General features: G+C 37.9%; 3 protein-coding genes and 1 pseudogene across 5 annotated transcripts in view; 3 read left to right on the top strand and 1 right to left on the bottom strand.

Moving 5' to 3' along the window:
- Positions 1-31,857: 31,857 nt before the first annotated feature.
- On the top strand, positions 31,858-47,007 carry LOC117972849 (solute carrier family 22 member 15-like). Of its 3 annotated transcripts, XM_059029976.1 has the most exons (13): positions 31,858-32,236; positions 33,703-33,915; positions 34,342-34,381; positions 35,171-35,303; positions 35,429-35,593; positions 36,154-36,283; positions 36,933-37,148; positions 39,334-39,419; positions 39,694-39,814; positions 41,068-41,140; positions 42,051-42,239; positions 42,964-43,005; positions 43,108-47,007. In XM_059029976.1, the coding sequence occupies exons 2-13, from the start codon at positions 33,815-33,817 to the stop codon at positions 43,180-43,182; spliced, it is 1,371 nt and encodes a 456-aa protein (XP_058885959.1). In that variant the 5' UTR covers positions 31,858-32,236; positions 33,703-33,814; the 3' UTR covers positions 43,183-47,007. The 3 variants fall into 3 exon arrangements, with proteins under 3 accessions (XP_058885959.1, XP_058885956.1, XP_058885957.1); XM_059029973.1 differs by lacking the exon at positions 34,342-34,381 and having other exon boundaries at positions 43,108-47,005; XM_059029974.1 differs by lacking the exons at positions 34,342-34,381; positions 42,964-43,005 and having other exon boundaries at positions 43,108-47,004.
- Positions 47,008-48,607: 1,600 nt separating this feature from the next.
- Positions 48,608-52,362, top strand: LOC117973008 (protein mab-21-like 3; annotated as a pseudogene).
- A 17,169-nt stretch (positions 52,363-69,531) lies between these two features.
- On the top strand, positions 69,532-84,991 carry LOC117973056 (sodium/potassium-transporting ATPase subunit alpha-1-like). Its single transcript, XM_034924034.2, has 23 exons — positions 69,532-69,702; positions 72,940-73,062; positions 73,464-73,523; positions 74,391-74,594; positions 74,692-74,805; positions 74,950-75,084; positions 75,185-75,302; positions 75,532-75,800; positions 76,069-76,267; positions 76,363-76,472; positions 76,987-77,121; positions 77,257-77,449; positions 77,569-77,744; positions 77,872-78,008; positions 78,167-78,317; positions 78,554-78,722; positions 78,806-78,960; positions 81,280-81,403; positions 82,055-82,200; positions 82,306-82,436; positions 82,617-82,718; positions 82,890-82,981; positions 84,768-84,991. The coding sequence occupies exons 1-23, from the start codon at positions 69,691-69,693 to the stop codon at positions 84,794-84,796; spliced, it is 3,084 nt and encodes a 1,027-aa protein (XP_034779925.1). The 5' UTR covers positions 69,532-69,690; the 3' UTR covers positions 84,797-84,991.
- A 32,819-nt stretch (positions 84,992-117,810) lies between these two features.
- Positions 117,811-132,571, bottom strand: part of LOC117962776 (sodium/potassium-transporting ATPase subunit alpha-1) — a 16,401-nt gene continuing 1,640 nt past the window's right edge. Inside the window, exons 2-23 of the mRNA XM_034923735.2 lie at positions 128,904-129,026; positions 128,459-128,518; positions 127,654-127,857; positions 127,431-127,544; positions 127,159-127,293; positions 126,941-127,058; positions 126,440-126,708; positions 125,937-126,135; positions 125,734-125,843; positions 125,091-125,225; positions 124,763-124,955; positions 124,470-124,645; positions 124,221-124,357; positions 123,909-124,059; positions 123,472-123,640; positions 123,235-123,389; positions 121,073-121,196; positions 119,154-119,299; positions 118,917-119,047; positions 118,644-118,745; positions 118,388-118,479; positions 117,811-118,031 (exon numbers count right to left, since the gene is read on the bottom strand). Coding sequence (XP_034779626.1) covers positions 118,003-118,031; positions 118,388-118,479; positions 118,644-118,745; positions 118,917-119,047; positions 119,154-119,299; positions 121,073-121,196; positions 123,235-123,389; positions 123,472-123,640; positions 123,909-124,059; positions 124,221-124,357; positions 124,470-124,645; positions 124,763-124,955; positions 125,091-125,225; positions 125,734-125,843; positions 125,937-126,135; positions 126,440-126,708; positions 126,941-127,058; positions 127,159-127,293; positions 127,431-127,544; positions 127,654-127,857; positions 128,459-128,518; positions 128,904-129,026 — 3,072 coding nt within the window. The 3' untranslated portion in view covers positions 117,811-118,002. The remainder of the gene's footprint in view (positions 118,032-118,387; positions 118,480-118,643; positions 118,746-118,916; positions 119,048-119,153; positions 119,300-121,072; positions 121,197-123,234; positions 123,390-123,471; positions 123,641-123,908; positions 124,060-124,220; positions 124,358-124,469; positions 124,646-124,762; positions 124,956-125,090; positions 125,226-125,733; positions 125,844-125,936; positions 126,136-126,439; positions 126,709-126,940; positions 127,059-127,158; positions 127,294-127,430; positions 127,545-127,653; positions 127,858-128,458; positions 128,519-128,903; positions 129,027-132,571) is intronic.

Here is a 132,571-nt window from a genome sequence, read left to right as displayed (position 1 = left end):
TGGCCAGATTTCCACTTCTGTCTTGTCTTATTAGAGGAATTCATTGACGTTGTAGCTGCAGATTCCTTAAGGTTTGAAGTCTTTGATTGTTGATTCTCTAAAACATATATAGGTTCTTAATTATATATGCTGTAAACAGTGGCGACTAGTGACCAAAAAAATGGGGAGGCAAAACAAAAGGCATATTATTACAGTTGTCCCGTGTTATACCGCCCCCCTTTATAATGCCACCCTCGCTAGCTATTCTCTCTGAACAAATGTCACCAATATATAACTGTGCTATTTTTACCCTTTATATTGCCACACTCATTGACTTAATTTGCTAAACTTAAATAAATGACCAACAAACGTACTGTGGAAAATAAACAAATACTGCTGGGAAAGTCTAAAATAATATAAATACGACTTCCAACAAATACTAAGAGATGCTACAGGTATCACAATGCATTGGGCATATGAATCTGCAGTGTCTTCTTGGAATAATAGTTTATCTGGTACAAGCTGAAAGGTGTTTCCAATCAGCAGAAATTCTACAAAAACTACAAAAATCCCCTTAATCCACGCATATCAACAATGGGGTAATGGGACTAAACAGTCAATGGATTTTCCACGCTATCGAGCAGTGACGCAGTTTATGTCAGGGTCTAATACTGTTAATTCTAGGTAAGTATAAGTTTTTATAATTATCTTTTTATAATCCTTTGCCCACAAGTTGTTTTGGATTTCGAACTGACCAACCAGACCGTCCTAATGAGTGTACAGGAACCACACAAACAGGTAAGTAAAATAATGATTTATTTATTAAAGGAAACTATACAATTGAATACAACTTATTTTATAAGACAATTTGCAAAATCCCCTCTTGCAAACCACCTTGCACGGTATTTCAATATAAAACCTATTCTAAAAACACCTAAAACTGTGTACCAAGCAAAACCACTAAAACCTTCCATAAAACATGGTTAGCAGCTACTTGTGACTTCAGGGGGATATTACTAATACAATTATTCAACTCCACACAATATATTACCACAACACAGTCCTGCAGGGCCATCACCTTTCAAGGTAAATTACGTGTTATTTAACTTGAATGTAAACTGTAATGATACTGATGGAACATGCAATATTTCAGAATCGGTTGATTTGAAACAGAATGATCTTGTGATAATTGGTCCCATGAGGAAAGAAGAAAATAACTAAAGTTGAAACATAACAGAATATGCCAAAATAAAACAAACAAACAAACAAACAAACAAACAAACAAACAAACAAACGATTATATAAAGATTGAGTAAAAAATGTAATCTAGTTTATGTAAGAAAACATTTATAAATTGTTATTCTTATTCTTGTTGCTGATGGCAGCTAGAGCCCTTCACTCCTATCTTCTGTTCCCCAGATTAGATGAATTATTGGAATTCGACTTCAACCACCCCCCTCTCTGTAGTCTTTGGGTGCCCTCTCTTTCTCCTGCCTTATGGTGTCAAGTGCAAGGCTACTTTTTTGATGATGGCAGCCAGTGTGGAAGCTGGCGTCTTTCTTGAGGTTATAATCAGTCATTATCCAACATCCAGCATTGACAGTACAGAGCTTTGATATATATTGATTTGAGTCTTTCTGTTGTATGTCTTGATTTCCACACTGCTCTTAGCATGATGAAAACTCTTCTTGCCTTTCTGAGTCTGACCTTGATTTCAGTGTTGGTTCCACCGTCACACCAGACAGTGCTTCAGAGGTAGGTGTAGGCTTGTGAGTTACCAAGTTCTTGCTGTCCGAGTTTGTCTGGATCTGGGCCTGTCATGTTGACGGTCATCACTGTTGTTTTCTGGTATTAATCCATTGCCCGATTTGTTGTCTGATGGAAGGGAAAGTGCCATGCACAATAGTGACCCCAGGTCTTACAATTTGTAAATGTGAGACAACCGCATTGATTTTGGAGACTGTTTATACACATGCCATTTGAGATATCGTTCACATTGACAATTACTCATGTGAGTAAGGGGTAGTTTCGATGTTGGAAACGGGGGTTTCTCTTTGATTTACCTGATTTTCACTGGACTTGGACGGCTCTGAAGTGATTTCTTTGTTAAGTACACACTATTGTGGAGATGTGTTGCTGTTTGACAGTTTGACAGCTCGTGCTGGGGTAGCCCTCTGTTGCTGGTATTAATGAGCACGTGTTTGTCGTATATCAAATATCAACTGGATGAGCCCATTGAAAAAATTGCTCACCAATTAATAAATATTTCTGATTGTTTATCAGTACAGGAAAGATTCGATGCAAGATTTAATTTTGCTAATCATTTAATGCAAGGTATGTGTCATTTGTAGTACAGCTTCACAGATCCATATACTTAACAAAAAACTGACAAAAATGTAAAATCGTTGTGACATTTCGCAATCTAACATGAAGTACTGTACTACTATTATGGATTCCTGTAGTCTTTTGCTATCTCATTTTGTAGTTTCTTTGATGACTTGATGTTAAATAAATGATATTGACTCCCAGATATAAAAAATGTTAGTAGCCAATTAAGAGTATCTGGTTCTACAATAGTAAATATATCACTTGATTTACATTTTGTAAGCGACTTGAATATAGAAATAGTCAGCAAAAACCTAGAATCAGATATTGATATTCTTTCACGACAGTTAGTAAATAATTCTGTTTTTATTAAACACAGACAGAGGGTCATATTTCATTTTGAGTTGTTGTGAATAGTGTCTCAAACTGGGATTTATTTTTCAAATCTGACAGGATAAGGCAGATTTATATTGGATTTTGATCTCATGCAGGGTTCACCACTGCAATGCTAAATTATAAATGAAGGACATCTTCAGTGGTATATGTTCTTATATAAAGGTACAGTATTAAAGATGACCTTGCAAGTTATTTGATAAATTCCTCCACACAGATGGAAACTTCCAGAAGTTTAAGCCCACATGATATATTGCAGTAACTTTCAAACCCTGCCTGAAACATACTTAATTCTGCTGATAGAAAGTATTTTGTTCTTTAAACAATTGCTAAAACAACCTTCCTAAACCCTTGCCAGTGTATCAATTGCCAAGTAGGCACGTTTTTAAGTTTAAGTCGAAATATCGAAATAGCAGAACCTTTAATTTCAGAATGTAAAATAGAACAAAAACAAACATCAATTCCCCTGTACATGACACAATACATATATGCTCTGTTCTACTTCTGTACATTTATTGTATCACTCTCTGAAACTATCACAATGTAAAAAGAATGACATGCTATACACAGGCTGCACATTATATTCTGAATATTACGGTATTCAAATGGACATATTTTAGATTTTTCAAAATTACAGCAATATAGCTTTAAGGTTTTTGCTTTTTTTGCACACTTTTCTTCCCAGTTATTTGTTTTATGAGCGTGTGTTTAAGCCAAGAGCATTTAGATGTAACAGGCGATCGTCTCTCTTTGTAAAACAGCATGGAGTAAAGTTGTTTAGTTTTCCTGTATGTTCTGTGTGCAGTTTATACTTGCAACTCCATTACAAAATAAACCCTGACTGGAACAGAGAAATGCCTCCATATACAGTGTGTGTGTGTGTGAGAGAGAGAGAGAGAGAGAGAGAGAGAGAGAGAGAGAGAGAGAGAGAGAGAGAGAGAGAGAGAGAGAGAGAGATTGGGGTATGCAAACCTCAAAGGTCAACACTTTGTGCTTAAGGATTTGTTTAATAAATGTAAATGCTATGGTAAATTTGCACAGTATGACTTTTCCCTTGTTTTGTGTGTGCTCTTGTATGCTTTCACTGCAGTTTGCTATTAAAAAGAGGCTATTAATACCTGTTGCAGGTGATCCAACGCTATGTATTATTCTGTCACTAGCAGTATGACTCCCCACTGCTCACTAAGGATTCATTGTCAAAATTAAAAGCAATTTATGTTTCCCGTTGCGATTTCTGACTACATATTATTTGTTGTTTATGACAACCAAACACATTCAAAAACAAAACCTGACAAATGAAACAGCTGGAAATAACACTTTCCAAACAGTGTTTATTTAATTTTTAATACATTTTTTAAACACCTATAATAAATGCAGTTAGCTGAATTTTTTTCCGTGACAGGTGAAGATGCAAATACCAAAATGTATTTACTTATTTATTTACCTAATTATTTTATCAGTAATAAAAAGTATAGATCATGTCTCTCACATCTTCATTTCAAATAGCCTATATTGTACTGTATAAGGGTTATTCTATGTGAAATGGACCTTGCAATTATGGAAGCCACTTCACTGTCTGTTTCAAGCTAAGCTACCTGTGAGTGGAAATGTTCTTTATTTGGGTGTACACTATATCTGGTAAACATACATTTTAAGGAATAAATTGGAAAATATTTCCTCTTTACATTATAAGGTCACCTCAATGTAACATTGCCTGCTAAACACTCTGCGATATTTTAGAAAAAGCAACATTATGCATGTCTAAGAATGTGTGTCAAATTAATAAAAGTGCTGGCTTTTTGTTTTAGCTACAGGAACTACAGTAGCTCAGACTTCAGAGCAGAAACATGGAAACAATGAAGCAGTGTATTTGCCAAAATTATTATTGTTTTAGAGTCTTATATTATATTGATTGTCTTCCTTAGAAAATAGGCTCAAATCAGTTAGGAATCCAAGCAGTCACCATTGTGGCTGTCTATTATACATCAGAAACTGAGGCTGCAAATCGATTTGTAAGTTCTCTAATGCTTGCTGGTATTCTGTTGGGCATTTCCATATAATTTTGATAGATCATTTGGAGCCCATTTACAGCAAGACAGGTATTCTTTTAGGGAGGACACTTTACATTTCATGCCTCTATTTGCACTGTAATTACACAAGCACATGTGCAAATGCAAAATATGTTACAAACATTTTATTTTTGTAATTAAACCTGTACAGTGGTTCCATTTTACCATTTGTATATCTACAGTGTTTTTACAGAGTAACAAAGTGTAATTAGAGATGAGTACCTGCAATACGGTGTGGGAATATCCACTGACAAAGGGGAGAGACACAAGAGGTTGCAGTTGTAACACCGCACAGGTGCCCAGGTTTATTTGCAATATTTACTATCAAGTTTTCACAACTCAGGTTGCAGTTGTACGCAACTGTCACTAGGGTACTAGCAATGGTAACCCAGTGCGGGGTTGCTTCAGCATAAACCATGTGGCTATACCAATAATGGTATAGCACATGGGCGCAGATATACAAACACAAGTGCAAACGAAATAAGTACTGAAATGCGTCTAAATCAGCCAAGCGCTGCTCCCACTCTAAAGGGAAGTCCCACTGAAAGAGCCTCCTCTCACACAACAAGCACTTATAAAAAAACTGAACATTTATCAATACCAGCACAAAAAAGTGTGAAAAAAAGAAGTGAAACATTCTAAATAGCAAGGCCAACCATTTCAGACATCCTGAAAAGAAAAGATGCCCACTTGAAAGCAGCACGGAGAAAGCCTGAATGGCAGAAGAAAGCAACTGAATCGTGTGCAGGTACAGTACAAACAAGGGAACATCTCTCTGTGGGAATGTGTTAAACAGGTGTGTGATAATAACAGGTAAAGAAGTTTGCTGAGGTGTTATTGTTTTATTATACTGTCTATGTACAGTAATAAAGTTTTTTTTTTTTTTTTTAAACCGTTCAAATAGTTTTGTTAGTACGGTAGAGAGTTAATTATCCGAACTAATCGGGACAGATACTAGCTGGCATAATCGATTTGTATGGCTAATCAAACAGGTATTAATAACAATTACTGCACCTTTAATAATGTATAGAATAAAGTTAACATACACAAGTACCTACTGATGACATATATCACATTGTGGGACATATTCCCTGAATATGATAATAATACATGAACGTGTATTAGAAATGTAACTGGATTCATTAATGAAACAGTGTGTCTTGAGAAACAGGGCAAACTGCTTGCAGACATACTGAACTATGTGACCTACTGATTAGAGGACCGGCGCCTGAACTGGATTAGGCTGAACGGACAGTTAAATTATGTACAGATAATTCACACGTGCAACAACAATTGTTTTGACGCAAGGATGACATAAACTAGCGATGTCCCAGTGGAAAAGGACATTCAAACATCAACGGACTGGGAGTTTAAAGAGGAAAGATACACAAATTATCTCATGAAAAGTGGCTATTTAGCAGACTGAAAAGACTATAAATATCCAAGCAAAACATTTAGCGCTCCACATCGAATGCTAAACAAGATGCTGTCACTCTACTAAGTGAAGCTGCAACTCCGGGACTCTGCCTAAAAACAGACCCAAGATGAGGAAACAAGCTGCAAGCGAGTCAACAACCACAAGCAACGAGACTGAGGCCCAGCTGGAGGACTGCCGTAAAACTTACAGAGACTGTTATCAGACAAACCAGGTGTACACTTAAAACCACAGTATCCAAAAGAAACTGCCTTGCTACCTGCGTAGCTAAAAGATTCAGCGAAGAGGACAGAGCGGACGGGCGCTGTTGTGGATCCTATACCGATGACTGAAGACTTTTGTTGCAGCTGTTTATTGATTCTATCGGGAACTGAAAGCTTTGTTGCAGCTGTTTGATCGAATGTAGGACTGAAGACTTTGTTGCTGAGAGGAGAGCCTTTTGTACTGGACACTTCAGTTTCCAAACCAGTGGACCAAAAGTCTAAGCTTCAAGGAACCGCTGAGTATAATTTCAGTTGCATTTTCCTTTCATGGAACTAAATTGATTAATTGTAACACATTCACATAGAATTGAACTGTTAATTATTTAGTTTGCACACGTTGCGTGTGAAATAACTTTTAGTCAAACTTGATGAAGTTATCTGCCTTATATTGTTGTATGAAGAATTTCTTTAAAAGTAATCTTACCATATACTTAATCTATATACCATTAATAAGCATAATGTGATATATTCTGCATCTCAGTTAGGCTGGGTGCGTGCATGAGTGTGTGTGTGTGTGGGCGTGTGTGTGTGTGTGTGTGAGCAAGCTACTAGCTAAGTCACAGCTTGCTGGAGCTGCTGCTTTGTGTGTGAGGAGACAGGCGGTGTCATATTTCAATTGCCTGCTAGCCAGCATGAGTGCAGGGAGAGTTTTGAATTGTGTTTTGTGCTTGGTGACTAATAGATTTACTTTCTGACTTTTCTGATTTCTGTTTATTATTTGTGTACTTAATAAAATACTACTGTTGATTAAACATTCCTTGTGTCTGCATGTGTATGTGTGTTCATAGTAAATCCTCGATCTTTGTAACACGTCAATTAAATATTATTATAAGAGAACTAATCAACCCAGATAAACATTAAATTATCAATTATTGAATTGTTCCTATAACATTAAGCATACAAAATTACAAAGCTTTACAAATCATTAAATTAATGTAATTCAGTAAAACTTTAACACCGACATTTAAGGTAATGAAATACTGTGATTAAACATACCATACACCAAACTTTGAAAATCATTAACGAATACAATTCAGTACAACTTTGACACATTACAGAACTTTAGGGATCCTTAAACTTCAAAAAATCAGTAAAATGTTTCTATACTTTGATACATGCGGTTAAGGCATTGTAATAACATGCAGTTGAAATTAATAAAATAAAAGTTCTGAGCTGCTCAATAACATAGACAGGATCTCCAGCCCTTACTGATTTTTAATTTGCTTAACTTCGACAATTTAAAGCACACAATGGTTTTGGTGGTCTGAATAATTCTATAACTTTAATTTGCCTCAGTCTGCTGGTTCTTTTTTTGGCAACTAAATCGTTTTAGCAGCAGAAGCGTAATACACCACATGTAATTAATCACGTGATTACAGGTTTGTTTGGTTGATCAAAGATCGGATAATTGACTCTCTACTGTATTAGATTTTTTTTTACAGAAACTTTGTAATCCAGCACGCACGATGTTCATGTATGTGCAGAGCCTCAGTCCTGCCACAGTACCAGTAAATGGTTTTGTATGTGTTCATCTGTGGCTTCTATATAACTTCAGTTAGGTGCAATTCCTAATGATACCCATCATTAGATACCCTGGAAATATCTGAGAGCAGTTTATTGCTACTCCATTTAGCGTACATTCTTTTCATGGTATCAGTGTGCAGTAATTAAGGTAGGGTGTTTTACCACTTGCCCATATCTATGTAAAGAGGATGCTAAAACAGGATAAGTAAAATTCTCGATCGCGAATGATTCAGTACTGTCAGCCAATCAGCTTCCAGCTACAGTCCACTGTCACTTTCCAAACAAACAAATAAGTGAATTGCCTTAGAAGTGGTTTCTGAAATTCTATGATTAAAATAAGTTTTTCATGGAAGAAAAATAAAAACAAATAAAATGTAATGTCATCCACATGAAAAAGATTGAAGTACTACATGGATTCTTTTTTTTTTTTTTTTTACTGAAAAGTAAGGCTTAAAAAGCTGTGTCTGTCTTCAAGCAGATTCATACTGTAATTTCTTTCTTGCTCTTATTGTATTACTTGTATTGTAACACTTAATGTATTTGCTTACGATTGTAAGTCGCCCTGGATAAGGGCGTCTGCTAAGAAATAAATAATAATAATAATAATAATAATAATAATAATAATATGTGGATATTGCAAAGGGGTTGCATTCACAATGGACCTTTGATGCTGAAATCAAAGATAAATCATACAGGTGACCGTTCTTTGCCAATCCATTTTACATCAATAAAGACTGAATGTGAATAGGAAGCATTGGAAGATTGTTTGCTTTAGTGTAGATGTTATGGCAACTTCAAAACCACTTTGGGAAATCGGGTGATAAGCTTTAGTGAGCGATTTGGGGTTTCTAAAAAATTAATATAGACTGTCTGCAATGCAAACCTGAACTGTTAATCATGGTATATTTACAGTCTTTAAGGGACTGAGGTTTTGGCCTTATATTTGATGAGAATTCGACATAAGGACAATTGTCTGTGGATGGGGAAAACACTGAGATAAAAAAAAGATATTACCTTTGTAAATCTATTTTTTACTGTTGCAATGATTTTTGATGCAGCTGAGTGGATTGCTCAATTTGGCAGCTGCAGAAAATATTGCTGAGGCATTCAGCCAGATCAGTGGAAGTAACAGTTTATTCAGCAAAGCAAAGCGCACCATCAGCCAAATACATGGAAGCAAATGAAACGGAACCGCTGAAGCATTATGGCAGTCGCTGAGGGGCAGTTCTAGAGTGGATAGAACAGATTGGCTAAGAGGTGTGTGCTCAAGTCAATTCTGGGTGGGATAACAAAAAGCGTGCCACATTTTTCACTAATTGGTGTTTTTGGCTTCACGAGGGGCAGGAAGTTTGATCCCTTCTAGCTTCATTAGCTCATAAGGCAATCCTAAAAGCTACCCACATTTAATTACTTTGATAATGCACAGTTGTTTCTGTAAAATTATTCAATGACACTGAAAGTGCTGTTGTTACTTCCATTGACCATAACTAGTCTAGATAATTGTGGTAGATGTATACAGATTGAGATGCATATTACCATTGTGTAGCTCTGAGAAGCTGTTTAATTTTGGTTTCAACATACTTTCTTTACATATATTACACTTATATTAACAGATAACGTTCATGGGTTATTGGCAATCCTCATCCTCATTTGTGGAATAACTATAGTATATCGTGAATGTGTATTTTGTATTGTACCCTCTTGCGCTCTCTCATTATATATATGCGCAGAAGAATACATAGAAATTTTCAATCAATGGTGTCAGTGGGATGACCTTTCAGACCATCACTTAGATAGACTATAGTCCCATCACTTAGATAGATTGCAAGTGCATCTCTCAGATACTGTCAGTCAACTGTAATGAAATGTGAAATGTGATATATATATATATATATATATATATATATATATATATATATATATATATATATATATATATATATATACATGTACTGCTGTGCAAAAGTCTTACACATGTTGCATTTTTCTACTGTGATGCATTATGAGCATCAACAATTTACTCAAAGCCTCCACTGGTGTTTTCTATTATTATAACAACCTTGACTTCCATAAAAAAGGAAAAACATTGAGTGAAATAGCTCACATCACTCGATTTTCAAGGTGTGGTATCTGAAGCATAATCAACAAGTACAGAGAAACATCATCTGTAATTGTCAAACCCAGGACTGGAAGACCCAAAAAGCTGTCTAACAAGGATGAGCAATACTTAGATTATATCGTTAAGGAATAGAAAGAAGACAAGTGTTGAATTGACAACAGAATTGGCAGAAGGCACAGGTGTCATTGTCCATCCATCAATTGTTCCATAATCCAATTTCTGTGTTCTTCTGCATATTTGAGCCTTTTAGTCTTGTTCCCCTTTCTTAACAGAGGTATTCTTACTGCAACACGTCTTTTAAGTCCTGATTTGGAGAGTGACCTTTATACTGTTGATTTGATTGACAACGACACCTGTGCCTTCTGCCAGTTCTATTGTCAATTCAACGCGTCTCTTCTTTCTATTCCTTAAGGATATTATCATACATATATATATATATATATATATATATATATATATATATATATATATATATATATATATATATTGTGAGACAGCAGGGAGGGGGTTAATTCCTCCATCTAGGAAAACATGTGCGGAAGGCACATTTTTGGTTTGTTAATTGTTTTTGTTAATTGTTTTATTATTAATCATTACCTGCACCTGGCTACTATTGAAAATTGGAGCCAGGTGCAGGGTTTAAAAGGAGAGCAGTCAGCCCGCTCTGGGCGGCTGCTGAAGAGGGTAGAAGCCCGACTGTGCTGGTGTGTGGGTACAGCCGAAATTTAAAAAAAAAAGGTAGAGTGAAGCCTTTTTTGTTTTGTGTGTGCTGTTTTGTTTGTTTTTTGCTTAGCTTAGCTGTCCTGTTTAATTGAGGTTCCTGTTTTGTTTTAGTTAGTGCTCAAAGAGAGCTAGGTGTTTGTTTTGTTTATTTTTGTGTTTATTAAAAATTGCGCAACCGCGCTTAAAAAAATCAATTTCTGTGATTTTGGGTCAGTGTTTTCAAAGGGGCAACGAACCGCAGAGAAGTGAGTGCGATTCTTTCACTATATATATATATATATATAAAATAGAAATGATATGGCTGGTTACACATCAGAGAAACAAATGCTTATCCACCCGTCTAACTACTATAGATATACAGTTTGCTACAGGGTATGTGTAAAACAATTGCAAATGTATCCATCAATGAACTATGTGTAGGTCAATCAGCTGGACAGGCTGTCAGTGTGCTAGATGACCAGATGCTAAATCAGCTGGAAAGACCAATATTACACTGCATTGTGTGATTGCATCCTTAAACATTGCCCCACAGCAACAGCCGCTGAACGGGTACCATTGCATTGCTGTAGTATAATGATAACACCACATTGCTGCCTGCTGTTTAGGTTTTGATGAGGCTCTCTGACTTTCCAGCAACATGCAGCTTGAAACTCTGCAAATAATGAATGCATTTTTGATCTGAATAGGATTTTGATATTGTGAGGGAGAGGAAGCAGCTGGCTGTGCGGATATTTATTACAAAGGAAGAGGGCATTCTAAATATATAGCCTTTTCTCAGGGTCAAGTGGTTCACTCATTTCTGAGAAGGTGGGCTCCTCGTATTCAAGACCTTGGCTCTTTTAAGATATAGATGTTTGTTGTTTGTTTATATCCTTTGTATCTTTTTGTTTTTAAAGCATGCTGAAAACTGTGCTTTATATTTTAACATTTAATATCAGGAAAAAGAAAGTCTGTTTTGGAGGATTCAAATAAAGTTTTGTAAGTATAAATCAAAAGTGTGCAACAAAACCCATTCTATACTGATGTTAAAGAAACCAACACAGCTCTAGAACAATGTCATGGATATAAATATGGATTTAATACATTCTTTAAATAACTTGTAGTTAAAGCTTTGTGTATAGGGCCTTGTATCTTGTCTATCTGACATGTCCTCGACAATGTACAATTCAAAGGCAGAAAATTTAATACCAAGGACTTATTTAAACCTCCCGTTTTTACAAACCTCTATCAGGATTCTCACTCTCTCTAGCCTAACTGAAATACTGTATCAGACCGCGTTGTGTTATATGATGCACGTGTGTCTGTTACTGATACTGCTGACCCCTGCTTGTGAGATGAGGTGATGTGAGCATTTTATTTGGAACAAATAGGATATAAATAGGGACAGTGATGAATGGCCTGAAGATAAACTGATAAACTGATAAACTTGTAAAGCCTATAGCAGCTAGAGCTCTAAAAATAAATATTTATCATATAATGGGACATGGTGGTTGGTGTCCAACAGAAAGTCTGGAACTGGCAAAAAATAACTGAGAAAAAAACATGTAAACTTATGCTGATACAGTAAATGATAAGAAACCTCAATTTCAACCCTATGGTTCAGAGTTTCTTTTTCAAATGTGTTCACGCCTTGGGCTGGTCACACTGCAGTAGCCATCAAGGTCAAAATGAAAGTAAACACAGAGACTTATTCATTTAAATATTCTTCTGAGATAAAGGTCACAGACTTGTGGTTTTATTATATAGTATTTCATGCTCAACGACGCAAGTTGGAAAAATACAGAGAAAACAAAAGTACGCACTGTATGTCACCTCACCTCTGTAATGTACGCACTGGCCACAAACCTAATGCCTGGAGGTAAGAGTTAAGCTTGACTGCTCTCGTTCTTACATCACCTGGTGCCTGACCAATAGGGTTGTTGCACGACCCCAGACAACCCCAGATGATTTCCCTCCCTAGTCAACAGAAGCACATAAGATAGCAGAACGACCCATGGGCTCCCAGACAAGATTAGTAACGAGCAGGATTTGAACCTACAAGCTTTGACCATGTGCATCAGTTGTCCTTGAAAGTCTCTGGAAAAGCATTGCTATCCCAATCCACGTAATGTATTGTGCAAACAGCTTACAGTGACTATTACAGAAGTGTATTGCTGCAAAGTGGAACAGAATTTAAAAAAAAAAAAAAAACAATGGAATTGCCACAGCAATACCTCTCACAAATCTCATTATGAATTGCCGCAGCCTCCTAGGTCAAAAGGAACATGATTCTTCAAAGGATTTACAAAAACAAATTACAGTAACTTACATATATTCTGTGATAAAGGTCACAGTCCCATAGTTTTATTATGTTTCGCATACAACCACACAAGGTATGTTATCGAGTTAAAATGAAAATACGGGTATATTATAACAGTGGTTACAAACCTTATCCAGCAGTCCGGAGGCTCCATTCATCTGCACCAACTCACAACAGAGGAATCTTTTACAGTAGATTGAATGTGTATCTTAAAAAAACTAAATGGAAGAGAAACACAACAACGTTGAGAATGACTTGTGCAGGTGCAGAGCACATTTACAGCTTTTATTTCTGCAGACTCTCTTAGCCTACAGCAAGGCCAGTCCAGAGCCTAGATTAAAATAAGGCGACTTGAGCAACCATATCTAAGGAGTCTAAGGAATCCTTTCCTCAGCACTGACCCATTAACCCTCGCATCGCTGCACACATGCAAAGCCACCTTTCATTACACGGTTTTGCTTCTCGTTCCTGTTACAAACCATTTGCATAACACTTTACTCGAATCGCAAGTTCATCCACAGCCACACAGACAGTATTAATATGAAAAAGAAAACACTGTAAAGACTAAAACCATACAAACAATTTACCTCCTTCAGTGTGTCTTTGTAATCCCTTATTGTTTGTTAAAAAAAAGTCCATTTGTTTTTATTTAATGCTGAAGAATGCACACTCATTGGCAGTTACATTTATCAAGCTGTGCTTTGGGAATATCATTAACTTAAATGTATTTCCTCTTCATTATACTGCAGCTCCTCTGAATCCACTACACTTGTATTTGTGATAATTAGGTCTGTGATATACAGTAATTGCATTCATATATACAGTAATAAAAGCAGCTGGCTAATAAAAATGGCTGTAATAAATACATATTAGCCTTAAACACAGACAGTCAGTAAAGCCTGTATTATTAGTGTTGTATTTTATTTATGTATTTATGTATTTATATATTTTGCAAAGATGCAACCTTTCCGTTGACAGTCTCATTTATATTTCGGTGATCTCAATTACTCTGGTGGATTCAAAGAAAATTGTCTTTAATGTGTTTCTTTAGGTCAAATCAGTTTTGGGTGGACAGCCTGATGGATTTCTATGTAAAGGCAAAACTTGGAGGATGAGACTGTCCTAACACTTTGCATTTTTCAGAAGGTTTTTTGCGATGTTATTGTGATGACAGATGAAACGTCAAGACATTCAGTGCATTCATCGATGACATTTTATCAAAATACCATCTCTAGAAGGGTTACTTAAGAGTTAAATCTCTGACAACAACCCAGATGCAGAGCTCTATTGGAAACTGTATTCAGCTTTGGTTCCTTCCTTTGAGCAATGCTGACCTTCAGATGCATCAAATGTGTCTTCAATCTCAGAACCCAAATGAAAGCTGTTGTGATACTATGATGAGGTGCTGCCTTAAAGACATTGAAGATAGTACAATAAATCAATAAAACTTGTTCTTTATACATTATTATCCACTGTTTGGTGTCATATTTCAGTTTAGAAGAACAGGGAAATGATATGTGAAGCTTATATTTACATCCTGAAAGTTAGAGATGCAGAGAGGAAGTAAGCTAGTGAAGTAGTTCCTGAAGGTCAAAATATGCTTTGGTGTAATTCTTAAAGCTATGATGTTATTTCTTAGCAAAAGGAGTTAAGAATAATAATAACATGAGTGAGTTATATTTTCTTCAGAAGCTGTTAACTGGTCTGATTGCCTCTGATTCAACTCACTGTCCATTATGAATAGTCAATGGCTGTATCTGAAGGTGTCATTACTTCATTAGTCTTGGTAAAACTGAAATAGCATGTTAGGGATTTATTGGGATTCTGTCACTATCACAATGAAGAAGGGTTATACAAACAGCTGGTTAATCGTGAGTCTGAATAGAGAGCTACAAAAAGAGCAGTCCATTCAGGTCCACAGGGGGTTGCATAAATAGGGAAGGATCATTTAAATAATTCTGTCTCTGGCCCCTCAGATCCATAATGCTTTTTTTATTTGTTTTAGAGGTAATTCTAAATTCTGGAAACCTCATTTGTTGAGGCAGATGTAAAACTAGAATCACGAAATGAGCCAGTGGATGTGAAATAAATGCTAAATTAGCTGTCCTTAATGGATATATTACCACCGGCATGACCATAAAGTAGATTAGCGAGTCTGACAAAATGATTATGACAAGTATTATCTGTATCTGATATAACAATAGACATATTATTAAGCTAATCTAAATTCCCATTGTTACCAAGTAAAACTGTGCATATATATTTTATAGTCTTGTTGCCAATAACAGGTAGCAGCAGATGGGTCAGTCCATGAAAACATAACATTTGTTACATTGGCAAGTTCAATACTTTTTAATGATACAACTTTCTGTAAGGATAGACCCATCACCACAAAAATACTGGATAATTTTAATAGACTGATATCATTTTCATTCCATTCTGGGGAATCAGAACGTATTCAAAAAGAGCCAGCAACTAGGATTCTACTGGAAATAATATACAAATTCAACAAAAAAACAGAACTCAGAACCACACAGAATGGTTGTTAACATCATTAAAGCATCGATAACTTCAAAAGGCTCAATCTGTGAGAAACCACGTCAGGCCAAACACCGTTACACTGTTAAGATACATGCTCCGTTTCAAAGAGCACAGGAGAGTTCCCAGTATTGTTTTGTTTGCCCCTTGGGTCGAAGCCTTTTTCATGTTAGAATGGCCTTACTTGTTTTAGAGTTTCACAGAGAAATACAAACACTGTTGAAAGTATTTTTCCACTCCAGTATTTTAATCGAGTTCTGTTATTTAAAAAAAAAAAAAAAATACATGATGATAGAGTTTTAAAAAGCCAGTTAATTATATACCACCTCCAGAAAAAAACACAGAACTTTAGAATCAATGGATTAAAACCTTTGGTCCAAAATTTGCTAAATGGTATGACATCATTTCTTACGCTAGAGATCCATTTAAATGTGTGAGCTGCTTAACTATTAACAGAAAGCCCTTTACTGGACATGTTATATCTTTCTATCTAGCATCCATTATTTATGAATGAGCCTTCTCCGCAATTTCAGCAGTTTGTTAATATTCATGTGCAAACAAAAAATTATGTGAAATACACACATTGTTCTTTCAAGCTTAAAGGGTACAAACCACATGTATTTAAAGGTTTTCTCACTAGCAGAGACGTTGATCTTCCTAAGGTACCTTTTTGCAACGATTTAAGCAGTAGAAGTATTTTAGTATTTTGTTTGTAAGTAACCAAATAAATTGTTATTTAATGTACTTTCTATAAATATATATATACAGACGTGCTCAAATTTGTTGGTACCCTTACAGCTCATTGAAATAATGCTTAATTCCTCCTGAAAAGTGATGAAATTAAAAGCTATTTTATCATGTATACTTGCATGCCTTTGGTATATCATAGAATAAAGCAAAGAAGCTGTGAAAAGAGATGAATTATTGCTTATTCTACAAAGAGGAAAATCGACCCCAGATTGAACAGAAGGATAGTGCGAATGGTAGAAAAAGAACCAAGGATACCTGCCAAAGAGATACAAGCTGAACTCCAAGGTGAAGGTACGTCAGTTGCTGATCGCACCATCCGTCGCTTTTTGAGCGAAAGTGGGCTCCATGGAAGAAGACCCAGGAGGACTCCACTTTTGAAAGAAAAACATAAAAAAGCCAGACTGGAATTTGCTAAAATGCATATTGACAAGCCACAATCCTTCTGGGAAAATGTCCTTTGGACAGATGAGTCAAAACTGGAGCTTTTTGGCAAGTCACATCAGCTCTATATTCACAGACGAAAAAATGAAGCTTTCAAAGAAAAGAACACCATACCTACAGTGAACCATGGAGGAGGCTTGGTTGTGTTTTGGGGCTGCTTTGCTGCGCCTGGCACAGGGTGCCTTGAATCTGTGCAGGGCACAATGAAATCTCAAGACTATCAAGGCATTCTGGAGCAAAACGTACTGCCCAGTGTCAGAAAGCTCTGTCTCAGTCGCAGGTCATGGGTCCTCCAACAGGATAATGACCCAAAACACACAGCTAAAAGCACCCAAGAATGGATAAGAACAAAACATTGGACTATTCTGAAGTGGCCTTCTATGAGTCCTGATCTGAATCCTATCGAACATCTATGGAAAGAGCTGAAACTTGCAGTCTTTAAAAGGCACCCATCAAACCTGAGACAGCTGGAGCAGTTTGCTCAGGAAGAGTGGACCAAACTACCTGTTAACAGGTGCAGAAGTCTCATTGAGAGCTACAGAAAACGTTTGATTGCAGTGATTGCCTCTAAAGGTTGTGCAACAAAATATTAGGTTAGCGGTCCCATCATTTTTGTCCATGCCATTTTCATTTGTTTTATTATTTACAATATTATGTTGAATAAAAAATCAAAAGCAAAGTCTGATTTCTATTAAATATGGAATAAACAATGGTGGATGCCAATTACTTTTGTCAGTTTCAAGTTATTTCAGAGAAAATTGTGCATTCTTCATTTTTTGTGGAGGGGTACCAACAAATTTGAGCACGTCTGTATATATATATATATATATATATATATATATATATATATATATATATATATAACCAGTTTGTTAAGAAAAAATGTATCCCAAGTAATACATTCTGTCTATCTACAGAATAGTATAAAGTACTATAGTTTCTGCATTTCCCAACTTCGACAGCACCATAATTAACATTTTGCAGAAAATAAATCTTGTGATAATGTTGGGCAGTTTTGCTTTAACTCAGCTGCTTTAAAATACAAAGAAAAAAAATATTACGTTAATGTTAAAACAACCTATGACGATATCCTTGTAAACTTACCCTTAGAGCAAAATAAATATGTAAAGTAGTAGAAAAACAAGCTGAAACTTTCAAGTGTTTAACAACCCAACTCCTTGCTAAACAGGAAGCTAGTTCTGAATACCTTGGAGCCATTTGGAACTAAAGCACAAGTAGTTAAAGGAATGTAGTTCACATTGAAAAACAAGATGCAATGAAACAAGAATGGTGAAATTTATAAAGAATGATATAATTTAGCTAGTTAGAAAATACAATGGAGTTTATAGGGTAACCTTATTATAAAATAAGAACATTTATGAATGAGAGGAAGTCAGTCTGCCCATCTAAGAAGCTTGTAATTATTTTATTTCACAGAATCTTTTTTTTTTTTGCAAAGCCAATAAGTTTGTATTTATTACTGGCCACGTGCTTTGACTAGTGTTTCAGAGACAAGCAATGGGTTGAGTACAATGAACTGATCGGTTTTGTCACTTGATGAGAATATTTATTTTGTTTGTGTCTGGCTGGACGTTTGAATGGAAGTATAGCATTGCTGTTTTCTTTTTTTTTAAATAAGTTGGGTAAAAATGATGAATGGTTTGTTAGGGCCAGGATTGAAATGTGTTATGATAGTATAAACAGTATCTAATCAACCTCACCATATACAGCTCGTCCAGTAGGATTTCAGCATTGTTTAGCATTGCAACAACAGGCACGGATACACACCTGTCCTGAGATAGTACGTTTGCAGTTAGCCCTTTTGCACTTTGTCTTTTAACCACATACCACAAGCCGTATAATGCTTTAGGGACTGATGGTATTCAGGCTAGTGGTACCTCCTGACCAGCCTCTAGAGGATGGTGGGGAGCTTGTCTCTAATATTGTAAGTAAAATGTGTTATTTACTTGCCATTTTAGGTCTATTGGTACCAGTACTGCAGCATTGTACAGGACGGGCGGAAAGGGGTGAAAAAGAAACTGTGAAAGAGAAACTTTGTTATTTGGATGCAGTGTTTGTTTTTCACTCCGGGGAATTCGGTTCAAATCCTTCATGGATGCAGGGGACAAAAAGTCATTTCTATTTGACAGCTGTTCAGGGCCTCAGTGCAATAAGCGCTGGCTTCTTTTCCTGCCCATATCTGCACAGAAGGCAGCCCATGAGCAGAGCTGTTAATTCATTTGTCTCAGCTCAAAGAGGGTGCAATAGCCATTAAGAGAGGCAACGAGAACAACATTAAAGTTATCCAAAAGAAGATTTCAGATTTAGAGGGGAAAGGGATTTTGTATTATTAAAGGAGTACAATTAAGTACAATTAAAGTCTTTAATGGATTCACCAGTTTAGAAACAATGTTTTGCGATGCATGATAAAACCCCTAGAATGTAATATCCATAAAATAATCTTTAGTAAACTTATTATATCATGTATTTTGTTTTTTGTGTTTTTACAGCCAACTCATTACTTACCGTTACCACCCTCCTCAGTCTGTAAACATTTCTAAGTATTCATCTGTTTTGTTATATTTACTGACTATTCTTGGGTGTCTTAGTTAACACTGCTTCTGTGCTGCTTAGAAAATCTCTTTACATTTCCTCTCCCATGTGCCTGGAAATAAAGTAGGAAACAAAATCCTGTGTTAGTGTATCAAGGCTCCTGTATGTTTGCAGTGGAAAAGTGTAATTCGTTTATGCATGGAATAAGGGGGCTCAGTGACATGGAATAGTTTTAGTTTTTAATGGTTATGCCAAGATCACTAGATAAATTATCTCAGGCTCACAACTTTTTTTTACTTTTTTCCAAATCCTCAATGAGCCAACTTGGTTTGCTTTAGCTGCTGATTAGATGCAGCCACTGAAACTGAGAATAAAATAACATGTGAGTATTGGAGAATCAGAGCTTGGAACCCTTTAGAATGACCAGTCTTCCATTATCTTAACAAACTGTACTTAGTGTAGAAGCACAGATGCAAACCGCATGCTGTGTTTCAGTGTGTTGCCAGCTCCCTTCGCCTCTGTAGCAGGCGGTATGGGGCTGAGTAGCAAAATCTTGTACCCGTGGGGACACGTTTTTTTCCTAGCTAAGTGGGATTAACATACCCAGCAGACAGGCGGCCAGCCTGCCTCAGAGAACCTGTTTCAGGAACCTCAGAAGAGTCAACAATTACCAGAAATTGGATGTGCTCCCTCCCACTGCAAAGTGCCTCTGATAACCATGGCACCATCTGGTTCTGCATCTTAATATAAACTGAACAAAATACATAAACATTCTGTCAATGTCTTTTTAAATACCTTTGTTGGTTTTGCTGTTAATGCTTTTTAAAAATAATTTCCTATAGTTTTACCTTTACATTTATGACTGAGTTTTTAAAGTAATGTATGTCCACTGTTTTTGTAATTGCTGGTACTATATAATAGAATATACATTATCATAAACTTATTACAACGTGACACAAGGGTCAGTCTTGGGTCCTCTCCTGTTCTCTCTCTACACCCGCTCCCTGGGCCCCCTCATCGCATCCTATGGTTTCTCATACCATTTCTATGCTGATGATGCTCAGATTTTCCTCTCCTTCCCCACCTCTGACTCCACCATCTCCTCCCGTATCTCTACCTGTCTGTCTGCTATTTCCTCCTGGATGCACTCGCATCACCTCAAACTCAACCTCTCTAAATCTGACCTCCTTTTCTTTCCCTCCTCCTCCCCCTCCTCTGATCTCTCTATCTCTGTTCCTCTGGAATCTACCACACTCTCTCCCTCTTCCTCAGCTAAAAACCTTGGAGTCACCCTGGACCCCTGCCTCTCTTATTCCCAGCACATCTCCACTCTGGCACGCACTTGCAGATTCTTCCTGAGCAACATCCGAAGAATCCGACCCTTCCTCACCAACTATGCTACCCAGCTCCTGGTCCAGGCCCTGGTACTCTCCCGCCTAGACTACTGCAACTCCCTCCTGGCTGGCCTCCCTGCGTCCGCCACCCGTCCGCTCCAGCTCATCCAGAACTCTGCTGCTCGCCTGGTGTTCTCTCTACCTCGCTTCGCCCACGCTACTCCACTACTCCGCTCGCTCCACTGGCTCCCGATCACCGCTCGCATCCAGTTCAAGACTCTTGTACTAGCCTACAGATGCCTTGATCAGACTGCACCCAGCTACCTCCAGACCCTCATCTCTCCCTACACCCCCACTCGACCTCTCCGCTCCGCCTGCACTAGAAGACTGGCTCTACCTCCGCTACGCTCCCCTGCCTCCCGAGCCCGCTCCTTCTCCACCCTTGCTCCGCAGTGGTGGAACGACCTTCCTACAGATGTCAGGACTGCCCAGTCCCTGACCACATTCCGGCGCCTCCTTAAGACTCACCTCTTCAAACAGCACCTGTAGAACTCCTCTGTTGTATCCTGGGACACTATCACCCTTCATTTAAATATGCTTTATTTTGCTCTTATCTGCCCCCTATTTTACTGCATTTAATCCTGTACCTCAGAATATTGTAATCTCCCAAGTGTTTAATCTGTAGTATTTTGTACTTAATCATATCCTGATGTAACTATCACTACTTAATCATATCCTGATGTAACTTTCACTATTATCTGCTGTATTATTGAATTGTGGTTTGTCACACTTGAGAATTATTGTATTTCTTGTTCTTATTGTATGACTTATATTGTAACACTTGAATGTATTTGTATTTGCTTGCGATTGTAAGTCGCCCTGGATAAGGGCGTCTGCTAAGAAATAAATAATAATAATAATAATAATAATATTATCATATAAAGCATTTTGATTTATGATGTATTATTCGCTTAAATGAATAAACAAATGTTTTGTCTAGTGCCTTCTATATTACCATATACAGTACTTCTGCCTACACTTTTGTAGTGTCAAGATTTGTGTCTGACCTGCGTTATTAAAAATAGTAGTCATAATTATATTCCAAAACAAATTTTGTACATAAAATGGCAAAGAAATGTTATTATATATTTTTTAATCTGGGAAATAAACAATCAAACAAATAAATACATTCACGCACATATACTGTATACATACATACATACATACATACTGAAATCGTGGTGCACACAGGAAGGTTTTACCTACCTTGAATATTGGAGCACAATCTACAACAAGGACTATCTATATAGGCGGGATGGACAGCACTTAAATACAAAGGGAACTAATCTGCTCGGAGAAAGGATCCTCAAGGAGGTTAAGAAGCATTTAAACTAGAAAGGAAGGGAGGAGAAATCAACAAAAAAAACAGAAGGGAGACTACATCAAAACAAGGGCAACAACTCAGGTAAGATAGCCATTAAATGTATTTACCTAAATGCTAGAAGTCTCAAAAACTAAATGTTAGAACTTGAAGCTACTGCACTAACAAGTAACTGTGATGTGATAGGTGTTACAGAAACTTGGTTATCCGAGAGTGATGGAGACTAATATAATATTAGTGGGTATACAGTATATAGGAAAGACAGACAGGAAAAAAGTGTTGGAGGGGTAGCGCTATACATCAAAAAAAAGTCTTGAAGCCCAGGTGTTAATTCTGTAAGAAAACAACAACGCAGAAACAATATGGGTCAGAAAAAAATTCAAAGGGCATAATAATAGGGGACAAATAATCTGTTATACAATAACATTAGAAATGCGTGCAGCAAAGGAGAAGCCATATTAATGGGGGATTTCAACTTCCCCCATATAAAATTGGAAAACCTGGTGGGGAGCACGACAGATAAAACTGAAATTGTAGAAAATGACAAATGATTGCTTCCTAACGCAATTTGTCAAGGCATGACTAGAGGGGAGGTATGCCTTGATTTAGTCTTTTCAAAAAACAAAGACAGAATAACTAAAACAGAGAACCATTGGCAAACCCAGATCACAACATCGTCTCATTTGAAGTGCTTCAGGCAAAAACATAGATGAAGAGAAAAAATAGTAAATATATTAAATGATTACTTTTCACACTTTTTTACAAATGAGGATACGGACAACATGCCCCACATGTCGACCTGTTCCTATCCAGTTTTAAATAAAATTAACATAACAGTGGCAGAGGTGTTAAAGGGACTAGGAGCTCTTAAAATAAACAAATCCCCTTGGCAGGATGAGATCCTCCCAATAGTACTCAAAGACATTAAAGAATTTATTTACAAACCGCTAACCAAGATTATTCAACAGTCTCTTGACACGGGTTGTACCGGCAGACTGGAGAATTGCAAATGTAATATCGATCTACAAAAGAGAGTCAAAACCGAACAAGGTAACTACAGACCAATAAGCCTGACTTCTATTATCTGTAAACTTATGGAAACTATAATAAGATCCAAAATGGAAAATTACCTATATGATAACAGTATCCTGGGAGACAGCCAGCATGGTTTTAGGAAAGGGAGATCGTGCCTAACTAACCTGCTTGATTTTTTCGAGGATGCAACATATGCAATTGAAAAGCATATGACATGGTTTATTTAGATTTCCAGAAAGCTTTTGACAAAGTCCCGCATAAAAGATGAATCCTCAAACTGAACGCAGTAGGGATTCAAGGAAATGCATGCATGTGGATTAGGGAGTGGTTAACATGAAGAAAACACGAAGTACTGATTAGAGGAGAAACCTCAAAATGGAGCGAGGTAACCAGTGGAGTACCACAGGGATCAGTATTAGGTCCTCTGCTATTCCTAATCTACATTGATGACTTAAATTGTGATATAGTAAGCAAACTTGTTAAATTTGCATACAACACAAAAATAGGAGGAGTGGCAAACACCGTTGCAGCAGCAAAGGTCATTCAAAATGATCTAGAAAACATTCAGAACTGGTCAGACACATGGCAAATGGCATTTAATACAGAAAAGTGTAAGATACTGCACGCAGGCAATAAAAAAGTGCATTATAAATAGGGCTTCTCTTTTTCAGGTTTTATTAATTGTATTGTTCAGTGCTTATTTTTAGCTATTTTCAAGTTTTATGTAAATCGTATTTTTCCGGGGCTTTTGTTTTTGATATACTGTATGAAATTAGTGTTTTCGGTTACTTTTCAAAATGCTTGAGCTTTTTTTTTTCTGTCAAAATAATATGTATAGTAGTAACTCAACAGTACTTGCACACTTAAGTTGTACCTTCTTTCCATTGTTGTCTTCCACAATGAAATCCCTATGGTCACGGGCACATTTTTCTGGGGTTTTTTGTGCGTAGACACTTTTGTACATTTCGCCACAATTCTGTTTTAAATGCTCTGTATCTTAACTGTAATACAGCTTGAAATCCCACTAGCAAGCCTCCATCCTGTTTGTAATCTTGTTTTAAATCAAGAGTCTCCAATAGAAATGTAGGAATGTGCTGTCATTCAGTAGTTGGGGCGGGTTTAAAGTATTGAGAATGAATCAATGATAGATGCAAGTCAAGAAGGCGGGACATTTCCAAGCAGCACTGGGAAATGTATTTATTATTATTTTTGTAGTAGGGTTTATTTTTTAATGGAAATAGAGTAAAGTCAATGTGAATTGATTAACCATTTCCACAGCTTTTTCTGTGTTTTCCCATGTTTATTGGCTATCCACCGATTTCATTTTTTTTGTATCGGGGGTGTTTTATCGGTTAAAACCAAAAATCAAAAGCCCTAATTATAAATACCATGTGGGAGATACTGAAATTGAAGAAAGAATCTATGAAAAAGACCTTGGTGTTTATGTTGACTCAGAAATGTCTTCATCTAGACAACGTGGGGAACCTATAAAAAAGGCCAACAAAATGCTCGGATAGATAATGAAAAGTGTTGAATTTAAAACAAGGGAATTAATGTTAAAACTATACAATGCATTAGTAAGACTTTATCTAGAATAATGTGTTCAGTTCTGGTCACCTCGCTACAAAAAGGATATTGCTGCTCTAGAAAGAGTGCAAAGAAGAGAGACCAGAATTATCCCAGGTTTAAAAGGGATGTCGAAGGGGGCTCCCGAGTGGCACCTCCAGTAAAGGCGCTCCATGTGGAGTGCTATAGTCTGGACGTCGCGAGTTTGAGTCCAGGTTATTCCTTTGCCGACCGAGGAGGGGAGCTTCCAGGAGGCGGCGCTCAATTGGCCGAGCGCCGCCCGGGAGGACGGAGGGCTAAGTCAGCCAGGGTGTCCTCGGCTCACCGCGCACCAGCGACCCCTGTAGTCTGGTTGGGTGCCTGTGGGCTTGCCTGTGAGCTGCCCGAGAGCTGCGTTGTCTCGGGCAGCCTACAGAATTCTAAAAGGTATTGACAATGTCGACCCAAGGGACTTTTTCAACCTGAAAAAAGAAACAAGGACCAGGGGTCACAGATGGAGATTAGATAAAAGGGCATTCAGAACAGAAAATAGGAGGCGCTTTTTTACACAGAGAATTGTGAGGGTCTGGAACCAACTCCCCAGTAATGTTGTTGAAACTGACACCGTGGGATCCTTCAAGAAGCTGCTTGATGAGATCCTGGCATCAATAAGATACTAACAACCAAACAAACAAGATGGGCCGAATGGCCTCCTCTTGTTTGTAAACTTTCTTATGTTCTTAAATGCCACTGCACTGCTGTTGGAGATCATCTGGTGATTGGTGGGCTAATTGCCACAACAGAACGTGACTACTGCCTTCATGACACAAATGACCTGCTTCTGTAGATGACATCACTGATTGTGATGTTTACAAACCTCAGCAACATGACAGAATAAAACACAGATAAAACAAACTGTGACAGATCTGTTTGTGCACAACCACAAGAATCTATAGGTAGATACTAAAGTTGAACATTGTATTAAAGGTTCCTGGGAAGGGGAGGGGCAGAACTTGGCAATAAAGGTTATGGTTACTACTTCTGAATACAGTATGAGGAATTCAGGGTAAACTAGTTAATGAAAATCATAATTCAGTGCTGACATTTGTAATACATTATTATTATTTATTTCCTAGCTGACGCCCTTATCCAGGGCGACTTACAATTGTTACAAGATATCACATTATTTTTACATATAATTACCCTTTTATACAGCTGGGTTTTTAATGGAGCAATCTAGGTAAAGTACCTTGCTCAAGGGTAGAGCAGCAGTGTCCCCCATCTGGGATTGAACCCACGACCCTCCGGTCAAGAGTCAAGAGCCCTAACCACTACTTCACACTGCTGCCACATTATCAAGGAAGCAAGGCACATGTGATGGTTCAAGGGAGAAAAACGAATACTGAGGGACACGTTTGTTGGGTTTTTCTGTTCCTAAAATAACATGAACCATGAGACATCCAATACAAATTGTATTTAGACCCTACATGGAGCAACAGTGACACCCAGTGGTCAGACAGGTTCATGGCATGTACAACCCCAGGTCTCGGCAATGCAGGGACTTGTACAGATGGCGATTCCATTTTTCAGAAATAACACTGTTGATTTCTGTCAACAGTGGTGTGGTTGACAGTTTAGAATACTATGGATGGAGACACTTATTATTATACGAATACAACATGATAGGATGACACATATTTAACTGCATAAGGAAGACAGACTTCAAGAAACTTGGCACTAGCTTACATTCCCTATTTTTTCATGCCTTCAGTTATAATAAATGCCTCTATATTTATATCAAAGGTGTACACTCTGTAATGCCTCTGGAAATATGAATCACGTTGTTACCAGGTTTTTAGCTAATTGACATTTGCAGTACTTTTTACTTGTATTCATGTTTTACATATATTCATATTTTACATGATTTATTATTTTAACCAAGAAAATACCCTTGAGATATAACTCATTTCCCTGCTAATGTAAAACAGAAAGCATACAAGAGAATACAAGAGCTAACAAATATTATGATGTAAGTGTCTCAGAATCCTGCCATTCCAAGATGCTCATACTGTACTGTATGTGTTGTAAAAGAACATTCTTCTGACTTTATCCATGGGGTCCACCTATTTACACACTATTATGCAGACTTGCAGAAATCCACTTAAAAACAGTGATAAGAAGTTCTGAGCTACTAAAATTATTCTTTTTCCATTCCTTATAAATGTCGACATCTCTTATTTATGTTAAAGTCGTTATTTGCCATGACACACCATAGTAAGACTACGAGAAAAATCAAGCAGACCACCTTGTGCCTTCATAACAGGATGTTTCACTAGTTGGCACCCCTGTAAACACATTGCCCTGTCCTTACACAATACATAATGTAAGCCCTGGTTTAGTTTGGTCTGCAACATTCTCAAGACTGACATCATATATTACAAAATACAGGCACGTTATTTTCATCATGAATTATGAATATTGTTTTCTACCCCTATATTCATAGCATTAGAAAATCATTCTCTTTTGTTATCTGGAAACAATAAACAACAAGCAGATTTTTCATGATCACAGCACTTTCAGATTTACTGCTTAAGATTTGCACCACTTTTCTTCTGAAAACAAAAAAACAAACTATATTAAACTACTACTAAGAAATTAATTAGGCACAGGTCAGACCATAAAATAATGCATTAGCATCCTGACTAGCATATGAGTTTCAGTGCCCTATCCTAAAGAGAATACAGTATTCCTCTGACCCTCTTCTGTGAAGCTACCCTTGTCTGTACACAGGCAGAATACAGAAATACTGTCTATTACAAATGTTATCAGCAAGAAAGCGCCAGTGAGACTAACCGCCTGTTTTTTTTTGTCTCAATTCGACTGAAAGCAAGCTTATTTTAGATTTATAATATCTTTATAAAAACACTACAGATATTATATTTTGTACTATTTTATATTTTTATTTGAAGGAGAATTTTTAACAAGTTTAAAAGATAAAATAAAAATGAAAACCTTATTGTGTGTCGATTTCTGAAGAACTGAACTTTTGGACCCAGAGCCCAGCACTGCCTTCTAAGTTTGTTTTTTCACATGGCACAGTGTAAGTGGTTGCAGCCTATGACTTGTCCACGCCCAACACTTAGATTAGTGTCATATTATGGGATAGCTCAGTTGAGTGTGCACAAAAAATATTCTTATTTCCATAAGGCATCTTGCAGGAAACCAATAGCTGGTTATCTACTATGTGTTAAATCAGTGAAGGAGGTAGTACATGTTACTAGAAATAGCTCTTCATCATCTGTTTTTCCAGTTTTTCCGGTAGGTTTTGTTTGTCACAAAAGAATATTCACTAGTGAGCAGCCATTTTCATATATATATATATATATATATATATATATATATATATATATATATATATATATATGTATATACAGTGCCTTGCAAAAGTATTCAAACCCCTGACCAATTCTCTCATATTACTGAATTACAAATGGTACATTGAAATTTTGTTCTGTTTGATATTTTATTTTAAAACACTGAAACTCAAAATCAATTATTGTAAGGTGACATTGGTTTTATGTTGGGAAATATTTTTAAGAAAAATAAAAACAACTGAAATATCTTGCTTGCATAAGTATTCAACCCCCACACATTAATATTTGGTAGAGCCAAGTCTTTGGGGGTAAGTATGTACCAGCTTTGCACACAGTGTCGGAGTGATTTTGGCCCATTCTTCTTGGCAGATTTGCTCCAGGTTGTTCAGGTTGGTTGGACGATGCTTGTGGGCCGCAATTTTCAAATAGTGCCACAGATTCTCAATGGGATTGAGATCAGGACTTTGACTGGGCCACTGTAGGACATTCACCTTTTTGTTCTTGAGCCACTCCAATGTTGCTTTGGCCTTGTGCTTGGGATCATTGTCCTGCTGAAAAGTGAATTTCCTCCCAAGCTTCAGTTTTTTAGCGGACTGAAGCAGGTTCTCTTGCAGTATTTCCCTGTATTTTGCTCCATCCATTCTTCCTTCAATTTTAACAAGATGCCCAGTCCCTGCTGATGAGAAGCATCCCCACAGCATGATGCTGCCACCACCATACTTCACTGTAGAGATGGTGTGTCTTGAGGCATGGGCAGTGTTAGGTTTGCGCCACACAGCGCTTTGAGTTTTGGCCAAAAAGCTCTATCTTGGTCTCATCTGACCACAAAGCCTTTTCCCACATCGCAGCTGGGTCACTCTCATGCTTTCTGGCAAACTCCAGACATGCTTTCAGATGGTACTTTTTGAGTAACGGCTTCTTTCTTGCCACCCTCCCATACAGGCCAGTGTTATGCAGAGCTCTTGATATGGTTGACTGGTGCACCATTACTCCACTTCCAGCCACTGAACTCTGTAGCTCCTTCAAAGTGATTGTTGGCCTCTCTGTGGCTTCCCTCACAAGTCTCCTTCTTGTTTGAGCGCTGGGTTTTGAGGGACGGCCTTTTCTTGGCAGTGCCTGGGTGGTGTGATGCAGCTTCCACTTCCTGATTATTGATCCAACTATGCTCACTGGGATAGCCAAACACTTAGATATTATTTTATACCCTTTCCCTAATCTATGCATTTGTATTACTTTATCTCTAACTTCTGTAGAATGCTCTTTGGTCTCCATTTTACCTTCAGATTCACAGCCTGACCAATGATCCTTCAACAGTGGGGTTTTTATCCAGAAAATGTGACAGCAACTTTAATGGTTCACAGGTGGAGGCCAATGGTAAGGTAATTGTGTCCTCGTTAGGGCAGTTTCTTTCATCGGTGTAAACTAGGAGCTTCCACAGCACAGGGGTTGAATACTTATGCAAGCAAGATATTTCAGTTTTTTATTTTTCTTGAAAATATTTCCCAACATAAAACCAATGTCACCTTACAATAATTGATTTTGAGTTTCAGTGTTTTAAAATAAAATATCAAACAGAACGAAATTTCAATGTACCATTTGTAATTCAGTAATATGAGAGAATTGGTCTGAATACTTTTGCAAGGCACTGTATATATATATATATATATATATATAGAGTCCATTCAGAGATAACAAGATATTTAGTGAGCAAGTAGTCTAAGTGAAGTTATCCAGCAACAAACTCCCCATCCCCATAACCTTATCCCAAGTCTTGCTGTAAATCATGTGTTGTTGGTACTCTGTGTGTGTGCGTACGTGTGTGTGTGTGTCTAATATATATATATATATATATATATATATATATATATATATATATATATATATATATACTGCAAATGTACATTATTTAGGTAAAGTTCTAGTATTCTGTCTAGTAATATTCAAATAGTATTATAATACTACAGAACAAATACACATAATAATAATGTGGTGATAAAAACAAATGCCAAGGTGATAAACACTCAAGGACAGAAAACTGCCGGGAGCATCTGATAGCCTGTGGTGAGAGTGCAGTGTGCTTGACTGAGATGGGACTCAGCTGGAGAGACATTACTGCACAGCTGGGTCCCTCAAAGCCAGGAGCCTGTATGGTGACCGTCGAAGGAGAGCTGCGCTAACGGAGACGTTGTGCGAAGATCCTACAGAGCACAAATACTAGACATGCTGGTGGGTCTGCCTTGACGTTAGCACTTGAGACGGGATTGAGTTTACAAAGAGACACCTGTGAGTCAGCAGTGATTAATGAAGAATGACCAGTCTTGATTTCATGAAACCAATTTTCTCAGCTTAATGTAGGTTGAACTTCTGTAGCTCACAAGCAAAACAGTCAGCAAGGAGCCCACAGTGTTGCTGCTCTAGATAACTGACAGCCCAATGCCAGCCATTTCACTTACTGCAGTTAAAAACCTGTGAATAGACAGGTAGTTACATTCTGTGATAACATTTGATGCCACACATCAGTGATTAATGAAGAATGGCCAGTTTGCTATAGGCTGATCTTTTCTTTTTTTTCAAGGAAGGATGGTTAAAAAGTAAAAACTTTGACTTGCTTTCAAAATAAAAAATATCACCATGGTATATCTTTTCACTGCTTATGTGTAATTTAGGTAACACTTTAAAATAATGGCAAATTCATGTGAATTTCAAAAGTTTCATAGGATTGCATAAGACTATCATCTAAATAACAATTTTTCTAGTCCTGAAGATTATAATTAAATTATATTAATCATAATTAATTAATGTGGAACACCACAGGTATAGCAGCTTTAGAATTCATATGAATTTGCATCCATCATTTCTACATTATGAATAGTGATTTTTGAGGGGGATTGAGTTTTTTAATGTCTCTTTATTCTTACTATAATATAATAGAGCTGTGAAAGGGGTATGCACAAGTGGTCAATACATATTTGTATCACAAATTACTTACATTAAATATTTGGAAACTATAAGAGTTTAAAAAAAAAAAAAAAAAAAAAAACTATTGTGTATAGTTTTTATTGAAAACTAAGTTACAAATAGGGAGTGGGACAGGGTGAAGTGCCCCCTGTCACATTATCTTTGATTGACTGATCCACGTACATGCATGGACAGATGGATATAAAAATCTTAACTTTAGGTCTATTATATAAAATCTTTTTATTTTTTTTAAATAAAGATATATTTCTAAAAAGGTGTCAGTGAGAAGTATTTTTACATTCTCAGCACATTAAAAGGTAAACAAAAACAGTATTTTGCTCTGCTACAGTAGTAAATGCACTAATTAGTTGTACAATATTCTCTGATCTTCAAAAACAAATATAAAACAATTAAAATATCCAATCAGTACGGTTACACAATATATTGCACAGTATTAATTTATTAAAATCGACACTATTTGTAACCTAAACTTTGCCAAATGCTGCCATGCGACAGTATTTGGCAGCGACACCATTTGGCACAACACTGCTGTCAGTGCTATTTTTATACATGTTTAAATAAGACAAAAATAAATCCATAGCACCATATTTGTATTTTTCTTTTGTATTATTATTTTTTTATATATAGGAAACCTACTTAAAAATACGTTTCTTGTATTGTGGCGATGACTAACGACCAACTCGACTGTTGCCCTGCCGCCATATTACATGCCTGCATTTCTCAATTTTTCTGTTTGGTTACAAAAAACCATCCCTTGCGCGCCTACCCCTCCCTCCCAGAATAATGAAGGTTGTTGGAATGACGTACTTGCTGCGTGTACAGCAGTTTACCCTGATCTCACAGAGAGCAGCTAACTATGTTAATTGAGAAAATAATGTGTTTGTTATGTTTATAAATCAACTGTTTTAATACCATTTTGTAGAAAATGTGGTATCAAGGTTATCGCTGTTCGGATTTGAAGAGACTGGAATCAAACGGAAAAAAACTCCCATCTGTACATACAGTCTGTACTACAGAACGGGTCATTGCTTTGAGTTAAAAGTGTTCCTTTCGTATTTAACTTTTGACGCACTTTATATTTTCTACAAATATGGAAATAGAAGAAGCATTTCAAGTGGTTGGAGAAATGGGGATTTATCAAATGTACCTTTGCTTTCTACTGACATTTTTATTAACGGTGAGTAAATCTAGTACGGAGCACTGAGTCCAACGGTATTGATGCTGCTAAAAAATTCACTGTGTCAATCATCATGCTTACCGGTTGTCTGTTGACAGTTGCTAACTGGTACTTGTACTTGTTTAATTACGGGCAGTAGTGATGGCATAATAATTAAACAAAACTAATGAAAAGTTGTGTTATTTTTAATCTAATTTGGCAATTGGACAATTATGAAGTTCTATACTTTAAAAAAAAAAGTTACGTAATAGTTGATATCTTCCAATGTATTTTTTTTTTAAATGTACATGGCTTGTAGCAAAAGTCTTTAAATAGTCTGAATGCCATCAAGATACTTGAAAAACAGCTTTGTTATTAGTATTATACGTTCATACAAACCCATAGAGTCAATATTACCTCCAAGTGCTATTTTCATTGCAGTGTGTACACAGTAAACTAGAATCTGTTTATACAGTGCAGTCGTATGCAGGGACACGTTTCCCAATATCTTTAGATCAGTGCATCCAATCTTTGTTTAAAATTGTATCGTAATCTAGGTCAATGTGATATTGTGTTTGGGCGTGTGTTTATAAATCTTACCTGTAGGTCATGATACTATAGCAGCCAAGTTATTTACTTTGTGGTACCCCATACATTATTTACATCATTCTATTTATTTAGGAGAATGTGTGATCATTTAAAGGTAAATAATGGCTTTTGAAATTAAGTAAACTCTAATTCTAAAAAAAAAATAAAAAAAATAAAAATACTTGCCCGCTAGCTGCAGTAACCCTGAAATGTATTTGAATTGCACTATGCCCCAACACACCCACATCACTGATTCCCACGTACATACAGGCACATTGTACTGAAATGAGATGACATGCAAAATGCTTGCATGATACCTAAAAAGAGTACTTTTAAGTAATCCAAATATCCCCAGTACCCGGATGGTGCTGATCCAGGCACATTCCCAAACGAATCCTTGCTTACACAGCATATTAAACTCGTGATGTAATCTCATCAGAGTTAAATGGTGAAGCTGTGCAACACATTCTTGTGTTCTTGGTTTGCACATATGTATATATTATGACAAAGTGTGAATTGAAATCCTGTTTGTTTCTTTTTTGCACTTTTATACAGTGAAAGTATTCAATGTTATTTATACAAGCAATCAAGTGCAAAAAATACCTATAAATTATAAGTAACATGATAAAATAATGGCTGCAAATGCATAAGAAATTCAATACAGTTTCATGTTATTGCATCATAACATAAACACAGTTTGTTATTTTGTAATGATTTCTGTAGTCTTGAAGATAATGTAAAGAAAATGGCCACAATTCATAATTCATCAAGTGGAACACCACAGGAATAACCGCTAATGTATGGAATTCATATGAATGTGCGGCCATTGCTGTAGGTGTAACCTTTTTATTTAGCGTTCCTGGCCCTGCCTAACTGGGCTGCCTGTGACTGCTTTGCAGTTCTATGTTTCTACTGAAGCCATTCTTATTGCCTTGGTGGGGTTGGCACCTCCTTTTGACTGGGATCTGGAGAGACAGTTCACCAACCAAAGCCTGACCCACAAATCAGCTGATGAAGATCAGATATTCAGACACTGGCTGCATGAAGCAAACCAAAGTGAAGTGCACAGACATGTGCACTTCAACGGGAGTTATACATCAATTACTTCAGAGGTAAGGAGTGCCTCAGTGTGTGTTAGTGAACTGGGCTTTCAACAGCCAGCTTTTGGGTTATAAAAACACTTTGTGTAAAATGAACAGGTTCACATAACCTTCATTTTAATAGTGTATGTTGTACATTATTGACTTTTAGATCTGTGGATCACAGAGACAAAACGGTTTGAGGTATGTTTGGAATATAGATGTATTCTGTGGTTGTATCACAGTTCAGTTATGGTTCCCTTATAAATGGACTGTTTGTTAGTGATAGAAAGAAACCAATAGGAAACATTTTCAGGCTCTAGGCTTGTTGTTCCGGGATACAGTGATACTACTATTTTGTTGTTCTGTTAATTTTCACCAGATCTCTAAATTCAGTTGTTTGACAGCAAGCCACACACACAGACTTAAAGTTGGTTCAGACTTTTTTTTTTTTTTCAGATGGTGGCTGTCGACATACGGCATGCATCCACACAAGACGGTATTGCAAATTTTAAAAACCTAACGCTGGCTCGCCATGCCCCAGCAGCCAGTAGAATTGAATCTAGTCCCTAGACCTGCATCAGTTCATGAAAGATTATCATGAAGCTTTTCATCAAGTTGTTTTATTATGTCACCAATTGATCTTGTGTGTACCTTTGTTTACCTTCCACGTGGCTTCTGATGCGATTGCTGTCTTGTGGAGTGCAAACAGACCATTGAGCTCCTCTGCTCTGAAATGACAGTCAAACACTTGCTAAAGTTTTATTTTGGTTTTGCCACTGCATGGTGTATTGTTTCACTTTTCTTCCTAGTTCCCTTGGTCTCCTACAAACTGCAGCCTTGTCTGCTTGCTTGTGTTGGATTAATGTTTTTTTTTACTAATACTTTATCTTGTCATAGCCACCACCTTACTGTGCAGCCTGTCAAATTGATCCCATGTCTTTCCATCATTTCTGCATTAACTTTGCTGGCTGTTTTGAACTTGTCAGCGTTGGGCACACTCTTCAGATGTGGTGGACTTCTTTAGCTTCCCTGATATTACTTGAATACCTTTGGGTAATATACCGTCTGTAATAATAATATTCTTTATTATTTTGTTTATTTGAGTGAGACTGGATTTATTATATATACCATTAAACAGCATGTAATGGGGAAGTCTCATTTAGATTGTGTTTATCTTACCCGAATTCTGCTTTTCTGGTTAACTGCTCTTTTGTCTATCTTAGTATCTCACTCATGTTTGCATATGTATTGCCCCAAATGAATAACAATTCACTCTGTGTTCAAGTGGTACTTGATCGGGGATGCAGCCTACAAAGTCTCCCTGGCAAGCTCTTTTTACTTTGGTGGCGTGTTGATGGGAGTACTCGCCTTTGGCCATCTCTCTGATCGTTATGGGAGAAAGAAACTCTACCTCACTGGTAAGAATATATATGTACATGTATACAATATGTTTAACAGATCCAGCATTACTACAGTTAAATGATTACAGACAGAAAACAGAAGTCCATGTTACAGGCTACACTGATTACCCATGTTTTCTCAGGTTTGGCGCTTGATATCACATTTGGAGTTACAAGCGGACTTGCACCGTCATACCAGCTGTTTGCTGCCTCCCGCTTTCTGGTGGGCATTATGAATGGAGGAATGTCCTTGGTTGCCTTTGTTTTACTAAACGAGTATGTGGGCACTTCCTACTGGGCACTCACAGGTAAAGAAGAAGAAGAATCCTTAAATGTTTGCTTGTGCGTGAGCTTACACAGTAAAAGAAAAATGAATCGCCACAAATGCAGGATGTTTCACAAAACCATTTCAGCATCACAAACACGTGTAGTATAATTAAGATAAGCACATGTGCTTGTATGGTATGCAGAACTATTTTAATAGTTGAAGAGATGGTAAGTTTAAGTGAAAATCTGTTAGAAATCCATGTATTGTAAGCTTCAATTTAGTCTTTTATCAATACCATGCTGAAGTATATGAATGCAAGTGTATTAACATCTTAGCCACTACATGTATGTGCCCAACTCAGACATGTGGATATTTATATGCAGGTCATTGTGATGCGATTATATTAAACCAAAGGTGCAATAGGCCAATATATGAAACCAAAGGATTAACAGCATTTTCAAAGAAAACAGTATCCAAGTATAAGCCCTTGCACATGACTATATAGTACACGCCATTTCCTTGTCAGGTTTTATTTGCTTTTATGTGCCTTTTGGTTAAAAATAAACCCCTTTACAGTGACTTATTTTATGTTCCCTGCAGGATCTTTGGGCAGCTTGTTTTTTGCTGCAGGAATCTCTGTGTATGCAGTGATGGGTTATTTTATTCACTCCTGGAGAATGCTGGCTCTTGTCACTAATTTGCAAGGGGTGCTTTTATTTGTGCTCTCAGTGTAAGTGTGCAAGACTGTGTCTATGTCTGAATTAAAATCAACCAATGAGTAATTTAAATCTAAGCCTATAAGATAGCATTATTATTGCGCATGACATCTGAGAGAACAGAGCACTACTAAATGAATAATCCAGACCAAGGGTAAAATGTAAGAACATCAGTAAGAAATACTACATAGAACAAATGTTCCTACATCCACTAGGGACAAAGTGTTGCAGGGGGACAGGTTAATGGTTACACTCTGGTGTACCAGATCTACTTGGAGAGTAGACATGATTCTGTTAGCAATACTGAGGTTGCTTCAAGACTGATCCAGAAAATTAAACAAAGTGAATCTTAAAAAAAAAAAAAAAAAAAATGCATTAGTTACATTAATTTCACACTCATTAAGTTGCTCTTTAGGTGAGCACTGATGCTGAAAGCATTGAAGTTTCTTTATTGTAAGGTTTCCACATAGGGCAAGGGTAACAGCAAGCTTATTCCAGTCTTGGGGACCTAACCCAGGTTCAAACCCACCAGGATCAAAAAACTAGTGAATTACTTTCCTTTTAATATGGTTAATTTTTTATGTGACTCAGACAGTGAACATTTCACAATCTGGTGTTGTTTTTGCCATGAGTGTACAGTCCAGTATGGTTTTGCATTCCCAGGTTCATCCCTGAATCTCCACGCTGGCTATATGCACAAGGGCGCCTTAGTGAGGCTGAAGATGTCCTTTACCACATCGCGAGGAGAAACCATAAACAGAAATGCACAGTGTCCTTAAAACCCCCGCTGGACAGAAGAGACAGGCAGACAGCGGGTGCCCTGGACCTGTTCTGCCACAGGATCCTTCTCAAGCGCACGCTTGTTATGATGTATTCATGGTAGGTACTGGAGATGGAGCAGCTAGTGTGGCAGTGTAACACTGTACTGGGAATTCACTTTATAACAAGTTTGTTCAAGTAAATAGAGGTAAAGTAATTCAACAATGATGCATTCCTGGGATTACAAACTCCATCTGTAATTTAAACCACTCAATCATAGAATCTTAATAAAACTAAATATTATTTTTTGAGAATGACAGAAACTGTCTACAGGACAAACATGCGTCTGTTGTACTTGAGACAGTTAGGAATAACGAATGCCTTGTCCCTATGTTTCAAACACCACAGAGGAATCTGTCAATGAACTACTTTCAGGAAAAATCCAGTCTCAAACTCATATTGGAACGTGAAAGCTCACAACTTTTTTCAAAACACAAAATAGAAATACAGGCGCTCCTCGACTTACGACGCACGGCACTTACGACTCTTTTGCATTATTACCCTGTTTCAACTTTACAATATTGATACAGCATTTACGACACAGCGAGACACGAGCCATGCGTCATGTGCGCATCTTCGGTGTCCGAACCGCAGTACCTGTCGTGGTCTCCCTGACTCAGTCACTTAAGCGTTTGTTTTTTTTATGCATGTAACTGTTTTTTTTAGAATTGATTTGCCCATAGCAATGTCTGATAAGAGCAATAGACTCAAAACGAGTCATTTTTGTAAAAATATATCATCTGGCCAGGAACGTAACCCCAATTTATAACATTTGCCCTATGGGAAAATGTGCTTCGACTTACAGCGTGACTTTCAGGAAACAATTGTATCGTAAGTGCGAGGACTACCTGTAAAGAAATACAATTTCTAGGTTTCCTATGAAAATACATGTATCATCTACTGATCTTCCTAAATGTACAGGTTACAGGGTGTACTAGCACGCCAGAACTATTTGGTAATGTACTTCACACTGAGTTTCTCATGCCTCTTCTCCTTCATGTTTCTGTCTCTGTCAGGTTTGTGTGCAGTCTTGTGTACTATGGCCTTACACTTAACGTAGGGAACATGGGCGGGAATCTGTACGTCAATCTGGCTCTGTCTGGGATTGCCGAGTTGCCTTCTTATCCAATATGCATCTATTTAATTGGTCGTAAATGTTGAGTGAATTTGTAAAACTTGACTCTTATGAATGGTATTGAAAAGCTTTATTTATTTAATTTGTTTTATGTGTAGCTCGGTTGGGGAAATGTGGTAGTAAATATAATAAACATCATAAACTGTTATTGACTGTTGAATAAAAATGTGACAGTACAGACCAGTGCAGTCTAATGGAGAAACTTACCAAAGAGATTACAAAGTGTTCAAACTGATATGAAACACCTGCTAGGTGTCTAGTTGCTACTATATGTGAATACTGTATGCCTCTTTTGCATAATTTTAGTGAGCACAAGTATAGGTAAACCGCCATTTACTCCCAGCATTAGATAAGAGACTTGGTCTATCTGTATTGCAACAGTGCATGGCTAATCATTTGCATACAATGTGAGCTGAGAAGAGCATAAACAAAGGATGCTACTGTCGTTCATTAACATGCAGTGTTTCCACACATTATAATACATTTTATAATAAGCAGGAGTTCTATGGAAGATCAGGTGTCAAATAATACATTGCTGTAAATCATGGGGAAATAATCACATTTTACAGCCTGTGATTTGCACACACAAATTTGTGGAGAAACATGATGATTTAAAAAAAAAAAAAAAAAATTCTTGTTTGAAAAATTGTTGCTTTTTTGCAGTATTTTGGATTTAGCAGGATCTTATTTCAATTAATTCATTTTCACAAGCAGTTAACTTTTTAAATGTATGTATCCTGAAACTGTGTTTGTTAGAGGAAATTGGTTTGGTAATTATGCTTTCTATCAGTGACTGCAGTTAAATTGCTTTAAAGTTGTTTATTACAGGACCCACTTACCGAAATATGTCATCTAAGCAGTAAGACCGTTCGAGAATTCATTGTCTGATTTATATAATAAAATGACCTTTTAGTCCGCACCATGAATGTCACTGTTAATGTCTTATCACTAACCCTAGAGTTTGAGGGTTAGATTTAGTGTGACGTTAACATTGTGAATTTCAAATACACTGATGAAATTGGTACATGGTTTAAAGCTTTCAAGAAAAGTAAATACTCATAGATACAATCTGTAGGTTTTAAGTAGTTGTTGCTTCGTGTTTTAATGTAGGTCTGGACGCAGAAGGACGTTGTCAGGATTTCTATTCTTGGGAGGTATAGCCTGCCTCATTATCATGGTCCTGCCAGAGAAACAAGGTTAGAATGTCAACAGCATATACCCGTGCCGGGCCTGTATACAGAGCAGTTATAATCAGTAGTTACCTGTTTGTTGACAAGGTAAGTGTTGAAAGACTAGAAACTACCTGTCATTTGCATTCTCTGTGGAGCTAAGGTACTAGTGTCTCTTATTCCGTGAGATTATTTGGTATTCTGTGTAATCATGTTTGTAACATTATCATAGAATTAAAAGCTGTTTCTCATACCAGTCCGTACGTGAACAATTATTACAATACTTTTTTCTCTCTTCTAGAAGCAGGGGTGTTTGCATATGTAAATAGCAGGTCATTGTCTTTGCTGGGGAAGATGACAATCAGTGCAGCCTTTAATATTGTCTATATCTACTCTTCAGAGCTCTATCCCACTGTAGTCAGGTAAAAGCTTTGGAGCAAATTAATACTCACACTCACTCATTTTTAGTTTACCATATCATTCATTTTCTGTTTGCATGCCACTGTTTAACATGGTAGGCAATACACTCTGGTGTCTACCTGTATATTTCTGAATCTTTAACTTTTAATTGGAGAGCTTTTAAGGCATGCTGATCAAAAGTTGCATTTTCCGATACTTAAAAAAAGAAACATTTTTAAATATAGAAACATATTTTATATTCAGTAGAACCTCATTTATCTGCACCCTGTTCATCCACGACTGCAATTATCTGTGTCTCCCGGACAAGTTTTATTTTATCTGTGTCTCCCGAACAGTACGTTATTGCCAATGTAGTCTTAATGCCTGGGGTGCACACACACACACACACACACACACACACACACAGCTTATTAATATTAATGCGTGGAATAAATTTGTGATAATACCTTGTGACATTTCTAGCTGCTAGCCACAATACTTAGTTTACAGGAAAATTGTTTGCTCGGATGGGCTGAATAGCTTATTCCCGTCATAAAATGCCTTATGATCTTTTAGCATTATAATATATATATATATATATATATATATATATGTATGTTTTTTTGTAGTAGTATATTTTTTATTAGTATTTTTTTTTTTTTTTTTGGTAAGATAAAAAGCTAGTGAAATAGTGTATCACATTCTAGGAGTATCACTGTCAGAGTAAACTAATTTTAAAACATTCTGTTTTTAATATATTGTATTGCATACATCTCCAGTAAACGCTAATTTGGTTTACATTACTAGTTTATGTATTTTGTTCATGCATTCTAGTAATATGCAGTGACGCCACATTTATCCGTGGATTTCACGCATCCGATAAACAGAGATCCACTGCTGATAAACAGAGATCCACTGTATTTAAAAAACATAGTTTACATTTAGAAAACTATTTTATACATAGCCAAGATTATAGGGGTAGAGGTATCTTAACTAAACATGTGTTGATAAGAAATATCAAATAAATATGTCTTGGGCTCATGAAGGGCAGAGTGTTGCAGGAGGACAGATTAATGGTGACACGCTGTGCACTGAGTTTTAAAAAGTCACCAGGATTTGATGACTGAAACACAAAATGATACAATGGGGAACTTAACAACAACAGCAATACATTATTTAACATAACAAGTTGCTCTTTAGTTATCCATACGTAACTGACACAAATTAAATTCCTTTTCTTTTATTGTTTCACATGAACCATATTTTCATTTTACAGGAACATTGGGATGGGCATGTGCTCCGTGGCAGCTAGGATAGGGGGCATCATTGCAGCCTTCATCCCTTCTCTGGTCAGTAGTGAGTGTTTGCATCACTGCTCTGTGTGTACTCTCTCTCTCTCCTTATAGTCCCTAACTCTGTGTCCGCAGAGACATAAACGTTTTTTTGCATACTTATTCTTCATATGCGACGAACACAGTGTGTGCTGTTTTTTATAATCTTTTTCCAATGTCCTTTGTTTCACAGTGTGAGCTGAATTGATTTCAAAGATTCAGTCATGCCTCCCCCAATACTTCTTTGTTCCAGGTTAAATGATGTAGTTCTTTTAGCCTTTCGTCGTAGCTCAGTCATTTAAGCCTGGGTTTAGTCTGGTTGTTGTTCTTTGGACTCTTTCCAGTGCCACAGTATCCCTTTGGTGCTGTGGTGATCAGAATAGGACACATTGTTCTGAATGCCTTCTCACCAGAGCATTATACAACCTCATCATAACCTCCTTAGATTTGTACTCTACACTTTTGGCTCTATACCCAAACATTCTGTTTCCTGTTTTGATTGCTTTCACACACTCTGTAGTTACTGACAGTGATAAGACTATTACACCAAGGTCTTTCTCATGATGTGCCTGGTCCAGTTCTATTCCCGGTCCAGTATGCTTTTAATGATTTCATCATTCGTGGTATATAGTGGATACTGAATGATTGTTCGTGGTATATGTTTTTTTATTCGTTTAAGGGGAATAAAAACTGTATACCATGAATGGTCATCCAGTATTCTGGTTTGTGAATAGGGCCGATTGTACCAAGTTAATGGTTCAAATTGAGAAAATTGAGTTTCTGAATATGGCCACAAGAATCCTTCAGAGGTTGTAATTGTTCATAAGAGTTAAAATGTGGTATTTTCTAGGAAAGCTGCTTCATATAATGCATGAAGGTATGGACAGGTGTTAAAATACAATTTCTTAAGGTGTTTTTTTCTTTCTAGAAATCAGTCCAGTGGGCCTTACCTTTTATTGTGTTTGGTGTTGCTGGCTTATCAGCAGGAGTTCTGAACCTCTTGTTACCAGAAACCCTCAACACACCCCTGCCGGAGACCATTTCCGACTTGCATGCTGGCTCGTATCGGAGACTCGGAGATGAAGGGTTGCCATTACAGGCATTCAGCAACGGATTGGTAATAGAATACATCTCTTCATATACTGTATACATTCATTTAAAACAATTTAATAAAGTGTGAAGAGGTACCTTAATGCTGGTGTTATGAACATCACTAAAAACAATTGAATACCGTGTAAACAGGGCATTGTTAAAGTGGTCTTATCCCATGGTGTCCCAGCCAACGTAAATAAGTGAGTAGGGCCTAGTGAGCTTAAAATACTGCAGAAGAGAACTGCAGTGCCTCGATCTATAAATACTTGCTTCAAAAAAGCAAGACCATAAATGTAACTTTTCTTCTGAATGTGATGAGCACAGTTTATAAATACTTTTTCTTATAATATAATTTGTCCTTCACTGATCTGTCACTGCTGTTTTCAGAAATGATACAACACAGACACACACACACTCCAGCTGCTACAGGTTTCTAGTATCAGGGGGTTGTTCTCAGTGTTGCCACGTAGTTAGTTCTGGTGCTACAGATTAACTGATCATGCATTAGACTGACAAACACACCCTACTGATCCTTATGCAAAATTGGATTGCCGCAGTATACTAAAGTCCCCCTCTGTGCCAGCTTCTGCTTTTGTATTGATTTAAATAATCAGTTTAGCAACAAAACAAACAAGTGACATCCAACAGACGACACCTGCTCCTAAGAATTAATTCAGATTTTTTTTTTTTTTTGGCATTTTACCTACTTATCTGGGAGTTTTGAATGTAATTTAATCTGTAATTTGCAGAGACAATCTTGTTCCTGTGGAAGGAGTTTCATTATTTTTAAGGTGTGTAGAATTTGTGAGGAAACATAACCCCATTACTTACTGTCATTGTCCCCATACTCTTTACTGGCACTGACAAAAAGTATTTGTGTGGTTTGTTTTCAGGTAACAGAAAGCCCTGGAGAGACTGACGAGGAAGAATACTTGGACGTGAATGAACAAACTCAAATGATCTTGTGAGCAATTTAACTGGAATTCTACATTAACAAGCACTACAGATCAAATACAGCCCTGGTCTTTTGAGACAAGAAACTCAAAGGGGGCAGTGAAAATAAATACTGACACATAATCCTCTGTCCACAGTTATAAATTCTAAAGATCTATGGATTAGTATCCAATTTCCTCTTTAGAATTTTACAACACAGAAAGACACAGGACTCCTGCTTCCATGGGCTGCAATGGCGTTGGTTTAAAACAATATTATGAAAGTCTTCAAACTGTAGGATAAAACGTAAGCTGCTGTATAGAAAGACAATTGAACCGGTATCAATCTGGTATGTGTAAAACGACAATGTAAAACTTTAAGGTGCTGTCAAATACATCTGTCAGGATCATTTTATTTGTTTATTTTTATAGATTGCTAATAGACTCCTCATATCAGCGTTAATCGACGTAGTTTTTATCGCAATCCTGTCCTGAACTATATTGTAAAAAAACTCCTATCAAAAAATCTAGACTGTAGCACAGATGTTATTCTGCACCGTGTGGTTCATCAGTGCTTGAAGTTTCTGCACCAGACAAACTTGAATGTATTTTTGTGCAATTAATTTAGAGATCATGCGCTTTACAAATATTGACAAGGATAATGTTAATAATTACAAGTGGATATTGTATAGATATAAAAATGTATTAACTAAGCTGCATTTCCATATACACTGCTCTCACACCTCAAATTGGCATTCTGGTGATTTCTTTCCAAATTCCTCCTTTGGGATATACTGAATGTTCTATCGAGCTGCCTTGTAGACTTGATTTAAGCAGAGGTTTTAATTATATACAGTGATAGCCAAAGTATCTACACCCTCAATTAATTTCAGAATTATTCCTTTGAGTAACATACAATGAATGTTGACGTTGATCAAATGGTTTGATGTACTGCAGTTGAAACATTAAGGCATTTGTTTGGTGGATAACCCAGACCATCAGGATAAACATTATTGGAAGCATGTTGTTGACTGCCTTGAATGCATGGTTTCAGATACATTGTCAGGGCAGTGTATATGGCAATAATACATCAAGGGGTTGTTTGTATCCTAAGGGTCAAAACAATACTAAACCATATTTGGAGTTATTGTAAGAACAAACTCAAACTCTCTTGATGGAAAATAAATTTTTGTACTGTATATGTATTTATCTTTTTAATATAATTTTACTACTTAGGAAATTTTATTCATAAGCAATCCCCAGAGGAAGGCCTAGGCAAACTAGGCAGCCTAGGCTGACAAAAAAACTAAAAATGAAAGCAAGAAATCTGCATTATGTGCGAAACACCGCTCCCGTGATGTTTAGTACCACAGTAACTGGCATCACACTAAAGAATTCGATCCAAACACGCTCTTTCGCATGGTATGGAGTGATCAATAGTAAACTGAGTTAATTATATTTATTATGCCATTCTATAGAGAAAATAGCATTATGACTGACTAACTTCCAAGAATTTGGTAAGTTAATAATTTAGACGTATGTGAGTTTACGGTATTTTAACAGTAAATACCAATGCTAATAAAATGTGTTCAATAACGACCTCTGAAGTCCCGAACCAGTCAATAAAAATTAAAAATAATCTGAATGTTACCTATCACATGACACTGGCAATATTACTAACCTGTAAAGACATTTAATACTGTAGGCTACTAGTTAAATGGAACCCGACCCAGACATGAGTTGAATTTAGTAAAAATGATCGATTAATTAATTAATTAATTTTTAAACTGACTAGCTAAGCTACTGTCATCAGATTCAAATCTTCCTACTTACCCATATGTCATAATTACGGGGTGACCAGATGGCTCTGTGTCACCGGTGAGACACTTTTCTTCTGAAGACACTATTTTGGCACTGGGACAGGCTGAGACAGTTCAGGTTTACAGACTCCCATCATCACCAATCCATTAACAGATGTGTCGGGTTATTCAATTGATCCGTGATAAGCGATTCGTGCATCTCAGTTACAACTGAGAAATGTATTAATAATAATAATAATAATAATAATAATAATAATAATAATAAACTTGTGAAGTACAGTATTTCGTGTTTGTGTATTTGCTGCACATACAAATGCTGTTTGCTGCCTTCCTGTTTAATAATAGCCTACATGCTTACCCTTAAGAAAAAAGAAAAAAAAGGTATGCATTGGGAATATATGTGCATATATTCTAAAAGCATGCAGTTAGTTTAATTATAGTGTGTGTAATTAGACTGACAGTATTGGGGAAGGTAGTACTAGTAGTTGGCATGACAACGTCTGTGTTGCCCTGCAGCCCTTTCTGCTAAGTTTTTGTACAAGTTTTAATTTTCAAAACGTACGGTACATTGGGAGTGTGTTTAGATCATTTGATGGCACAGATTCATGTTAAATTGTGATCCATAATGTGTGCTACGCAAGTTAAGAAGCTATCTTTTCGGTCTGCCCCACAAACTACCGTTTAAAAATGGTTGGATAAGTCCCTATAGAGTTGTGTTCTTAAGCACGAAAAAGCTAATTTGCAATATCAAAGGAAAGTTGTTTGCCAAAACCATTAATTTTCAACCTGTACATTTAGTTTCACGATACAGTTTAAAATGATGATGTTATTGAAGTTATGAAACAGTCATTTCAAAATCCCATATACTGTGGGAAATCCAATTTTAAAATCTGTACACGGTCCCTACAATTTTTCAAAACAGAAACCAGCACACCGAGAGATTGCACAATACAAGCTGAATCAAAAACCTGTTGATTTTTAAAAATAAATAAAATAATCATTACTTGACTGATATAAGGGTGCCAAATTGCTTAGCACTGGCCCTGCCAGTGAAAGGGATTTGGTATATACCTGAGCAACCTCTGCCTGCTCCAAAGCATCCATGTGTTTCAGTGCTCATCTCATATGATAAAGGTTTGTCTACACAGTTCTTGAATGAAAAGCACTTTTAAGGTATTTTCTATAATTTTAGTGCTTGCTCAAGTGAACTAGATCAAGAAAGAAAATCTTGATTTGATTATTTATAACATTCGCTCTCAAAGTTGTCACCACAGCAATGTTTTCTAAATTACTTAAATATTTGAATCAGATGTTAGTTTTACTGAAGTGATATGAAGTAATAACCTATATTTAAACATTTAAAACCGTCAACTGTAAAAATCACAAATCTTCTTTTTTTTTTTTATATATTTTTTTTTAATATAACACATTCAAAATGTTCAATAGCTTGGCATTTCATTCCTTGTTGTGCAGTTATTGAGTGCAGAGCATGTCTGATTGTCCTAAAAAATACATTGAATTGTACTTAAAGGGGCATCATTACCTTTTTAAAGTTCCAAAATATGGTTGTGGAAACATTATTATATGTTGTATGTTGACAGCTACATGCTGTCACTGGAAACTTCTTTATTTGTAATTCTGCATTCTGTTGTCCTAACTGATGTGCACTTCAGTTCCCTGTTTCTCACGTCTTGGCAAAAAACTTAGGTTTGAAATATCTTTGGATCTAAGGCAGCTAGGAGTAACCATATATTTGTTTCGTACAATTTTGTGCTGTTCTTCATATTGATTATAAGGTGTTGATTCACGTTCGTTTTTACGGAATCTGTTAACCTGTATTTGTGTTGACATTTGACCTGTCCATGTGCCTCTATTACTGCTTATGTCTAACTTCTGATCAATGTGTCTTTTGCTTTCCTTGAAGAGAGTGAGAAAACTTTTGAATAAAATACTTGCATGTAACATACAGTCAAGTTGCATGTGCATTCCCTTTAGTGCAATAAACATCTTTTTCATATTATTTGCTGTGTTTTATTGGTCATGCCATAACATATTTTTAAACATAACCGTGTAATAAGATTCTGTGTAGTACAAGCCATGCATGAAATTGAGGCATTTATTTTTGGTAATAAAAATACAACTTCGCACTGTACTGAACCCAGTTTAATAGTGCAAGAAAAGACAAAACTTAAGAGAAACAAGAAGGTTTTACATGGTCCAGCTGGTAATACTTTCCTGGGTTAGTTCTTGTAATATGGGCAAGTATACAATCAAGTAATGTACATAAGAAAAGGCCCAGTCAACCTAACACCTCCTTTTAGCTGTACGTATGCAATCACTCAACCATGCCTACAATGCAACCAGAATCCAGTTTGAAAAACAAACGTTAACCTACTGAAATGGTAAGTATTGATAAATGCAAACATGTTACACTTTCAATGAAAAAAAAAAAAACATTAAAAATATTTTTTTAAACTTGACAGCAGTATCATACTCAGCAATGGGAATACGCTATCAGGAAATTGTCAGCGATATTAAAAAAGGCCAAGATAAATATCCAACAAATTGCAAAGTAGGCAAAAGACAGCACAGCAGTAAAACAGATGTATCAGACGCAAATCTGAAGATGATGAGATTTTGATGAAGCACTAGGACTGGTCCTGGGCGAAGGCAAAGCAACTACCAACAAATGTATGCAGACAGAGGTGAGGCAGATTTTAAAGCAAGTATGTGTTTTCAAGCCAACAATCTCTAAGTGACTGAGCAAGCTGCACAAATGCATTTTGTTTAAAATAAAGTAAACACAAGCACTATGTTAACCCAGCTTTTCCTGGATGTATTTTCCACAATTACGATTTGAATAGTAAGTTACATTTTGCATTTCCCCATGTATACGACGATTTTAAAGCCTTTCAAACCATAATAATACAAGTGCTGTTTCCTTGTAATTCCATCCTTGTTACCCTTTTCCATTCATTAGGGGAGCTGTAATCGATTCAGTGAGTCTGAAAACCAAATTAGAAACATTTCCACTATTTGGGAGTCAATGATATTGAATTAGTCACATTGTATTAATGTGCCAAATGCTGATGGATTCCTGTATATTGAGTCTCTTGACAACAGTCTTTAGTAACCTAATTGTTTAGTTCAGTGTGAGCTTCAAAATTCATATAATTTTTCATGTTTTAAGATCAAAATGGTTATAAGAACATTTTTGTAAGATATACAACAACAAAAAACAGTAAATATATATTTTTATAACATGGGGTATTATGCCATTGGGTATATTAACATTAATAACACTAATATCATTATCATTTAAGAATTTCTTCAAGCTTAAGAAATTCCCAATGAACCATGACCTCTTAAAACTCACCAAAAGAGGTTTATTTTATTATCATTATTTCAATGACAGGCCACATAACACTATAACATATAAGACATTAAACTTGGCCAAGAGACTAAGGTTTGTTTTTTTTTTCTTCTTTTTCTAAATTGTATGACTGAGTTTGATGCAAGTATTCATCATGCAGCAATATGCGTGCAGGAATATAGGACCCAGGTGGAAATCAGGACTGTAAATGAAGTGAATGGCAATCATGTGGTTGCAATGTGTGATGATTCTACATGATTTCGGTAGTATGGATAGAGTATAAGATGTAAAGGTCACGGTGTGCTCTCCAGCAGGGCCCGTGGACATGACCAGACAAAATAAAGTGTAGACATTACAAAATGGCACAATAAAAAAAGTCAATTGACCTCATTTTTTTCTTTACATTGTGCGTTTAATAAAAATGTTTGAAAGCTTTTTGTAATTCAAAAAGAAAGAAATATAAAGTGTGTTTAAAGGTAATTTGTATGTGAGTAGGACTTTAAATGTAATGCTGAGGCAACAACCTACTGTACACTCACTATGTCTTAATAAAGATGTATTTCTGCTTGGGGTCACATCATGTGTCCCTGTATATAGAGTATGTTATTAACACCATTGATGTATGATGTAGCTCACAACAATGCCAGTTCAGACCAGCTAAAACAGAAAACCCACAAAAGGCATTGTTAGCTCAATTAATAGGCCATGAAAAATAGCAAATGTTAAATGGAAATGGTTGGAAGCAGACTGCACATGCATTTACCGCACAATCGTGTACAGACATTTAATTCTCTTTGTTTTGATTTTAAAATTTAAAAAAATTCTCCAAATTGATTGCAATTTTGTTGATGAAGATATTTATGACCATGAGTGTAGTGTTCATGATTAATGTGCTAGAGCGATGTTAGAGGATGAGGCAAATCGTCTGCTGCCTGTGTGTAGGTGCATCTCCGACACCGGCAGGTTTTGAAAACCGTGGAGGAGGTACAGAAAGTCATCCAGGCCCTGACTGCAGAAGTCAGCAGAAAGGACGGGAGGTTTCAGTCAATCTCCAACTCAGGAATCCACAATGATAACGTCAAAGTAAGTAAATAGTCACATGTCCCTAATGTGTTAATAATAATAATAATCATAATAATAATAATAATAATAATAATAATAATAATAGTACATGTATGTACACTGCTCTGTGTCTCAATACTGACCCAGTACTGTTTTGGGAGAAGTGTGAACTCAACACAGGTAGGGAGTCCAAAAATAATGTACAGTTTAAACCAGTGATTCTCTATCAGAGAGGGGGAGAGGGGAAGGGAAGGGGTGGTAATTATAGCAATTTTAAAAAACAAATGCTAAAATGTGGTATGATTCAAAAAAGGTTGATAACCCCTGGTATAAACTGAAGTTTAAAAAAACAAAAAACACTGAGGTAGAACTGGATGTATCTGGAATAGTGCAGAATACACGATAATCTGGTGTCTACAGCCTTCTCTAACAGGGTTATTTATACAGTACAGTAATGTGGTATTTGTTTAGGATTTTAATCCAGGGGGATATATAGGTATATAAAATGGCTAATTTTCAACCTGATTGGATTTATAGTGCAAAATAATGTTAGTTTAATCCTAGAAGTGCACCAGCAAACCAGTAATATATTTTATTTCAAGGCTCCAATCTTACCAATCACAGTAGCATTATATTTCTTTTAATGTACAGGGGGTATTGGTCAGTGTTAGATACATGTATGTGCAAATCTACAGCTAGGTGGCACCAGATAGTAACTTTTCTAATGTTCTGGTAAAACTATTGCTTATGTCTTTGTAAAAGTACATCTATGCTGTCATATATAAACCATAAACCTTCTCAAGTGTTAAATGAAAATGGGCTCAAGATGATGCTACCTCATAACGTTTCTCGATTTGATTTGAATTCAAGCTCTAATGTCTAATTGTATGATACTTTCATTCACTATTTCTGTCAGGATCAGCCAGCTTTGGTCAGCAAATGGTCAGCTCTTCTGAGAGGAAAAGATGCGTTCAGTCCAGGTACATAGGAATTTAACATCTCTGTAACCCCACCTACCTACTGCCTGTGTTTACAAAGGACTACACATTTCCAAATGTAAAAGCAGACATTCTGCTTCCCCTTCAACCGCTTAACTCCCCACCATCTTGTACTTATTTGTCCATCCATAGCCCAGCAGTTGTCTGCTGCTTTGAGTTATCTTGCTGCCTGGAGGTTTGGAGATTTTAGTGGCTTCATCTTGTCTAGACCTGTATAAGTTGTGTTGAGTTCTACGGTATACATAAGCAACAGTGGTTCATTTATTTCTATTCTAATGTAATTAATTTATGGATTTTAACACTAATGTGCAAAATTGCAAACAGATACTTCCCCTTAGCTAGTGGGCACATTGAATGTATACAAAATAGATAATTCCTCTGGTAAAAGAGTTAAACGATAAGATATAGTAGCATTTTGTTCTGTTTTGTTTCTCAGGTTCTTACCCCCACGTTGTTCCTGGTCTCTGTCCCTGTTAGGGACCTCTCAGGGTACAAGGAGCGCAGAGCAAGGCAGTGGCGCTACTACACCTTGAGTGGCTCCAAGCTGCTCTCCCTTGTGCGCGAGCCAGAGAAGCTGCACCAGTGGCTGGAGTTGGAGAGCTTCACCACCAGCTGACCAGGAGTGGCACAACTCCAGTGTGGCCATTGAGGGGGACATCGTCCCGGCCAAAGTAGGGAACCTCTTCAAAGAACTACTGGAGACCTCCATCGAAAGCTGTAACCTCACCAGTAAGTTCAAGCTTTCGGTCATACCTGTATGAAGTTTCCACTTACATCGTGTGAATGGCTGATTTGTGTTAATTAGTTCAATTTAGAGGCAGTGGTCCTGGTAACTAACTTGGTCCCCCATGGGTTACAAAATGATTTAAATAAATACAAAATATGTTAAATATAACTGAAATACAATAAAAGAAGATCTGACACTACTAGATGTCATTACTTACAGAATTTTGTATTTTCAGACACATTTCATGTGTCACAGTGACTCTTTTTAGAAGTTTTTGATGTCTTGTCAAATATAGTTTAAATCATGTATATATAAAATGTATTTAAAAACATTAATATTGTGCACATAGACAGAGAGATCGCCTGCAAATAAAAAAAAATCCTCAAATTGTCAAGCTTTTTTTTTTTTTTTTTTGAACAATTGTTTTTTGTTTTCCAGAAAATAAAAACATGAACAAATAGATACAAACAAATAGTGGGAGCTCTAAAACGTAATACAGCCATATTAGCAGCAGTGTGGAGTAGTGGTTAGGGCTCTGGACTCTTGACCGGAGGGTTGTGGGTTCAATCCCAGATGGGGGACACTGCTGCTGTACCCTTGAGCAAGGTACTTTACCTAGATTGCTCCAGTAAAAACCCAACTGTATAAATGGGTAATTGTATGTAAAAATAATGTGATATCGTGTAACAATTGTAAGTCGCCCTGGATAAGGGCGTCTGCTAAGAAATAAATAATAATACAGTAACAGGAATACAAAATTAATTAATAATCCAAAATAATAATATATTATATGTATGCATACATATATATTTAAAAAAATAATTGTCAAGCTTTAATCAAAGTGGAAAATGTAATTTTCTCAGAGACTAGACCCTTCTCTGTCAATGGATAAGTCAAGTTGCTTTAAACGGTTGTCATATTGTATATATAAGAAAACCAGCCCAGGTTTACATCAATGCAACATCAGTGTTTTTTTTTTTGTTTTGCATTTCTTTTTTTCAGACACTGCTGGTGTGGACTTGTGAAAAATACCCCGGTAGCAAAGACTGGCTGAAGTTTAAAAAGAGTTTCCTGCGGCTTGTTAAGAAGCTTCACAAGTGTGTGAGCCAGAGGTACCTGAGGCACTTCTTTGTGAGGGGCTACAACCTGCTAAAATACACCAACACCATCGAGCTGGACATCATGGCTAAGAAAATGTCAGATTTCATAGAGAATCCTGGGCTCTACATCCACTAACGTAAAGATACGAGAAAACAGAATTTAGCAAAGAAAAAGTCATGGTTCAGCACAGACAAGCAAAATGAATCCCTGGGAACTGTAGTAAAGCATGGTAAAAACCAATTAGCCTTGGAAAAGCACGGTAAATGCAGTACAGTCTTGAGAAAACTATTGTAAGCCTGCAAAAATGACTGCAACATAGGCTTTCTTTCTTTCTTTCTTTCTTTCTTTCTTTCTTTCTAAATGTTTTTGAGCTCATGTAATAATTCATGATGTCATTTATTTGATAAATCTTGGGGAACTATTACAAAGACTGTTTTGATGGATTCAATAAAGTTGGTTATCCATGAAACTGTGTTAGGTTGTTGTCAATGTCTTCTTGTAAATAAAACTGTATTTAATCCATCACAAACTTTAAATGAGTTAAAAGCGGTGTTGGTGTAACAGGCAGTGTCAGGTGACGCAGGAGTGATGAGGTGAAAAGCATGATTATATACTCACCGATTCACTCCCAGCCTCCTCCTCCTTGCACCTAACTACAGTATGACACTTTGAAAAGTTTAACCCTAACCCCACAATGTGGATGAGGTGGCATATGCTTTGATGTTTTAGTTTAATATTTTTAATCCTGGCATTACTGCTCACAGTGTTGACCTTTTCTAATGTTCTAATGTATGTTACATGTCCAATGTTTGTTAGGAATCGTAAGTCATTCATTAATCGGGTTCTACTATTTTATTCACTATTTTTTAAATCTTTTTTTTTTTAATGCACCTCTCTGTTAACATTAATGGGGGAACGAGAGAGAGAGTGTGTGTGTGTGTGTGTTCTGTGTGTGTGTGTGTGTGTGCGTGCGTGTGTGCGTGTGCGTGTGTGTGTGCACGTGTGTGCGCGTGTGCGTGTGTGTGTGGTTTTTTTTCAGAGTTAAATCGCAATCTTTAAAAATCAATCGTGTATATCTTATTTTTTGGCTAATCCTTTAACTTGTGTGCATGCTGCATAGCATATTATATCTCTTCACAACTGTTTTTAAATGTTTTAATTAATGTATTTTTTTTGTTTGTTTAAAAGCACAAAGAATGTCATTAAAATCAGAAGAGTGAGTCCGCTTCTGAATTAGAGCCTTAACAGCTTGCCCTTGAAGAGAGAGAGACAGCAAAACTTTTGAATCAGGTAGTATAATTCACACATTTGCTTCCCTATCCACAATCTGTGAATCACAGGTAGTTAATGTGCTGTCATTTTTATTTGAAATGACACTGATAAAACAGAACATCCAAGGAAGCAACGACTTGTTCCAAAAAAAAGTGTTTTAGGCATCATAGGTGTTCAAAAGCAAAATTAAATTGATAAATAGCTTGTGAGAAGAAAATCACGTCACACGCATTAGCCATCTAGTGGAGTGAATGGTCAAACTGAATGAAAACCTTCCAGTGTGTCAGCAGTACATACGCTGTAGCCACTGCAGTTTAAGCAGAAAGGCTTTTTTTTGGAATATATAGTCAATCTTCAATGAGTTCTTTTTTAATTAAACCAAATTTTTTACTTGGGTGAGTGAGTGAGGCAGTGTGGTCCAGTGGTTAAAGTCCAGGGCTTGTAACCAGAAGGTCAGCAGTTCAAATCCCACCTCTGCCACTGACTGACTCACTGTGTGACCCTGAGCCAGTCATTTAACCTCCTTGTGCTCCATCCTGTGGATGAGATGTTAAATCAATGTCCTATTGTAAGTTACTCTGCATAGAATGCACAGTTCACAGCCTACCTCTGTGAAGTGCTTTGTGATGGTGGTCCATTAGGAAAGGTGCTATATAAATATATTATTATTATATTAAAAACCTAGGAGCTCCTGTCAACAAACCCTGAACTTCACTGTCAAATGTATGGAAGTGCCAGACTCCTTGGGCTGTGTGTACAACACTTACAGACACATTCCATCGGTGTGCTCATCTGTCATATTCAATCTGCATGTTTGTTTCAGCAACTGAGCCTCAAGGAGACCTGTGAGAAACAGCTGGCTCCCCATCATGTAGTTGGCAGTCATCCATTAGAATATGAGGTAACAAAGACTTTTAGGTTCAGTACTTATATTTGAATTTTTTTTTTTTCACGCACACTGCAAAAATTCATCCTGCTCTACTCCCTATGCACTGCTAATATAACAACCTGCTAAGTGCCAAATTGCAGGAGCTTCAGGCACACTGTTGGTTTCACATTGTATTGCATTTTATGGTATCCTCTATATGTAGCTCGTGGGATGTTGCCTTTTAATCCACGCCCACTATAGCTCTTCAGTGCCGGCATAGCTCTTCACATAGGCAGTTAAGACAGGTCTGTTCCGTCCCTGACCTGCCTTGTGAGGTAGTTCAGAGCTGTCACAAAGTATTTCCACTCTGTGCTAGTATTAACACAGCTGCTTCAGTGCTGGCTTTGAGCCGTAATAACGTGTCTGTGTGAAAGGGGCTCTTGTGACCAAAATCACTGAGCCATGCCAAAATACAATCTCTTGATATATATAGTGTTGCACAAGAAGCCTGTCAAGTTGAAGGTTTTACAGTATGAATGCTTGAAAGCTTGAAACACAGTTTGAGGAGAAGGCCAATGAACCCTGGCCTAGATGACCTCTTGTTATTCAGAGATGACAGTGGTCTTTGTATAGACATCTGTCTACGAAGAATGGCTAAACTCATTTCACTTGTGAGTTATGGACATTCAGGTGTAAGGCAAGTACATTAAGTGACTGCAACACAGATAGATCACGAACATCACTCGTAAAAAGGGCCGAGCTGAGATGAGTACAAGGATACAAATCCATACTTGTTGCTATATAGTGTATATTAGAAATGACAGTTGGCCCAATTATTTCTTTTTACTCACAAACCATAATATATCTTTGTTTCACTTTGGGGGTTTGCTGGGATCTGTCACTTCTGATTTCTGATCTCTTTCCTTAATTGTGTTACAAGCTGTTCGAAGCTTTTGTTTATTCTCAATGTCTAATAACAGTAGATCTGTACTTCTCATTATCAGCAATCTCTGTTTTTGCTTCCCACTGGAAAAACATATGGTCCTCTTCAATTTTGTATTATTTAATTTAAAAAAACGAAATCTTCTGTTCAAGCCTTGAGCAGAAACAAATCCAGGGTTCACTCTTTAACCAAAGGCTTTGAAACGTGGCTAAGGTTGCCTAGCAACCCCAAAAGATTTCCTTCAAGCCAGCAATGACAGGCCCACATTTAATGCTTGCTGCAAGGACCAACTGGATTCACTGTCATTCTTAACAAAACAAAAAACAAACAAAACACTCCTGTCAGCACCCCACTGTATATCTTTCATAAAATCTGCCCACTGTGAGTCTCTCTTAAAATTCCATTAACCTTTAGGGAATCTGTACACTGAAAATGAGGGACAAGGAAATGGTAGTTGACTAGGTCATAAACAAAAACTGTGATCACATTATACATTATTTGGTGCAACTTCCCATTTAATGCAATTCAGCTGATACCGTACCATTTTATGAGATCATTTTTCTTTGCTTTATCTGTTTGTTTTTTTTCATTTGACATTTTTATGACAACCCTTCTTTTCTTATTTTATTTAAAATCTGCTTTGTTTTCTTATTATCTTAATGACAAATTGTGGCCATATAATCAGATAATGCTATAATTCATGAAAATATATAAATTATTTTGTATATAAATTACTTAACCAAATTATATCTAAAATACATCAACATATATATTTAGTTCAGTTTTATATTATATTCCTATCACAAATATGTGTAAAATATAATTTGTGTTATATTTCTTATGTATCCATTATTTACAATTTTTTTTCACATTAGAAAATGCTACAAGGACACGGGCATCATGGCATTGCTGACAAGTATTTTCCTTTCCCAAATGGTGGCCCTATAGATTATTGCATCTCGTAATATTTTAAATCCTTAATCTGCCGGTAAAAAAGAGTAATCGCAGTTAAAATATAAGCACACGATGTTGTGTTCTCCATTCCTAAAATGCTCTTTAAGACCTCTGTGATTGATAATGTAAGCAGATACAAAATCTAGTATCAGGTTTTATAGTTTAGAGTAGAAACAAAAAATGTCTACTGGGCTGGTTTCTAGAACCATTTTACTCAGTTAAAAGTAACATGTCATACTTGATCACTTAGTCATGTCCCCTCTAGTGAAAATAAGGTTGTAAAAGCTAGAACTCAAGAATGAACCACTAAGGCCTAACAGTCAATTTGAGGTCTAAACCTTAGTGTACTGTAACATAAATTAGAATTATATATACAGTCGCAGACAAAAGTATTTGGGCTGTTAAAAAAAAAAAAGAGAAAAACCACAAAGAAAGTGCTTTCTATTAAAATATTTATTAGCAGATGCCCTTAGCCAGGGCGACTTACAATTGTTACAAGATATCACATTATTTTTACAATTACATTATTTTTTGTACACATTATTTTTTACATACAATTACCCATTTATACAGTTGGGTTTTTACTGGAGCAATCTAGGTAAAGTACCTTGCTCAAGGGTACAGCAACAGTGTCCCCCCACCTGGGATTGAACCCATAACCCTCCGGTCAAGATTCCAGAGCCCTAACCACTACTCCACACTTATCAATTTATACATTGATAAGTGATGCATGCACTGCTGTACAACACATGCATAGATTCAGCTTTATAATAAAACAACAAAGTATTACATAACATGCATAAAATGAAAAATAACATGCAAAAACTAATTTCATACTTTGACAAAAGTATTTGGGCACCCTTACATTAGTATTTTGTGTGCCCACCCTTTGTTTCCTTTACAGCTTGCAGTCTTTTTTTGTATTTTGAAACCGGTTCCTGGCATCTTTCCGGAGATATTTGTGCCCATTCTTCAACACACACAGTTTTCAGTTCTGCAATCGACTTCTTTTTGCAACAGCAGCCTTCAAGTGTATATCTTGATGGGATTCAAGTCTGGGGACTGAGATGGCCAATCCATAACTGAACTGTAATCTTCCTTTTCTCAGAAATTCCTTTGTGGACTTTGCAGAATGCTTAGGGTCATTATTCTGCTGTAATACAAACTTCCATCCAATAAGCTTTCTAGCACTGGGTAACAAATGAGAGTGTAAAATGTCTTGATAATTTGCAGCATTCATTGATCCTTCTACAATACAAAGGTCCCCAGTGCCTGAGGAAGAAAAACAAGTCCATGCCATCACACAACCTCCACCATGTTTAACACTGCGCATGACTAACTTTTCTTTAAATTCTTCTCCTCTCTTCCTCCAAACATATTGTTGCTTTCTTGGTGAAAAAAGTTATATTTTGGATTCGTCTGACCATAAAATTTGGTTGAAGAATTCATCAGGCTTCATCAAGTATTCAATAGAAAACTCCAATCACTTTCTTTTATGTATTGTTTTTAACAATGGTTTGCATCTTGGTTTTCGCCCATGGACATTCATCTTGATAAGGTATCATTGAATTGTTCGCTCGTGAATTTCTTGAACATCTTCTATCAATTCTTGTGTCAAATCTTTTTGCAGTAATCCGAGGATTTTGCCGGGCTGCTCAAACGATTCTTATTCCAGATTTTGCAGAAATCTTTCTTGGTCTTCCACACCTGGAGCTAGTTGCAGTAGTTCCTGTTCTCCTGTGTTTTTCAATAATAGCCCACACAGTGGTTTTTGGTAAACCGAGTTTTTCTACTATTTTTCTGGTCGTTTCTCCTTTTTTGTTTAGTTGTATCACTGCCATTTTGAGATTGTTGCGGTACTCCTTAGTTTTAACCACTTTTGTCGCTTTTTTGAATCACTAATTTCCCATTTATTTTTCAGCACTTGATGATTATGTATTTATCATCAGATGTTGGTTTTCAGTCATGATAATTGTCAATAATTAGCACGAATGGGTTTCATATGAAATATGTTGATTGCCCAAATACTTTTGTCATAAGAACATAAGAAAGTTTAGAAATGAGAGGAGGCCATTTGGCCCATCTTGCTTGTTTGGTTGTTAGTAGCTTAGTGATCCCAGAATCTCATCAAGCAGCTTCTTGAAGAATCCCAGGGTGTCAGATCGCCGCATAGTCTTCTTTGTTCAAGACTGAATAGATTAATTTCTTGAAGCCTGACTCCGCACAACGCCGACCTTCCATATTATCAGCCGCAGAGGTACAGTACTCGATCATGCAGCAACTGTATCTAGTATTCTGACTGCTAGAGAAATCTTCCTTGGTATGCATTTCCAGCGCATCTTTGTAAAGATTGACTTGTTCACAGAATCCTGAAAGCTCTGTTCATAAAAGGTATTTTCTTTCCGGTTGCAATCCAGTACTCAAGCAGCAGCAGTGCCGCTCCCCCAGCTGGTTCAAGCCGCCAACATTTTACTCTCAGTCTGCATTACAAGATCCAGTAGTGCAGATGATCTTTAACCCCTTTTATAATATCAAAAAACAGCAAGCTTTAATTCAGCTCTCAACGATGCCCTTCGGTGCACAATCGCCTGGATTCACTCATTATCAGCATTACCAATGCTGTTTACTTTCTCACCATTGCAGATGCCAATGCAGCCTTGTCTCTCCACGCCCATATCGGCAATAGATCTCTCAGTCATCACGTTGCAGTAGTTCCATACAATCTCCCAGCTGCAGCGATCTATTGCAACTTTCTTTCAGTAATTGAGACACAAAATCATAATGGGTAGGACATTGATTTGATTCAATTCTCATTCAAGTCTGGATCCCCAGCTTGTTTGGGGGAAGAAAAAAGTGTTCCTCATGGCGAAATTGTCTTGGTTTTGTGTTTTACAACGCATTCTTGGTTTACCCTCTTGCTCAAATAAAGCGGACTCGTGCATGTGGAGTAGTGGTTAGGGCTCTGGACTCTTGACCGGAGGGTTGTGGGTTCAGTCCCCAGTGGAGGACACTACTGCTGTACCCTTGAGCAAGGTACTTTACCTAGATTGCTCCCGTAAAAAAAAAAAAAAAAAAAAAAAAAAAACTGTATAAATGGGTAATTGTATGTAAAAATAATGTGATATCTTGTAACAATTGTAAGTCGCCCTGAATAAGGGCGTCTGCTAAGAAATAAATAGTAGTAGTAATTGTAACCACTAGAGGGTAGTATAACACCACAAATTGTGTGTTTAAGCTAGTATCTATATACTTGTGTAAGAAAGCCCTGTATTTTCCATCAAATATTTATTACCTGGAGCTTGGTTTGAAATGTTTACTTTAAAAGGCTAATAATTAATGTGTGGAGCTGCCAGCAGACATTGAAGAACTATAATATAATAGAAAGCATCCTCTTACCTCACGATGGATAATGCGTTCATATACTGTTCCCGATCAGTTCAATAGGTTTTGCAGCAAATCTACATCTTCGATCCACCGCACACATTGTATCAATCTGCCCCAACATTTGTATAATTTATCTCTCTTCAGCCCTCTTGACCAGTCCTCTTTGTCACTGGTCATGCAACTTCTCTATCGTCTAATATGGATTTCAGGTTCCAATCCTTTTTATTCAAGACACCACTTTCCCGGTACTCATAATAACATGGCCAGTGAATTAGCTCAGATACAGATATCCAGATTCCTTCATAAATTCTGCAGCTCATCCAATGCCTCTGGAAGCTCCGCAATCACATCTTCAATTAAATCTCTCCTTAGTAATCTCCTGGATTCAGCCCAGGATACATGGCATCTACTCTCACCCTTCAACTTGATCATCCTACACCACCGGCTAGAGTACTTTTCTCAACAATTTCTGGCCTAAAATGGATTTCCTCAACCCCTTTCAATCAAGATTGGATTCTCACTTTTTATTGTTCTTTCCAAAGACTCTTTCACTATCAAAGTCTACTTATCTGGAATACAACATCAGTATAATGTGATATCCATTCCTTCATCACTACACTCCATTCCAGCTGTTCTTCTTCATCTGCGTGGGATCTTTAAGTGTCATCATCTACCTGTCCTTGTTTGCCATTTTTACCGTTCTCAAATACTTTAATCTCTCAAGATCTAGTGATGGAAACGATCTGTTCAGCCTCTGCAATTTCTAGGAATCATACTGGCACTGGATGTTTTAAGTAAGCCCTCTATATCTAAACTCAACTATATTCGTTACCCTATTCAGAACTTTCAGATCAAGAAACACGCACGCTGTCTTTGCTGGACCATTTTAATTTGTAATTCGCATTTTCCCCAAGGTCGGACATTTCATATTTCGATTTACTTGCTCTTTCATCAACAGCAAAAAACTTGGATTCCTACATTAATATTTCATCAGAAGCTAGAAAAGACAATTAAATGTGGTTGGTTCTCAGTCAACATTGGATCGACCTGTTCTATATTCTATGATGATTTCATTTCAGCACCTCTCCACCTGGCCTTATTTATGAACATTTCATTTAAGAGATTTGGAGGTTTTTTAACAATTAATGGTTTTCTAGTTTTTGGTTATTTTGTCACTAGAAAACCTATTACTGCATCTAAAATCCACAGCTCTTCAAATATACCCAACAGTTGCAGCAGCACATATATGGGGTCATCTTTCATCAAAGATATGAATACTTTTCATGTGCGAAAACAAATCTTCAGTTCATATTATCATTCTAGTTCACCTGTTATTATGCAATTACTATGGCGATTTCCAGATTATCGTTTGGTCCCTACAGCTCTGCCAACTTCAGCAGTGACATGCCAGTTCAGCCAGCTAATTTTCAGCTGAACCCATCTATCAGAAGACTACTCAATACAGCGCAGGCATACATGGCTGCAGCACTTGCTACTTCCATCACCCCTCTTATTTCACCGGCTAGACCACATACTGACTTGCTGTTCCCAAAGCAGGATTAATCCTACTCCATTTAACCAGAATTGGATCATGGCTTTCATAGTTCATGCAAAATAATCTTTACATTTGGCACCAGCTACTATTTTGTCAGGAATTCAACACCAATTTCGTTTGATGTCTTTCGCTTCTCCAACTATACTATGAATCCTAGTTGTTCATCTCCTCTTGCCAGGAATTTCCAAGTGCTCTTCGGCTCCACCTGCTCGCCTGGCTATCTCTATAGTCATTCTAGGCAACTTGATTACTTTCTCCGCCAAGGCTGCTTTTCTCCATTTGACGATTTAACGATGGAATCATATGCCTAACAATATTTTTTGGTTTTTGAGATTCTCCAAATGTATAGTTCCTTCTATTTCCAGCTTTCCTACTCTAGGTATCCGCTGTAGTGACCTGAACCTCATTCAAGATTCCTATTTCATCCTATTCCTTCGAATTTCAAAAACGGATCAGCTGCAGCAAGGACAATGTATCCAGCTTTCAAAAATCAACCCTCCTCTGTGCCCCTACACTTCCATACTGAAGGCGATCGCAGAACGCAAGGTCATTTCATCGTCTGAACCTTTGTTCTTCAATTCAAGCTGGTCCACTGGGAAAAAAAACTCTCATCTATGTCCATATGCTTCCATGCTGAAATACATTACAGAACGTAAACCCAAATCTCCTTCCGATCCCCTATTCATCAATGCAAGCAGGTCTGTTGTCTCAAGACATTGGTTTTGTTCTCGGCTCTCCACTTTGTTTTCCAGAGCAGATCTTTCCCCACAATTCTACACTCCGTATTCATTCAGAATTGGGGCAGCCACTTCAGCAGCAAGAGCAAAGATTAACCAGCATCTAATAAAAAATATAGGACGCTGAACCTCATCAGCAGTCGAAGCTTACATTCGTTCTTCACCAGCCGAAATAGCATCTGCCCATCAATCTATTGCTAGATTGATGGGACGATCTATCCACCTGGGCCACAAAAGGTTTCCTCCTAAAAAATAAAATAAAAATGAAAGGGTGTTTTTCAGTCAGTAGGGTACAGTTACTAACCCCTGTGTCATGTTAAGCATTTTTCTTTCCTTTTGCGTTAAATGTTTTCTCTCTTTTCTTCTTTTCTATATGCATTGGCGGTTCTCCTTTTTTCTCAAACATCTTCAGTGGGGAGTCAGGGGTCCATCCTTTGGGGGGTTAGTGATTCCTCTTTCTCCAACCCTTTAAGTGGCGCTTCATTTACCTCATAGACGAGGGTTCTCCGTGAGTCAGAGGGGACCACCGACCGAACTCTCTATTTATGTGAGGGCCCCAAGCAGTGGAACCCCTCTTGTTTGTCAGGTCTCCTCAAAGACGGTGACCTGTCTCCTGTTTGTTGGGTCTCCTCAGCGACGGAACCCGCCTTCTATAATGTTGGGCTTTTGAAGAGGCGGAACACCCCGCTCTATATGTTCTAACATCTACTAACTTTGTTTTCTTTTCGGTTCGCGAGCCTCTTCATTTGTCGGGTAACGTCAAAGACGGTGCCCCTCTTTGTATGTCATGTCACCTCAAAGACGATGGCACCCCCTCCTGTTTGTCGGGTCTCCTCAATGACGGAACCTCCCTTTTTATATGTTCTATTTGTTATTAACATTATGTCTTAAACATTACAACAGGTGGCCTAGCTCCACCCCGTGAATTATATATGGGTCATTCTATGGGAATGGGACAAACTGGAGTTCCAAATGTTTTTTAAATTGATGTTATTTTTTTTTTCATTGAAACAATCTGAATCAAGTAATTCAAGAGCTTATCTGTATGGAACTTTACTTGGCCTAGCTGAAATTTTAGCATTTTTATATATTTTGGGGTTTTGCATCTGTCATTACTGAAACACAAATAAAATATCTTGTATAAATAAAAATACACACCATATTGATTAAATATTATAATAATACATATTAATACAAAATAATAATTCATATTTAGAAAGAAAAAAAATTAAATATAAATTTAGTTTTTGCAATTGCATGATGTTTTGTATATTTTTTTAATGTAAAATAAATTAGCAGTGAAAAAAACATAACAAACTTCTTTATTATTTAAAGAAGTTTTTAAAAACAAATAACACTGCACAGCTTCTGAAAAACATTTTTTTGTAAATGTTTGTACTTCAGAACATGCAATCATAAAAAGTGACTGCTTTCTAACTTTAAAGTAATCAAACCACCAAACAAAAAAGGCTCAGGCTATTACAAATTCATGTCCTTAACTTTTAACTTGTAGCAGAAAAATAAAACTGAATAGAAACATTTCTGTGCCAAATGCAGGCAGCAAAATCTATTTCATAGACATTATTATTATTATTATTATTATTATTATTATTATTATTATTATTATTATTATTTGTTGTTGTGTTCTTCTCAAGAATGTTTACAAAAGTAGCTTTTTATTCTTTAAAATCTGACAACAAGTGTAATAGTGTGGATCGAAAATGGATTTCATTGAATTACCCATAATATGAATTAAGATTTCTGCTGCTTTCAGATCAAGTGTTCATCCATTTTGGAGGGAAGAAATCCTTAAAAAGTAACTGTTCATAGCCCTAGATTTAAACACTGCCTTAAATACCACTGGATCTACTTGGACATGGCGTTGTGTCACTTGTTTAGGTGCAAAAATCTAAGTGATGACATTTTCTGAAGTATACCAAATTTTTTCTTCGATACGTGGCCAAAAGAGAGTGTTCCTGCCAGCACAATGCATCACCTTAACCTCATCTTCTTCAGCATCCACATCTTCAATGATTCACTTGTTGTTTTAGACCTTGGAGACTCCCATTTGCAGCTTCGCTTTTAATCTCTGTACTTGTTTTTTGTATTTGCCTGCCTTCTTTTTATTTATCTCAATGTCTTCTTTCAATGTTTTGATAGTTTTGTATGCCTTTGCCCTATCCCTTTTCACATACTTTCTGCCTCTACTTCTCTGTGCTGCACTTCCAGCTCTGCCACTGTCACTATCACTTGGTCTGCTTGGGGGTGTAGTTGCTGAACAAAAATTTCTTGCCTATTTTTTACTGCTTGTCTGTGTCTCTTTTGATTAACCTTCCACCTTTTGCGTTGGCTTTGCTGTTCCCTGTTTGACATTTCATTTACACTTTTGAGTTTGCCCTCATTCTTTCTTCGAGCATTTCTTTCTCTTTCCTGCCTGAGGTATTCTTGGTATTTTTGTGGATCTTGTTTTAGTTTTTCCCTGAAACGTCTAACTATGTCAGCACTACTTTGTGACATTTTGTCTGCTACTGCCTTTCCTTCTCTCTTTCTTTGTTACTCTAAAATATAAAAACATTAAATAAAGCATTAGACATGCTCTACTTTATTCATACTTACGATAAACTAAAAGTTAATTTAGGAAAGGCAGGTGCAATTCTTTTTCCATATATATATATATATATATATATATATATATATATATATATATATATATATATATATATATATATATGAGATATAATTATTTAACACCATTTTTAAGCTATGGTAATTTTTCACAATGAACTTAAGTTTTTAGTACTTACATTCACTCTGGGGTGCAGTCCAATTAATCAGTGGGAGATGTTGCAGTTCTTCTCTGTTACCAGCTGAGGGATATTGGGCTCCAGTGAAGTGGTGGCTACTCTAAGCAAGGTTATCATCTGTCAGCCTTGTTCTGAGGTGTGACTTGTTTAGCTTCATAAGGGAAAATACCTGTTCAGAGATATAAGTACTTCCAAACAATGACAGCAATTTCAAAGCTTCTCTGCTAAGGTTAGGAAACTGATTGTGGTCCAGTGATCGGTAGAATTCTAGGAGAGGCCGGTCCCTGTGTTTGCTCTTCAGTGCAGTGGAACACTGCAGTTCAATAACTTCAAGCTGGAGATCGTCAGGTACACTTTCTGCATCAACAGAGAAGGGATCCGCAAAGAGTTCAAAAGAGGCTCGCTCGCTCTTGAATTGCTCAAATCTGCTGGCAAACACCCCATGTAGTTCTTTCAGGACACTTGCATGGTGTTTCCAGTTATATGTCTCTTCACGTGGAAAGGCTTGTTGACATGTTTCAAAGTGTGTCAGCTGCCCTTTCTTGAGCTGGTTTCTGAACAGCTTAGGTTTAAGTCATTTAAATGTCCTGTGATATCAGTCAAAAAAGCCAGATCAGCAATCCAGTCAATTTCTTCCATGACAGACGTCTCTCTTCCTTTCTCTTGCAGAAAATGTTTTATTTCTTTTCGCAGTGAAAATAACCTCTTTAGGACATTGCTCCGGCTAAGCCACTTCAGTGTGATAAATCAGGTCAGGAAAGTGGCTCTGTTATTCGCCAAATAAAGACTGAAATTCACGGTGATTCAAAGATCGCGAACAAATAAAGTTAACTGTGGATACAACAAAGTCCATAATTTCTGTAAAATTCAGGTATTTTGCACACAAGGCCTCCTGGTGTATTATACAGTGATACTGCTTCAGCAGCGCAGCTCGATCCCCGATGTGCTTTTTTAAACATCCTATAAAACCGTTAGTCTTGCCAGCCATAGCCAGAGCACTGTCGGTTGTCACCCCCACCAATTTATCCCACTGCAAGTTTAAATCTTCAACAGCTTTCTTAAAAGCATTAAAGATGTCAGATCCAGTGGTTCTGCCATGCAGAGAAACTAGAGATACCAGCTCCTGGTGTACTTCAAATGTTTCTGTCACTCCATGAACGAAAATTAAAAGTTGGGCTGGATCAGTGCCATCGTTGCTTTTTTCCAGAGCAGCAGAGGATTACACAATATTTTTGCATTTGCTTAGCTGATCATAGCTATTTCCGGACATGTCTGCTATGTGTCGCTGCATAGTCGTTCTGGAAAGACAAACATTTTTAAAGTAATCTTTATTTTCTTTGCAAACAGCATCACATATTTGCATCAGACAGTCTTTTACAAATTCCCCATCTGTAAAAGGATGTGATGATTTTGCAATTCGCTGCGCGACGTTGAAACTTGCTATTGTAGCAGCTTCAGATTCCTTCTTTTTCCGTTCAAAAACACCTTGCTGCCCCAGTAGTTGTATTTTGAGAGACTCCAGTTTTTTTGTTCATGCTTCTCCCAGCAATTCTTTGTATTTGGGATGTTTTGTCTCATAATGGCGCCGTATATTGTATTCTTTGGCAACTGTGACGCATTCAGGGCAAATGAGGCATGTATAGACACTGGGTTTGGATTCAGCAAAAAAAATATTTTTCTGTCCACTCTGGGTTAAATTTTCTGTGTTCAAGATCAATTTTTCTTTTTTTACTTGTACATGGCTTTGACACAGACATGTTTTCAGACGCTACGGAGGCAGCCTACCGTAATTTTATGAAAGTATAAAAATATTGAACCTTGAAATTAATCACAGAGCAACAACCATAAAAGTGAATCGCTGTCTTCCGTTTTAGCATCTAGCTGGCACCTGTTTCTGAACCTTACGTCATGCTTTCCACGGTCTACTGTACTGCATTACTATTGGCTAACATGACAGAATTCCACTCAAATGGGCTGGGCTTGTGTATATTCCAAGCACTTCTAAACTTTAATCACCTCTGTCTGTCAAGTTATACTGTAATTATATTGGCTAACATGGTGCAAGGCATTTTGAGGCGTCTACCACTCACTGTTAGTAGACTGGGTGTGTGTCACGTGTGGGTTCTCTCTTTCGAACGCTACTTGTTTCCAGTGAGCGGAGGCTGATGTAGAACTTCGTAATATAAAAGTCGGGCCATATTAAAGCAGTCAGCGGGCCGTGTCTGTCCCGTGGGCCGTATGTTGTGCACCCCTGATCAAGGGGTATGGCCTAATGTACGTTTGAACTAGAGGGCAATACACTGTTTGTTACGGTAGTGACATATAAAACTGGGGACAGGAATTTGCACACTATTAAAAATATATATTTTTATATTTAAAAAAAAATACTATTAAAATATAACATTTTTATATAATAAAACATTCTTTATTAAAATTATATTTCCATGTTTCAGAGTTACTCCAAAAAACGCATTTATTTTGATAAATTAGTATAGGAGTTGGACGTGGGGACAATGGACTTTTGTATAGTTATTGACCCATAAATGCCAATACAATGCATATTTGATCATTTTAATGATAACATCTATGAAATAGGTGTGTATTGCATATGGCAAAATATTATTATTATAAAAATGAATTTTTAAAATAGATATTTTTTGAGGTTTTTAAATGTCCTTGTAAAAACTAAATCATTTTGAAATGAAGTGTTATACATGTTTTGTAATAACAAGCCAAATCACTTTCAGGAATATACAAAACAGACAAACTTGCTGGTGATGTGGGTTTGACTGTGTAAACAGAGGTCAGGGTGGGTGACAATCAATTTAAAACAATACGTGACTGACATTCATACCTTGCCACAGGTTTAAAATATAAATTAGAGCTACCTATCACTAACTGTGACCTCTATCTACTGTATGCTCATGTAAAAAATTAAGTTAAATGTACAGGCATAAGGACAGACAAGCAGACAGTTGGACTAGCACTCTCATTAGTGTACTTTTTATTTTTTGATTGATAGTTTCAAAGTTATGGCTGATATTTGTAAGCTTGTGCTAAAGTATAACCAAACCAAGTTAACAACAATAGAATTATAGATGTGCAGTTCTGCACATGATAAGGCGCTATATACATCAAAGTTGGTGTTGTTGTTGTTTCATATAACACATAACATGTATGGGCCATTTATTTATCATGTATGATTTTCCATATGTTTAAATATATGGTTCTTCCATAATGACCAGACCACTGTCAGGCAGAAAACAACATTAGAAAAAAAACCTGGTCCCATGCAGACTTTGAGTGGAAAAAAAAAAAAAAAAGATTCATTGCGTTTAAAATAAAAATACACAATTTTTGTGTTTACCATTCCTAAAATGCTTTTTAAAAAGAACTCTGTGATTGATAAGGTAAGCAGATATAAAATCTAGTGTCAGGTATTATAGTTTAGAGAAGAAAAAAATGTCTCCCGGGCTGGTTTCTAGAAGCATTTTACCAGTTAAAAGTAACATGTCATACTTGATCACTTAGTCATGTCCCCGCTAGTGAAAATAGGTCGTAAAAGCTGAAACTCAAAAACTAACCACTTAGGCCAAACAGTCAATTTGAGGGCTAAACCTTAAGTGTACTGTAACATAAATTATATATATATATATATATATATATATATATATATATATATATATATATATATATATATAATTCTAATATGTGTGTGTGTGTTTTTAAATGTCCTTGTAAAAACAAAATCATTTTGAAATGAAGTGTTTTACATGTTTTGTAATAACAAGCCAAATCACTTTCAGGAATATACAAAACAGACACTCTTGCTGGTGATATGGGTTTGACTGTAGAGGCTGTGTAAACAGGGGTCAGGGTGAGTGACAATCAATTTTAAACAGCATGTCACTGACATTCATATTTTGCTTGGTTGACTGCAAAATGTTCATTCCATTTCTGTTTCATTTATTGGGATGGGTGGAAAATCCTAACCTCCCCAGTTGTTAATTAACAGTGTAAATACTGACACTGCAGGCAATGAAATGCCAAAACATTCCATGACCAATCTTTCTTCAAAAAGCCATCCCTGGTTATTGTAAAGACTGATACTGGAAATCATCATATGTACTGACTATGCAACAGGGGTGCCATTGAGTACTCCCAGAATTATTACACTATCGGACTTTGTTACACAATACTTTACAGTACAGTATGGAACACCACAAAATAGACTTGGAAGGATTCCAAAAACTTTTTTCAAAAGCTCTAAAGCAAAATCATGAGGTTTTGTTTTTTGAGCTTCTGAAGTTCCCACTGGCAGTTGCTGAAATTAATAATAATTAATAAGAGCTGATGGAAATCTGAACCCATGATCTTTCAGCATACAGTTGGGCCAATACAGTGTGCTTTCTAAGTTTTGAACAGTGCTTGGATTGTCAAAAATCTCATTTAATTTATCAAGGTCAAACACAGGCAAGGGCAAGGGGTGTACATAACCTGTCACCTTGAATCACCACAATATTGATAGCAAAGCAGATTGGAAACTAAACTGGTTGATTATTAAATTAACACATTATTTGTAGTTGAAAATATAATTAATAATAGTTTTTAATCCCTACATTGCAGACATTCAGATTATGCCAAATACTAACACTGAAATTCATCAAATCTACTCGAGGACACTAGCTCCGCCTTATTAACACCTTAATAACACCGGTTACCATGGCAAAAAGAGCAACATCCTGTTCGAAGCAGTATTTATACAAGTATTTTGAACACATAGATAACCAAGATTCCCTGGACGTCCTGGCAGTGGCAAGTGTGGGAAAGAGAACAGCCAGTCGCAATAAATTGATTTTTAATATGAATTTCACTATTTATTTATTATTATAAAAAATAACAAAAAATCCCCAGAATTTGATTAAGAAGATACAAAAATAGTAAACATGGGCAACAGGGTAAGTGAAATACAGTTTTGATTAAAGGTTTTTATCTAATACTTTCAGTTTTTTTGTTCTTGCTTGGGGATTACTATTTAATACATAGATTATGAGTTAGTTATGTGTGAGCAAACCCAGGTCAAGTTATAATTGGCTTGTACAGTGAAAGTTTTGGAAATATGCAGCTCATCGTACACGTTTGACTTCACCATTTTAAAACATTTGAATTTAAAAGTGGATACTTGATGCAGCAGGTGGCATTGTTCATGACGGTTTTCATGCATTTCTTACAAACGGAGAGTATAAAGTAGTGGTATTTTATTTTTTTAACGAATGATGATGACTCTGTTTACAATCCACTTATTGGATATAATGTAGACACTTCAAGGTGTCACATACTTTTTGGGGGTCACTTGGGGGTAACTTTTCAAAAAAATTATCTGAATTAGCCTAGACATCAAATGTTGCTTATTGTATTCCCATATGGCTTGCTTGCCTTTCTTAATAAGTTCAGGAGTGGTAGTAAATTCATAACATTTCATTTTCTTGGGCATATTCATTTTGCACTTCAACAGGGATGTTAGTGTCTTAGTGCATTTCAGATTCGCTCTGTTTGTTGTCTCGTTCTTGAAACATAGCTGAACAGTCTCTTTGATTCTGCATTGCTGTGTGGCAAAAGAATAACTAATTTTGCAATCTTGCCTAGAAATCTGAAAAGAGTTTGCCACTGGCATCTTTCATACCAGCTACATGATTCCAGAGTTTGGTGATACACACCAGCTCATTTCCATCTTCATCTACTGTGACCATCTGTAGCTTAAGGTCCTCATGAAGATCTTGCATTAGCTGATACTGTGAAATTATTATACTGTTTTTCAGCATCAGCAGCTCCACTTATACCCAAACTTTTCATGAAGTATTCCACTGATGAGAATGTTACAGACTTTCTTTTTTAAAAATCAAAGACTTCAGCATGCTTAAGTTCCAGGTCATCCCATGGGAATTTCTTGAAGAGATAGTTAAGTGCAGTGCAGTAAAACCCTATCACACTGGAGTAGAACTTTCTTTTCTCACCTTTCCTTTGTGCAAGAGCTTGAAGCTTTTGTTTGGTTATGATGCTGTTCTATTCATTCTGGTCCTGTAGGTCTATGCTGGCATCAATAACTGAAAGGGGCAAAAATCTCCCTAACAAGTTGCTTGGTAGCACTGTGCAGTTTGTGTATGCATGGGGCTTCAGTTTGTAAAAATAGGCAGTAGCTCAAGAATGGCCTCAAAACAGGAGAAAAGAATAACAAATATTTTTCTGTCACTGGATTTTTCAAAGTATGACTGCAGACGGGTCAGCCTCTTATCTGATTAATTAGGTGACTATGATTGGAGGTAACTCGTTAAAGCCATTTATACATTTGTAAAATTCTGTCCATCACTTTTTCTAAACTCAGCCACCATATGCTGTGATGCTTAAGAATGTTCTTAAATTCTACCCCACAAAAATCAGGAAACTTCCATCAAAGAAGTAGCAGTCATCTATACAGAAATCCTCTACATCAAATGAGGAGAGACTGCTAAATGCTTTACAATCTGCTTTCGCAGTATTGTGACTCATGTGGCACTGGCACCCAAGGACATAAAGTTCTGGTTTTCTTTTCTCATTTTGACACTGAGGGAATTGTGCTTCCTAACATTTACTGCACTGAATATAGTTCTATACTACATGCTGAGTAGAAATAGAATGTAAATTACTGTGTATTGCAGATGGCAGATGTTTTTCTTCATGAAACTGAGACACTTGAAGGAAACCGTTTTGAGAATATTTAGCTGTGTTCAGATTAGACTTAAAAGACTAACCAAGACTCAGATCAGTCTGATCAGATTGGTTTAAACTAGTTTTCACAAGATCAATTTACGTCAAGCTGACTAATGAGCTTTTCCAAAAACAGCCAAAGCGGAGACATTTGTCTATTTGGGTTTCACTGGAGTAAAGATCTGTATATCCCTCTTTCACAAAAAAGATTGACTAAATACCAGACTATACTGTCATGTGTGTGTAGAAGGTACTGCTGCTGATTGTGTACAGTGGAATAATTGACTTGAACAGTTAACTTGCATGTTTTAATTATGTTTTGTAAATTATACAAATTGGTAGTTAGCTGCAACATTACTCAAAGAACAAAATATCTGTACCAATGTGTTCTAAACAGACTGACTATATTGTAAATGCTCACATAAACTGCAAGTAATCTAGCTGGTTAACATTAAAAAACAATTGAGGGCCAAACTTGAATAGAGCAGAAGTGCATGTACAACGCTGTTAAAGGACAAAGTGCAAAGTATTGCGTGACAGGTAGAGGTGGGGATAGAACATTTCCCATTGTTAAATATTGGATAACTTCATTTTATAGCCAGGGATCTGATGACAGATCATAGTAGGACTTCATTGCGCCATTGTTCAGTCATACCATGCTGGAGTTTATATTAAACATTAAGCAATAGAAATACCTGTCTTCAGTACTTTTCCAGTCTGCCAGTCTGACATCCCATTCTAAATCAGCTGGGTAATCTAATGGGGCAGTTTGAACACTGTTGCTGTTCAGAAAAATATTGAACCCAAGTCTGAATGCAATTTGGATAAAAATATTGAAAGAATTTTGTAAGCCGACAAGGTTTGTATACAACATATAATTTTATGCCAAGGCATAATTAACATTTTTATAAAGTGTATTTGATAAGAGGCAGAAGGTAAAGATTGCCCTTGGTAGTAGTGCTAGGGTATTTTGGAAATCTGTGACGAGTCCACTTTCTATTTTTTGTTCCCATTGTTTTGCTAACATAAAGTGAAAAATTTAAAACAGTGTATTGTCAAGATGGCCTAACAGTGAATTAATTGGTTATAAATCCACAAATATTACAGTAATTTGGTGTTTTCAAAAGAAAGTTTGGCTGTCTTTGTACTTTCTGACTCTGTTTAATATGAACTGTTGACCTTTCTTGGTATGTGGTGGTTTAACATGCTTGAGGTCCTAATGCGGTGCTCTAATGTCCATGGTGGACAAGCTATTAATGGACAGTAACCAAAAACTAATATCCAGTTAAGTAGTTCCTTTTCAAGCTGTCTAAGAATTCAGCCTTCATCTCCAAAGAAATATTATTATTATTATTATTATTATTATTATTATTATTATTATTATTATTATGCTATAGAAAGTAGTTTAAAATGTTTCTTCTGCGTGGTTTGAAAAATATTTCTCTCCGCAGGAAGGACGTGATCAATATGAGTTGGATGCAACATCTGAGCATGGTGGAAAAAAGAATGACAAGAAGGGGAAGAAGGGGAAGAAGGATAGAAATCTGGATGAGTTGAAGAAAGAAGTCGATTTGGTAAAGACTTGCCTGCCCTTTTTAATGAGAAGCAAAATGTAGATTCCCAACTAAACAGGAGCTGTTGAACAATACAGCCATGGAGCCCTGTTTAGAGGGCATTACTGTCTAGTATTGACTGTCAGGAAGGTAAGACTGCATGCTGCTCGTGAGGTCAGATGCCAAGGTAATGCCCTTTAATCTCGGTTTATCGTGATTATAAACCGATAAACAGGATCTTTATTGTAGTAAACATTTTAAATCTTTAATTTTGCAGTGTTCTGCTAGAATTTTACCTAAGTTATGAGGTCATCTACCATGTGATTGTGCCCTGCATGGAGCTTCCTGGTTGGTAGATGAAAGCTCTGAGGTATTACCATGTGTTTGTAAACTTCCCATTTCAATCTTTATTTCCATTGTAGGATGACCATAAACTCACTTTGGATGAACTGCATCAGAAGTATGGTACAGACCTCAGTCGGGTATGTTTTTGACTTGTTTCACCAACTGCACTGTTTCCAGTTCTGTCAGGGATGGGGGATAGGGAATAGTCTGTGTCCATGAGTACTGTCAACCCCTAAACCAGGGGTGTCAAACTCCAGTCCTCGAGGGCCGCAGAGTCTTCTGGTTTTCATTCCAACTTAAGCTCTCAGTTAACATAATTGATCTAATTATTTGTTCAATTTGACATATTTAATATTTTTCAAGGTCTTTTACCGTTGGTGGTTTTAATAATGGACTTGATTCAAGGTACACTACCTATGAAACATTTTGAGCCTGAAGAGAAGTGTTAAATGTGTCCAGTTAATCAAATAATTAGATTAATTAAGTAATTTAGAGCTTGTGTGGAACGAAAGCCAGAAGACACTGCGGCCCTCCAGGAACTGAGTTTGACACCCCTGCTCTAAACCCACATCTGCTCCATTCCAGGAATATTTAAGATTACATTTCCTTAACTGTTAATTGATCTTGTAATTATACTTTGTTAAGGTAGCCTTAACATTCCAAGCCCTATCTGTTAAATATGCATGTATTGCAAATTGTGGTCTTTAAGATACAGTTTATTTATTCTTATACGAAATATCACAATTATGTAACACACTCTCTTGATTTAGTTTAGGGCTTCAGGGTAAATGACTTTGTTCCGAGTAACCAGGTACTGGTTAAATTCTGGGGGCCTTTAAGTCCCACTGGCAGAAACTGTAGTCAATCCTTTCATCTGTAAACAAGCAATTTTAATTGGGGAAGGGGAGAGTATATATACATAAACGCAAGCAGCTTAAGAGTGGTCACTATAGACGGGTGTAACTATTTGTGTTAATTAATAATTCCCAATTTACCTTCTGCAGGGTTTAACAGTTGCCCGTGCTGCAGAGATCCTGCTTCGTGATGGTCCCAATTGCCTGACTCCTCCCCCTACAACCCCAGAATGGGTGAAGTTCTGCAAGCAGATGTTTGGAGGCTTCTGCATGTTGCTGTGGATAGGATCCATTCTCTGCTTCTTTGCATACGGAATTCAGGCTGCCGTGGATGATGAACCTGTCGCTGATAATGTAAGAAGCCAAATAAGGTTTTGTAGCCTGGCGGGCAACTTGTTTGTAGTACTAACTAGTTAATTCACTAGTTGAGTCTGTCTGTTTTTCTCCACAGTTGTATCTGGGTGTTGTGCTTGCTGTTGTTGTCATCATCACTGGCTGTTTCTCTTACTACCAAGAAGCCAAGAGTTCTAAGATCATGGAGTCCTTTAAGAACATGGTTCCTCAGGTACTGTAACACTCCCAATAAAAATAGATAAATTATGCATGTCCGCCAAGTTAAAGAAATTAGGTACCATTAATTTAAATGGGGTTAAAACTCATTTTTATTCTTGAATCTTTAAACAAATCTTTTCCCTCTCTTTATATCCAGCAAGCCCTAGTTATCCGTGATGGTGAGAAGAACAGTATTAATGCTGAGGAGGTTGTGGTTGGAGACCTAGTGGAAGTGAAAGGAGGAGACAGGATCCCAGCTGACTTGAGAATCATCTCTTCTAATGGCTGCAAGGTAGGTTTGAAGTAAAGGGCGATAACCAAACTGGAAGCATAACTCTGAATTTGGGGTCGTGGGGTGATGCTTATGCTTTTTCTATATTTGTATTCTGTAGGTTGACAATTCTTCCCTGACTGGTGAATCTGAGCCGCAGACCAGGACACCTGACTTCTCCAATGAAAACCCACTTGAGACGAGGAACATTGCCTTCTACTCCACCAGCTGTGTAGAAGGTACAGACCTAATCATAGGCTGGGGGGGGGTACTTTTTGTTGAAATGTTGTTGATCTTGCACGATAGCATCTTTATTCTGAGTTATCTGGGAAAATTAAAATTCTGTAAAGTAACAAAGGAATACAAATAATAAATCAATGGAGGGTTTGACTGTTTTTAAAGCTCTATCCAGTCTCACATCTAGTTCTAATTGAACACAAATTAGCTCAATCTTCTCCCTCCTTTTAGGTACTGCCTGCGGTATTGTCATTAAAACTGGTGACCACACTGTGATGGGACGCATTGCCACTCTAGCCTCTGGCTTGGAGGTTGGCCAGACTCCCCTCTCCATAGAGATTGAACACTTCATCCATATCATCACTGGAGTGGCAGTCTTCCTTGGTGTTTCCTTCTTCATCCTCTCCCTGATCCTTGGATACAGCTGGCTGGAGGCTATCGTCTTCCTCATTGGAATTATTGTTGCCAACGTGCCCGAAGGTCTTCTGGCTACTGTCACGGTATGGAAGGGCTATTTATCTCCTTAACTTTTAGAGATGAATCTATGAGGGATATTTTTTTAAAAAAGTGAAAACAGTGTGCTATAAAAATTGTATTGCAGTGTTCTGATATCAAATGGCTGTTTCTTTTTGAAGAAGATACAAGAGGGGGGAGACTTGGCTGATCCATCTCTGTATTGCGTGGACTTTTAGCAATTCTTGGGTGGTATTGCTCACCCTTTCGTAAAGTAAATGGAAAATATTTAAATATCTTCTGCCACTACCTCAGGTCTGCCTCACACTCACAGCTAAGCGAATGGCCCATAAGAATTGCCTGGTAAAGAACCTGGAAGCTGTAGAGACTCTGGGATCTACCTCCACTATCTGCTCTGATAAGACTGGCACCCTGACACAAAACAGAATGACTGTTGCTCACATGTGGTTTGACAACCAGATCCACGAAGCAGACACCACTGAGGACCAGAGTGGTAAGAGATCCACTTCTTGTGTTTTCCTCTCTTGACTGACTTTGTTTTCCCTCAGTGTATGCATGTGGGATCATATTCTAATATCCTGTTTACAGGTGCTACCTTTGATAAGAGCTCTTCCACTTGGGCTGCCCTTGCTCGTGTCGCAGGACTCTGCAACCGCGCTGTATTCCAGGCTGCACAGGAGTCTGTACCAATTCTTAAGGTAAGAGTGTTTATAAAAGTGCTGCTTGAAGTGTTGTGTGTTTTGTTTTTCTTCTGAAATCCTGACACTTGCTTTCATTAACTGAAATGGGGAGTCTTTAGTATATAATAATACTTTTCCAAATCTGGAGTGTGCCCAATTCTTTAAATATGACTGAATGCCATTGATAGCACTGTGTCTTTTGCAGTGGCTATTAAAACACAAATCTCCTGACAAGCAAAATGTTATCTTGATAATTGCAGCTATTTGCGCTCCTTTGAGGTGCTTGACTGGAAACTGACTTTTGAAAGCCTTAAACCTTTAAAATATAAAACCAGAAGGGACGCTACACTGTGATGCACATTATTGCTCTAAATCCCAGTGTATGAGAATTCAGCTGCAGGAAACAGTTGGGTCTGGTTGTCATTGGCAAGGCCAGGATTAAATGGTGTCTCACAGGCTGTAGATGCCCAAAAGCAAGCATTACGTGATTAGTTTTTTTCCTCAATGTGTGTGTTTTTTTATAAATCTACAGAGAGGGGTCGCTGGTGATGCTTCAGAATCTGCCCTGCTGAAATGTATTGAGCTGTGCTGTGGGTCTGTGACGGCCATGAGAGACAAGAACCCCAAAATTGAAGAGATCCCTTTCAACTCAACCAACAAGTACCAGGTAAATATGAGGGAATGGTTCTGTGTGGTTCTGAAGCACCACGCTGAGACTGGAGTTCTCTGAACTATAGTGCAAAGTAGAAAAGTGCTTTATAACTGTCGCTTGCAGAACTAACGCCTCTGTCCTTGTCCTCAGCTCTCCATCCACCGGAATGCAAACCCCAGTGAATCTCGCTACCTGCTGGTGATGAAGGGTGCCCCAGAAAGGATTCTTGATCGCTGCAACACCATCTTGATTCAAGGCAAAGAGCAGCCACTAGATGATGAGATGAAGGATGCTTTCCAAAATGCTTACCTTGAGCTGGGAGGACTTGGAGAGAGAGTTCTTGGTAAGACACATGCATGAACAAAATGGCTGCTTATTAAAGTCTTTAGGATTGCACTTGATGTTGTGTGAAAGTGACCAGGTGTAAACCTAGCTTTTATCCCCCCCATATCTTACATGTAGGATTCTGTCATATGCTGCTTCCTGACGACCAGTTTCCTGAAGGATTCAAGTTTGATGTAGACGACTTGAACTTCCCTACTGAGAAGCTGTGCTTTGTTGGTCTGATGGCCATGATCGATCCTCCTCGTGCTGCAGTACCTGATGCTGTCAGCAAGTGCAGAAGTGCTGGCATCAAGGTCATTTATCTTGTATTAAGACTTTATAAGAAATTTCATACCTAGTCATACTTTGCCTTCTTACCAGCCTTCAGTCTGATTACCAAATATGCACTTCTCAATTGTTATTATTTTCTTCATTCTACAGGTTATCATGGTTACTGGTGACCACCCTATTACAGCCAAGGCCATTGCAAAGGGTGTGGGAATCATCTCTGAAGGAAATGAAACTGTTGAGGACATTGCAGCTCGTCTGAACATTCCTGTCGGAGAAGTCAACCCCAGGTATGAAATTTGAAACAAAGTTGTTTTAAAAAAATAATAATTTTGAGTATTGTACTGTAATTATACTACCTATTTTAAAGCATCTTTGTTAAATCACCTGTTTTACTGTGCTTGTTGAGTTGTTAAAGACCACTGTAAAATTGAGTCCTTTCTAACAGAGATGCCAAGGCCTGTGTAATACATGGTGGCAAACTGAAGGATATGACTAGTGACCAGCTAGATGACCTGCTGAAGCACCACACTGAGATTGTGTTTGCCAGGACCTCTCCTCAACAGAAACTGATCATTGTGGAGGGATTTCAAAGACAGGTACAGTATTGGATTATTAAAAATAAAAAAATAGTCTTGCTTGGAAAGTCCTAGACTGCCACTTGAAATTGGAGCTCTGCTAGGAAATGTGAAGTGCAACTTCCCAAATTCATAAAATGAGAGTCTGGACAAACCCTTCTCTCCTATACCTCAAGTTTTCAACAAGAAATGGGTTATTTTTTGTATTCATGTAAAATAAATGCTCATGATATCCTCCTCCTACTCCACCTCTGCAGGGTGCTATTGTAGCTGTGACTGGTGATGGCGTGAACGACTCCCCTGCCCTGAAGAAAGCAGATATTGGTGTTGCTATGGGTATTTCTGGATCTGACGTCTCCAAACAGGCCGCGGACATGATCCTTCTGGATGATAACTTTGCCTCCATTGTGACTGGCGTAGAGGAAGGTAAGACAGACCACGTTATAAACTCCACTTCTTTTTTGTTTTTTTAAACAGAATTGTCTGACTCTCTCTTCATCCTCTACTAGGTCGTCTGATCTTTGATAACCTGAAGAAGTCGATTGCTTACACCCTGACAAGTAACATCCCTGAAATCACACCATTCCTGTTCTTCATTATCGCCAGCATCCCTCTGGCTCTGGGAACTGTAACCATCCTGTGCATTGACTTGGGTACTGACATGGTAAGAACGGATGATTATTATTATTATTTTAAGCTTCATAAATTGTCTTTGCAATTGTCTTTTTTCTTTTTTTAGTGGTGCTTGTAGCTTTAAGTGTATATATACAAATGGGTTGTAGGGAGATATGCAAATAACTTATATGCAATCCTGATTTGATTGGCTCATGTAATGCTTTATTTGCATATCTCCCTACAACCATTTGTTTTTTAATTTAGTGCTTTCACTCACCTTAACTCGAAAGCTACTTGTTTTAACTTACTCTCCTGAGCCTTTCTAAAGTCAAAATACAGTTGCACTGTACTGATGCGCCCCCAAAAAGCCGAAACATGTATGCAGGTACTGTATTTTGACTTTTAAAACACTGAGAATGTAGAAGCCGTTAGGCAACTTTCTCCCGATTTGATTGGCTCTTGTAATGCTTTATTTGCATATCTCCCTACAACCCATTTGTTTTTGAATTTATTGCTTTCACTCACCTTAACCCGAAAGCTACTTGTTTTTTATATATATATATATATACATATACATATACATATATACAGATACACATATACACAGTGCCTATAGAAAGTCTACACCCCCTTGAACTTTTTCACATTTTGTTGTGTCAGTGCCTCAGAGTTTCATGCATTCATAATTGGATAAGTCTCCACCCCCCTGAGTTAATACTTGGTGGAAGCACCTTTGGCAGCAGTTATAGCTGTGAGTCTGTTGGGATAGGTCTCTACCAACTTTGCACACCTAGATTTGGCAATATTTGACCATTCTTCTTTATAAAACTGTTCAAGCTCTGTCAAGTTCCTTGGGGAGCGTTGATGGACAACAATCTTCAAGTCATGCCACACATTTTCGATTGGATTTAGGTCAGGGCTCTGACTGGGCCACTCAAGGACATTTACCTTATTGTTCCTTAGCCACTCCAGTGTAGCTTTGGCTGTGTGCTTTGGGTCGTTGTCTTCTGAAAGGTGAACTTCTGTCCCAGTTTCAGCTTTCTTGCAGAGGGCAGCAGGTTTTCCTCAAGGACTTCTCTGTACTTTGTTCCATTCATTTTCCCTTCTATCCTGACAAGTGCCCCAGTCCCTGCCGATGAGAAACATCCCCATAACACAATGCTGCCACCACCATGCTTCACAGTAGGGATGGTGTTCTTTGGGTGATGCGCTGTGTTGGGTTTGTACCAAACATAATGCTTTGCATTTAGGCCAAAAAGTTCAATTTTAGTTTAGTCAGACCACAAAACTTTTTGCCACATGGCTACAGAGTGTTTTTTTGCATACTTCAAACGGGATTCAAGGTGGGCTTTCTTGAGTAATGGCTTCCTTCTTGCCACCCTACCATACAGGCCAGATTTGTGGAGTGCTTGGGATACTGTTGTCACATGCACACTTCGACCAGTCTTGGCCATAAAAGCCTGTAGCTCTTGCAAGGTTGCCATTGGCCTCTTGGTAGCCTCTCTGATCAGTCTCCTTCTTGCTCGGTCATCCAGTTTGGAGGGATGGCCTGATCTAGGCAGGGTCTTGGTGGTGCCATACACCTTCCACTTCTTAATAATCGTCTTGACCATGCTCCAAGGGATATTCAAGGCCTTTGATATTTTTTTATACCCATCCTCTGATCTGTGCCTTTCAACAACTTTGTCCCAGAGTTCTTTTGAAAGCGCCTTGGTGCTCATGGTTGAGGTCTTGCTTTGAAATGCACTACCCAGCAGAGGGAACCTACAGGAACTGTTGAATTTATCCTAAAATCACGTGAATCATTGCAATGTAACACAGGTGGAGGCCACTTAACTTGGTGTGTGATTTTGAAGGCGATTGGTTACACCTGAGCTAATTTAGGATTGGTATTACAAGGGGGGTGGACACTTATCCAATCAAGCTATTTCAGTTTTTATTTTAAATTAATTTTCTACAGATTTCTTGAATATTTTTTTCACTTGGAAGTTGTGGGGTAGGATGTGTAGATCAATGAAAAAAAAAACTATTTTAATGTATTTTAATTCCAGGCTATAAGGCAACATAAGGTGAAAATTCTGAAAGGGGGTGTAGACTTTCTATAGGCACTGTATATATATATATATATATATATATATATATATATATATATATATATATATATATATATAATATATAATTTTATGTTTTTATCATGCATTATTAAAGTCTACTGTAAGGGACGGTGAGTTGGAGAATATGAAGCTGAATATCTTGGTACAATTTTTCCAATATAGTTTGTCTTTGATTTTAAGAGACCTGTTTTTACTGGTTGCAGTGAAAGCTATGTGCCTTTGCATATTTAACTATTTTGGCTTCTCATGTCTAGCTTCCTGCTATCTCCCTGGCTTATGAAGGACCAGAAAGTGACATCATGAAGAGGCAGCCACGAAACCCCAAAATAGACAAGCTTGTGAATGAAAGGCTGATCAGCATGGCCTATGGGCAATTTGGTAAGCAGAAAAGCTGATGTCTAGTTTAAGAAGAGTTTCAGATAACCATGAAATGCTTACATTTTAGTCTTTTCCTTCTGTAATTGGTAGCCTTTATTTTAATTGCAAGTCTACAAATATTGATATGATTTGTGACAACAGTCCCTTCTGGTGTCTAGAACTCATAATTCTCATTTAATGAAGAATTGCTCGCTTTTAAGTGTTGCATCTTCCTGCAATTGAAATCCTAGTGCAGCAGGTGCCTGATCTCTGTTAATGAAATGTCCCTTCAAGGGAACCACTGCTGTTGCTTCTCTTTGGTAAAAATGTGATTATGGAAGGAATGAGTCCTTTGTATTTTATAACAAGGAAAGCTTGAGAGTAGCACTATATGGGCAATTGCTAACTATATTGCACAGCATGTCAGCTCATCCTCAAACAAGTGTGATTGTATAAGATAGTTGGCTCTGTTAAAGTAGCTGAATGACACCCTTTAAGCTTTCTGGAAATTGCTCTTGTAACAATTCGCATTACTGACTGTAGTGAAGATGGGGCACATTTTTCTTGATCTCCCCATTAGTTATAGTAGGCATTCCCATTTACCCACTGGTCATAGGCAGTCATCTGTGAGGGGGAAAAAAGCTTAACTAAAAGGTAACTGTCTCACTTCAGGTATGATCTCGGCTGTGGGAGCATTCTTCACCTATTTTGTCATTCTTGCTGATAATGGTTTCCTGCCTATGAGACTGCTGGGAATCCGTATTGAATGGGAGGACAAAAGCCTCAATGATTTGGAAGACAGCTATGGACAGCAGTGGGTCAGTATGCCTCAACACAATTTTGGGAGGGGGTAGGGAACAGAATATTAAATGGAAGCATTTGGCACTAAAATTTTAACCTCCATCTCGTCTTGCCTTTCACAGACCTATGAACAGAGAAAGGTTATCGAGTTTACTTGCCAAACTGCATTTTTTATCAGTGTTGTGATTGTGCAGTGGGCTATCTTGATCATCTGTAAAACTAGAAAAAACTCTGTCTTCCAGCAGGGAATGAAGTAAGTATTGAGACTGTTGACACATTGATAGTGGTACGAGCACCAACTACATTAAAGCTGTGAGCAAAAATAAATATTACAAAACATGATCTCTGTTACAGGAATATGATGTTTGGTACTAGTAGTCTGTGTGGGTGTTTTTTTTATTTTTATTTATTTTATTTTTTATTTTTTTAACAGGAACAATGTCCTTACATTGGGGCTGTTTGAGGAAACCGCTTTGGCTGCCTTCTTGTCTTACTGCCCTGGAATGGATGTGGCCCTCAGAATGTACCCTCTGAAGTAAGTTAATGAGATTTTTTTTTTTAATTATTATTTTGTTATTTTTTTGACATTTAATAATTCACAGCTCAAGGGAAATAATTGCAGCTTTAAAGTTCAAATAACCACTCCAGAATATAGTCCACTTTTCATTTCACCCTGGCATTTTCTAATTTTTTTTTTTCTCCTTAGACCAACCTGGTGGGTCTGTGCCTTGCCCTTCGCTGTCATTGTCTTTATTTATGATGAAATCAGAAAGGTTATCATCCGACGCAGCCCAGGAAGTAAGGCAACAAAATAAATATTTTGCATGTGCAGTGTGTTAAATAATTATGGGTGGGTTTACTAAGATGTGCCAGTTGCAGCGCAAACATACCACAATTTACATTTTTGTAGCGACACTTAGCAAAGTAAACATTTTGTCCTATGTACGGATATAAAATATGTTAATTTAACAAAGACAGCCGCATTATACTAATTCAAATATTTGTTGTGTCTTCTTAGCGAGATCGCTAGCATTATACATTGCGAGAGTCATGCGACATTCAATAAATGCAGGAGTTGAGTTGTGGTTTGCTGCAGCAGAGAGTGCCCGAAGGATAACGTCTATACATGCAAGGGTGCAAGAATCAAAATAACATTGTTTTTGTTAAATGTAAACGTCATCTGTACAATGCATTCTGTTCCGTCTTCATTTTACCTATTTTAATACTGTATATATATATAAAATGGCAGGCAGTTGAATCTCATCAGATTCTATAGTGGGTCCTCCACTCACTAAACCGGACATGTTTGTCCAACATAAAGAGGTGTTGGGTTTAAAAACAATACAATAAAATCGCACACACATACATTTATAGTGCTCAGTGCATTATAAATGTATAAATCATTGCGCTGAAATAAGTAATGTGTTTTGGGTAGGCTACACATTACATTATGTAAAAATATAAATCTGTACAGTAGGCCTATACAGTATACAGTCATACCTGCCAACTTTTGAAAATACAAAATCGTGAGATTTTGGGGGGTTGGAGGGGGATGCTGGTGCTGAATTATTTTTTTTTTTTTAACTGTATCCCCTGTCAAGCACACTAGCAGGGAATGGCGGGGGGTTACTGTTTTTTACTGTTTTCCCTGTGTAGAGCGAGCAAGTGATTGATCCAGCGGGCAGGGGCGAGTGGGTGCTTGTTAGAGAAAATGTACTTATTGTAGTACTGCATTACAATTGGTAATCTAAATTATCGGCAGTTTTTTTAGTCTCATCGGGAGATGGGAAATTCACCCTCTGTATTGGGAGTAATAGTAAAATCAAATGAATACCTAGCGCGCTTTCTTTTTACTTTAGCCTAACGTTAACACAAAATAAATCATATTTGTACAATGCGAATAAAGGATTATTTTAAATCGAAATGAAATGATTATTAAAAATGAAATTATTATTATTATTATTATTATTATTATTATTATTATTATTATTATTATTAATTTTTTTTATTATTATTATTATTATTATATAGCCTAGACAATTGACACAAAATAGATCATAGTCCTATAGTCTATACGGATGCTCAAAATGAGCTGGAGGGGTTAGTGGCACGTGTGCAGTCTATTGTTCCCAACATGTTGGAGGAAACCAGAAATGTCATAGAATTTTGTTTTCAAGGCTTGTAAGTTCACCCTGCCTTTCATGAAAGTTAGGTACATTCGCCTCAAACATGCATCGAGCACAACTGGCAACGCACAAGAAAAAGCGGACTGGGAAATGTCAGCAACTATAGCGACTGTTTAAAATGCTTTCAATAGTTCTTAACAAATTGATGCAATTGTAAGTGTCACAATTGCCGGCAGCTTTCGTACATCCCATTATAATATCTGATGATATTTTAATATATAATATCTGATATATCTGATTATTTATTGAATGTGTCAGAATCTTGGAGGTTGTATGCACTTATATGTTTACATTTATAGGTCGTAGCTTGCATACTTTTTTGAAAATGTGGAACAGTCCTGTACTATAAATGTGTGGTGATTTGGAAAGCATATTCAATATATTTCTTTTCTTTCTAGGTTGGGTGGAAAAGGAGACCTACTACTAAACTGTCGCTCTGCATCAGAATTTCAATCATGTCCTTTAACCTCCAGTCTTTGGATATGTGTTTTTATATAGAATGCTTGAAACTGCTGAAAGATACAGAACCAGGACATATTTTTATATGCCTTTGTTTTGTAGTGCAAATTGTATATGGTCTCTAATGGATGTGTAGTTTAAAATAAACTTTCAGTGAAGTTGAGTTTTTGCCTTTGTATTTCTTTCCGGGGGGGAGGGGGGGCATCTTAAGTTTGTTAAAGCTTCTGATTTCTCAAGGGTTGTGGGGGACGGAGGGGGGTGATGCTGGGACACCAGAATCACCGTCGAGCCCTCTTGAGGTGTCGTGGGCTAGTTGACGAAACACTGAGGATGGAAGGTGCCCACTTGAAGACCCCAGAGATGTACCCTTCTTAGCTCAATCTAGACAGTTGTCATGCTGATGCGCTGGGGAGGCTGCACTGTGGTTGATCCCCGGAGCCAGCATCGCAGCCGTTGTGTGTGCTGATGCGCCAGGGAGGCAAAATAAGCTGATCCCTGGAGCCACTTCAGCCATTAACATCAGACAGAAGGATATTGACATCATCATATGGAAGGAAACGTAAATGGATGGAGACACATATGGATCACATTAGTTTACTATAAAGCTACGTCTTAGTTGGTGCTTATCTTGGCGAGAGTTCAAATCACCATGAAGTTTTAACATCTACTCTCGTGTAATGGAAATCAGCTATTTTATTCCACAACTTCAACATATCCTCTTCCAACCCCCTAGATGGTATAACTGTACTGTAGTCTGCACAGGTTAAGAATTGTTTCATTTTATGCAAATGTAAATCAACATGCAGTTCTGTTCAAAACTTTTTAAAATAATGCAACCATTCAATGTACAAACACAACACAATCCAACAATATTTGCACAAGCATTTGCTGCTTCCACAAACACCCCTGTACTTGAGCGCTAGTCATGTGCTACTGCAGTAATAGACAAGGTATCTGTCTTGCACCTGAACTCCTGTTAGTCCTCCTCCCACACCCCCACAGAAAGGAAATATATACAAAAACATCTTTGTGGTTTTCAAGCACTTAGATCATTTAGGTCTCATCATAATAAATGCCACACTTTGAAATATTGTCTTCATATCTGATACACAGAAGCAGATTCTGTTAGTCAAGTTGCAGTATATACCTTTTCCCTGCAACACTTTTTGAACCTGTGGGACAGGGGCAACCTCACAACTGTATTTTTATAATGGTCATTCCCCAGTAAATGAACCATACTGTGCCCACTTCTTATTATCCCCTCTGTACATTAAAGCATTCTTTTAATCCCAATATGCATGTCAAAGACAGAGTTATGCGCTATGCTGTTAAAGTTACTAATTGAATTGGAGATGTCAAGAGCAGTTGGGAACCAGTACAGACCTTTACATACTCTGCAAAGAGAAAACACTTGCATTTGGCTTATTTATAAATTACGGTAAATTAGATCCTCAACATGACCATTGAACTTGTTTTGGAGCAGGTTAGAGTACCAGGGGATCCACTTACTTTATGGGTAAGCCTGAATATATGGTTAATGCACTGTATTGGGATTCCCCAGTGCTGTAGAATGCTCAAGAAATCCACATGTGGCTTACCCCCAGGGGGACATTAATGATCAACACTGGGTGTCTTCCTGTACATTGTTAACCTGGAACAAAAAGAAAGAAGAGTCCTGTAATAATGTTGTTTTATTTTTACTGATAGTGTGTTGTTTAGGAATCATCCTGTGGACTAGTTAGTGACACAAGTCACCAAATTATTATTATGGGGAAACATTTTTTTGTACTAATTATTGTCACTAATTGTTTATTGCACTTATTCTATTTCACTTGTTTGAATTGTGTTTGATTGATTTTGTTTTTATTGTTTTTACCCCTTTATTACGGTTTATGATGGAGAAGCAGCATGCTGTTTGGAGTGGCAGTTTTTGTTTTGTTTGTATTACAGTACAGGGTCATGGCATTTTATAATTGTATATCTACTGCAGTAGTGTAGTTTTTACAATAGCACACCAGAGTCACTGCTGTACAAGTATAAATGCTGCACAATTATAATACAGTGTCGTCTGCTGGGCAAAAGATTTAATCAAAATCACTGTGAAAACCACTGGCAGAACTGAGGAAGGAAGGGACCAATGGTGCCGTAACCCTCATAAACATTTAAGCAGTACCTTGGTCTTCAGCTCCCGTCTCAAAGTAAGGTCCGTCAATCCATCAACAAACTGATCACTCAGCAACAAGTCTTCGTCCCATAGGCCACGAAGGTCTTGTCTCCGTAGCCTCTGGAACAACCCTTGGAGCCGTAGGGCAAACCCTTGCACATTTTCTTTGGATTCTTGCCTGCAAGAAAATCACAGAGAGTGAAGAACCTGCTGTACCATTCTCTGTTTATCCTCAGGCAATATCAAAACCTTCCTCCTCGCTTCCCCCTCTAAATTACTTAAAACAAGGTCAACCTGGTTTGCTTCAGGGATATTATAGGCTTTAAACATACTTTGCAAATTTGCCTTCCATTCTGCTAATTTTATATCATTAGTCACCCCACTACATTTAGTAGACCAGGAAGACCCCATCATAAAGAGAAACATCAAAACTGAAGCTGCACTGGAAGCACCTTCTCCTACTGACATTGTGCAATGCAAGTCTAGGACTCAAACTGAAATATAACCCAATCCTGCCGACTATGCCAAAAATTCTGGTGATGTAACACTTAGAGAAAGTTATAATAAACTATTTCACAGTGCTTTGTAGCCAACTACGCCATAAGGGTTTTAGTCCCCAAATTATTAAATAGACACATATATATTAAATAGACATATATATATATATATATACAGTGCCTTGCAAAAGTACCCCTGACCAATTCTCTCATATTACTGAATTACAAATGGTACACTGAAATTTCGTTCTGTTTGATATTTTATTTTAAAACACTGAAACTCAAAATCAATTATTGTAAGGTGACATTGGTTTTATGTTGGGAAATATTTTTAAGAAAAATAAAAAACTGAAATATCTTGCTTGCATAAGTATTCAACCCCCACACATTAATATTTGGTAGAGCCACCTTTCGCTGCAATAACAGCTTTAAGTCTTTTGGGGTAAGTATGTACCAGCTTTGCACACAGTGTCGGAGTGATTCTGGCCCATTCTTCTTGGCAGATTTGCTCCAGGTTGTTCAGGTTGGTTGGACGACGCTTGTGGACCGCAATTTTCAAATAGTGCCACAGATTCTCAATGGGATTGAGATCAGGACTTTGACTGGGCCACTGTAGGACATTCACCTTTTTGTTCTTGAGCCACTCCAATGTTGCTTTGGCCTTGTGCTTGGGATCATTGTCCTGCTGAAAGGTGAATTTCCTCCCAAGCTTCAGTTTTTTAGCGGACTGAAGCAGGTTCTCTTGCAGTATTTCCCTGTATTTTGCTCCATCCATTCTTCCTTCAATTTTAACAAGATGCCCAGTCCCTGCTGATGAGAAGCATCCCCACAGCATGATGCTGCCACCACCATACTTCACTGTAGGGATGGTGTGTCTTGAGGCATGGGCAGTGTTAGGTTTGCGCCACACATAGCACTTTGAGTTTTGGCCAAAAAGCTCTATCTGTGCTCATCTGACCACAAAATGTTTTCCCACATCGCAGCTGGGTCACTCTCATGCTTTCTGGCAAACTCCAGACGTGCTTTCAGATGGTACTTTTTGAGTAACGGCTTCTTTCTTGTCACCCTCCCATACAGGCCAGTGTTATGCAGAGCTCTTGATATGGTTGACTGGTGCACCATTACTCCACTCCCAGCCACTGAACTCTGTAGCTCCTTCAAAGTGATTGTTGGCCTCTCTGTGGCTTCTCTCACAAGTCTCCTTCTTGTTTGAGCGCTGAGTTTTGAGGGACGGCCTTTTCTCGGCAGTGCCTGATGCAGCTTCCACTTCCTGATTATTGATCCAACTGTGCTCACTGGGATATCCAAACACTTGGATATTATTTTGTACCCTTTCCCTAATCTATGCATTTGTATTACTTTATCTCTAACTTCTGTAGAATGCTCTTTGGTCTTCATTTTCCTTCAGATTCACAGCCTGACCAATGATCCTTCAACAGTGGTGTTTTTATCCAGAAAATGTGACAGCAACTTCAATGGTTCACAGGTGGAGGCCACTGGTAAGGTAATTGTGTCCTCGTTAGGGGAATTTCTTTCATCGGTGTAAACTGGGAGCTTCCACAGCACAGGGGTTGAATATTTATGCAAGCAAGATATTTCAGTTTTTTATTTTTCTTAAAAATATTTCCCAACATAAAACCAATGTCACCTTACAATAATTGATTTTGAGTTTCAGTGTTTTAAAATAAAAGATCAAACAGAACGAAATTTCAATGTACCATTTGTAATTCAGTAATATGAGAGAATTGGTCAGGGGTCTGCATACTTTTGCAAGACACTGTATATATATATATATATATATATATATATATATATATATATATACACATACAGTATATATATATATATATATATATATACACATACAGTATATATATATATATATATATATATATATATATATATATATATATATATATATATATATATAATTTCCATTACACGAGAGTAGATGTTAAAACTTCATGCTGATTTGAACTCGGCTCTCGCCAAGATAAGAACCAACTAAGACATAGCTTTATAGTAAACTAATGTGATCCATATGTGTCCCCATCCATTTGCGTTTCCTTCCATATGATGTAGATATCCTTCTGTCTGGTGTTATTGGCTGAAGTGTACTGCTGGCTCCAGGGATCAGCTTATTGCCTCCCTAGCGCATCAGCACACACAACGGCTGCGATGCTGGCTCCGGGGATCAACCACAGTGTGGTCTTCCCAGCGCATCAGCATGACAACCGTCTGGATTGAGCTAAGTAGGGTACATCTCTGGGGTCTTCAAGGGGGCACCTTCCATCCTCTGTGTTTCGTCGACTAGCCCACGACACCTCAAGAGTGCTCGACGGTGATTCTGGCGTCCCAGCATCACCCCCCTCCGTCCTCCACTCAACTCAGCCCAGCTTACTTACCCTTACATCAGCATTTCTTTCTTTCTATTGTGCTTGAGATCCCCAGCCAGAATCTTTCCGTCTCAACCACAGCCAGTTGCTGCTCCTCTCTGCTGCTTCAGATAAGTTTGTCACTGTGCGACGCAACTCTTGGCCACTGAATCCGACGTCTCTGAGAAACCAGGTTGTAGAGTGTGCCACAAATCCTCGACAACCCACCTCCACTGGGTAAACTCGGACTCTCCATCCTTGCTGTTCCGCTTCAGCGGATGGTTGAGCATACCGCAGTTTCTTCCTCTCATACGCCTCATCTACAGCATCCTCCCATGGCACTGTTAACTCTACCAGGTGAACAAGGCGTGCTGATCCAGACCACAAGGCAATATCTGGTCGAAGGTTAGTGGTGGCAATCTCAGGTGGAAAAATAAGCCGTTGACCAACATCTGCCAGCATTTTCCAGTCTCTTTTCCAGGTCTTGCCAGCCAATCTTGTGTTGTTCCACACTCTCCCATCTCATCCATTCTCCCTGCTTGGTCTGGGAAATGGCCTTTATACACCTCATCCTCTCCTCCTGCTTTTGCATCTCGTTGATTACCAGCTTCCTCTGTTGAGCTGGGGCTGACTTGTGCCATGTAGGAGGAGCTGAACTGAGACCAAGACCCCCTCGTCCATGCTGAACTTGCCCAATGATATCACCAATTCGAAGGGCAGCCTTTGCATCCTCCACAGCTTTCTTTGCCACCCACTTTCTTCCAGTTTTCACCACAGGTGCTGCCTCCCTTACGCATTTGTCGCGAGACTCTACTAATGTCATTTCCAGTCTGACCTTGGCACACTTAAACTCCTCGGTTAGAGCGGAGACTGGTAGCTGCAGTATTCCTTTACCTATAAAGTCCCACTCTGCTGAGGCAGCGTGGAACTCCCAACCATTTCTTAATGTATGAACTGATTAAAGCTTCCAGCTTCTCTACTGTTGTCAAAAGAAACCTCATACACAGTCAGTGGCCACAGCAACCTCGGCAGTAGACCAAACTGAAAGCACCAGAGTTTTAGTTTGCCTGGTAAAGCTCTGCTGTCTATGCTCTTCAACCCTTCCACTGCTTGTTGTCTAACTTCTCCCACACAAACTGTGTCCTTTAGATCCCCGTCGTACCATCTCCCAAGACTCTTCACTGGTTTCTCAGACACTGTTGGTATTGCCTCACCATTAATGAAGAACGTTTTATCTACTACTTTACCTTTAATTATAGAGATGCTCCTTGATTTAGTGGGCTTGAATTGCATTCGTGCCCATTCAAAGTTATTGGTTAATTTAATTTATATATATATAGCACACAAGTTATTTTAATTGGGGGTTTCAGTGAGAGTCCTCTCCATAGAACAAATGCCAGTTGAGACAGTATTAAAAAGCAATATGTTTTTATTACAGATAGAGAATTACAATTCTTATTGGGCAGTCCACAATAAAATACTTGAGGGTGTATAAGGATAAGCAAAACCAGTACAATTATAACAAACGTCGATTACACTAACATTCAATGCTTTTTCATATGTAAATAAAAATAAACAGTTGAAATTAAGCTACAACAGCACTCTATAGCCATGGGGTAAAACTAACTGTTTAGATTCGACAGCACTTCTTTAACAATATATACATATATGATTTAGCAGGGAAAAAGTATAATTTAGCAGCCAAAAAATACATCAGTAACTATAGTATGATTTAGCAGCAATAATATAAGTTAGCAGCAATCTTAATTAACAATACCAGATGCCGTGCTGAAGCAATCTCATACTATAGTAGACATAAGACTTTAATAACCAAGGATATCTCATAAACAAATGTATCTAAAAACAACCCCCAAAAGTAATGAACATTTAAAACAAGCGTGCCGGCCGTGCACAAACTAAAATACATACAACACACATACAGTACAGAGATAAACCTGGCAGCACTGATCGAACGGAACTGAGAGTGCAGACAGAGAGAAAATACCAAATGCAATCCGCTATGTACTTTTCCTAACCAAAAGTAAAATGTCCAACAAGGGACCAGCTCCCCCTCTCTTTACCACAAACACTGTCTTGTACAGGTGCCAATACCGGTGAGCGTCGCTTCCAAGTTTTCCAAGTATACTAATCACTATTGTCCGCTCTCAGCTTCCCACAAGTTCCGTCAGTCCTCCCAGTTACAGAATAGCAGCTTTACAACAACAGCCTGCCCCTGCCATTTTCTCTCCATATCCCCTTTTTAAAAGGGAGATTAATCAGTCAATCACAAACAGGTGAGGAAGGTGAGATCATCTTGTGCAGGTAATTGACCACTGCATGCGTGGGGAAGGGGGACTGCAGGGGAAGAGATAGTAAAAATGAACAGGCTGACAGCGTCAAGAATGAAAAGGGAAGGAAATGTGAGCAACTAATAATAAATCACTCTAATATAATACATAGAGCAAAATATAAAAACAAACAATATAATAATAAATAAACACACATGTTACACCAGCACAGCTTTCAAGAACATCCAGAAAGTAACTGTTAAATGTTGGCCAGGTGCTAGAGTTCTTAATATTGCTGCTCAATTGAAAAATCTGGTTGAAAACCATGGACAAGTCTCTACAGTAATTGTCCATGTGGGCATCAACGATATAAGACTTAGAGAATCTGAGACTCTCAATCTGTAATAAAAAATAGGAATAGTCACCCGATTTCCACAGTCCCCCATTACGTCACCCCTGTAGCATCGAACATGCAAAACTCTAAACATAACATTTCTCCCCCCCTTTTTAAACACAATTCGTCAGTCACATAGTCCTTCATCCATGTAGGCTGTTGTTTGGCCCTATGAGGTCGTCGTACAACTTGAGAAGCCCTGGGAGGTGCAGGTGGGACTGCAGGCCTGTTGTCAATCACAGCCAGGGGCTGCGATTGACAACAGTTGGCACAGGAACCTTCTGTTGGCACAGGAACCTTCCTCAGGTGATCTGCATGCCATCGTGACCCATCCTGCAGACGGTAAGTAGCTGGACCCAGTTTTTTCAGGATCTGTGACGGTTCTGACTATCGAGGCTGTAGCTTGCTGTGACGCCGGGGAAGCCAGACACACACCCAGTCCAGCTCCTTCAATGTAGGTGGTTTGGCCTTTCTGGACTGGTCAAACCTCAGCTTCATACGCTGCTGCTGAGCCTCTACGTGCAGATGTGTAGCTGACGGTGCAGGATTAATCTTTGCAAAACTAAGGCGATCAAGACGGAGTTGCAATTCCCTTCCCAGCATCAGCAACCCTGATGTGTGCTTAGAGGCACGGAAGTGTAGGAGGGTTTACAGGAGAGCTGCTTCAAACTGTCAGCCCTTGGTTAGGTAAGCATAAATGCCATTCTTTAGTGTCTGGTTGAGGCGCTCCACACCTCAGTTAGCCTGGGTGTGGTATACGGCTGTCCTGATGTGTTTTATAGCTTTTTCTGCCAGGTAAGTGGTAAAGTCAGTTGAGATGAATTGGGGCCCGTTGTCTGTGGTAATGATGTCGGGTAGGCCCCAACGAACAAACAACAAATCCAGCCTTTAAGTCACTGCTTGAGTGGTGACTGACCCCATCGGCAGAGCTTCTGGCCACTTTGAATGAAGGTCATGCACCACTAAGAGGTATTGAGCATGAGCTGGAGCGCCATGCAGTTCTCCACAGATGTCCACCTGGAGATGCTTCCAAGGTGCGGACAGTCACTGCACAGGAGACAGAGGGGCAGGAGTCGGTGGCCTTCCTGCTAAGAAGGCATGCAGTGCAATCCTTGACCATCAGCTCGACGTCTTGGTCGATGTTTGGCCACCAGACAATGTCCCTGCAGCGCTGTTTAAGTTTAACCACCCCAAGGTGTCCTTCATGTGCCATTCTCAAGACCTGTGCTCTCAGAGCTGCTGGAATCAGGGTGCAGTGACCCCTGGCGATACAGACGTCCTCCCAGCAGGATAACTCCCCTTCCACACTGGATGGCCACCCACCTCTGATGTAGGTGCGGAGAGTGGTAAACAGTGCATCATCCTGGGAGCCTTTACGCAGCAGTTCCATGGAGACAACCGCAGACAGGGGTGCTTGAAGCAGTTGCAGTGCATCAGGTTCGGTGTCTGTTACCTGCTGGACAGTTGACAGTGGAACGACTGCTCTTGACAGAAGATCAGCAACTGTGTTCTGTCTGCCTGGTGTGAATTCTAGAGTATAATTGTACTGGTTTAATCAGTCAGCCCATCTCAGTAGCCGTAGTGGTTTATGTCCCGAGCCACTAGTGGACAAAAGTGCAGTGAGATCTTGATGGTCAGTTCACATTGTGAAGGCTCTGCCGTAGAGGTAGAGATACCAGCGCTCATACACCCAAATGCAGGCCAACGCTTCCCAATCACCCATCGAGTACTTTTGTTCAGCTGGTGAGGGAACGGGAAGCAAATGCCACTGGTTTCTCTAAACCGCCATGAAGCTGTGACAATACAGTAATGGCATGGCAACAAGCTGTGGTCCACTCCCATGGTATGTCCTTTATGAGGAGGTGGCGTAGTGGAGCCGTAGTGGAGGCAAACTGTGGGAGGAAACTGAGGTAATATGTAGCCATGCCCAGAAAAGATGCCAGTTGGGATACTGACTGTGGGTCAGGGAGGTTCTGGATGGCATCCACATACGAGAAGATAGGAGTGATGCCTTGCCCTGAGAGCTTGTACCCTACAAACTGTGTTGAGCATGACATGATGGGCAGAGAGCTGACAGAAACCCTGAAGTAGACAGGCATCATGTTGAGACTGGATGGCTCCATGAACTACAATATCGTCCAAGTAGATGGACACCCCAGGTATGCCAGCTAGAAGAAGGGACATTATCTTCTGGAAGCAACTGGGGGCAGAGCTGAGGCTGAAGACCTTGTTTATATGGGAAAACCGTGAGGTCTCGGTTGGCAGGTGCCAGGGGCACTTGAAGATAGCCCTGCTTTAAATCCAGTTTGCTGAAAACAGTGGAGCCATGGAAATGTGTGGTGAGTTTTTCTGCGGTGGGCAGGGGGTGTTTATCTGGAATTCTGGCTTTGTTGACTGCACGGAGGTCCACACACAGACACAGAAAATTGAAGGGGCAGGGGTGTGGTTTTTGTACTGCACAGACAGGCAGACAGTGCCCAGCATGGTGATTGGGGCGTGGCCATAACCAGAGAGAGTCACTGAAGTCTGCTATAGGGAAATGTGTGAAAAAAAAACATATAAAAAATCGTAAGTTGTCTTATTTATGAGCGAGACCTTGGCACTAGGATCAACCAGCAGCGGAATCAAAATGTCATTAACATAGCAACCACAGGTTTTAAAGGGAGTGGTTGGCTGAGACACTGAGTTGATTGCTACTGATGATGAAGTTGCAGTGTCGGGTGCGGTAGCAGGTGAGGTGGGTGCTGAGAGGCACCACCGGGCAAAGTGGTTCAATCTTTGGCAGTTCCTACAGCGCTGGCCAGTTGCTGGAGAATGAGTAGCAAGCCTGAGTGACCCACAATTAGTGCACCGCCTGGGACGTGGTGGAGAATTATTTTGCACTTGTGCTGTTATGTCTACAGATGGAAGCTAATGCAGCTTCCACTTGCTTCCCGATATCCACTGCTTTCCCCAAAGATAAGTCATTAGATTCTAATAACAGGCGCTCCCTCAGTTGTGCACAATATGTTTTTTCAATTAACTGATCCCTTATTAAATCATCCTGCAGCTCTCCGAATTTGCAGTGCTGTACTAGCTCTCTCAATGCCGATATGAACTGTACAATTGACTTGCCCGGCTGCTGAGCTCGCTGACGAAACTGAAAGCGGTTGAGAAGAGCACACTGCCGGGGGCCGAAATGTGCAGACAGGGCATCAACAGCTGCTTTAAACGTGTCGTCCGCCGGTTCCAAAGTAGAGAAAATGCGCTGACCTTCCACGCCCAAGCAGTGTAAAAGAATGGCTCTCTTCCGTGCGTCCGCCATATCTTGTAAACCCAACGCCAACGGAAGGACTGATATCACCGGCGCCATGGGACTGTGGGCTCGCCTGGGATGGACAAGAATGATGCAGGTGGAGGTAACGAACAATCAACAAAAACAAAAAAGCATGATCCCATTACACTGTGTTAGCATCCCTACACTGGCTTCCTGTGCGGTTCAGGATTGATTTTAAGGTCCTGCTTATAACTTATAAAGCCTAATAAATGGGTTGGCTCTGTCTTATTTAAATGATCTTTTAATCCCATATGTTCCTAGACAGCCACTCTGCTTACTATTCCTAAAATGTTTAAAAAGAATACAAGTGGCAGAGCCTTCAGCTACAGGGCCCTTAAACTATGGAATGATCTGGCTAGTTCTGAAAGGGAAACACCAACTGTTGCAGTTTTTAAAACCAGAATAAAGACATATTTTTTTATCATTTATCTTATTTATCCTAAAATGATTGTGTTTTTCTTTCAGTTTTGTTTCTTTTACTGTCTTTTGACTGTATTATTGTATTTACTGCTTTTATTATATTCTCTGCTTTTTATTGCTTATTGCTACTCCTACCATAGCTGTCAATATACTGGTTTGTCCATGTAAAGAGCTTTGCGGCAATTTATTGCGAAAGGCACTATATTAAATAAAGATTGATTGATTGATTTAGGTAATGAGTCAGCAGAAGATGTCCCTTGGGGCATTTTTTGTAGAGTGATCAGTTTTCATCATATGGAGTTAATCATAATGCCGTAGATAACAGCACTATAAGATATGCTCAAATTGCATCAAGCAAAGTTCAGTTTATTAATAGAAGAAGAACTGAGCAAAGGGTGGTTCAAAAGGTTCCTGATAAAAAAAAGTACCGTCACCTTCTTCTTCTCAGAGTAGTCCTATCTACAGCCTAAGAAACAATACAGCTAATTTTGCATGATTTGCATTCTCTTTTTGACTAACACAAGGTTAATTGCAGAAGGGTTATCCAAAGCATATTTTGTTGTTAACTCTTACTGATATTTTTTAAATAAAGCTTCAGAATCACCATGTGTAATTTAGGATTATTCCACTAGAGGGAGATGCTGTACACAATTACAACTTGTTTAACCCTTTCAATCCTGAATTATTTTTGTTGAGCTGAAGAATAAACTCCTTTATTGAGTATACATGAGACCAGGACAATTATTATTTTTTTTACATATATTTATACACAACCACAGGCTGGGACCTAGGGGTCCCATGAGGTTCTAACGTGATTTCTGACTGCCTATGAACATACCTTGAGGTCCCGCAAAGACTGAGAGGGTTAATGTGCAATCCTTCTTTCTTAGCTATTGATTAATTATGCTATAAAACAATTACCTGCTCAGCTTTAACTGGGCCATTCTGTTCTATCCATGAGTATATTATTAACCTCTTAAAACACTTTGATATGAGTTATTTCCTAACCAAGAGCCACTCCTGGCTGTGGCAGGGCTTTTCCTTGAACTACAGACTGTTTTAATTATACCAGTAAAGGCAGCACTAATCTAAAGTCTGAAAGTCCACAGGTCAGACTTATCTGAAGACACTTGTATTGGAGGTTGAAGCAATGCGCTTACTGGAGACACACAAATATTGCACCCCATTTTAAATTGGATTGTCATTCCATACATGAGGCATTGAGTCAGAATTACAGCTGCTGTATGACCCAGTTCAACTTTCAGGTATTAGAGGACATGTTTTTACTAACCCTGCCAATGGAAAATGCAAAACTCTTTTCAAATGAAAACACCTGTGTACCGCCCTCCACCCCTATGGAAATTTGGATTGACTGTTTCCATAGAATAGGCAAATACCTAAGTCAACATATTATATAACACTACAAAGGTGAGATTCATTAACTGGAAAGTCAAACTATTATTGAATAGGTTGAACTGGAAACACAAGACAGTGCATAGTGGCGTCACTGGCAGGCACCCCACAGACACAAACTTAAACGCTCAAGGAGCTGCTGTTCAGTATCAAGTAGAATATAGCTGACAACAAAAAATGTATGAGTTAAACACGTCTGTGCCAGTTCTTCCTGGTTTTTTAAAAGACACTAAATGAAATAACCCTAAGGGTACTTTAAAGCAGCCCTAACCCAAGATTAGAATTGACATTCTTCAAGGAAATAAACTCCAGGAATCGTATAATAATTTGAATGGAGGTAATATAATATTGAATTTGTGGAGAAACAGTATGCCAGGATTGGGTTCACAGTGAATGGTAATGTTTGGCCTAGACAGAAGCCTATTGCTAGCTTCCATCAGAAGAAATGTTTAACATGGGTGGATAGTGACAGCTAATATATTACTAATATATTAATTGTAACAAACCAAGGAAATGTATGGTATCTACTGTAAAGACAATTGCTTTCATTGACTTTGAAGTTGAAAAGACCATCAAGGCTCGTCCCTTGTTACCAAATTTAAAAGCACAGAATCTCGTCTTTTTTTATTTCCCAGTGTTTTAGATACTACTACGTCACCTGGTGCTTCCTATCTTCTCTTCTACATTTACTTTTACTCAGCTTCCATGTATGCCCTCTTGTTCTTCTCTTTGTGCTACATTTGCAGTAGTGTCTTGGGTTAACTGTATCTTTTCCATTTATGATTTTATATTTCTTTTTTCTAGGCTGAAGAGATTATTTTAACCTTTCATCATAGCTCATGTCATAAAGTCCTGGGATCAGCCTAGTTGACATTTTCTTCTTGGAACATTAAGTACTTTATCGAAAGAAATCAACATAACGACGTAGGCGTGGAAATTCTTTGTTCTGATCTATTGCAGCTTCTTATTGGGAATGGAGAGCTAGCTGGCTGTTACTTCAGATACCACTCTGACTTCAGGTCAAGATGTTCCAATTTAATATGTATTGCTCCTAGGCGTAAACATAGCAGTGCTGTGTCTATATGCCTCAAGTCTTTTTGCTTTCATTTGTATAGAGCAGAATCATCTCTGACCCATTATCTTTATTGGTTTAAATTTCCATGCCTTCCGGGCCACTTTAAAATGTCTTATTTGATTGTTTTCCTAATGTAGGAAAGAGCTAGGATAATGCAGTACCCAGAGTGTTATCATCTAGGTACATAGATAATCAATACTGTATGTTAATCATAATATAATAGCACAGGAAATTACAATAATGCATTATGGCAATAGTTTATAATATGAGCATTAATCACCTATTATCTGATGATATGAGATAACATTTTCAACAACTTCAACAACTGTGTGTGCAGCAGTGGCAAAATACATGTGTAACTTTATTAACATGCCCAATTCAGACTGTGGGAATTAAGTATTCCTTTAAGGGGAACTGGTCCTTCTACCATTCTGACCTACACAGAAACCGGTTCTATTTTTAAAATGTTTATAACTGATTAAACTGTTCCATAAATCTTACCTGTTTGGTACTTCCACTTGCAGTACAGTAGCTGTCATATGTACAGTTTTAAAAGAAGCACATTGTTTTAATGTGTGTATTCGATAATAAGTTAAAGGAACCTTTTAGACAACTGACTTTCAGACAGCCTGTTACTGTTTCTCTTCTAGGTCATTTCACCTCAGCAGGGTCAAATCAAGTCACTGGCTGCAAAGCATAACATTCTTAAAGAACCCGTATTGTAGTTTAACCTTCATAGTGTCGTACATGCATTCTTTTTCAATTTAAACAATTTTACTAGAAAAGGCTTTCGTGCTTTTGCTCTAGACTCTCCATTTCAGAGAGGCCTGCCTACTTCTGGGTTACCTGTGCGAATCCTTCATGTATTTTCAATTTAGATCCCAGAAATCGAATTCCAGCCATTAGGGTGCTTCTTAAAAATAAAACTGACTTGTGTTCAAAAGACTGCAAGAATCAAAACTTACCTGCCACCGTAACAAATATAACCTGTCATTCAAATAATGCCACCGTGTCAGTGGAGGATAACACTCGGGTTAGAGTTTTCAATGAAATGAATAGAAAAGATATAAGTTCTTAGAATCATGGTTGGTTTACACAATCAAGAACTAAAGGATAAAGTCAGGCAAAATAAAATCCAAAAGGATAAAGATGTCTAGTCTACATGTATATACTAGTCTAAGCAACAGTTGTAATATTGTAGCCCTTATAATAAAAACAATATATATATTTATAAAAAAGAAAGTCTTTTGTTCACAAGTCTTTTTTCTATTATTACAGTAAAGTTACCATAACATAATGAATAAAATTAATAAAAATGCAGGAATGGCGGCTCAGAATAACCAGGCTTCTTGTTAGGAACAGAGCATTAGACAACTGAACAATGGTTCTGACCAGAGCGGTATTTAATTTACTGTATACAATGACCTTTGTAGGAGGCATTTTACAAACATTTTTAAATGGCATGTTATTGGTGTTTAGAAATACAAAATTAAGACATGTCTAAAACCGATAGGCCATTGAGTTAATTCATCCCAAATGACACTGCTGTACGTGACCCAGGCAGACCGTATCCTAGCAACCTGAGCAGCTACTGTCTGTATTTCATTGTACTCTTGTATTTCAGGCATATTGGACTAAAAGGTACACCCTTCAACTTTTAAACAATCATAGTAGTGAGCTGCAAAATGTCTGCAATTACTGAGTTTTTACTAGGAAGGCTTTTGCTTAGACAGTGTTCGTTAACAAAGGATCAAACAGACATGTGGAAAGAAGGATCAGTGACCTGAAGCTGGAAAAAGATTATGTTCATGCTGGCACAAGGACATGGTATTGCTTAACATTTAATGCAGGAATTTGAAGAAGAAAAAAAAAACAGAACCATGTGAGAAAGTTCCAAGGTTAATTGCACCAATTTGAGAACATGTGACCTGCGCTAAAACTGATGACTGTGGAGTTTTTTTTAAAGATAATTGAAATACTTCATGCAGAAAAACAATCATTGATTTTTTCCAGGATTATTTTTTCTACAATGATTAGCATTTGTTAATAAATTTAAGGAATTCAGCAGAAACTGAAAAAAGCTGAAGCTTACAACTGTGAATAGATCTTTATACAGTATTTATTAACCACAGCACAGGTCCAGGGACTTGTGGTCTGTGAGTAAATCCCAGCTGGTTTACTGAAAAGTTCACAAAATGAGTTTACTGAATCAACCCATTCCCACACTTCCAAACCCCTAATCTGCTCCAAAACAACATAAGTAACTCGAGCTAGCTCTGTGCCTCCTTGCACCATTTTTGTTGCTATTTATCCATTGTTCAAATTGAACTGCATTCTCAAGTTGTACAAAATTTTGTCCCAAAGAAAAGTTTGGGTTTTTGTAAGGGATTGGCATTTGACAGTGCTGATTCTGAAAATTACAAAACACACATTCATAAACTGTCTAGCTGCTGCTGGTTTCTCTGTTCTGCCCAACATTTATAAATAAGTGGAACTACAACATTTTCCATTATGTAATTACATGTCAACAACCAATCTCAAATTACTGTGTTACTCGTGCAAGTGTAGATGCTTTTAGGGGGTGAAATTCTTGGGCCAGCGCAAAACAAACAAATGCAAAAGCCTCTGCCAATAATCTAATTATTAATAAAGAATGAAAGCTGAGATGTAAATACTACAGGACACCTCTGTAGTTCCAAACATACATAATGACAACTAACATTCCGAATACCAGGTCCAAAAAAGGACACAGATTATCAGGAAGAATAAAAATACTATTTCTGCAGTAAAAACAAAGACAGCAACTGGATATGACAATGACAATCATTAAGAATCATCTTCTACAGCCTGATTCTAAAAATTATGGAGTGTAAATTGCATTACCCTTTCTCCTCACTAGTCTTACCAGCGTTTTGCTATAAAATATAAAAGAGGCTTTTAAAATGTTTAGTGCAACTTGCTGTAAACCTTACAGAACGATTACATAAAGAAGTCAATGTAGCCATAACAAAATAAAATATAACACATGTGTGAAATGATCTACTGGCTTGATAATACATTTAATTATGTTCTTAACTTCCATGTGCTCTATAAAATAGCAATTACCTAAAGCACTGTAATCCTGGAATTTCCAGGAAAACATCACAATGTTGGTGCGTTCATTCTCATTGCATGTGGCAGACTATGAGTGTGGGATGTGAAATACACAGGCACATGCATCAGACACTGCAACTGTTCTCAATACACCAGCAGCATTCACTGGTGCAAACACTGTGACAGCTGCCTCTTTGTGGTCTACTTCATAGTAATTGCATGAAATGATTATGACCAAACATTAATATGTGTTATTGGAAGTTCTAGGATTGTGCTTTGGGTAATTACTGTTATGTGCACCACTTACTTAAAAAAAAAAAAAAAAAAAAAAAAAAGTATATTGTCATTAACTTTTAAAAATACTTTACCAGTGGGTGGCATAAAAGCAAAGTAATTGTGAAGTAATTGCTAGAGTGAAAACAGGGGTATATATTTACACCACAATTGACTGACCTTACTAAAAAAAAGCCAGTGAGTAAATTAAACCTGGGTTGGGTTTAATAACTACTGTATGTAAAGGCACTACCTCATCTAATCTCATGGATGGTTAAAAGTAAAAGGAGTCTGGCAATCATTATGCACCTGCAATGACTATGACCAATTTAACAGAGGAAGCAACTGTCTTTGTTCAATCAATCAATCAATCAGTCAATCAATCAATCACATTATTTGTTCGTATTTTGTTAATAGATTTTGGCATATATTTCCAGTACAGCTATTTAAAGAAAATATGGCTGTTATTACTCGCTTTTACTCACATACACATGTAGAGTATATTCTGCTCTCATCTTCCATGCAATGCAAGTATTATAGTTATTATTCTTTTTTAACCCTTTTTTTGCACTTTTATATACAATACAAAAAGCTATATTTGTCATTTCCAAATAACCAGCTTTACTGTGCAGGCATATTCAAATATAGTGACTTATAAATCCATGTGAGCCAGGCATTTCATGATGTGGGTTGTCTGTAAAGGTTCTCTTAATTTGATTCTGGTCTTGTACTAATGGGATAGGAGATCACTGCACATACAGCATGGACCCACATTTCTTTATTAACACTAGGTGGCAGTGCAAAACAGGATGGAGCTTCAATAGCCTGATCAGATGTTCTGCACACAGTACACTTACCTCATTAATTGCATGTGCTGCAGTTCCCCCACCGACTCACTGTAGTCTTATAAATTATTCAAAAACGTGTTTCAATACATCTTCATCATACAAACTACAGGCCTTTCCGGATTAAAATGACAAGTATAACTGTCGAGGGGTTGAGTGATATTGTCATAATTATAATTCAGTCAGACTGTAGCTGATGAAAGTCTTGCCTCTGAGGATAGCTGAACTTGATTGAGTGAAACCTGACATGACAAACAGCACCACACCAAGGCTTAAACATCCAGTCTCGCCCCGCAGTGCAAAAAGATACAGCAGTGGCAACTCAACAGGTCCAGTTTTGTGTTCTTTACTTCCCTCACCTACTTTTACTGAATTTCTGACTACTATGTACGCCCGTCCCTTTTATCTAGTATGAACATCGATAAAATAGCGCCCATTTTGTTTTTATATTTTTAAAAGCTGCATTTGCAACATTTCAACTCTAATTGTGGGTTCTTAAGGTCATCATTGAGTCTCTGTTCTATGATGATATCAATTGTTGCCCAAAAGGAAGACAACATTAAAAATAAGCATTTCATGAAACATGTGATGATATAAACATCCTTTCCCAGAGATATTAACATGATAAAAAAATATATATTTGGGTCCACTTCATGAGCTTGAACAATTGCAGTTCATTATAACTTTTAATGTAGTTTTAATGTTGCCCACATAGAAGATTTTTTCACTTTATTCCCACTCCCAGCCTACACAGTGCTGATGGGAACAATATGCATTCTAGTCTAATCTTGTATCTGTTTGATTGCAGAGATTAAGCTGGTTAGTGGTGGGGTGTGGGAGAATTCAAGGGTAAAAACAAACCTTGATAAACAATAAGTATGCAATATACTTACAAGAGCTGAGCAAGCAAAGCAGAGGCTGTTATGCATTTTTTGACAACTTTTATAATTGATACCAGTAGTGCATTTAGAATAACATGCAAAACCTGTTTGTATATTTCTATAACTGCTTCCTAGCCTGTAGACAGTTTACTGAATTCGTTACCCAATGTCTATAAATATCAATGAAACTGCTCACTAGGTGCTTTGCCAGCTTTCCTTTGCACAATACTGTGAAATGTCGGTTGGTAGGTATGCACTTACTAAACTGTGTAGGTCAGTGATCTCACCACTGCCATCATTGCCCTGTTAAAACTGAACCATGCTGAGTGGGTTTTAATACATCATTAGGAGCACGTGAAAGGAAAGGATTTAATCAGAAAGGTTAAGCACACTCAAGGGAGTTCAATTAACTTACTGTTCTATAGAATGGATAAAATAACTTCTGTAGAACTGGCATAGCCAGATGAATTAAATTCACAGTATTCTGGGGCCATCTCTGCTTGTTTAATTCATGTCCCTGGTGTGGTGCCTTTGTGGAAGCCCTTGTGGAAACCATGAAAGAGTCTAACACAACAGCACAAGCAATAAGACAAACTGGGGTTTAACTGATCTATATCTCCTCTCACTCTCTGTACCAGGTCATTTTCATTGATAAATGGTTCAGCTATTTTTGTGTGCTATACTCATACCAGAATACCATAACTCTTGGAATGTGTTGCAAAGTCTTTAAAAAAAAATATATATATATATACTTTGATGTCTTTAGGAATCAATACTGACTTTTTATCAGTATTTTTATCAGTGTTTTTATCAAGGATCTTTTGAACATCCCTGAGATCCCGTTAAAATTCAAAATTCACAACACAATAGGGACATTTTGTTTAAATTGTTTCATTTTTCTAAGGTATATTTTTTTGTAAATACTTTACATGTACTGTATTACATAATGTAACAAAAATGTATGCACACTGTGTGTGCAGGAACTGTACCTGTATTTTGAAGAGTCCAAAAATCATTACTTTAGGGACTGATGACATTGACTGATGACAGTTAAAATCCTTCCACTTTTAAACTGTAGCTTGCAAGCTGTAATTAGGCTAGTTGTTTAGCATATCTAGGGACTACATCTATTTGGGCCCTGGGTGTTCTTGTAGCTTTAACTACAAAGGAATGTAGTTTGATCAGAGTCACTGTAGCATGATCACAGCGCTTTTTTTGTGGGTTAAAATATTGAAAAAGCATCTGTAGTGTGGAGATTGAAGAGGAGTCTAATGATTATAATAATTTGCTACATGACAAACGCATGTTCCACAGATTTTGTTGCTGACACAGTCTGATGGTTTCTGAACTGAGACTCATACTGGTGATAATAGAGGTGATTGTAGATCCCTTTGCATGGTAAACAAATGTGACATGACAGCTACAGTAGGAATCACAAAAAAAAAAAAATGATATCAAACGGATTTGTAATAATTGAGGGATCTAGATATCATAAAACAGTAGAAATTTGTTTTGGTAGCAATCAACAAGGACCAAAGAATGTTTTTAATGAAAAGCTAACACACTCAGACATTAAAGAGTTGTAGATAGTGAGGCTCTGCTGGGTAGTATTAATATCTGAATTAAAACTGAAGCCAGCATCTTGCCTACACATAAAACACTACAACAGTAACAAAAACAAATACCACAGATCAAGACCTGAGAGACTCCCACAGTCTCATCATCTCCAATGCAGAAGAACAATCACCATGGCAACAAACTCCCAGCAGCACTGGAGGTGAGCTTGGGGTTCCTGGTGTGAAGCTGAGCTATGGCAGATGGCGGAGTATCATAACCTGATCAATGGTGACCTTAGAGGGTTTATTTTTTTTTAAGTAGGATTTACAACATCAATTACTTTCTAAAGGTCATTACAAAGTGACATTTGAGAAGGCTAGCTCTAAAACTATACTAAGACTTTTGAAAGATCATTATGATTGTAGGCAAAAGGGTTGCCACCTGTCCGAGTCTGACCCGGACAGTCTGGGAATTGGCATCTGAACGGATGGCAGGAATGATCAAGCCCGGTGTTAAGTGTCTGGTGTTAAGTGAAACGCATTAACACGCATTAATGAAACGCTTAATATTTTCTTTGACATACATTAGTTGCTTAAACAATTTCCACTATCTTATTAGAAATGTACTGTTTAGTACTCATCTGTACATTCTGCTTTGTCCCCAGCATTTGAATAATGCTGGGTACAACGAACATAGCCATGTAATGTAAACAATCCAATTAGGGTTGCAGTCATGTGATCCCAGCAGGCTACGCCGCCATACTGGCGGTTAAAACAACCGGCGGCCGTTTTGTGGTTAATTAAAAAATGGTATCTTCCACAGCAAAATGTTATGTATTTGCAACCACTGAGCACACTTACCTCCAGTCACACAAATTAGAAAGATATAATGATGTGCCAAATACTTGGAATTTGTGACCCCTACTGTGCTCCTCCGGTGAGCGAGCGAGCACAATTTGACGTGATTTGACCAAGTTTCCTTTTAGGAAAACTTATTTACATTACCAATTAAGAAAATATACATTTTCAATTGTTTGTTTCAAAATACAGTACTAATATGAATTATATATGGTATTTCTATGTATAGAAACATTTAACATCTTTTGTAAAATAGACTCGCAATTAAAACAATGCATATGACATATTTGTTAGAAGAGTATCGTAACTTTGTATCTTTATTCTACAAAGCGTCAGTAACTGGAATCTAGATTTTTTGTTTCTGTAAAATCAACTTTAGCGAGTGCCAGCTAAATCATTAAGCTAAGAGTCTAAAGAAGGACTACTGTATACTGTGCCCCAGGCCTCCGAGAGCCATCATGGGCCCCGGGGAAGGATTGGTATGTGCCCCCGACAATGAAAAATAAACTGGCACACATGGTACTTTATTATTATTATTATTATTATTATTATTATTATTATTATTATTATTATTATTATTATTATTATTATTATTATTATTTATTTATTTATTTATTTCTTAGCAGACACCCTCATCCAGAGCGACTTACAATTGTTACATTACAAAATATCACATTACAGAATATCACATTACAGATAAGGCAGTTTTAAAGTACAATAAAATCAGTAGCAAAAGATCAAATTCAAGTAAGTACACTGCACCACCAACAGCATCTTCACCGCCAGAGTGGCCTGCGCTACTGCCCATACCGCGCCACTGTTGGAGTGCATCGTGACATTGTCAGCATTGCCACCCAGAAGGGTTAAATGGGCACCCCCTTACAGAAGCCCAGGGGTCATCAGAGGGGTTAAATGGGGACCCCATGACCGAAGACCCAGGATCACCCTGGCATACCGCCTCCCTCACACAGCACCCCCTGCCAAACCACCCACCCACCACAATCCGGAGGTGAAAAACTGGACACGAGGGGAGTGGGGTTGTGTTTCAAGGGGGGGAGGTGGTCGATTACGGCCATGTGCTGCATTGCGCCCTGCTGACTTTTTGGGGACAAAAAGAGACTAAGGTGGGGGCAATGTAGCAATCCGCACATTTGTGTTTATGTACTGTATTCCCTGCTGTCTGTTTGTGTTTGCATGCTGTGTGTGTTACTCCCTCCGCACTGTATTCAGCCATTGCTTGTTTACCTTTGTTTGTGTATTCCCGTACCATGTGACGCATTGTTTGTTTGTCTGCCCTGGTCTGTTCTCATTGGTTGTTATCTGTGCGTCCTCATTGGTTGTTGTTTGTCTGTCTGTGCCCATTGGTCCTGGTGTGTGGCTGAGGGCCAATGGGATGTGTCTGAAGCCTGGTAATCTATTTGCATAAGGGGATGAGCTAAGATTGTAAGAAGGCACACAGCACTGTTCTGCAGGGTTTATGTTGTGCTGTTTGCCATGGTTGCCGTGTTCCTGTGTGAATCCTGTGTTGCCGACAGAGCTGTAGTTTCTGCCTGGGTGCTCAGAGAGTGTCCAGAGAAGGAAATAAAGAGAAAGGATTTGAACAAGGAACCTAAAATAATAAAATAATCTAAACAGTGCAAATACTGTAACCTGGCCAAAACAATAGAAAATACATTCCAACATTACATTACCATCAACATGGCATTAAAAAAAAAACTAAACAAAACAAACAAAAAAAAAACAGCTGCTTATTGTAAATTGATTAAAAAAAAATCTATATATAAAAAAAACAAAAAACATCAGTAAAGCACTCGTTAGACAGGCCAGCAAGCTGATATCTACTGTACATAGTTAGGTAAGAAGATCCAATGCCAGGCAATGCTTTGTAGGTTAAAAGCAGCATTTTTTAAACAAACTGAAGCACAAAGAAGTAAAAAGATATTTGTTTACAGGATATTAATATGATATTCTGTATTTAGTGTCATATCATTCCTGAAACCATTCATTATGAAATGGGTGGATCTTGACAATAAGATGCTATCATCTAACCACAAGTCCCAGGCCTATATTTTCATTCCAATTGACTTAGTTATTTCATATAAATATCTGATAAGATAAAATGGCTATTCGGCAGTAACAGTTTTTATCGATCAGTCAAAACATGAACAATTATTTAGTATGATGTTATTTAAGATTTCTCACATAAGCAGATCTTAAAATGTATGCTAAACAAGTCACACAGAGAGCAGACATGCGTGAGGTGGCAAATGTATTCCAGCAGGTGGTGTTGCTGGAGGGTGTCCCTTGTTTAGTCTTGGTTTGTCAGTTCTCAGTAACAGGGCAGCAGAACATCAAATATGGAATGAGTTTCTGGTGCCAGTGATGATTTGTTGAGCATTGTTATTGTCACGACCTCTGCATGGATTGAGTACTGACCATCTGGTGGCCAATAAAAAAAAACATTACTCAAGCTTGAGCTAGAGCTGAGCCCCGGGCATCTCATAAAATGCTGAGCAGAGGTTGCCAGTAAGTTTGCAACCTGGTGGAACTAGGCTGTTGGCATGCTTATTGCTCATGGATGTTCTATTATTATCTGGAATGCAACAAAGCAGAGTGTTGATGTTTCAGTAAAATGTTTAAAGAGGAAGCAGCTTCAAATGTCATTTTAATATATGCTTTTTTTTTTTACATCTACTATTTTATGATGTTTGGCAATGTGACCTTTCAACTTTGTTCTCTTTACATACAGCTCTGGCCAAACTTTTTGCATCACCCTATGGAATTAACTCATTATACTTCATAAAGTCGAATGAAACCTGCTGAATAATGTTACGTTAACATATTGAATTAACTTCCAGTTTGTATTTTTCCATATGAATTAACTGCCAGTTTGTAGTTTTCCTTTTTGAGGTTTTGAGGTAACAAATATATAAATGTCAATTAAATAACGAAAATTAAAAAAAATAAGTGGTGCAGCACCACTGGTAGCTACAGTGCAATCACTTTAATCATATTGATTGTTGTAAAAAATACAGGCAGATAAATCGATCACTGTGACACGATGTTCAAATGTCTGCACAGCTCTGTTTTGATTGTACTTGTTAAATTAGAGTGTACGATTCTAATTGTATTAATTGTAAAAAATCCAAAGCTGAATGAAATGTCCCTGATTTCACAGTGAAGGATTAACTCAAATTGATTTCCTTAACGATTCTTCTCATTTCAAAGGGTGGAGTTGCCTTTCTTACTCAGCTGTAATCACAAAAAGATCAAAAAAGGCTAATTCAAAATCAACTTTCTTTATCTAATTGAACTATTTAGTTAATTACATGACATAGAAGAGGTTCAGTTCTCACATTACCATTCGATTCTGGACTGTCTCAAAATGTTCTGCACCCTCACAGACATTGTTTTAAGATTTAAAATACTGCCAGGAAATGAGAGTGAAAGCTTTGTGTACAGAGCTATGTAATCCACAACATACCACATTAATTATGTCAGTCAGATGAAAAAATGAGGATGACCATGAGCCAAAAACACTTGACGGTATATCAGGCAGCATGAGGTGCTTTGAAAACACAGGAATCAGTTGGCTATTGTATTCGTCTGTTTATACAAACATTATGAGGCTTTCCACACTCCCATCGACACCTGCAGTTGATGTTCATGTGACCTAAAGCAAACAACATGTTATCTCTATTTACAGTATTCATCCGTTTTCATAGAGACTCTTTCTATTTAATCAATTCATCTTAATAAATAAACAACAGATTTAGATTGGGGGCTGCTGATAAGCCTTTCACCACTGTGGTATTATGAAGCCTATGTTTCAACAATGTAATTTGCTGTTGACATTAAATATTATGCAACACCATGAGTGTATGGGTTACTTTTAACTCACTTTCAGTGGTAAAGTACTGGTGAAGAGTTGACATGTTTATTTGAACTAATGATAGTTAAAATAATAAAGATAAAATGGCACATGTAGGGGTCCCCAAGTGGTTCACCTGATAAATGTACAGCCTTGTGGTGTGCAGGAGAGTCATATAGTCATAGCAGCGCAGGTTCACATCCTGGCTGTGCAGACAAAGCGTTGATTTGGCCCTGGCGCTTCCCTGGGGTAGGGAAGCAAAACCAACAGGGACTGTTTCTTCTCATCGCGCTACATCGAATCCTGCTGGCCAGGCACCTAGTGAGATTAGGTGGACACCTGAAGGGCTGGCCTTTGTCCTCTAGAGGCCAGTAGCTCCCTGACATCCACTCTCAAGTTCCTGGGTGTAAAAGAGGAAGCTAGCTTGGGAGTGGGATCGGAGTACGCTCACTGAACCTTCAGTTCTCCTGAGCTGTGTGGGGAATTGCTGTGGTGAGGGAAAGACATAATTGGACATTCCAAATTGGGGAGGAAATCAGGGATAAAATAATTGGGCACATGAAATAAAAAAATAATTAAAAAAAACACTCATTGTATTGATAGTTTCTTTTTAAAAACACTTTACAGTATTTTACATTGATACTGCATCTCCAGGAAGACTGACAAATGAAAATGTCACCTCTGTTCTTGTCGGTGTGATATGTACAGTATGTGGGTTGGGGGGCAATATTCATCGTTCTGTACTGTGCTTCATACTGTTGTTCCTCTTATCACAAACTACTTGTCTTTTATAGACCTTTCAGATTGGATTTGGGTATAATTGTTGCTTTTGTTTCACAAAAAAATAGTGAAAAGGTGTTTACATTCCACTTTAAAAATAGATGTATACAAATCTCATAAGAAAACAAACAACAACACAAGTGTATTTGAATAATGAAAGTGCTAAAGAATTGCTTTGTAATAACAATACTACTTTTCTTTCATCACATTTCAGTGGTATAGCATACCCTCCAACTGTACCAATTTAGCCGGTACAATGTCCCCTTTCTGACTTTGGTACCCAATCTCCACAAATTGATTGAGTGTACTGAATTTTGAGCTTCACCTGAAGCCTTTTTTTTTGTTTTCCTACACGGTCCCATCAGGTCACTAGAGGCATGTGGGTACTAGTGTCACATCCCCACGGTACTGCCTGCTAGACATATAGTAGACAGCAAATATATTGGTAGACAGTCCATTCAAAGATATTGTGTTATTATAGAATTTGTCTGGTTCACTTCCGAACAGGAGCAGTAGCGCTCAGAAGCACGTTCATGGCTTGTTCCATTACTGCTCGGAAGAATACGTAAGGTAAGAATTCTTAACATTATTACATGCAGGGTTGGGTGCTGGAGATTAAAAACTGAAGAGATTTTAAGAAATATTTTGAGGGTGTTTTTGTGAGGCTGAAACTCTTGCTGGCGCCAGGCATTGAAACTTACAGACTTCTTAATCTTAACCCATCTGATTTATCCTTAAGGGAACACATGACTGTAATAATACTAATTTTATTTAAACGTATTTATTTTAATGCAGTTTGGCCAGTCATTGTCTTCCTCCCTCATTTAGATCTATAATTATCCCACAGCTTTTCAATTCATGGAATGCTTAATGATTTAGAATATGTTTCAAAAGTTGTTTTAGACTTTTCTTTGATGCATTATACATCATAGAACTGATAGAAAATGTATGTATACCATTACATACATTTACATACTAAAATAAAGTTCAGTTATTTTAACATAGCCAAATGGCAGTCTATTATAGAAAAAAGAAATATGCTTATTGGAAAATGGAATCGCAGCTGGCAAATCACTACTGGTAATAAAGAGCAATGCAATGAACCAAAATAAAAAATTGTGTACCTATTCTCTGGTTATACTAAGTGAAATTCACATCACATGCCAGCTCTACAGATTAAGGAGCTATAGTACAGCTAATTGTTAGCCTACTGAGTAGGTTAACAATTTTCAGTACTGCTGTAGTCCTACCACAATTCACTTCTCATATATGTATCCCAACAAATCAAATGCTAATTGTATCATTCATTTCTTCTCTGTATTCAATATGCATGTTGATAAGAATATACAAATGTTTATACAGTATATCATGCAGGCACAGGAATGTACAAAATGGAAACACCAATGTAAAGTCACTTAATAGGGCGTTGGGCCACTATGGTATCCCACTCTGTGGAGTTCTCGGTGGACCGTTTTTGATGAAACTGGCTGCTCGCGCCCCAGGTTGAAATTTGCAGTCAATTGATCTGCAGTTGCTTGCCTTGCATTTTGAATTAATGCACGGATATTCACCCACTGTTGCCCTTTACTGATGATGTCTTTCCCTTGGAATTCCATGCCGACATCACGTTAGACACCGTTGCTAGTGAAACATCAGCAAGTTGAGCTGTCTTGGTCACTGAAGCTCCTGCCAAACGCGCCCCAACAATCACCCCTCTTTCAAAGTCACTGAGGTCTCCTCTTGCAGCCATGCTAGCCATAATTATAGGCAACCAGGCCTGTCCAGCATTTTTATACATGACCCTAAGCATGCTGGAATGTTATTTGCTTAATTCACCTGTGTGGAAGCCCTTGCTTTCAATATACTTGGTGTCCCTCATTTACCCAGGTGTTTCCATTTTTTTTGTCCACTACCTGTATATTCCCTCTGTAGTTCTTAAAATTAAAAAAGGATACTTTTGGAATAAGTCAGTTTATACCACCTGGTTTAAAAACAAATCAAGTGTTGGCCAGGACAGGAAACTGAGCACAGGGTTAAGAAGACAGGGAAGGCTCTTCAGCACGATGGGATTTCAGGACAGGGCATCTAAATTTAAAAATATGCATTCTAGGTTGCAGGAACTTGCATATTTTGAAGTTACCATTTTAAAAATTCTCTGAGAGGGTCATGTCGCCAGACCTCCGTGGAAGCAGGTCACTCACTAACACACTGAGCTCTCTTGATGCCACACAAGTGGACCTATTTTCTTCTCTCAAATGTTGGAGGGTATGGTATAGTACTATAATTTCTAATCTAAAAGCTAAATCAAGTGGAATCAGATATTAAAATGTGATGAAAAACATGGCAGAGCAGAATCTAAAGAAAAAAGTTGGCATTGAAAGTTGTAACATTGCATCTTCCATCTAATTAAAGAATATGTACCATCTGGTCTGTCCTTCAACTTACTCAGTCTAGAAGGTAATGAGCCAGAATCTTTGGTTCCAATGTCATACCATGTGACGAACCACATTTGGCACCAGAATTGAATCAGCTTGTTATCATAACATTTGTCTGCAGATGCCAGTCTGGGGAAGAGAGCATCTGGTTTTAAGGGGGTGTGCGTAACAGAATAGTTGAGTTTAGCATACAATTTGACAAAACTTTTTTTTTTTAAATTACGGTTTTGTTTTCTGTATATTTTTTAATTTCCTCTTTCTGAAAATTAAGCTATTGTAAATAGTAACTTTATCAGCACCAAAGGATAATTCCACCAATTTGATTTGTGCCATTTTTTCTGCAGTGAACATCTTTTTGATTTGTCACAATTTGTCAAACCCACACAAACTCAGCCTAAATTAATTTGCTATTGGTTGGTTTGGAAAAGCTCTTACTTTACCTTTTGCTCCTCACATTTTTTAAATTATATTCCCTTTTTTAGACTTCTGTGCACTCTCAGGTTCTGTTATATCACAGGATATAACAGTAAAACAGTGACTAAGAAGGGTATTGTCTTTTTTATAGGAAATGTCTGCGGTATTGCTTTTAATAATGACAAAGTCCAGGCCCCTGCAGCTATCATTGCAGCAGAATTAAAGGTTGATTTCCTGTATGCTTACTGACATATTTAGCTTTATGTGACTGATTGTTTCATTGAAATATAGTCTGACAGAACATACAAATACCATTAGCAAAAGAGTTTGAAAAAGAGCACACTTCTTTGTTTGTACTAAGAAGAAAGAAAGAAGTGTTTTCCATGATGTCTAATTTGTGAAAGACAATCTGGTTCAGAAATTTAAAAAGGTTACTGGGGATATGAGGAAGGGTAGGATAGCGGTCATGGCTAGCAGTGGGAATAGCAGAGGCAAGGGATGGAGATCGCAGTTCAAAAGCTCTTTTTCAGTGTATTTTGATTTACACAAACACAAAACAAACCACAGATATAGCAATGGATTAGTAGGTAAGACCACAGCTCCCACTTTGTAAATGCCATGGATTTGCCTGAGACCTCTGTGGTGAATCAAAACAAAACAAATAACCCTGTGGTATTACGAGTAACTTCAATGTAAATTATTTTCCTGTCGTTACCTGCTTCTCTTAAATACGAAAGGGGTAAGATTACACTAGCTAAGGAGTACTGCTATCAGCAGGAAAGACCTTTTTGTTTTAAGTTCATAGTAAAATAAAAAGAAGTGGTGTGAGTGTAAGGGCCTGTTTCCATTTGACTCTGTTTGTGCTAACTAGATCACACATACACAGGAGGATTCATAAACAACACACTATCAGTAAAAACAACAGGACATCTCTTTCTTTTTGTTTCAGGTTAACAACGTTATGTAAGTAGATGTTAGTACAGGCACAGTGCAAATAATTGTGGATGCAAAATTTAAATTGCACTGCGCCCTATGTAAGCTTAAGAGCAATGCAAATTACTCAACACACACAAATAATGATCCGCAATTATGATAATGAGGGTCTCAATGAGCCCATCAGTCTATTTAGCGGCCGCACTTGCAGCCCAGAGGTGACGGATAGGAGTGCAGAGCACACAGCATTTTCATAAGTGCAGGGATAGCGGTGCCTAGATTGATGCTGGGTCTGGCTCATTCCTCAATTTAGCTATGAGGTCAAGGATGACCTGTGGCATGAGACAATAACACTTTAACAGCCCATCCTCCGGCATCCCAAACAAAGTGACCCAGGGATTGAATATGCAGGGTCTTCTTCATCTTGCCCTTCTCCTCCGAACGTGTTCCTGCCTCTCCTCAAAAAGAGCCAAGTGTCGCTGCATCAGGAAGTGTACTACAGCAGCCATCCTGAAGCCAATGACAGGTCTCTGCAGTTGTGTGCTTTTATACAGCTCTTAATTACTCACTTCTGCAATGGTTTGCACATTGTAAGAAGAGGTATAACGTTTTTGGAGGGTCAGCAATTGCCTAAGTGCAAGGCAAAATCCTTACATCATATTATAATGTTTGCACTCACTTAGTATCCAATTCCATGCTCTTTTCTTCATTTGAATGCATTTCAATATAATGGATTAATGATGGCAAAGTGCACATTTGATAGCGGGTGCAGAATGCCAGGTGAACAGCTTTCTTTGCATTCTTTCTTTTCTTTGCCTCATTTTATGCATCTGCTAAACATGATTTACAGCCACATTATGGGGGTTTTGCACCCGCAAATCACTGTCCTTAGATCTACCCCACAGTGTTGATCATTAATACCCCCCTGGGGTATAAAATAAGTGGATCCCCTGGTACTGTAAGCTGCTCCAAAACAAATTCAGCTGTTGCTTATCCTGCCAGGGTATAGGTGGGTCAGATCAACCCTAGTTCATTTATGCATAAAATGTCATAGGCATATTGCTCATAGAGCAGAATCACAGCAAACATATTGTATAATGTCCTGTGTAAATGGAATCAAAGACTTACATGCATGTGCCAGGCCAATAGTGAAACTCACTTCAAACACATTATAGACACACTTGAAGATCAGACGCCCTTGAGTTGGTTAGAACAGAAACTTTGAAAACGTTCAAAACATTCCCAGTATTATAATCCCAATTGCACCAAAGGCAGTAAACAGACTTTGAGAAGACTTAAATTACACACCCATTAAAAAAACACAACTGTTTTCACCTTTCTTTCAGTCTGTGTGGCAGATCTATTTGCAAAACCATTTGAAGATATTATTTTCAGGGAATCAGTAGTCCACTCCAGAGTACACAAAAATTAGTAAAGTTTTTGACCCTTGAAGGGAAAATGAATTCTTTCCGCTAGCTCAATGTATACAAGCCTGTGAGAGCTCCTTTTTGTGTGTCTTTGTTATTTTTCCTGGCTTCCTGCCAAAAGCTTTTCACCCTTTAACAGTGGTCGAGGTAGTTTTTGTTTTCAAATCTTTTTTTTAACCTCATGTCGAGGATATAAATTTACCATAATTTATAAATAAGCCAAACGGTTCCCAACTGCTCTTGATGGCTCCAATTCAATTAGTGACTTTAACAGCATAACTTTTAAAATAACTGGTTCAATTAAACAATACACTGCAGCTTTTATGTGAAGTGTCAATATTTGAAGACAAGAAAACTAGACCGATTGTTTAAAAGGGACGTTTCAGGTTGAATTTCTGGGGGCAATTTCATTTGCATTGAAGGTGCCGCTGTATACAAAATATCAAAAACATCACATAGGTCACATAGGTTAAAAAAATAAATAAAATAAAAAATAGGTACCACTTAAAACTACACTTTGTACACTAGTTTTACAGTTTATGTAGTGCAAATATGGAAACAATTTTCCATCAATGTATCGAGGCAGTGTGGTCCAATGGTTAAAGTCCAGGGCTTGTAACCAGGTCACCGGTTCAAATCCCACCTCTGCCACTGACTGACTCACTGTGTGACCCTGAGCAAGTCACTTAACCTCCTTGTGCTCCATCCTGCAAATGAGATGTTTAATCAATGTCCTATTGTAAGTGCCTCTGCATATAATGCACAGTTCACAGCCTACCTCTGTAAAGCGCTTTGCGATGGTGGTCCACTATGAAAATGCGCTATATAAAAAGACATTATTTCAATGGCGAAGTCCAGCCACGGACACCCATCCTTTGAAGACCACATCTAAAAAATGCAGTAGTTTGTCTTGGATATGCATATTGTAGATTAAATGTGTGAAATACAGGGGATAATAAAACATGGCCACAGCATGGTTTATTGGGGAATGACTATTATAAATTGAGTTGTGTTGTTGCCCCTGATGTAACCTTGAGTTCAAAAAGAGTCGTGGGGAAAAAGGTATATACTGCAACTTGACAAACAAAATCATAAACTGCTTTTGTGTATCAGTAATGAAGAAAATATTTCAAAGTGTGGCGTTTACTCCAAGACCTAAATCATGTAACGGTTTGAAAACCGAAGATATTTTTGTATGGATTTCCTTTCTGTGGGGGTGGACCAACAGGAGCTCAGGTGCAAGACAGATACCTTGTCTATTACTGCAGTAGCACACTACTAGCGGTCAAGTACAGGGGTGTTTGTGGAAGCAGCAAATGCTTGTGCAAATATTGTTGGATTGTGTTGTGGATACCACATGCCAAGTAGACAGTATTAGCACACGTAACAAAGGGAGCCTATTCAGTTAAAGAGCATTCCAATTTTGCATCACATTAAAATGGTTGAATTATTTTAAAGTTTTGAACACAACTGCATGTTGATTTACTTGTGTATAAAATGTAACCATTTAACTTGTGCAGATTACAGTACAGTTATACCATCTAGGGTATTTGGAAGAGGATATATTGAAGTTGTGGAATAAAATAGCTGAAAAACAACCCTTGAGAAATCAGTAGCTTTAACAACCTTAAGATGGCTTTTTTTCTCCCCTCAAAGAAATACAAAGGCAAAAACTTGACTTCACTGAAAGTTTATTTTAAATTGCACAATCGTTAAAAACCATATAAAATTTGCACTACAAAACAAAGGCACATAAAACATCTTGGTTCTGTATCTTTCAGCAGCTTCAAGCATTCTATATAAAAACACATATCCAAAGATTGGAGGCTAAAGGACATGATTGAATTTCTGATGCAGAGCGACAGTTTAGTAGTAGGTCTCCTTTTCCACCCAACCTAGAAAGAAAAGAAATATACTGAATATGCTTTCCAAATCACCACACATTTATATTACAGGACTGTTCCACATTTTCAAAAAAGTATGCAAGCTACGACCTATAAATGTAAAAATATAAGTGCATACAACCTCGAAGATTCTGACACATTCAATAAATTATGCTACAGAATGTCCTTAGCTAGTACCAGTTAGATAAGAGGTTATGGAGATTTATGCAAATCTATAAAGCATTAAGACATTTTCTTCTTGTAGCATCAATTCTGAACACAACAGAAGGTGAGATTACAGTGCATTGTTCCAGAACACTAAGGATTTAACACACTACACATGCAAAATGTTTATTTTGTTGCCTTACCTCCTGGGCTGCGTCGGATGATAAGCTTTCTGATTTCATCATAAACAAAGATTAGGAGAGAGTAGGGGAAGGCGCAGAACCACCAGGTTGGTCTAAGGAGAAGGAAAAAAAAAAAAGGTTTAAGATGCCAGGGTCAAATAAATTGACCATGAGTGGTTATTTGAACTTGAAAGCTGCAATTACTTCCCTTGAGCTGTCAATCATTAAAATTAAAAAAAAAAAAAAAAAAAAAAAAATTATAATCTCATTAACTTACTTCAGAGGGTACATTCTGAGGGCCACATCCATTCCAGGGCAGTAAGACAAGAAGGCAGCCAAAGCGGTTTCCTCAAACAGCCCAAAGATAAGGATTTTGTTCCTGTTAAATAAAACAAATACAAATAAAAAAACACCCACACAGACTACTTTACGATACCAAACATCATATTCCTTTAACAGAGACCATGTTTAGTAATATTTATTTTTTTTCACAGTTTTAATGTAGTTGGTGCTCGTGCCAAATCAATGGGTCAACAGTCTCAATACTTACTTCATTCCCTGCTGGAAAACAGAGTTTCTTCTAGTTTTACAGATGATCAAGTCAGCCCACTGCACAACCACAATACTGACAAAGAAAGCAGTGTGGCAGGTAAACTCGACAATCTTTCTCTGTTCAAAGGTCTGTGGAAGGCAAGACCAGAGGGAGGTAAAAGTTTAGTGCCAAAAACACTGCCATTTAATATTCTGTTCACCACCCCCTCCCAAAATTGTGTTGAGGCATACTGACCCACTGCTGTCCATAGCTGTCTTCCAAATCATTGAGGCTTTTGTCATCCCAGTCAATACGGATTCCCAGCAGTCTCATAGGCAGGAAACCATTCTCAGCAAGAATGACAAAATATGCGAAGAATCCTCCCAGAGCCTGGATCATACCTGAAGTGAGACAGTTACCTTTTAGTTAAGCTTTTTATCCCCCTCACAGATAACTGCCTATACCCAGTGGGTAAATGGGAATGCCTATTATGACATGAGGAGAAAAAGAAATGTGCCTTATCTCCACTAGTCAATAATGCGACTCGTTACAGAAAGCTTAAAAAACACTGAAGGATGATGTCAGAGTTAATTATCTTATAAAATTCACACTTGTTTGAGGAAGAGCTGGCATATTGTGCAATATATACTGAGCATCAAAAGAAACTTCACTAAGGCATTTATTTTCAGAAAAATTAAAAGGTATATAAAATGGACATGACGAAATGTTTTTGGTTTCTTTTTAATAACTCGATCATTCACCTTTGACCATGACACGCTTGAGTGCCTATGACTGAAGCATATGCACTTAAATCACCTAATTAGTGAGACAGTTGATCAGAGTGATTTCAGCTGTTTAATTACAAGCTTGGGGGGGGGGAATTTCACAGACAAAGCGGTGTACTGTGGCTCACCCTCTTGGATGCTCGCAGCCAGCAATTTCAAACCTGGCAAGACGGTATAACCAAACACTCAACGACAGGCCACAAACTGGGAGACTAGGAGTCTCAACACCTGCCCAAGATCAACAGATCATTGTGTAGCAGTTTTGTGATCGTTTTCGCACTGTTAGTCAAACAGCATCGGATACTGCAGGTCAGAACAATCCACGCATCAGTAGTTCAACTATAAGAAGGCGGTTACATAGTCATCTACAGGCCAGACGCCCATACAGGGGTCCAGGTCCTCTTCAGTGACTAATTGAGATTCTGCATAGACTGCCCTGATGGACGTCAGCGAGTATGGCGTAGACATGGTGAACGATGCGCTAATTGAAACCAAATCGGTGGGGAGGTCCAAGTGTAATGGTCTGGGCAGCAGTGACTAGTCATTACAGAACTCCGCCGGTAGCGATTGATGGCAACATGACTGCACAGCGATATGTTGACCAAGTCCTAAGGCCTCACTTGGTGCCCTTCTTGCAAGCCCATCCTAATGTGACAACATTCTAGCAAGACAACGTACATCCACATGTTGATCGTGTCACAACAGCTTTCTTGCAGAATGCAAAAGTGAGAGTCATGCCATGGATGCCTTATTCCCCAGACCTGAGCCCAACTGAACATTTGTGGGATGAACTTGGGCGACATGTGGCTTCTAGGGCTCGGAGACCACTGAACAGGCAGATGCTTATCCAGGCACTACAAGAGGGGGTTGATCCAACAAGACATCCGAAACCTGGTGCAAAGCATGCGTCGCAGATGTACTGCTTGTATTGCTTCCAATGGTGGCAACACAAAGTACTAGCCTGTGACTTACACAGCATCACCTGTCCCCCCATAACTTGACAGTAAAATGTAAATTTTACCAAATCACATCTAGTCCATTTTATTCAAAATGTGGAGTGATAAGTTGTTTTTTTTTATGCTCAGTATAGTTAGCAATTACCCATGTAGTGCCACGCAAGCTTTCCTGGTTGCAAAATACAAAGGCCTCATTCCTTCCATACACATTTTAAGAGAGAAGCAACTGCAGTGGTTCCCTTGAGGGTACATTTCATTAACAGAGATCAGGCACCTGCAGCACTAGGATTTCAACTGCAGGATGACGCAACACTTAATGAGCAATTCTTCATTAAATGACTTGCAATTAAAATCAAGGCTAACAAATTACAGAAGGAAAAGACAAACATAAGCATTTCATGGTTATCTGAAACACTTTAGCTTTTCTGCTTACCAATTTGCCCATAGGCCATACTGATCAGCCTTTCATTCACAAGCTTGTCTGTTTTGGGGTTTCGTGGCTGTCTCTTCATGATGTCACTTTCTGCTGCTTCATAAGCCAGGGAGATAGCAGGAACCTAGAGATGAAAAGCCCAAAAGGAGTTAAATATGCAAAGTCACACAGGTTTCACTGCAACTAGTAAAAAGAGATTTTCAACTAAACTTTCTTCAGCTCACCCTCCCTTACAGCATAGATCATGCTCTATCTTAAGCCTACACGCACCACTACCAAAAAAATATAATTAAAAAAAAAGCATGTTTTGCAATTACAATATGACATTTTTATATAAAAAAACAAACACCACACCCACATGATATATTTTTATATTATATATATATATATATATATATATATATATATATATATATATATATATATATATATATATATACACACACACACAGACGTGCTCAAATTTGTTGGTACCCTTACAGCTCACTGAAATAATGCTTCATTCCTCCTGAAAAGTGATGAAATTAAAAGCTATTTTATCATGTATACTTGCATGCCTTTGGTATGTCATAGAATAAAGCAAAGAAGCTGTGAAAAGAGATGAATTATTGCTTATTCTACAAAGATACTCTAAAATGGCCTGGACACATTTGTTGGTACCCCTTAGAAAAGATAATAAATAATTGGATTATAGTGATATTTCAAACTAATTCGTTTCTTTAATTAGTATCACACATGTCTCCAATCTTGTAATCAGTCCTTCAGCCTATTTAAATGGAGAAAAGTAGTCACTGTGCTGTTTGGTATCATTGTGTGCACCACACTGAACATGGACCAGAGAAAGCAAAGGAGAGAGTTGTCTGAGGAGATCAGAAAGAAAATAATAGACAAGCATGGTAAAGGTAAAGGCTACAAGACCATCTCCAAGCAGCTTGATGTTCCTGTGACAACAGTTGCAAATATTATTAAGAAGTTTAAGGTCCATGGAACTGTAGCCAACCTCCCTGGGCGCGGCTGCAAGAGGAAAATCGACCCCAGATTGAACAGAAGGATAGTGCGAATGGTAGAAAAAGAACCAAGGATAACTGCCAAAGAGATACAAGCTGAACTCCAAGGTGAAGGTACGTTAGTTTCTGATCGCACCATCCGTCGCTTTGAGCGAAAGTGGGCTCCATGGAAGAAGACCCAGGAGGACTCCACTTTTGAAAGAAAAACATAAAAAAGCCAGACCGGAATTTGCTAAAATGCATATTGACAAGCCACAATCCTTCTGGGAAAATGTCCTTTGGACAGATGAGTCAAAACTGGAGCTTTTTGGCAAGTCACATCAGCTCTATGTTCACAGACGAAAAAATGAAGCTTTCAAAGAACACCATACCTACAGTGAAACATGGAGGAGGCTCGGTTATGTTTTGGGGCTGCTTTGCTGCGCCTGGCACAGGGTGCCTTGAATCTGTGCAGGGCACAATGAAATCAAGACTATCAAGGCATTCTGGAGCGAAACGTACTGCCCAGTGTCAGAAAGCTCTGTCTCAGTCGCAGGTCATGGGTCCTCCAACAGGATAATGACCCAAAACACACAGCTAAAAGCACCCAAGAATGGATAAGAACAAAACATTGGACTATTCTGAAGTGGCCTTCTATGAGTCCTGATCTGAATCCTATCGAACATCTATGGAAAGAGCTGAAACTTGCAGTCTTTAAAAGGCACCCATCAAACCTGAGACAGCTGGAGCAGTTTGCTCAGGAAGAGTGGGCCAAACTACCTGTTAACAGGTGCAGAAGTCTCATTGAGAGCTACAGAAAACGTTTGATTGCAGTGATTGCCTCTAAAGGTTGTGCAACAAAATATTAGGTTAGCGGTCCCATCATTTTTGTCCATGCCATTTTCATTTGTTTTCTTATTTACAATATTATGTTGAATAAAAAATCAAAAGCAAAGTCTGATTTCTATTAAATATGGAATAAACAATGGTGGATGGCAATTACTTTTGTCAGTTTCAAGTTATTTCAGAGAAAATTGTGCATTCTTCGTTTTTTGTGGAGGGGTACCAACAAATTGAGCACGTCTGTATATATATATATATATTATATATATATATATATATATATATATATATATATATATATATCTCAATCATCATCATGTCAGTCGTTCTCACCATGTCAGTGCCCAAGTCAATACACAGGATGGTTACAGTTCCCAGAGGCAGAGGGATGTTGGCCATAATGAAGAACAGGAATGGTGTGATTTCAGGGATGTTACTTGTCAGGGTGTAAGCAATCGACTTCTTCAGGTTATCAAAGATCAGACGACCTAGTAGAGGATGAATAGAGTGTCAGAGATTGTTTTTTGTAAAATTGGGGGTGGGGGTTGTTTATAACGTGGTCTGTCTTACCTTCCTCTACACCAGTCACAATGGAGGCAAAGTTATCATCCAGAAGGATCATGTCCGCAGCCTGTTTGGAGACGTCAGATCCAGAAATACCCATAGCAACACCAATATCTGCTTTCTTCAGAGCAGGGGAGTCGTTCACACCATCACCAGTCACAGCTACAATAGCACCCTGCAGAGGTGGAGTAGGAGGAGGATCATGCTCATGAGCATTTATTTTACATGAATACAAAAAAAAAAAAAAAAAAACACACATTACATTTAAACATTACATTAAATTACATTAAATTACATTAAAACTTGAGATACAAGAGAGAAGGGTTTGTCCAGATTCTCATTCTATGAATTTGGTTGGGAAGTTGCACTTCATATTTCCTAGCAGAGCTCCAATTTCAAGTAACATTCTAGGACTATTTATTATTAATAATGCAATACTGTACCTGGCGTTGACATCCCTCCACAATGATCAGTTTCTGTTGAGGAGAGGTCCTGGCAAACACAATCTCAGTGTGGTGCTTCAGCAGGTCATCCAGCTGGTCACTAGTCAGTTCCTTCAGATCACCACCATGAATTACACAGGCCTTGGCATCTCTGCAAATGTTAGAAAGGACTCCATTTCACAGTGGTCTTTAACAACAAGAACAGTAAAACAGGCCACTAAAATACAGATAACATCTACGAAGATGCTTTAAAATATATATTACACACATACACTCTGTATATATATATTTTTAAGACAACAAATCTCATACCTGGGATTGACTTCTCTGATTGGAATGTTCAGACGAGCTGCAATGTCCTCAACAGTTTCATTTCCTTCAGAGATGATTCCCACACCCTTTGCAATGGCCTTGGCTGTAATAGGGTGGTCACCAGTAACCATGATAACCTGTAGAAGGAAAAAAAAATAATTGAGAAGTGCATATCTGGTAATGAGAATGAAGACAAAAGTATGGCTAGGTATAACACTTCTTATAAAGTCTTAATACAAGATAAACTACCTTGATGCCAGCACTTCTGCACTTGCCAACAGCATCGGGTACTGCAGCACGAGGAGGATCAATCATGGCCATCAGACCAACAAAGCACAGCTTCTCAGTAGGGAAGTTCAGCTCGTCTACATCAAACTTGAATCCTTCAGGAAACTGGTCGTCAGGAAGCGGCATATGACAGAATCCTACATGGAAGATATGGGGGGATAAAAGCTAGGTTTACACCTGGTCACTTTCACACAACATCAACGCAATCCTAAAGACTTCAATAAGCAGCCATTTTGTTCATGCATGTTTCTTACCAAGAACTCTCTCTCCCAGTCCTCCCAGCTCAAGGTAAGCATTTTGGAAAGCATCCTTCATCTCATCATCCAGTGGCTGCTCTTTGCCTTGAATCAAGATGGTGGCGCAACGATCAAGAATCCTTTCTGGGGCACCCTTCATCACCAGCAGGTAGCGAGATTCACTGGGGTTTGCATTCCGGTGGATGGAGAGCTGAGGACAAGGACAGAGGTGTTAATTCTGCAAGCGACAGTTATAAAGCACTTTTCTACTTTGTAGTATAGTTCAGAGAATTGCAGTCTCAGCGTGGTGCTTCAGAACCACACAGAACCATTCCCTCATATTTACCTGGTACTTGTTGGTTGAGTTGAAGGGGATCTCTTCAATTTTGGGGTTCTTGTCTCTCATGGCCGTCACAGACCCACAGCACAGCTCAATACATTTCAGCAGGGCAGATTCTGAAGCATCACCAGCGACTTCTCTCTACAGATTTATTTAAAAAAAAAAAAAAAAAAAAAAAAAAAAACCACGCCACACATTTGAGAAAGAACAAAAAGAAACCACCACTTGCCTTTGAGCCTCTACAGCCTGTGAGACACCATTTAATCCTGGCCTTGCCAATGACAACCAGACCCAACCGTTTCCTGCAGCTGAATTCTTATACACTGGGATTTAGAGCAATAATGTACATTAACATTTTTAAGGTTTAAGGCTTTTAAAGTCTTCCAGTCAAGCACCTCAAGGGAGCACTAATAGCTGCAATTATGAAGTCACGAAAAGTTGCTGGTCAGAAGATTTGTTTCAACAGCCTCTGCACAAGACCCATTGCGGTCAATGGTGTTCAGTCATATTTAAAGAACTGGATATACCAGAGCATTTGGAAAAGTACCATTACACACTAAAGACCCCCATTTCAGTTATTGACAGCTAGTGCCAGAATTTCAAGAGAAAAACAAAATACTTCAAGCAACTCTTTTAAAAACAATCCTACCTTAAGAATTGGTACAGACTCCTGTGCAGCCTGGAATACAGCGCGGTTGCAGAGTCCTGCGACACGAGCAAGAGCAACCCAAGTGGAAGAGCTCTTATCAAAGGTAGCACCTGTAAAGAGGATATTAGAATATGATCCCACATGTATACAGAGGGAAAACAAATGCAGTCGAGAGGAAAAAACACAAGAAATGGATCCCCTACCACTCTGGTTCTCAGTCGTGTCTGCTTCGTGGATCTGGTTGTCAAACCACATGTGAGCAACAGTCATTCTGTTTTGTGTCAGGGTGCCAGTCTTATCAGAGCAGATAGTGGAGGTAGATCCCAGAGTCTCTACAGCTTCCAGGTTCTTTACCAGGCAATTCTTACGAGCCATTCGCTTAGCTGTGAGTGTGAGGCAGACCTGAGGTAGAGGCAGAAGAGATGGGGAAACACACACCAATTTATATTTATATATATCATTTATATATATCATGCATGAACAATTATTTGGGTGCTATTGCTCATCCTTTCGTAAAGTAAATGGATGCACCAGTTATATTATCTTCCTCAAAAAGAAACAGTCATTTGATAACAGTACACTGCAATACGATTTTTATAGTACACTCAGTTCACTTTTTTTTTTTTTGTAATTTTCCTCATAGATTCAGTGGGTGGCTGTGTATTCGCTTATCTAAAAGTCAAGGAAATTAATCTCCTTTCCATACCGTGACAGTAGCCAGCAGACCTTCTGGCACGTTGGCAACAATAATTCCAATAAGGAAGATAACAGCCTCCAGCCAGCTGTATCCAAGGATCAAGGAGAGGATGAAGAAGGAAATGCCAAGGAAGACTGCCACTCCAGTGATGATATGGATGAAGTGTTCAATCTCTCTGGAGATGGGAGTCTGGCCAACCTCCAAGCCAGAGGCTAGAGTGGCAATGCGTCCCATCACAGTGTGGTCACCAGTGTTAATGACAATACCACGAGCAGTACCTAAAAGAAATTATGGCAGAAGGTTGAGCTACTAGATGTGTGACTGGACAGAGCTTAACTAAATAAATAAATAAAATTGACAAACCCTCCATGGATTAATTTGTATTCCTTTGTTACTTTACAGATTTTAAAATTTCCTCCAGAGGACTCGGAATAAGGATTCTGTCATGCAAGATCAACAACATTCACCCACCAGAATAGTAACCCCCCCAGCCTATTAATAGGTCTGTACCTTCTACACAGTTGGTAGAGAAGAAGGCAATGTTCCTCGTCTCAAGTGGGTTTTCATTGGAGAAGTCAGGTGTCCTGGTCTGCGGCTCAGATTCACCAGTCAGGGAAGAATTGTCAACCTACAGAATACAAATATAGAAAAAGCATAAGCATCACCCCACGACCCCAAATTCAGAGTTATGCTTCCAGGTTGGTTATCGCCCTTTACTTCAAACCTACCTTGCAGCCATTAGCAGAGATGATTCTCAAGTCAGCTGGGATCCGGTCTCCTCCCTTCACTTCCACTAGGTCTCCAACCACAACTTCCTCAGCATTAATACTGTTTTTCTCACCATCACGGATAACTAGGGCTTGCTGGAGGGAAAGGATTTGTTTAACAATTAAATAAAAAGCAGTTAACCCCATTTAAATTAATGGTACCTAGTTTTAACTTAGCGGACATGTATAGTCAATTTTTTTTTTATACATATATATTGGGAGTTTTACAGTACCTGAGGAACCATGTTCTTAAAGGACTCCATGATCTTAGAACTCTTGGCTTCTTGGTAGTAAGAGAAACAGCCAGTGATGATGACAACAGCAGCAAGCACAACACCCAGATACAACTGTGGAGAAAAACAGACAGACATCGTATCCATCTCCCATTAATTAGCTAGTTCGTACTACAAACAAGTTGTTCTCCATCCAGGCTATAAACCTTCTTTGGATACTTACATTATCAGCGACAGGTTCATCATCCAAGGCAGCCTGAATTCCATATGCCAAGAAACAGAGAATGGCTCCTGTCCACAGCAACATGGAGAAGCCTCCAAACATCTGCTTGCAGAACTTCACCCATTCTGGGGTTGTAGGGGGAGGAGTCAGGCAATTGGGACCATCACGAAGCAGGATCTCTGCAGCACGGGCAACTGTTAAACCCTGCAGAAGGAAAATGGGAATTATGAACACAAATAGTTACACCCATCTATAGTGACCGCTCTTAAGCTGCTTGCTTGAGTGTGTGTGTGTGTGTGTGTGTAATTATATTATATATATATATATATATATATATATATATAAAATAAATAAAATAATAGACACACCCCATTCTCCAATTGAAAATTGCCCCTTTACAGACAAAATGATTGACTGCAGTCTTTGTCAGTGGGACTTAAAGGCCCTCAGAATTTAACCATTACCTGGTTACTCACTGTTTCTACGGAACAAAGTAATTTACCCTGAAGCCCTATACTAAAATCAACAGATTGCTTTACATAATTGAGATATTTCATACAAGAATAAACTGTACCTTAAAGACCACAATTTGCAATACATGCATATTTAACAGATCGGGCTTGGAACGTTAAGGCTACCTTAAGTATAATTGTATTATTACAAGATAAACGAACAGTTAAGGAAATGTAATCTTAAATATTCCTGGAATAGAACAGATTTCAGTTTAGGGTTTAACAGTACTCATGGACACAGACTAGCCCCCATCCCCCATCCATGGAAGAACTAGAAACAGTCAAAAACGTACCCGACTGAGGTCTGTACCATACTTCCGATGCAGTTCATCCAAAGTGAGTTTATGGTCATCCTACAATATAAATAAAGATTGAAATGGAAAGTTTACAAACACATGGTAAACCTCAGAGCTTTCATCTACCAACCAGGAAGCTCCATGCAGGGCACAATCACATGGTAGATGACCTCATAACCTCAAAACACTGCAAAATTAAAGATTTAAAATGTTTACTACAATAAAGACCCTGTTATCGGTTTATAATCACGATAAACCCAGATTAATGGGCATCACCTTGGCATCTGACCTCGCCAGCGACATGCAGTCTTACCTTCCTGACAGTCAATACTAGACAGTAATGCCCTCTAAGCAGGGCTCCATGGCTGTATCGTTCAACAGCTCCTGTTTAGTTGGAAATCTACACTTTGCTTCTCATTAAAAAGTGCAGGCAAGTCTTTACCAAATCTACTTCTTTCTTCAGTTCATCCAGATCTCTTTCCTTCTTCCCCTTCTTCCCCTTCTTGTCCTTCTTTTTTCCACCCTGCTCTGATGTTGCAGCCAACTCATATTGATCACGTCCTTCCTGCGGAGAGAAATATTTTTCAAACCAAGCAGAAGAAACATTTTACACTGCATTCTATAATAATAATAATAATAATAATAATAATAATAAATATTTCTTTGGAGATGAAGGCTGAATTCTTAGACAGCTTGAAAAGGAACTACTTAACTGGCTATTATTTTTTGGCTACTGTCCATTAATAGCTTGTCCACCATGGACATTAGAGCACCGCATTAGGTCCTCAAGCATGTTAAACCACCACATACCAAGAAAGGTCAACAGTTCATGCTAAACAGAGTCAGAAAGTACAAAGGCAGCTAAACTTTCTTTTGAAGACACCAAATTACTGTAGTATTTGTGGCTTTATAACTATGGGGTCTACCTAAATCGCGATTTTGCAGAAAATCAGGAAATTGAGGGGTCACCGCAAAATTCACTTCTGTTAGAGGCCTAATTGCATACCAGACTAGTACGGAGAGAAAAAAAAAATAAACCTAATTTAAAAGAACTACTGCACACTGCAAGAGACGCAAACTACGTATCTTCCCTCTGTAGACAGGCTTTTTTTTTTATTCATTTGCCATCCTGTGTGCTTGCACTTCGCCAAAATTAAAATAAAAATAAAATAAAAACTAAAAATAAAAACACACCACACACAACCAACAACATTTAAACAAAAATTACTCCAAAGCGCTTAACTTTCTTGTTTACTGTTTAAATCACAACAATTATTATTAAAGAATGCCAAATGCCCTTGGGTAACCGAGTTCTGGGAGCGTAAGCTTTGCCTTACACTTCCAACCAATTCAGTGGATGCAGACGTGCAGTCTCAATGTATGGGCATAGTCCACACCAGACAGAGAAGATGGGCAGCAGTTCTGCTGGAGATGTTGCATGCTTGCCTTCACAAATGACAGCACTGTTTTAGAAAGGAAGCAAGTACCACAATTTTATAGTCTTTTACAGTGCTCTGAAATATTATTTAAATGTTTAAACAGGTCCCCGAAATTTTATTCCATAACCTACCCGTGAAATACATAAATTATGCAAGCCGCATGCAAGCCGAGAAAATAACACAGCACACTTCAGGATTACTTGAATGGTACAAGGTAACTTTTACTGAAATGAACAGAGGCACGACAGCAACTCGTATTACCTGTACAAAACAAAACCCCCTTTGACTCAAACTGTATATTCCACAGCAAGACTTTAATTACAGTTCTGCTGCTGGGACCAGCAAATGCTAGTGAATCAAGAGGTCCCAAAGGGATTAGAAATTAAGCGTTTACCCTCATGCCAACACACAGTATATTGGGTGTGTGCATAAAACACCAACACTGATTTAACACAGACAAAGAAATCCAATGTAAATACTTAGACTACAGTGGGTCGATTTTAGCTAGTCTTGTCCTACCCTAGAACATGGGAGAAACAGTGCCAAACTACAGACGACACTGTGTACAAAAATATTACTGTAGCATGGTTTGCACTCTTCATAAAAAAAAGTCCAAGTCATAAAATTATATGCTGTACACAAACCTTGTCGGCTTACAAAATTCTTTCAATATTTTTATTCAAATTGCATTTAAACTTGGGTTTAATATTTTCCTGAACAGCAACAGTGTTCAAACTGCCCCCATTAAGTCACCCAGCAGGTTTAGAAGGGCATGTCAGATTGGTAAAGTACTGAAGACAAGTATTTCTATTGCTTAATGTTTAAAATAAACTCCAGCATCGTATGACTGAACAATGGCACAATGAAGTCCTACTATGATCTGCCATTAGATCCCTGGTTATAAAACTAAGTTACCCAATATTTAACAATGAGAAATGTTCTGTCCCCACCTCTTCCTGTCATGCAATACTTTGCACTTTGTCCTTTAACAGCTTTGTATATATTTGTGTGTGCAAGTACATGCACTTCTGCTCCATTCAAGTTTGGACTTTATTTTTTAATGTTAACCAGCTAGATTACTTGCAGCCTATGTCTTGCAGCCTATGTGAGCATTTACAATAGTCAGTCTGTTTAGAACACATTGGTACATATATTTTGTTCTTTGAATAATGTTGCAGCTAACTACCAAATTTGTATAATTTACAAAGCAGAATTTAAAACAAGCAAGTTGACCTGTAGTATTTGTTCAAATCAATTATTCCACTGTACACAACTAGCTGGTTTACCAACATAAATGTACTGCATTGTAAAATAGGTTAGGTTGAATTGTGAAATTCATATGGCTTATTCCTCAATTCTGCATGACAGCAATTACAAGAAATAAAGTGAAGTACTGAAGCATGAAGAGTGGCATGGTTTCTCTGGTCTACTGGTTTATGTCAAATGTTAAAACTAGACAGCTAGAATATTTTGGCATATATCCAAACAAGACAATATTATATCGGTGCTAATCCTCGTTTGAGCTAAACTCAGGGCAACTGGTGTGAGGTTTCACAGTGAAGTCTTATAGAACAGCCCACAATCATAACTGCCTTAAAATGTCGTCAATGAACATGGAGTAGAAATTGTTCTGGAACAAGACCTTCCAATAGTTGGCAGCATGATGAACTGTGGAAGGAGTATAAGGGTTTTTTTGTATAGACTTTGACTCCATGGGATTGTGGGAGTTGGTGGAAGGGGAAGAGCTTTTCAGAAGCATGTGAGCTTTAGAGCTTTCCCACATCATGTTTCACAGTCAGATCAGATGGTTATTTTGAACAGCAGAGCACTCTCTCCAAGGACATCAGATAAACTCAACTGTATCACAGAAACCGCTTACATTTTAAACTGACCTTTGAATCAATAACTACCCACACACTGCTCTGAGCATCAGAGAAATGCAACAATTTAATAAAAATACAAGTTGTGAAACCTTGTAACTCACAGCCTAGCCAACACTGCCCATCGTCAACAGGAACCTATTCAGCTGCTCCCCTTTCATTTCAATGAGTCCATGAATAGCAACTGTGGGTGGTGTTCTTCTCCCATGGCTGGCAGCAGGAAACATTTCAGTGGTGCTAGGAATGTAATCTGTCTATTAGAGCTCTAGGGATTTTACATATTTCTTTGAATTAAAGAGTGCTTGCTTGTTTTTGTATGATGTAAACAAAGATATTTGCACTCAAGTGTACTGCTGTGAAATGAGTACATCATTTACAGTTACATTTCACAGTATAAAGTTCAGAATACACAGCATACCAATAAATAAAAAATAAAATGGATTGACAAATCAAACAATGCACACTACATTTTAGATTACATTTGTGCAACTGCAAATATTAACTGTGCGCTTCGATGAGGATTTTAACCCTTGCAACACTGCATACCACAGAAGTACAGAATAACCAAGGACAAAGCCATCTTCCCCTCAAGATACCAAGCCTGTCAAGCAGCCAATTTGGTTTTGATCCAAATGCCTTGCAACTCAATTTTCAATGAAAATAGAAGTCACCTGATCTACAGCAGATGCCACCAGTTATGTGAAAAGCTTAGCCAAAAGCTGTGTTCAGACTACCACCGATCTGACCACAGTATAACTTTAATCAATCTAAGTGGTCTGTTTCTTGTCATT

The sequence above is a fragment of the Acipenser ruthenus genome, chromosome 9 (assembly GCF_902713425.1).
Source record: "Acipenser ruthenus chromosome 9, fAciRut3.2 maternal haplotype, whole genome shotgun sequence".
NCBI classification, from domain to species: domain Eukaryota; kingdom Metazoa; phylum Chordata; class Actinopteri; order Acipenseriformes; family Acipenseridae; genus Acipenser; species Acipenser ruthenus.
The sequence above is the reverse complement of the archived record's forward strand: the minus strand, read 5'-3'. Positions and strand labels throughout refer to the sequence as shown.

What these genes read in the sequence shown, in the direction of transcription:
- LOC117972849 (XM_059029973.1), top strand. Translation starts at nt 32,150, where the DNA reads ATGGAAATAGAAGAAGCATTTCAAGTGGTTGGAGAAATGGGGATTTAT. An exon ending in TACTGACATTTTTATTAACG is followed by an intron (nt 32,237 to 33,702) that starts GTGAGTAAATCT and finishes ACTGCTTTGCAG; the next exon opens with TTCTATGTTTCTACTGAAGC. An exon ending in CTTGTTATGATGTATTCATG is followed by an intron (nt 37,149 to 39,333) that starts GTAGGTACTGGA and finishes GTTTTAATGTAG; the next exon opens with GTCTGGACGCAGAAGGACGT.
- LOC117973056 (XM_034924034.2), top strand. An exon ending in ATGAACCTGTCGCTGATAAT is followed by an intron (nt 74,595 to 74,691) that starts GTAAGAAGCCAA and finishes TTTTCTCCACAG; the next exon opens with TTGTATCTGGGTGTTGTGCT. An exon ending in GTCGGAGAAGTCAACCCCAG is followed by an intron (nt 78,009 to 78,166) that starts GTATGAAATTTG and finishes CCTTTCTAACAG; the next exon opens with AGATGCCAAGGCCTGTGTAA.